Genomic DNA, 143,397 nt, shown 5'->3' with positions numbered 1-143,397 from the left:
CATAAAAAAAAAAGTGTGACCAAAACAAATAAACGCTCATTTCGCCACTCTACAAATTACTCAATCAAAGCCTGATAAACAGAAGCTTTTCATATTGACAATACTTCAATCCTGACAGATAATGAACGTCAAACCAGTTCCATGGTCGAGCCAACAGCCTGCAGGTTTTCAGCTGAATTCACCGATTCGCTAAGCTCCTCCTCTGTGGTTGAGGTTGTGCGGATCACTAAAATCAAATGGTGTGTTTGTTTATGCTGGGAGAGGAATCCGGCAGCCTCTCTGCCACTGTGACATGTGATTGAAGACGTGCTATAAAACATGCCTGGCCTTCAACTTAAGGGTTAGTCACAGCTCTGAATGACTGCAACACTACTCCATGGTACTTGGTCATGGTATAAGCATGATAATACACTCTGGGATGTCACCCGGATATTGATTTTTTGGGAACTGGACAAAATGGCAGTCTACTTTTTTGCTGTTGCATGCTGCAGAACAATCTCACTGCCTGAGTCAACCATCCAGTCATCATGTGATCAGGTTGGCAGTGAGCTTCAGAGAAGAACAGAAGGGTTAACAGATCAGTCATGAGCCACGGCAGGGAACGCAGGAAGTGAGAAGTATGACTGGTATTAATGATGAACAGATTTTGTCCTCTGTGTTGGGATCTACACACCACAGAACTGTACAGGATTTTTACTCTAAAGGAAGCCAGCGCAGGAAAAGCTGGCTGACTTTGTATGAATTAGTTTGTCTATGACCTGCTGTGGGAAACTGTGTGTCACCTCCTGAAATGAGTCGCAGAAAGAAGCAAACATAAATAAGAGCAGCAGTCCAGAGGCAGAATAACACAGAGATAACACACAAGCTCCATTTATAATTCTTCATAATAATAATAATAATACTTCTCTGCAAGACTATCCACAGAATTAGCCATTATCAGCTTCTCCTTGTTCAGTCCCCAATACCAACATTTTGGAGGGAAATCACTTCCCCCTTCTTTTACTGCCCTGCTCTGCTGAGTGAGGACGCAACACTGACACTCATGATTGTCTGTGAGTACAAACTATGTGCTTTTTTTTTTTTTTAAATGCCACAATGCCTCTTTTATTTCAACACAATTGTGATGCTTAGAGACAACAATGTGCTGTAGTGAGGTTGTTTGTGCACTGTTGTGTCGAGGAAAAAGACCCCAGATCAGCTCAGGAAAGGTCTGGAGCCTTCTCCAAACACTTAGTAAAAGTTCCCATGAACAGGAGTCCAATGAGTCTGGAGGAAGAAGTCCAACCAGGCACAATCAAGTAAGGTCAATTTATTGCCAACATGATGTATAGCAACAGTGAGAATAAAGCCTGGACTTGACACTGAATCTTCTAGACATCATCTTGTATTCACTCAAAGTAGTCCCTCCTAGGATTAGTAACTTTTTCTAAACATACACCTATTTACAGATCATTACTGGTTAAAGTTCTATTCGTGGCTTATTTTCTTACTTGTCATCTCTGCAATGTAACATTTTCTTGCCCAACTTTGCTCTTCCTGGGATGCACTTGTGTGTCAAGTTTGTTTACACACGACTCAGTTGTTTACCACAATTTCCCAGAAAGCACTAATTTCCCAGAAACATTACACATTTTAACATGTGTTTTTGAAGTTGTCCAGGTGTCAGATATCACTATTAAGACATACATGTATTACTTTGTCCCAGGGGACTTTGTTTTTCACAGCACCTGTATAACTTGTCACTCTTTTCTCTTAATCTTTGCTCAGTTTCAATCACAGTCTGACATCTGCTGAGTCATTTAACACACACTAGAAAATTATAACACAAACAATGATACTAAATGATTGAACTTGGCTTGTAAAGTGTCATATAAGTATAAAGTAACATAACATAACAATGATTTATAGACAACAGCTGCAGGTAGATGTTTCTCTGAGGCATCAGGTGCTGTACACAGACACTCTCTGCTCTGGTTAGCACATAAGACCATACTCAGGTCTTACCAAGTGAATTCAATGAATGTATTTGACGTGAACATGAGGGAGAGATACAAACCGGGGCGGAAGACGAAGATAGTGAGAGAAAAACACCACGCTCGCATACATCGGTGACAGAGACGACGTGCAACTTGTATATCTTCTGTATGTTCATTGACACAAACCTGACGACAGTCCTTGAACATAAATTCAGGCTAAGACATTGCTGTTGATACATCTTACAACTGGAAAGTGTGGATTGAGGCACTGCTCCCTGATGGTTTGATCTGTAGAAGTGGCACCAGTAGTACAGGTTTACATACCTTATCTACCTTTTCAGGCAGAGCTCTAGCATCACAACAAAAACTGCTGAGACAACACAGCACTGTAATTATCATAACCCACCCTAAGCAAATCTAAAGCCTGCCACCTAAAACCCCTGAAATCTCTGATCCACAACAAGCAGAGGCACATACAGGTAGTGGTGAGCACCTTTGGGTGGATTAAACATTAGAGACTGGTGGGTGGGCAAAGTGAGATGAAACTCACAGACTGTGTATCTGCCTTGGCGTTTTTCAGATCCCAGCTGTGATCTGCACACTGAGATCCACTGTCCCTGTCTGAAGCTGATTCTACATAGGCAGCATTCACAGCTCCGATCTCCCTCTGAATATCAATGACAAGACACCCAACACAGCAACACCAACACACAAATCTAGGTTTATAGTGCCGCAAAGGCAAACCAATAGCCTCCTAACCTTTAACCATCCGCAGTTTGACGTCTCTTAACCGCGTCCACGTCTCTAGTTCTTGGTGGTTTGTCCTAACCTCTGTCCTTTACAGACGGATTAACCTGAAGAACCAGTTAGTAGAACTGTCCACTGCCACACTTAAAGCAGTGCTAACGCTGAGCTAGCTGCTACCGCTGTCAGTGTCTTGTTAATGTGCTTATGGTCTTTGGCTAATTCCTGCAACTAATGTAAACACTGAACATGACAACACAAGTGGGATATTTTGTAAATAAATTGAACCAATGCCTTCGTAAATCCAAGGCCTGTGATCTGGCAAATATAACACTTACAACAGCATATGATTCAACACCGGTATTTTAGAGTGGGATTAATTAGCGAATGAGACCATTCCAAGAAATACACCGAGCCGCTCTTACCGTTCTCTAGGACATCCGTTGCCAATGTAGCAGGACTGTATGTTCGGTTTCCTCGGCCCTTTACTTCATAAACCACGCTTGATTTACAATTGAACGGAGGTCTTCTTCTTCTTCTGGTCGGTTAAGTATAAATCATGGGAGTTAGCGCGGCGTGAAGTAAATATCCAGCTGACCGACGCTATACTGCAACGAACCCCCGGGAAATGTAACTGATGGTCAGCTAGTTACATTAGTTGCGCTCCTATCAGAACGCTACTCTCACACAGCAAACAAAGCTCTGGCGTCATTTGGTTCCATGGCACTGACGGGTCTCAGTCCCCCACTCCACGGTACCTTCACGGGCTGGAAAGTGACGGAAGGTGACAGCTCGGAGCTCCACTCACTCTCTGAACCCACGGAGCGTGAAAATGGCGTTTCCCGGTGCCCCCCCTCCGAATCTTACTGGGTAATGATGTCATCCTTCCCTGATCAAAGGGATAGTTTACGGGACGCTTCTAAGACGTGCAGCAATAATTAATGCGAATAATACACATAACAGTAATAATAATAGGTGATTATTATAACAATCTATAAATAACACATAAGCGTCGAGGCTAATACAATTTTGACTCACTAGGAAAATATCATACTTTTTTTTAAATATATATATGTATTTAACGTTATAATTCACTGTATCTGGTTTGATAATGTTTTTCAGATTAAAAAAATTATAAAATTGCTTTAGTTATTAGTATAACTTTGTAGTAGTAGTTCATAGTGCTATAATTCATGGATTGTTTTAGAATATTGTTCTTCCCTGTCTATCTGCTTTGTATGTTACTTTGCAAATAAATGAAATATTTTTTCGATTTTTAGAGGTACGGTGTCAACAGTGACTTCAGATTTTAGGAACATCAGATTTCGGTTTTTAATTTCAACACTGCAGTGCACCAAAAACATTTTAATGTATGCATTTGTCGATTTTGCAGTTTAACATGGTTCGACTACAAACTTGCAGGAAATCACTGGCTGATTAGGTAATAGAGCACACATAAGGTGTGGATTGATTTAATATTCATTATTTTGAATTTGATTTTTTTACTAATACCACAGATAAGAGGCTTTTATGGTTAGAGCTGTGTGGCATGACAACAAAAATATGTCCACATGAGACATGAAGTTTTTGCGGTTCTTAAAGGGATATGATCAAAACAACATAGACACAGAAAAGGGAGATAGCAGTCATTTCTGTGTCCAAGTATAGAATTAGGCAAGGCATTAGAAATGAGGCAAACATATGAGGAGAGAGAGGGCATTTATTTGATTCATAATCAGGTAGTAGGAGTGTTCTTTTTACTGCCGCTACGTCGGTCAGCAACAGTCGTCCACATGTTTTGAAAGGTGACTCGGGCCATGAACAAAGTGATGGTGAAGTTACGTCGGTACCATTCCCTGAAAAAAAAAATCAGCACATATAAAGTGAACCCACTGTATATAACCACTCAATTTTAAAGATTAGTATATAAACAAAAGCTTTTGTTCTCAGATAAATCTATAATCTAAAACCGAGCCAGCCACTTTACAGAGCTAATTCAAGAGGAGCTCATTAAAGTCTGGCGTGTTTATTGTGTCTGTACACAGGTGCATTGAAACAAACCACAGCTCCCACAGAGGAGGATCTCAGAGGACACACCCTACTGCTTAACAACTCACTTGTTGTAATTTGCATGTCTTATTCTGTTTCTGTCCAGGAAGCTTTTGTAAAACACTGCCATGTCTTCACTGTTCAGAGACCGCCTTCGTCCTGATGGAAGAACAAGCACAGCACAGATCGTTATATTCTCATTAAGACATGTTTCATTTTAAATCACCATCTGTTACATCAAAAACACTCTCATTTTGTTGGGCTGTGACAAATTCTAACCGTGCAAAGCTACAGTATATTTTCCGTGAGCTTGTGTTCTGTTAACATGTCTTTTCTTCATAGAGAATGGGAAGGACATACAGTAGAAGATTGTTTGATGTAATATGACATTATAAGACATAAAGCTTCATTCCTCACCTTGCTCATCACGTGGAGACAAGCCTTTTGCCTTCAGCTGTGAGATGATGAATCCATCCTTTTCCTGCAGAGAGCACAGATTAGATTTCCAAAACATAATTCCTGGTAAATACCACGAAAATACATGCATATCAATAACACATTAGGATTTGTATTAATTGTAGTTTTTAAAACAGGAAAGGGAATAAATAAGATATAATAATGCAAATTATGCCCATTGTTGAAGCCTTTTCTGTGGACGACACACAGAGTAAAATGGGTTTTGCAACTCTGCCCTCTTCTGGTAATGATACGACTTGCAAACTTGAATGCTTAGCAAATTATAAAAGACCTCAAGTCCTGATTTTGTAATTAAAGTGACATAAGTCTCATATAAGACAAAGCCTACAGGTGTGCTAGATTAATCTTCAATCTGCCGCTGTGATCAAAGAACCTCCTGCACCAGTATAATGTTTTAACAGGAAAAGGCAATACGGTAGATCATGGAAGAATCGTGTCACCTACATACCAGAAGTAAAGAAATGGTACAAATACTCACAGTCTTTAGGGTTATAATGAAGCCTGATCTTACTACTATACGGCCTATATATGGGTATTATACTATAGGGACATTCTCACAGAACGTAGAAAGAAGTATGACATTTCAGTGACACCGCATAGCGATAGCGACCAACTACATGCTTGCTGGACCGACACCCTCAGTGTCATGAATCCTCGACTTCTCTGAGAAAACCATTCCCTCTTTTTGATTTCAAATAACAATCAATTAAAGCACAGACCTTGCTGAAGGTGATGTTCTGCTCCTTCCAAAACTCATGGTTCCATTCTTCTGTCTCCTGCCTCAGGTGTCTCAGCCGTTTCTCCAGCTCGGTTTCATTTTCAGGGATGCGGTATACAATCGGCCGCAGGTTTGACAGAATGTTTGGTGGACCAATCCAGTCATGGGTGGAGCTCGCAGCTGGCATGAACTTAGATCTCTACATGGAAAAGAAGAACAAAGATTTTTAAACATATTGCTTTGTCTTATTGCTGATCTGTCTGTGTGTGTGTTTGTGGTTTTGAACAGCACACAGGCCAAACAAATGAGAAAAAACAACACATTACATCTTTTCTGGGGATTGAGCAGCTTGTCTTGGTAAGGGAAAAGCATGAATGACTACACAGATCTTAACTTTAACACATACACAAACTTAAATGTCACATGGTTTAAAAACCAGCTGAACTACTAGTGGTTGTTTATCATTTCTAACCAGACTGTAGGATAAGAGGAGCAGTGTTCCAGCACAGAGCACCCAGCAAAGAGGCAGCAACAGCTGTTGTTTGCTTTCACTTAAGGGAGTTTCAGGTAATTTGCATAATATTCTTAAATGTTTCCCGATTCCAGGTTGACTACATAGTTGCAATGCAAGGGAGTTTGTACTGTCAGATGGTGTTTACTCTTAAACTGGATTGTTGTTGCCACTCGGTTAGTGCCTTTATTGCAAAGGTGTGTTTACTAGGAGGGTTTTACAACTGTAACAAGTTGTTGCTAAGGCCTCCCTTGGTGGTTACCTTGGCGTTACTACGAAGTTGCTCAAGAGTTTACCTGCTGTGGTCGCCTCTGTGTGGTAACTATACAATTGCAATGTTGTTACTGTCAAATGTACAGGTAGGAACCATCATAAGAGCTGGAGAGAAAATGTAAAATATTCATCCGAGTGTGTATATAGAGATAGTCGTTAATTTAACTGACCTTTGGTTGTTTGGTTGCTTTTGTGGTAACCTGCTCGGAGTTGCACCGTCGGCTGGACGCTGCTGATAATAACCGCTGTTGTGTTATTGGACTAGAGCTCCTCCATGTCAGAAAGCCCACTGACGCTGTTTTTGAAGCCATGTGGCAACATTAACCGGAGCTGCATCAGACTTGAAGGGGAAATTAGAGACCTGGGCCGTATCGCTGTTCGCTAGCTCACAGTACACTTCATGCTTGTTGTCTGTCCTTCTGTTAGCCTCGATGTCACGTGATTCCATCTACGGAAATGTTGGACGACCAAAACATACGCTCAACAAAATAATTAAACCACACCGACTAAGACATTCAATCATAGATGAAGTATTTATGTTGATTTTGTGTCGTACAATACTAAAATTGTATTATTCATCTTTAACACACCAGAACGGGACGTGTTAGTTTTGCGTCCGACCGGTGCTCAGTAACAAACTCCGTGTTAGTCCATACTTTTAAGCAGTCAGATAACTGTTAACGTTAAGAAGGTAGCTTGGAGGGCTCATGTTTAGCTTTAGTCAGAGAAGCTGCGCACCTTTCAACGGCAGATCAGATGGCTGTACGCTGGCTATGCAGGTAAGAACGGACTTATAAAGAAGATCGAGCGGGTCTGACTTAAACAAGAGTTTTCAGAGAAGATAAGATAAAGTTATTAGCCTTGGAGTGGGGCAGAGTCAGGTGATCTTTGGTAGCTAGCTTGGTTAGCATGATAGAGTCGGTGCCATTTAAAGAGGAGAAATTAGCTTCCGGTAAACTGACAGAGCTGTTTTTGGAACCGAAGCTGTCTAGCTATCGACTTTACTTAACACTAGAGACATTTAAATAAGTTCGCCGTGTGTTTTAAAGTGACAGAGTGAAAGAAGCACCGTGTGATAGTGGTGGGAGGGGCGACGCCAACCCTCCGACCGCAGTCAGTCAGCCAGTCAGTCGGTCGGGTGGATGGTGCTGAGGCTGACCGGAGCGACGTCGCGAAATCCGGCTTCTTTACGGGGGTGGTTTGGGTCTGGATGCTACTTTCCCACATAAGACTCTCTGCTTTAGCGGATGGAAACAGAGATCCGCAGAAATGTGTGCCAATGTGTTCGGAGTGTTGAAAAGGTGAGGGATGTGTGTGTGCGTGCGTGTCCGTATGTGTGTGCGTGCGTGCGTGTGTGTGTGTGTGAGACATGCAGCTGAGACGCTGTGAGGTGTTGTGACATCTGAAGGCGTGGATTGTGGGGTTTTATTAGAGTGCAAATTTGGTTATTGTTGTAGATGTAGATGCGTTCGATGTTAGCTCGTAAAAAACGGTTTTCTGTGGTGGCATAATGCGCAAAGGCAGCCTGTGTCGAAGCTGGAGCTGGAGCTGGAGCTGGGCAGGAGCCTGGACGGGTTTGGAACGATTGAGGCAGTGAGCTAACCGCATGTTGCCCCCCCAGATCAGTCAGCCTCAGTGTATCATGCTGGGTGACTCACAGGGAGGGGAATGGCTGAGTCCTATATACAGACCTGCAATCATCATATCACACACACATCCTGGAGGTCTTGAGTCCTGTGCTCTGGTCTATCCAGGGTTAAAAGGTCGTTGCCAGGCATGAGTGCAGAGCTGGAGTGGATTTTGTTGAGATTATCCTAATAAATAGATGTGTACGCTCTGCTCAGGCATCCACGCTGTTCTGGAAATGTCTGCCCTGCCCAGTTACATAAAAGTAGCTACTACAGGGGAGGCTGATGCACAATCCTGTTAGATTCACTACATACTCCTGACGTGACACATCGTGAAACATGTCCTTATGGGGAATAGTGATCATACACAACAGTCTTCAAGGTTTCAGGCTTCTTGATAGTGACAGGCCATCTTGATGTCACACATCTGTAGCTAAACGTAACATCTTTCTCTCATCTTAACCCTTTGTGTCACTGTTCACTCTGTAGGTACAGAATATGTACTTCAATGTCTGATTGATAGAAATAATTCTGGTAGTGAATAAGTTGCTGCTCTCTTTGACTCTTAAGGCCGGCTCAGTAAAATGTATGATTCATATCTTAATCTGCAGAATAACTAACATACAGATCAGAAGCCCATTTTCTTATTCAAAATCGCCAACTGTCCAAAATCTCACTGGTGGATAGTGTTTTGTGTCAATATTTTGAGAATAGATACTGGAGACCCTGGTGTTGTTCCTTGATCTGGTTCTTGAATGGTCTGAAATGATGCAGTTTTGCACTTTAGGGGAGGTTATTCCAGCAATATGAACCTAAGTCCACACTAAATCGCAATTTCAAAGGAGTTTCATAGGGGGACCGGCCCTCTGTTGAGTAAAGACGCTGCACCCTCCCGCTCTCATTGCTTCATTGTTGTCCTCGGACACACCCACCTCTTTAAAGTGACTGAGACTGGCCTGCATCCTGTGATTAAAGAGCATAATGAGCTGAACAGGATTATGCAGCAGAGGCAGAAGTGTCCTCACACCTTTCTGGAGCTCTGTTATTAATCGGAGTAAGTAGCACCCTGATTTTTGGAATACTGCTAGAGGAATACGTGAGCCACTTTCAGATGAATGATTTGGGTTGGTCAGCTCCATTTTGTGCTCCTCTGCATTTAAACCTTCACTAACAGGCTGTGGATCCTTTGGTTTGGCATAATTCTGTCTCCAAGCGAGCCTGACACAAGCTCACAGTTCCACACCGAGTGGTTGTCATGTGGGCGTTATCATCAGGAGGAAACGTAGGTTCAACTCATGAATCTGTTCACTCCTGTTGAATGCATCAAATATATCTAATGAAATAGCTGATTAATGAAAAGGAAGCCAAGAATGAATTCTATGAGCTCCCGATTGTGATGTAGTTCTGTTTTCACGTGTGTCTAACATTGGAACATTGAAAGGTTAAGGTGTATTTATACAGGAGCGTCAACTCTGAGCTTTTAATGTTCTGTCTTTCCTCACTTTATCATTTGCAGTGATCACAGTGATCCGTGCATGTTCAAACAGTTTCACATACAGTGGACTGGGTGGAGATGTTTGGTTGAGGTTGGGTTTGTCTTTTATCTGTTTGTCTTCCCTGCCAGCCACGTTGGCAGGTAACCAAACTCGGAGGAACAATATGAAGCAGCCTTTGAAGTTAACCAGCGACTGTGGCTTCTGAGCAAAAGCATTATATTTGCTCCCTGCCCTGTTTTACTGACACGCTTGTTCCGACTTCCTTTAATTCTACCACGTGTCTTTTCCTTCCAGCCTGTTTGGGAAACCCTTTGATGGTGGGAAAAGGATGGACCATGGCGGCCCGCAGCAGCATCAGCAGCATCAGCAGCATCAGCAGCAATATCCAATGCAACAGCAGCAGATGTATCAGCCTCAGCACCCGGCCATGATGCGTCTGTACGAGATCCAGAAGGAGGTGGCCTCTCTGGGGCCTCAGGTCTGCACCTTCAGCGGCCTCCAGAACGACCGCGACTATAAGCGTCTGGAGCGCGAGCTGACCCGGCTGTTACTGGAGGTGGACCAGGTGGATACAGAGGGCAGAGGCGAGCTGCAGGGTGCACGCAAGCGGGCAGCACAGGAGGTGGAAGGCCTCTTGCGCTACCTGGAGGAAAATGCCACCCACCCGTCCCGACTGGCGATCGAGGGACTGAGCGTTCAGGCAAGGCAGCTGGTGGACGAACGCGTCGTCGCTCCACAACGCTGCGGCGGGGTCGCCGAGATCAACGACGAGCTCGTAGACGAGTTGCAGGAGATCACCCTGAAGCTCACCCAGATCAAGACCGAAGGAAGGGTGCCCCTGCGCAAGGCGCGATACAGGGCGCTGACCCGCCTCTGCGCCATACAGGATGTGATCGAGGGGCGCACGGAGCAGCAGACACTCTCACTGCCGCTGTCGGGAGAGACGCACGAGGCCGTGCACCGCATCAACCAGGTGATGGCCAAGGTGAGCATGGTGCGCAGTCAGCTGGTGGCTCTGCTGATGGGCCTGAGCGGGAGGGACAGCTGCGCCCACCTGTCACGCGTCCTGATGGAGATGCAGGTAGAGCTGGACGCTTTGGACGTGTCTGGGAACGCCGCGATCAGGAACTACCGGAAACAGGTAGTGGAGGAGATCAACGGGCTGCTGAAACATCTGGACCTGGAGGGAGAGGGAGACGACACACGCAGGTACAAAGACTTTCACTTTCAGGCCTGCAAGGATAAAGAATATTACTTTGAATAAAACCCATATTATAGTTTTTGCTATTATGTTGTTATTATTGTAGTAATTTACTCTGTTCAGTTCGCTTACAGTCAGGGAAGCATTTCATCCTTCTATTTTGGAGGCAGATTTGTCTTTTAATTGTGAGTCTGTGGCTGTGATGGAGCTGTTCCTCCTCCTCCTCTTCCTCCACTTTCAGAGGTCTCTGCAAGGCCTAGCTAGCACTTTAAATCACTCTGCAGACATCTTTCTCCTGCCACAAACGCATTTTATTGCACCAAAGTACAGCTTGTTAAATTACTGTAGAATGAAGCGTTAACTGCCAATTACAAAAACAAAGAATTGATAATTGTCCAAATGTTGCCTAAAAGTCCCCTGGATGATGTTTATGTCTCTATGTATGTATGAACAGGTACGACCTTGCCCAGAACAACTCTATCCGAGAGATCGAGGCTTTACGGGCTCAAGTCCACCACCTGCGAGAGGGCATCCTGAGGCACTGTGCCGTTGGGGACCTCAGCTTCAGACCCAAAGCGGAGCTGCAGAGCCTCCTCACACATCTGGACCAGGTGGACACAGCCAAGAACCCCTGCATCAGAGAGGCCCGCCGCCGCGCCGTGCTGGAGGTCCAGGCCATCATCACCTTCCTGGACCTGTGCGAGGCCCTGGCGCGTCGCCAACCGGGTCCCGCCGAGCACCCGTCGCATCGGGCCGTGTGGCTGGTCCTGAGGAGCCTGTCGGACCTCCAGGCCCAGGTGCTCGGCTTCGACGGCAAGCGGGCGGATAAAAGCTACAAGATCCTGGAGGAGCTCCTCACCAAACAGCTTCTGGCACTGGACGCCGTGGACCCCCAGGGCGACGACGAGACCAAGGTGGCGCGTAAACAGGCGGTGAAGTTTGCCCAGAACATTCTCACCTATCTGGACATGAAGACAGACGAGTGGGAGTACTGATGAATAACAGATGCACACGGGGCAGAGAACACGCTGCTGGGCACACACGCGTCACTGCAGGAACAGGAGTTGCTGATGATGTGACTACACTGGTATCATTCCATGGGCTGGACTCTGTAAATATTGACTAAAATCCCCAGAATGCACTGCAGCAGCGCTTTTCTTTTCATCTCGTTGTGGTAATTGTGGCCGAGAAGTCAACGACACAGAACTCCTTTTGTGAAACACACGGAAATTATTTTTTTTGTGCTTTTTTGAAGGTTTACACATTTTTCTTTTTTTTAAAGTCCTTGAGTGTGTGTGTGTATGTGTATGTAAGTTGTGGTGTGTTCTCATGGTCATAAGTCGATGTGGGGTTTGTACAGCCTGCTGCCAAAGCACGAGCTCATGCCTGTTCCAGTGGTCGTCCCCCTCCAGCTGCTGCTCATATCTGTTGTTCTGCATCTGCTCCTCGTCCGGCCCAGTTGATGTGAGCGTCGGTTGCTAACGACGACGGCCAGTCCTTGAATTGCTGACCCAACTAGGTCGTCACTCACTGCTAACATGTGCGTCCACAGCTCGAAAGTCCGATTGCTGATTTTGGGGATAAAAAACAGTGATGGTAGTTTTCAGACTTTAATTTTATTTAACTTCACTGCAATTTGCGTTGAGGCAAACAGTAGATGGCATTCAAAAAAAATTAAAATGGAAGCTAATGTTATGATTTAAGAGGCATTGAGGCAAATTTGATGGGGGCTGGATATTTTTGAAACCATCCACACTGTGTGAGGCAGAGGCAGGAGAGAGAGCAGTGGGCGTCTCCATTATTATGGGGACGCGGTCAAGCTTCACGCCTACGCGCTCCTCTTCATCCCTTCCAGCATTCAGTCGCTCCGTGTCTTTGGTAGAGCTCCAAACAACACTTGTGTGTGTGTGTGTGTGACAAAAATTTAAAAGCTAAGAACGTTTTTGGGCAACTGGTCAAACGATGAAGGCCAAAACTATTCCAGCACTTTCTCTGGAGTGAGATAAAGAAGCAGCAGCGACGCTCTAATCTGACTCCAGGTTATTATTAACCAGAGCGCCGCCCATCCCTAAACAGGATCTGAGCCCAGAACAGGATGTTTTTAAAGATGATGAGGGTATTGTTTTAAATGTGTGCTGTGATGTTGGACAGGCTCTACACGGATCAGGCTTTGTGTTCAGAGGAGGAGATGAGGAGGCCAAATTTGTGACCGCTGCTGCTTTGGCTTTTGTTTGCACGCGAGCAGCCCTCTCCCCACCCCTGGGGAGAGGAAGAGGGGATGTGGCGCTGATCTCCACTGACATGACACACACAGGCCGAAGCTTCCAGGACCCACGCAGTCAGCCGGGGCCCTGTGAGGCCAGGGGCGCTGACGCTGATCACAGCTGACGGAGCCTCAGACTCCTCAGAGCCACAGCTGAGGAGACAGTTAGGGAGCGTTAAAAAACAAAGGACTGAGGAGACGAGAACCAAATCTCTGTGCCTTTATCTTCATCCTTCCCTTTTGCTTTGGTCTAAAAGCAGCTCTTAAAGTGCAGCGACTGAGGGGACTCTTTTGTAATAATGCACAAGAATAAGAACACTAATGCACTGAATGTGTTTATGGAGAGCACCTTGGCTATTGTCGCCACCAGAAATGAGCACTAGCAGAATTGGGGTAAATTGGACTCTTGAGGTTTAAGAATACCATTATTTGATCCCCCATGAAATGTAAATATGTTGTACATTGATCAGTAATTAGTGGCAACATGATGATAACACAGAATGACACACAATGACTCAAACAGCTTTGATGCGGTCACACAGACAGATTCTTCGTAAAGGGGATTTATTCTGCTTTTAGTTATTTTCCGTATTTGATTCCGAGTTTGATTCACATGCAGTAAAACACTGCAACACGTTGTAAACTCGACATCTGCGACATTGCAATGCTTCCATGTGCCAAAAACACACCAATCCATATCTATCTCTATTTTTACTCTCCTTTGATGTAGCAGCAATGTGCATACTAAGTGAGAACGGGCCACTGTCTCCTTAAAGACACCGTTCTGAAATGTGTCTGATTGGCTAGCCGCAGCAGATGCAGGCTTTACATTGGTTTATCAGCCTTGTACTTGGTATGATGGTGTAACCAGGTGAGTTGGCAGTAAAAGTCATGTAATGGAAGAAAGGACCTGTCCTGTCCAGGAAGGTTTGTCTTCCTGGACAAAGAGAGTTGACATTTTGACAATATTTAACATAAACTCCTACAAAATTACAAAATAAAGATCAGGGAACAGAACTAAAGCAGAATATATCCTCTAAACCTCACAACTGAATGATGGAAGCAAAGTGACACCTGTGCTGAGAGAAGGAAACTGGCCTATTATAATCTCATTAGCTGTGGACAGTTTGAGGTCCTGTGAGCTAATAACGCTCCCTTAGCATCCACTGACTGAAGTAAACAAAACATCTTCCTCTAACTGCTTGCAGCATGACAACATGGGTCAAATGTTGTGCTTAGTTTCCTGGCAACAACATTCTCAATATATGATCAATGCTGACGCAGGCCTTATGGGCTTTTGTTCCTCCTCACGCTGTCCTTTGTATCATTGCTTCTTTGGAAGAGCAACATGTTCCAGTGAACTCCCACAGGCCCTTTTCATCTGCGTTAAGATCGTTTTTGGAAGCTTTCTCCAGCTCCATCCTCCAGCACGGCCTCCTGGGTGAGGGGCTGACTCATGCAGGAGAGAAGTGATTAAATGATGTTCACTAAACTTGGTTTGGCCCGACTCACTGCTGAGGCTACAGATGAGAAACTGACTCACACCCAACAGATCTAGACATGACTGAAGTCCACAAGCTCTTTTTCATACGTACTAATATATATATAGTGTCATCAGTCATCAGTTTGTTTTTATGTAGCTTTCTTTATCCATTTCTCTCTGTCGAGTGTCTCAGATCTAAGAATTATGGGTAACAAGTGCAAAGTTTAAAATGAGAGTAGAGAGGTTTGTATCATTTTTGTGAAACTGAATGTTGTTTTTCTCATCAAACTAATAACCTTTCAAAAAAAAGATTCCCTGTTGATATCCTGCTCCCAAAAACTCTCCATTCCCTCTCTGAGGCTCTGCTGTATCTATGGTTTACGGCTCCAAACTGTTTAACGTGTAACAGACCAGTTCCTCTCCATGGTAGTGTTGTAAAATCCACATGATGCAAGATGATATTTAAATGTTTACACAAGAAAGGTCAAGACAGCACGTTTACCCATCAACCTCTCTTCTAATCTGAGTAAAGCAATATCATTTACAAGTAACAGACCTAAATTATACATGTTTTAAGATTTGCTCAAACATACAAATAGCCGTCAAATGCTGTACATCCATTTCCTCACCTGTCATTCCTCCTCTGCTGAATGGAAAAATAAGCAACTAGTCAGATTTCTATTAACTTTATCCTTTTTACTCCACGTTTTTGCCTTAATTCCAGTACAGACAAAAATCGTAGAGTGTACATGTAAAAGAGAGTCTCATCAATCCAGAGGGGTTTTTTAACTAGAAACTTCTGAAATTGTGTAAAGAAATAAGGTCTAGAAGGTGACGGGGTAACATATTGGAAGTTGATGATAATTGTAAGTGTAAACAGCCTGTTGGTGCCAGTTTGACCCTGTTGGGATTAAAACATGCTTCACTATACTAGACTAGATTTTAACCATTTCTGGACCTCTTTTTTGATACATTTTTAATAACTGAAGAAACATTTACCTTGAGAGATGTTACTCATTATAAAAAAAAATCGTGAATTGATACAAAAATACACATTGAATGAGATTGGTTATTAAATTTGATTGGATAAAGTCGATCTGCTCAACATCATTGATCTTCTTTCTGCATGTTCCTGTAGTAACCAAAGCACATCAGGTCTGTTAACTATGTTCACATTTCAGGCCTTAATGCTCAATTCTGACTGGATCTATTTGTCCTCACAGTTCACATGTATGTTCTGTATCTGTCCGTGTGCGCTCATGCTGAATAACAACAAATGTCAAGTTGTATCTGTCCACTGTGTTTAATCTCACAGGGCTGTGTGGACACAAACAATTTGAGCTTTGTGTCACTTAAAGTGTATTTCTTCTACCTTGCTCTGACATCTGTCCACACTATCCAGGTACTGATACTGGGCTCAGATGTTCATAAAAGGTGTAAATGCATAACACATTGTGATCTGATTGCTCTTGTTGTGATCGGATCTCTGTCTTTTAAATCCAGTTGCAAACGTCAACCTGCCTCCTCCTCCTCCTCCTCACCTCTGCTTGTTCTCTCTCATCCATGATGTTGTTTGAGTGGGAGTGGGACTTACCGTGAATAGGGACCTCTCACTGAGAAACGTACAGTGAGCCCGAGCATAAAAGTTTCATAAATGATGATCGTCCACAGATGAAGAACAATCACTGACTAAAATAAGCTGGCGGTGCTGACATCACCCAGACAACCAGGACAACGTTTGATGACATACAGTATAAATCCTGCGATCCAATCACAATACCTGAATAACATATCCAGATAATCAGAACAGATGTTAATGCAAAGTACAAATGTGACCATGGAGGCAAAAGGGGATTAGGGAAACTTGATTCTGGAATGTGAAAGTAACGTAAAAGCAGCTGGTGGTTGTAGAGACTCTGGATTATATCTGAACGTGTGGGCCATGAGTCCAGGGTCTGACAGATTCACATCCAGTGGGTATTAGAAGGTGGATTCACGACACCTGCTGCTGTTCCATTTGGACAGTAAATTACATATAAGAATAAATGGGTCGAGCAACGTACAGATGTAGGAGGAAAGAAGTCAAAGTCATGAGTTTCCTGCCTTAGGTTGAATGTAGTCGCTGAGGAAAGTTTTGTTTTTCTCATACCAAAGTTTATTTGTTTCAGAGCACTATTTAGGTTCCTTATTTACTGCTTATGATTGCGGCGTGTTCCGTGATGGTATTGATTTGATTTGATTTTTCAAATGAAGGATGGTTTTTTTAGTTGCCTTTACCTGCAGTGATCTCGACAGGCTTTTGCTGTTTTTCCTCGGAGACCCGCTTGTACAAAAAGCACACTGAGACTGGAAACAAGTTGTGTGAATGCTTCATGGATGGTTGTTTTTGAATTTGTATTCCCAATGCAAAATAAAGATGACGTGTCTTGGTCACTGTTATGACTGCGTGAGCTCATTTTTCCCAATGCTGCAGCTGCTGCGATAACATATAAGGACATACAAGTGGCTTTAAGGATGATCAGCAAGCTTAGAAACTACTTAAAATATCTCATTGGGGCGTTATTCTATTGTCTGACAAAGGGGAAGAGAGCACATCCCTGACGATGTCACTCACTTTAATCACCTCTGCCAAAGAAGTCTCTGCCTCAGTCTCGGTTTGTGTGTTCATCAGCAGAATTACTCGAGAATTTATGAACCAATAAATTGGTTCATTTATTTATTGTGTTTTAATAACTTGTTACCAGCTGACCTCATGGCTTATACCTTTTAAACTGGAAGTCACTGGAAAAATCATTAGCCTAACTTGTCCTCCTGCCATTTTGATTATTTACCAAAATAGCTTTTTGTACCAATAGGTGCAGTATCTCATAAATGAATTAATTTATGGGCATGTGTATTCACTACTTGTGAAAACAGTTACATTTTATAATGTATTTGTAACTTTGGAAGTGGACTTAACCAGAAGAGAATCAATTTTATCAGTGAGAGAAGAAGCAAATAATTGGACTGTTGGGCCTTGGTGGAGGCATGCACTCTCCTTACTGCCCCTCTAGTTACTTAAAGCTCTTTCCACATTTTCTTGCCAACACGTAACATTTTATATTTCACCCCGATCATCCCCACCCTCCCCTGAGCTGCTGATGTAATTAACAACTATGACATAATTCATGAGGTAATAATGGCGGGTGCTAGGGTGGTTCACTTCATGTCTCCTCAAGTCACTTGCTCTCCAATCATGGTGTCGTCAACAACTGTGACCAGTCACTAACAACACCAGAGCAATGTTCTGTGTAGTTGCTGTTCCAGTTGACAGTTGGAAGGTTCCACATGTTTAAACAGGAGTCCCCATGTAAGTCTATGGGACTATCCCGCACTGTCAACAAAAGCTATTGGCTTAGTGATGTGGCCCGAGAGCGACATAGGCTAGTCACTTACCGTTACTTACTAAGCCCGCGCCCCTTCCCGGTGCTCATTGGCTGGAGGGTGAGGCCCCGCCCCCGCAATTATACCTGTTCGCGAGCGCGCTCAGTCGGCCTTGAGTGAAAGGTGTAGCGCACGCACGGACGGACTCACACCCTCACTGTCATACATTTGTTGTTTCCACTAGAACAACACAATTTTAAAGAATTTTCAGCTTCAAACTCGAACCAGGTAAGAACTGCTACCCGTTCATTTATCGGCTTTTTTTGCCAAAGTGTATTAAGTTTGTGTAAAGAAACTTTATTGGTGCAGGCCGTTAAGCTAAGGTAAGGAGGAGGGCCGTTATGATAACATTTATGGAAATAATGACACGGCCCATACTTAAGTGTTGTAGTGATTTATTTAAGTGTGTTTTAAAGTGTCCTCAAAAGGATAAGTGCGGCCACGCGCATGTCCGGAAAGAAATTGTTCAGTTTGAGTTTTCAAGTTTTTGGCACATAATTGACGTTACCTTGCTTGTATCGTGACCGTGTTATAATATTCTGTCAAATATTATGTTAGTACTTGGTCATTGTCTTTATTTGACTGTTTTAAGTGTTGAAGTGGTTTATTTAAGTGTTGTTTTAAGTCTCCGCGAACGGACAAATGACTTAGTGAATGCTGGCTAGCTTGAAATGACCACGTGTGTGTCTTGATTTTTTATTTTAAAAAAATAAATCGTTTTATCGTATTTTCCTTGCTACATGTGTCTTTATTTATCCAAATGTTTTACCTATTAAAGTAATTGTGGAGTGTGTGCATGTCCCTTAATTACTTACAACTGTGTGTTTCACCGTGGGTGACGACGGTCAAGTGCATCCACATCCGTGTCCAAAAAAAAGTAGTATTGCGTGTTTTTTGTCCACAGAATTGACATTACCTTGTTTGTATCCTGACAGTGTGTGTAAGACTCTGCAGCATTATTGGTCGAGGGAGTCCAGAGTGAACTGGACCTTTTTTGCCACTGAAATCACAGCACCTCTTCATCCTTCTTGTGTCATGACAGTGTTATAATGTTCTGTTATTGTGATTTGTCATTGAAGTGGTTGTTTTTCCTTTCCTTCCTTTCTAGCAGTATGGACTATAGGCCCAAGTTCGTGTTGCAGGAGGGCTCCGCCGACATCAAGCTCCACGCCACGCCAGTGGCCCTGGCTGCGGTAAGGAGCACTCAGGACGGAAGCAGCAGGCACGCGTGCAAGGCCCCTGGCTTGGTCCTGAGCCAGGCGGTGGCGTGCGTCCGAGCGGCGGGCGGCGACCCGGCCTGCAGAGGCCAGGTACTGAGCCAGATGAGGATTCAATTTGGCCAGTACTATGGCCAAAATTTCCAGTGGCTGCTGACCAATGACGCTGGTTACGTTGCCAGTCTGCTGGCCGCCCACCGGAAGGAGCGCGAGGGGGGGGATCTCCGCAGAACCCCCTTCATGATCAACAAGGACGGGCTGATGGAGTATGCTTGCCTCTTCCCGCCCATGGCGGCCGCCATCGCTGACAGGGGGAGGATGGGAACCGCAGCAGAGGGGGACTGTAAGGTGGGCTTCGGTCCATACGCACAGCTCACATACAGTCAGCTGTATGAAGGGAAGAGCATGGCACTTACCAGGTAAGATGGCGTGTGAAGCGTACTGTGCCCGTGTGCGAACTGAGCAATGTTGGCACAGTTAAATGCTTCTCCCACATTCCCTTTTCTCATAGTTTCAGGGCATGGTTGCTGACAGTGACCCCTCTGGGTGCGGGCACCAAGTTGGCCGTGCTGCAGCGCTATGTGAGGCGCAGGGACCGTGAAAGGCGGCAGCAAGCCGGGAGCTCCTCTCTCCCCTCAGCCTCTGTTTCTGCCGCCTCCACTTCCTCCTTGGTGCCACCCCCAGCCAAGAAGCAACGCGTAGAGGACAGTGTCCCGTCTGGTGAGTAGCCCTTTCCATCCACCCCCCCGCCCCTGTCAACGAAAAAGACTAGACTATCGTCACCCCAAACGCTCGTCTGACTGTTGTTCCATAATGTGTCAGGTTCCTTGGGCGCTGGCAATCGTATGGATGACAGTGACGACGACCGTTTGCTGATGGAAGCGGCTGACGCCTGCGAGCAGAGCATCAGGGCCTCCGGTTAGTATGCTCCGGTAGTATCGGCGCGTGAATTTCTTCTCAGGAGATGCTCCTCGGACTCCTCCTGCTCAGACTAAGACTTGACTATTGTCACCCCAAACGCTCTTCTGACTGTTGTTCCATAATGTGTCAGGTTCCTTGGGCGCTGTCAATTGTTTGGATGACAGTGACGAGGACCGTATGCTGATGGAAGCTGCCGACGCCTGCGAGCAGAGCATCATGGCTTCCGGTTAGTATGCGCCATTAGTATCAGCGCGTGTGACAGTTGCAGTTGAACACGTGGATTTCTCATTGCATATGAATTTCCTCTCAGGAGATGCTCCTCAGACTCCTCCCACTCAGGCTGCTGTCCCCCCCCGCGCCGCCTGTCACCCATGACAGGATGGGGAGGGTGGTTTGGAGGCTGGCAGGCATGTACTACCCGACGGGGCCGCGTGTAGTATACAGCCAGCCGCCATCCAGCCCAGACGCGTTCTTCCAGCGGCCCTTCTACCTCTGGCCCCCGTACCGCTTCCGGCTGTGCTGACATATAGGTAAAAAGCATCTGGCATTCCTATGAACAGGGAATGGGACGCTATATGGGTTTACCTGGGAACAAAAGAAAACAAACAAAAGCATCATTGCACGTTTGAAACGTAACCGTCTGTCCTGTTTGTGCCGCAGGCTGGCGTGCGACAGGAAGGTGATTACTCAGGTGAGGAGGAGGACACTTAGCAACAGCTCCACCAGCCTGCTGTCGACACTGGAGGATCAGCACAATCAGGACTGGAATGATGGAGGCAACCTCTACCTCGAAATCTGTCAGGACTTTGGTGTCCCTGGGCCACAGGGGCCTCCTCATCCTCCCTTGCCGCCCATGCCTCCCCTTGTATCCAGTATCCAGTGGTGTCCTTGGCATAAAGGACACGTGAAGCAGAATAGACGAGCTGAGGGCCACAGTCACATGCTACGAAGAAGGTAGGGACCTTTTTTCACCGGGCTCTCACTCCATCCGTAATATCAAACACTTTCATACTCGATGCCATCATATGCAGGTGACCAAGAAGCTGGCCGACGCCGGCACCGCCAAGTGGTGCCTGAACGAGGGGAAGGAATTCGACCAGGTGCTCATGTCCGTCCTCACGGTGGCCGAGGGGTACGGTCTGAGGGACATGGGGGACCGCCTCCAGGAGCAGTACTGTCGGGAAACAGAGAAGCAGCATCTGCCTTGTATCCAGGTAATATGCGTGTACAATACATCGACCCTGTCTTTAATTGCGTTGCTGTTGTGACCCAACACTTACCCCGTGTGTCGTCATGTCCAGGTCCCCCCGGGCATCCGGCTCTACACCAGGGTCGGCTGGGTGACCAAGGGCGGGATGGTGCTGCCGGTCTTCAGGTGGGCTCTTCATCCTTGGAGTCATTCCACCTGCATCTCAACAGGTTCATTCTGGGTGAGCTAAACCAACAGAGACTTCAGGCACTGACTGTGGACTCAACCACATTTGATGTTGTTCTCACGCGTGTGTGTGTGTCATCTTGACTCCTTACAGCACAATCCGAATCCGGCCTGCCACGCCATTTAATGTGGCCCGCGAGAGCAAATAGCTTTAAGGCGTAAATTGTCCATAAACTACATTTCCCACAATGTCCCACGCATGTAGATTTCGTGACACGGGAAGTGACAGCTTTGATCCGATCAGCGTCAGATCAGCTTTTAGCGAAGGGGATTTTCCGAGGATATATTCTCTGATATTTTAGTAAATGATTCTTTCATGTAATCTCCGTCTGTGAGCGGCTTTCAGTGCCTTACGATCTTCTCAAATCGGTCTTCCTGATTGATTTGTTCTCCCCAGCTTTCCACAGCAGTATCCTTATCGCTCTTCTACGTTCATTTCAAGCTTGGTACTTTTCAGTAAATGCTGTAAATGTATTTGAATGTTTTGCCTTTAACTTCTCTTATTTATTATAATTTCTCTCCATAAAGCAGGCACATTATTATCAATTGTTATTATTTCTCTCCTGTATTGTTGTCAGTGAAAGCAAATTGTAACTGTCCAGGGAGTTAAACTCTGTTCCTCCCAGACTTTTGTGGAGTTATCCACAGATAGTAAGTCAGTTCAGTTCACATTTCTCTCCCTTCAGAAAAAGTTTGGGACCTGTACTTCTTTGCACTTTCAGATGTACCTGTTGGACAGGCTGGCGGCATGGAATGAGGACAGTGCGTGCGATGTGGCGAGCAGACTGAGCGACGGCGCTGCTACGCTAGCCAGGGTGTGAACGCGTTGGACCAGATGGCCATGGAGTTTTACAGGCAGGCTCTGGTAGGACACAGGGAGCAGAGGATTTTCAACCTTTGCATGAAATTTCAGGTCCGTGTTGTTTTCTCCTCCCTCAGGCGAATTGATTTGCATGCGTTACCTGTACGCCCAGACAGGCCGGCCCCTCCAGGAATTCAACGATGACCTGGACGAGACGGACAACCTGGAGGAGCCGGAGGAGGAGGGCGAATGGATGGATGAGTGAGTGAGTGTGCTTCATCTTTATTTGGATTAGAACTTAACCTGTTATGTTAATGTTATATGACTCCATAGGCACAACTGGGGTGCCGAATCGGGCGGCCGGAGGTTCCCCACCCCTGATCTACACGGATCTGCTCCCTCCGTCAGCGCCTCTGCCAGAGGAACCCGTCCCCCGTCCTTCTGAGTGCCTCAGCCACGGGATCTTCTTCTGTCGCCACTGCCTAAAAAACCCCTCTGGGCAGAGGTTTTACTTCTGCCCTTCCAAAGCTGGTGGGAAGTCCCGGGAGGAGTGGCTTGCCTCCCTGCCTTCATTTGTTTTATTTGTTTGTTTATTTTTATGCATTTTGTTTTATCCTTGTTGTTGTTGTTTATGCAACATCGTTATGTATGCTGTGCAACAATAGCACAAGTGCACTGCACTTGGACTGCACTTATTTTTCCCGCACTTATTGTTGTTTATGGTGGGAGTTTTATTATTTTTACTGAGCAACATTGCCCTTAGTACTTCTGCTATTACAACTTATGCAGCACCTTTTTGTACGAGTTTGTTTTTTAGTGCAAGTGCAATTGTACTTGTTGTTTACTACTACTTATGCATTACTTATTGTTCTGGTAGTATTTCTATTTGTGGGAGTTTGTAATTGTTATTTATGCTGTGCAACAATTGCACTTGTTCTTTTTCCTGCACTTTTTGTTGTTTATGGTGGGAGTTTTATTATTTATTTATTTATTGTTGTATTTGAACTATTTATGCATTTATTGCACTGTTAATTGTTAATTTGGTCCACAATGTTGTCACAATATAGTAATAAACTTGCTTTCTAAAGTTAACCACTGGCTGCTTTGGGTTGTTGGGGTTTATTATGACACGTTGTTAAACAGCACCAACATTGAAGTAAAATTCAGTATAAGTTACTATTAACAACAGTCAAAAACCAACAACAAAATAACTCAGTGTGGAAAAGAGTTTCCCCTCTGGGGATCAATAAAAGTGTTTGATTGTCCATCCAGCAGGTGTGGGTAATTAGGGTTAAGTGTGACCTAATTACTTGCTGGATGCTTGGTCCCACTTGGTTTGTGTCACTGGAGGCTCAAACAGACATCAAACCTCTGGACTAAAGGCTCAACACACAGCAGATCAGGCACTTCAGGTGTCTTTGTGCAGGGCCACCAAGGAGAACAGCAGCCTGCTCCTGGTCATGATTGGTCCAAATAGCACAAGATGCCTACTGGCCCCTGACTGGGCAGACCATAATAAGTCATTTGATATATGGACCAATTAGATGAGACATCATTTTAATGCAATGACATAATTCTTATTGTGTTGTAGGATGATCTCACCAGACCATTTGTCCTTTCAATTTACATCTTTCGAAGGATTTTAGTGTACTTTCTCTCCTGTGCGCCTAAATCACCTCCATCATCTCCCAGGCCTGCAGGGCTCTTGGCTGACACATTGTATGTTATATTGGGCTATACAAATAAATCCTGGAGCTATTTCACAACCAGCCACAGTTTCATATTTTGTTGACAGTGCTATCCATCATTGTCGCACTAATAAAGACAGTTTAACATTTTTTCACGGTCTGATTCAGGCCCATTTATGTCGGCACTGGGTAGCTGACTCTGTGTTTTAGTAAGTTGTTACTTAACTTCATAGGTCCATCGGCCTTTGACCATTAGGGATCCATTTCTTCAACAGCACTAAGATATAAGTTATGTGCGTCACAATAAAAGCATGGATTCCCAAATAGAGCTGATGCAGGCCAGCTTTGTGGTGAGTGCAGAAGCAAGAAGCTGAAACCTCATACCAGAGGTGAATTTATAAAAGAGTGCCTCGTTGCCGCTGCCGAGATTCTTGCGCCCGAAAAATTATAGGTTTCCAAAGTGTCAGTTTGTCCTGGAGAACCGTCTCAGATCAGATTACTGACATGGCACAAGACATCCAGAAGTCATTGAAGGACAGAGATTTCCAGTTTTCCTCTTCGGCTTCTGATGAGAAAATGGACATAACAAACAGCTCAATTAGCCATTTTTGTGCAAGGGATTACAGCTGACTTTGACATCAGAGAGGAAGTGCTCACTTTGCAAGCCATGCATGGCACAACTAAAGGTGAGGATTTGTTTGAGCAAGTTGTTTTGGGTATGAGCAAATTCGACCTGCAGTTTCACAAGCTGAGCGGCCTGGTGACAGACGGAGCCCCAGCAATGGTTGGTGCCCAAAAGGGATTGACTGCATTGGTTAGAAAAGAAATGAGTCGTCTCAGCCTGGATCCAAGCCAGTTATTTGCAGCCACTGTATCATACACCAAGAGAGCTTGTGTGCACACTCCTTGAAGCTCAATGCTGTGATGAAAATGGCTGTTTCCATCATAAACTTCATTAAAAGCAGAGGACTAAACAGCAGTCAGTTTAAGAGGTTATTGAGTGAGCTGTGGTCGGAATATGGAGACCTGGTCTACCATTTTGAGGTGCGGTGGCTGAGTCGTGCAAGTATGCTTGCACAGTTTTACAACTTGAGGGAAGAAGTAAAGCAGTTCATGGAGATGAAACCAGTTGTTTTCACAGCCTTCCACAGCACACATCTAGCAATCATTTACCAAACTGTATGTGTTTGTCTTACAGGGGCATGCTTTACCAACTCAAGCTGAGAGAGAGCTGCAACACAACAATCCTACAACCATAAACATATCTGACAATAAACATATTCAATCTTGTGTGCGTGTGTGTGTGTGTGTGTGTGTGCGTGCGTGCGTGTGTGTTTCTTTAACCAGACTGTTTATCAATTCTACGGCAAATATGAGTAATGAAGCTGACCTTCCTTACAGCCATGATCCTGATGTTATTTTGATTAAGTTAAAAATGCCCTAAAATAAGTTGTGTACTGCGTGTCTTAAACACAAGGTTTGTGTTAAATAATTTAGTATGGCCCCTGAGAGATGATGTCAAAATCAAAATGGCCCGCGATAGGAAAAAGGTTCCCCCACCCCTGTTTTAGATCTTTCATGGATTATGTTCTGTGCATCCATACGGATCCATTCTACAGACTATAGACCTGCTAAATGTGCGGCAAACATTTCCAGAATACTACATATTACAAAACAAATAAACAAACAAGTCAGTGACAGTATCAAGTTTGTGATGAAACTGATGTGAAAATCATGACATTTTCAATACATATCATTGAGTATATATGTAAAAGCCAGTTAGACATAGTAGGGAACTGGGACCCCACTATCTAGGATTTTTATCTCATAATAGGAATAGCCTAGTTTTTGATACGGCCATGAGGGGGCGCCACATACCCTGAGCTGAGTATGTTTTACGGGCAGCGAGTGACCTTTGTCACTGTATTCTTGCAAAATTCGGCAAGGGACAGAGCAGCTCTGTGCCTCTCTCTCTCTCTCTCATCACACACAATGCTGATGACAGCACAGGCATGTTACACACTGAGGCTGAGTGCTGGTTGCATAAGCTGTAACACAGAGCAGACACACACTCAGAGTGGCTCAGTATTACTGCAGGGAAACTGAACCTCACTCTGAAGTCATGTATGCAATATTATCTTACAATAAATATGCCTCTTATTTGTTACATTTAAGCAACATTGTTCTCTTTTATTGTATTCTGGGAACAAGTAGAATCAATAACATTCTGGAACACATGAAATTAATCAATTAGGACTTTTTTCAAAATTTGTGTTTACAGATCTCAAGCAGAAATAATTTTTTCCAGCTGGTTTTTTTTTCAATTCCAAATCTAATAAACTCATTCCTAACTCTAAGAAGGGGGTGAGTCAGGAACCCTTTATATAAGACAGAATAGGACAGATCACTCAAAAATGTGTCCATGAAAGTATTGAAATCAAAATTTGGATTTGAAATTGAAATCCTCTCCTAGATTTTACGTATTTGCAAAAAACAAAAACATGACACGATAGATAAAATGATGTTATATGATGTAAATCTTTGCACTGTGTTCAGATTTGCACATCATCAAAGGATTAAAGAGGCAAACATTTTATTTTGACCCCTCAGCCATGGAAGTAGAGCAGCTTAATCGAATGCAGGCTTTTCTCACCCATGGAAGAGGCGTTACATAACTCTCCTCCTGTGTTAGTGCACCACTGCACAGCTGACAGCAGCAGGGACCCTGCAGTATGCAGTCTGTCCTCCCTCCATCTCTCCCCGTTTACATCCCAGGCACTCTGACTCCCTCTGCACTCACACCACTTCTCCTTTGTGGTTATTTTTGCATGGAACAATCTGATGTACAGTGGAGACGTAAAAGCATCCAGAGTGATATACTGTAGCCCTGACAAGGCTGCAAACTCCTTAGCTATTTTAAAAAGAGGAAATGTTTTGGTAAAAATCAACTGACTGGCAGATGGTGTCCATGATTTGGATAATACCTCAAACCTGACTGGGAAAATTACAGCTTTTGTATGGAAGAATTGTGCAAAATAAACATAGCCAATGAGCTATGGACATTTATATTTGTCATATTGATGTAACACCACCCATAGGCTCATCAGATTTACATTTTCTTATGTTTTACATTTTAGATGGGTATAAAATACAGGTGTTGGCTATAAGCAGGGAATATTTTCCAGATTTTGCCAAAGATTTCCAGGTTTCTTGAAATATAGACCATGACTCACACTGTGAGGGTTGAGGTTTGGTTTAGGTTACTAGTAAGATGCAATCACAGTTGTTTACGGGTACAAAAGTGATCCTCTGTATCCATGTAAACACATGACATGAATTGGAAGAAGAAAAAACATTACATTATTACTATGCTGGCTTTGACAACTTGATATTAATTGCCTGCTTAATATATTCTATTAACATGTTACTTTTTCTGCTTCACTGTCACAAATTTCCCCTCTGGGATCAATACAGCCTGCTGTGCTCTTTGCTGCTGTATATGTAAACACATGCTTTATCTCAGCAGTGTCAACATTCAGGCTCAGTTGTTGTAAACATCCTCCTCCACATTTCTTTCAGTCTTAAACAAATGATTTCATCATCAAATAAAAACCCATGGAAAATCCCTCCTTCATATTTTTTCTAAATGATTCCTTATCAGAAGTGTTATTTTGAGTGAAGTCAAGTGCAGGCACCCCAGGACTTCCTAAGCAGACCAGAGGTCATGGCTCACATCTGCATCTATCTATCTATCTATCTATCTATCTATCTATCTATCTATCTATCTATCTATCTATCTATCTATCTATCTATCTATCTATCTATCTATCTATCTATCTATCTATCTATCTATCTATCTATCTAGGTGGTATCTGGGGTGGTCTTATTCTATGGCTGTAGCTGTAGCTAGTTGCCACAGCAACAGCAGGAATTGGGTCCCTCCTCTGCAGCAGCTGTCCTGTGTTTAGCCTGCAGATATCACAGTGTGTCTCCACTCCCACAAATTACATCTGTAATTCACTATGAGCCCATAATGAGACTCAACAAACACCCCAAGGTGCACCAGCAGACAGAAATAGAGAGAGAGGGAGTTCCACGAATGGAAGAAAAGGTAAACATTGGTGTCAACAGAGTTAGTTTAAAATGCATTCAGGTATTCAAGTGCCATCTTTCACCCGAACAGAAGCAGATATTCCTGTTTTCAATTAGGGTTAGGGTTAGGGTTAGAGGAAAAGTGTAGAGGGATTATAAATTGTGAGGAATAATACAGTTTAACAGCAGAAAAGGGAGGGAAAGAAAAAAGGAAAATAGGTGAGAAAATGTGGATAGAAAACAGGAAGGAAGGGAAAAACAACATTTGATCCTCCATGTGATTGATCATTTCCTGTGCTATAAGAATCAGCCGTGTGCCTGCAGGAGCCTGCTTATCGGATGTGTGTAAGAGCTGGAATGTCATATTTTATTCAGATCTTCTAGCTCAAATGTAAAATTGCGTTTATAGGAATGAAGAGCTGACATTTATTTTTCATGAATGGCACAGCGTGGTTGAAACTGTAGGGGGCAGCCCATCAACGTGCCACATTCTTTTTATACTCCAGTAGAGATCCTTCTTTATTTGAATTGTTCCACTATAAATCCAGACCTTTATCATCCCTTCCTTGAAATTGGATGTGTGAAGAGCCTTATCATGTAAAGTCATTGCAGCATTGACAGTGGCAGTGTGGAGTTCTTCTGGATACACTGTATGGCCTCAGCATCATGCTAGCTGCATGTTTCTACGTATCTGTCTATCTAATATTGTTATCACACAATGACACCAGATCCTGATTACAACCCGAATCTGGACCTAACTGTACCTGTTGATAGTCCATCATTCAAAAAGTGATGAGAAATTGAGAATTGTCAGCGTTGCACCACACTGTGACCTCAGAGTTTGTGTTTTTGAGACGATGGTTATTTGAGGATGTGCCTATTGTCGTAACTGACGTACTTTTATACAACGTTACTGCTCAGGGATTCAAGTTTTTACTGGAATATACTCCGAAAGCTGGTTTTGTTCAACAAAATACTTAGAGAACAACAGTATTATTATTTTCCAAGCATGTAATCACACACACAACACATGCATTTGTGTCATACGTGTATAGGCCCTACAATACTGATCAATACTGTCATACTGCTGATTAATGGATACATCGAAATGCTTACCATGTTATTACCAATAAGTGATTAGTTTTGGCTGCCAAATATTCAAATACTCGGCAGTGAATACTTAAAGCTTTTAAACAGCAGAATTCAGAGCCAAACCTCAAAGTATGAAGGACCTTTGTGTTGGTTCATGTCATTTAGTTGATTGCTGTCCAGTCCTGCCTCCATCTCTACACAAATAAACTAAGTTTTGTTTGTTTGTTGAAAGAGCCAGCCAGCATATTCTCCAGCTATTACCTTTAGTACCATCGATTTATAATTGAACTGTTTCCTGCTGCTGCTGCAGTGCTGCAGCTTTGGCCAAAGTCCAAACTTGGATTTCAGTCTCCCTCCTGCCTTCCAGCACGTTCACCCAGCAAGGGACAAGCTCACTCTTCCTTTTACAATACCACCAGGAATGTGACACACCTTCTCCTAATGTTAACTCAAGTTACACAAAAGACTCAATATGCTGCACCCTGAATCTGGACAAACAATTTTCAGGCATTCAGAACATGTTTACCTGAGAGATTGGACACTATTGGTGTCTTGAGAGACAAGACACCAATAGTAATCATTTCTTTTGTTAAATGAATGCCAGCTGTCTTTGCATGTTCTTCACTCAGAGCTCTTGTCCTCCATGTTTCCACGTTATGATGGAGGCTCGCTGCTGCTCGCTGCATCACATTACTCATGGGCTGCACTTACTAATATAAATATAGGTCTGATTTCTCAGCTGTGTTGGTCTGGTTGTTGGAACATGTACAGTATGTAGCAGATTCAAGCTGTTTATGGCTCCGATTCAAAGAGTTACATGGGACATAGTCTGATACTCAAGCTGTCAGGATTTGTTTCTGATTTGAGAATCACTGGATTAACGGGTGCTGTTTTACAGATGTTCAGACACAGTAGGTGTGTATGTGCATTTTTGTCTCTATTGATTGTCCTTATTGTGTTTAAGAACATTTTAAAGCTAAAAGAGGTCAGCGTGTGTCATTAGGTGTTTAAAAACTCTTGTTTGATTCCATTTGTATACACACTCGCCCTGCAGCTTCTGTGGTATGAAAGTCTAATAGTTGAGTTATTATGAGTTTTACTAAACGGAGACTGCAGGACTATCACGTGTGTGTGTGTGTGTTGCCCTTTAGAAAGCTGGCGTTGTTCTGTGCTCTTATCACAAGGTTGAACCCTCTCAAACAAGCTCTCACTGTCAGTATGAACAGCGATTAGGCCGCCAGCAAGCCAAAATGCAGATCACAAGGTCTTTGTGCACAGTCCCCGCTTATGACTTTTACTTCCTCAATGACGACCATTCAAACATATGACATCACCAGCAGCCAATCACTGTGTGCCTGTACAGGTGCTTGTCAATTCATTTTTAGTGTGATAAAACAGCCAAGGAACAAAGATTCAACCAGTACAAGTCCATGAGGGTTGATCCAGATACTGTAGCTGTGTTTCTGTATCAACCTGGACTTACTGTATGATCTCGATTCTTATATAAAGTCTTTTGAAACATTTAAACCTACGTAATAGCAGCCGTATTACCCCAAACGTTTCTTCCTCGCCCCTATCTGTTTCATCCTGACTTTGTCTACAACAACTTGTCAAATGTGAAATCACAAAACCTAAAGTGTGGCTCTGGATTGATGTGAAATACTGCAGTGCAATCATAAAAGTACACCTGGTTGATGATGATGTGGTCATATGGTGAGCCGCCTCCTCCGTGTTCTCCCACAATGAGACAACCAATCGTCGCGGCTCATTTGTATACTGCCAATGTTCATTCTCCCAAATGAGAGAGGCTGAAACTCCACAAACTGACCAAAGGGAACAATACGAATGTTCTGAATGTCTCCATAAAAAACACTTCTATTCTACCTTCACTGCAGCACCACTGTGCACACTGAGAACTGAAAACAGCTCATTTTAGGTGCCATCCTAAGAAGCCATTACTGAGAATCCTGCTCTCTGCCATCCAGGTACCCACAGACAGGTCTCTGGCCTCTGACCTGGTAGGTGTCATGTCGTGTCACTCCATACAATCATGATTAGTTCTGCTGTTAACATGTCCCACCTTGTCTCTTCCTGTCTGCCTCCCTCGCCACGTTGCATTCCAGCATTATCTTAGCATCTTGCCTCATAGTTATTCTGACCCAGTTCGGTCTTTGTTTCCTTGATTCAGCCTCGCCCTGATCGTTACTTCATGCTTGATCGCTCAAGTTACCTCAGCCTGTTTATCAACATGGCCTCTTCTAACTGTACTTGAGTGTTCTGGCCTCCAAAACCTGTTAGTCTGTCTTTCTAGCCAGGTGTGTGTTGAGTGAACTCAGATGTGTTTCATGTGAGTCCAGCTCCAGATCTTCAGTCTAGTTCCTTGGTTAAAAGCAATGGAAGGAGAATGAACTTAACACGCATGGTTGTTGATGGCGGAGGGAACCAGAGCAGGTTTGGACCCTTTGATATTGTTGAGTTAGGGTTAGGGTCTGACTACATTACACCGTGAATCACCTCATTGCAGATTTGCATTTATCACCACACTGACACACTGTTCTTCCCATGGCACTGTGAGCTATAGGAAAAGTTCTGTACCCTCTCAGTATCTAATCTGAAGTGTTCTGTGCCTCCAGCCAGAGTACATATAACAGCAGATACGGCTGAATGCAGTGTTATCGTTATTTCCAAACTGTGAGGCTGCGTCCATCTGGAAGTCCTCCAGGTGACCTCTGTCAAGATGACCGCTTCACTGCGCTAATGGTCTCTCCCAAACCAATCGCTACCCATTAACCCTGCGCTACAGTGTATCACCGCACATGAGGTTACACACACACAGCTGTAGAGGACGCCGCGTATCAGGGAGGGTCTGATGAAACACGAAGGAAACACGAAACCCAGAACGAAAAAAAAAGAAGACGGTGTAGCAAGTTCATAGAAAATACATCAGCATTTTTACATTACAGACATTTAGCAGAGGCGTTTACCCAAAGCGACTTACATTACATTACCACTCATTACAGAGGGGGGAGCAGTTGGGGGTTTGGTGCCTTGCTCAGGGGCACCTCGGCAGGGACTCGGACCGGCAACCCTCCAATTCCCAAAGTTCCAGAAGCCCTACCGAGTGAGCTATGTTAGGATGTGTGACCATCTTAACAAACATTATTTACATACTTCAGTTGCTTTTTGACCGTCCGAACAGAAATATTTGGTCAATAGGATTTTTGTATTTGACAAAAATCAACCAAAGTGTAAATTTGGGCAAAAGCAGGTTGTTTTTCAAAAAGCCTCATCAGCCTTTTGCTCCTCTATGAGCGTCAACTTTGGAGAGAAAATGGCAGTGAAACTTAATAAAGTCATTATTGGCTCAAAGATATCCCACGATCAAGCTTAAAGGAGGTGATGATTAAGATGAGAGTGTTGGGAAGCTGGCAGGGAGTGAAAGTGACTCCTACTGGCTGATTGAGGAATCAGACGTTCCAAATTAGGGCGAAAACAAGGCAGGACCCAGAAAAGAGAATTCAAATCTACAATGATAAATCTATAATAGATATTTCCTGGTTTGTCTCCTTCATATCCTCACTGAGTCTGTGTGTGTGTGTTTGCAGTCCAGCAGCTCTGCAGAACACAGGAGACATTCTGAGAGAAGCAGATAACAAAGACTCAGCTGACGGACCAATGACGTCTGAGTGAAGCAGAACAAAGCCTGACCCTGAGAAACCACTACTGATAATGCACACACACACACACATACAGCATGCAGATATACAAACACACACATTCACAGGCAGCAATACAGACAGACAGAGACACACTGCCTCTGTACTCATCTACGAGGACACTTCCTGACTGTAACACCAGAGTTCTTCATTCATAAACAAATGACTCAAATCAAACTCACAACCAGTCAAACCCTCACATACGTCTGAACGTGTCACAGGGTTCGTCTCCTTCAATGTCAACCGATTGCTATTGCCTCTGTGCCTTATGACCTGCAGAAATACAATCTCATCACAGTCATGTTAAAACCGTGAATACGCAAAATGTCAACTATCAGGAACTCAAGAAATGATCTTTGTTGCCGGTTTGATTGTAAATATTTCTTGACGTTTGAAAGCATTGAATGTGTCATCGTGTGTGAAAGCCATGACTCTGCTGTCTCAAATGTCCTCAGCGTGCAGGATTCCCATGATGGACTTACGCCAAAACCTTTTTCCATTATTTATTATAGTGGGCCGGTGTAAAGCTGATTAACTCTCTATTGTTTGCTGGAGCGTGACTGCACAAGCAAATGCTGGCGTCCGAAATGTGTCACAGGAATGTTGATGGAGGGTGATGAGACACTTCACACTGTTGTTCTGTTTTAATGAGTCTTGTTCCCAGGCGAAGAAGAAGCTTCTATATTCGGCATCGGCAACAGGAAGACTCAAAATGAAACTTTAGAGTTGGTCACATGTGGTCAAATGTGAACATTAGGTTGAGCTTTTTGTTGGAAATTGTTCCAAGTAGCTTTTAATTCTCTTTTACTTGCACAGTGGCAAACCAATTACAAACACAAGTTTCAGTTTCAGGGGTTTAATGTGGTAGTTAATGCAGTTTCAGTATCACAGTCTAGTAGGTGTGAGGAAGAGGACGTGCTGCTGCGTCTGTTCTTCTATATTAGGACGGTTCAGTCAGTCAGGAAGTTGAATGTACAACCTCTTTCCTCTGACAGTGACTGATATAAATACGGCAAAATAACAGAACATGAGCGCTTCATAAGGAAACAGTGAGGAAGTTACACCGCTTCACGTTTCATTTATTTTTAAAGTATTAAGAAAAGGGCTACATGGTCTATAATTCATATTTTTTTTTTTCCCCCCTGTCTTCACTTCACACACAATCACACACACTTCTTTTAAGTCGAAAAGGAGCAAACGCAAGAACTAGAAAAAGACGTCTATTACACATTATACACAAAATTGGATATAGGCCAAACACAACAAACAGAGAAGTGTGATGCAAATGTAGCAGGAGAGAGAGAGAGAGAGAGAGAGAGAGAGAGAGAGAGAGAGAGAGAGAGAGAGAGAGAGAGAGAGAGAGGGCGTTTATCTTTTAAGTGTGTCGGAAATAAAAATAGCATTGATCGCACACACACACACACACACACGTCATAAACAGCTGCTGTTACTGGGGCTTTTTAGCATTTGCAGTGAAAGAGTCTTTCCTCATTCGCCTGTCACATAGATTATACATTTATACATGGAATACAACATCCCTCAAAAATGTTAAATCCTTTCCAGTCTGACTACACATTTCCTCTGTATGACACCTGAGAGGTTTAATTATGATGTAAATGTGATATTTAACCCTACAACTGGCCCACAGTGTGAAAGTGGATCTGCTGGGATTATTGTTACGTATATATGATTACATAAGAGAGGCTGTCGGAGCTCTCGCCGCAGGGCTGCAGCTCTATGGCGAACTTTGACTCCACTGAGGAGGGTGAGCAGAGCAGGAGAAGAAAACATGAATCAATAAAGTATCAGCTGATCCTTTATTTCTTTATTTCCACCCTCAGCAGGATGAGTTTATATCTCGTTTATCACTCTGACTCGCCATTGTGACCTTAAGTGTTGCAGCTCTTTGCTCCTAAGATGCTGATCATCCACACACAGGCTGTTGAGGAAACATTCCACACTCCACCTCGAGGTGGAAGATCCATGTCTGCCAGCAGATACAGTAGGGAGGTACCGGGTGAAGGACCAGTTGATCAGACGCGGCATTTGAGGCATTTGTCAACATTTTGTCCATTTTCAAGAATCTACTGTATTTGTATGCTGATCAGATCCAGCTATTGATCTGTTTCTGGGGGATTCAATTCTGTGCTCAGAGGTCATACGTGTGACCTTGCTGCAGTATATAAATTAAACATGTGGCAGCTTCTCATGCATAGCTACAATGACGCTGACTCAGCAAAATAAAAGGGAGGGACATATTTTCAGGAGGACAATTTGACCTTAGTGCAGGTATAAGATCGAGTTGAACTCTCATTATGTCATGAGGAGGAGGAGGAGGAGGCAGTAGGTTTCCTGGTGTGCAGGTTGTTTTCCCAAGAAACGGCAATTGAGCAGAAGGGAGAGAGAGAGAGAGAGAGAGAGGGAGAGAGAGAGAGAGAGAGAGAGAGAGAGAGCAGGAGGTTTGTGTAAGAGGTTTATTCAAACCTTGGAGTAGCACAGCTTTGCTCTTTAGCTCTTTACAGTGTTAATCTCATCACCACTACTTTCCTCCTCTCCTTCTCCCGCTTTTAGTCCCCCCAGGATTAAAGGGCTAAAAGAGGAATACGCTGCAGGATCAATCCCAGCTCCTCTCCTCTCCTCCCCAAGCCTGTGTTCAGAGCAAACACTCACAGAAACAGGAACATAGTTTGATGTTTTTCATAGAAAACAGAGGTAAACTGATGGTGAGAGGTCTGGGATGAGGTCTCTCTCTCTCTCTCTCTCTCTCTCTCTCTCTGAGCTACAAGCTGCTCTCTCTGTAACCTAGATGTGAAGTCTCATTATGAAACTCATTTTAGCTCCTTATCCACATATTCTAAAAGCTTAATTAGTCCTTTTAAGTTTAAATGTGTCAATGGTGCTCTGTCCCACTTGCATGATTTATCTCACGTTTGACCTCATTTAACCACTTGTTGTCTACTCCCTCTCACACATTCCACTCAATCTATTACAGAGAAACCTCCCCAACTGTTGTTAACCTTGAACACACTCCAGGCAGCTTTTGTGTCTTTTGATTTCACCGCTTTCTCTCTGTACACAGTAAGCGCGAAATCCCGTCCCGTCCCGTGCAAGTTCAGTCACCACGGACGATGTTTCAGCTCTGTAGGTCGACCGACAAGCTGATTAACCAGCAGGCTTTCAAGATTTTCCAGAGCCGCTATTCCGAGCCGTAACTGTGCGGATTACAAACGCCCAGCGCGGTCTGGTGCCTCCGGGCCTGCAGGAGGGAGGATTTCTTGAGAGCTTACTTCAGAATTTTGCTACGTCAAACTCATGCTCTTTCTGATCATTCAAGTCTAGATGGTTCGAGATGATTCAATCGTATTTATCTCATTCCAGGACAATAATGTTACCAGGCACAATCTGTATGAGATTATGTACCGGCTTCAGCGGCTTGTGGAAAATATTTGGTGGTTGATAAAAACCTGTTGTTCTCAAGAGATTTCACAATTTGACTCAAGTTGTTTTGTCTCACATCAACAGGAGAATCAAACATCTCTGCCTGCGTTGTTTCCTCCACTTAGTCACACACAGACACACACACACACTGCACCCATTCAGTCACACGCAGTTCAACGCCAGAGGCCTGACAGAGCCACAGTGCTTTTTATAGCCAAAAGTAAATCTGGGATTATACCGTTAACCTGCATAACCTGTAACCTTTGCCTTAACAGAACACACACCTGGGTGCTGTAGAACAACCTGTTTTGAGACAGGGGAAAATATTTACCATAAAAAAATCCTGAGTCACACCACCAATAGAAGATTCACTTCAGCTTTCTCAGAAATTACGAGTCCTTTCTTAGATAGACGCTTTGCTAACAGTCAGTATTCTTACATATTAGACAAAGAACATTAGGAAAGCATAATTGACAATTCTTATGGAAGACATCCTTTAAGTGGTTTCATCAAGTCCAGATGAATGGATAAATATAGTTAATATATATTTATATATATATATAAATAATAAATATAGTCCTAGTGATTTTCCATGGCTTCTTGTTGGACAGGTTTGGCTCCAGGAGAAGTGAAACACACTTCCTCTTCCTCTGTGTGGAGCAGCAGCAGCTACTTCTCTGCTGTATTTGGCGGGCAGCCTCCTGTGCTGGTGGAGGTGTTTACCCACAAGGAGAGGCTCACCAGAATGTGCAAACAGAAAACAAGCTTGAACATTTGAATGTTTTATGTGGCACATGTATCATTTATGTGACTGAAGCTTTATTCAGCTGAGCAGTGAAGGTAATGTCTAAACACTAAATGTGTCTCTAAGAAAGTCTATGAAAAAGGAATAATCTTCTAGAAAGTTCTTAATAATGGAGCCGGACAAGTGCTGGGTATTGCTGCGTTGCTCGAGGGCATTCAAATCAATCAATTAAACAGGTGCAGCTGTGCAGTCAAACAGAGAAACAGGATCTTTTTCACATATTTATTCTTTTCACTTCAATACAAAAAGATATTTCATCCCTCTACAAATGACAGCACCGACACACCTCAGCACAGGGAGGCTCCTGGTCATGATCAACCGGAATATCCACAGGTTCTTAGCAAATAAAATCCTTCAAATCTTCATTTTCAGTCTTGCTTGATGCAAGCAACAAACCAGACCCAAATGATGGAACAGGAAAGTGGGAATCCTTCAGTGCCACATTTCAACCACCAGACAGAGAGACTGAACCCTGTGGCCTCTCCGTCTGACTCTCTGCGAAATAATGAGGCGAGGCACAGAGCAGATTATTATAAACCATGTTCTCCATTTAAGAATAAAGCACGCCGGCTAAGAACAAGTAGGAAAATCCCACGTTTACATTTTCCAGACTGCAGTACTAAATGTGTCACTTTGGCTCCAGCTTCCATTACAGAAACACTTGGCTCCCTTGATTCATTGCTGAAGTCTGAGTGTATGGGACAAAAGTGATCAGTCAGACACACTTTATAAATGAAACCCAGACTGGATTACTGAATAAAGAAAACCTTTAAGATAGATCTATACACATGTGTAGGTAGACAGCAGTAAAGAGTTACTTGGATAAAAAAAGAACCTGTATTTGCATCAGCAGCACTGAAATTCAATCTGAATTAATGAAAGTTGGGAAGTGAATATGTGATTTACACAACAAAAGTTGGGGGGGAAATAAAACTTGAGATGGCTACAAACAGACGAATGTAATCAAAGACTTTCTGTAGCTGTATGAGGCCTTTAAGTCCTTGGTTTGGTGGCAAAGGTCAGGTATCCTGTGTGTCCGGGCATTTCCCTGGGCTCCGTGGTTGTCTTGAGGCTGATGGAGCTGTGGTTTGCGGAGGTGGAGGCTTCCTCCGTAACGTTGAGCTCACTCTGAGCGGAGGGGCGGGGCCCAAAATCGGGCAGCGGCAGGTAGACGGTGCGCACGTCGTGAACCCTCAGCAGGACCTCCAGGGTGCTGATCTCCTCGAAACCGTGATCTGTCAGAGCCTCGCACGTCCTCTGCACCTGCTCGATGCAAGGAGAGAAGGAGCAGACTCGACCTCCTGGAGGGGGGGAGAGAGAGAAAGAGAGAGAGAGGGACAGAGAGAGAGAGAGAGAGGGGGGGGGGGAGGGGGAGGGAGGGAGAGAAAGATGAGTCATTCTCAGCATTCAACAAATTTCAAAGTCTCATATAATGGATGGATACTAAGGATAAAAGGGGGTTCCAAGAGGAATAAAAAGAGAGAATTGTTACACATGGTTGTTAAAAATAAAATACTAAACTCTAAGTATAAAAATGGCCCCATTGACTTCAGCAGTGAGCTGTTGAAGAGCTTCATGGCTCTTGGGACAAAAGCTCTGTGAAGTCTCTCAGTCCTGAGATGAGGCTGCTCCTTTGTCTGGCCTGTGGGCTGTGGGGACACACACTCTGCTCTGTGTCCTTCACTCTGCTCTGTGTCCTTCACTCTGCTCTGTGTCCTTCACTCTGCTGCAGACTGAAGAGAGTCCAGCACCATGCAGACACACAGGCAGCGTCCTGACCAATGTGTCTTTCACATTTAAAAAACTGAATGACCTGTGACCTTCAGCCCTGCCCCTTCCTGTAGAGTGAGTGTGTGCTGACCGACTATTATCAAGGTGCAGACCCCAGTATGTGTAGGTATGAAGCAGCTCCACCTCCTGCCCTCTGATGCTGACAGGCCATTGTGGACTTAGACTCTTTCACTGAGACGTAGAGGTTGAGGGTCCTGTGTGCTCCTCACCATCATTTCCACAACATTGATCTTCAGTGTTCCAGTCAGAATGATGCATGGAAGCAAATCAAGCTTTCTTCAAACATCAGCATCCCATAGATCTATGTATAGTATAGATAGCAGTTTATCTAGTATATCTATGTATACTAGATAATGAAGTCATCTCTACTCTATTTGATTCTGTGTCCCTCTAGGGAAAACTATTCCACACCTACTCCTCTGCTTATGTAATGTGCTTTTCCTCGCCCAATACACGGCTTTCAAAACATGTTATTCTCATGTGGGGACCTGAGAAAAACATGGCTATGACCCTACTGGGCTCTGACTCACAGTCTGAGGACCATGGGGGGGTTGAGCTGATGCTGAGCTGATGCTGTAATAAAGACCGATCCCCCTCCAGGCTCAGCTTCTAGTCTATAAGTGAAAACCCTGAGGCGACCACAGCCAGAAGCCGAAGCAGAGAGAAGAACACACACACACACACACACACACACACACACACACACACACACACACACACACACACACACACACACACACACACACACACACACAGAGTGAGATGAAGAGTCAAGAATGTGACACGAGGTACAGCTGGAGAGATGAAGACTTCCTCCAGATTCTGTGATCTAACCTCAAACACACCATCTACAGAGAGGCAGTGATCATTGTTTTGACCTTCAGAGTTTTCACACGGACTCATATTTATACAGTCCTAACTATCTTATGTCCCCAGTGTTCTCCAGTAACGATTAGGAGTTTGAATCTCTCTGAGACTGAGGTGATTCATGATTCAAGATTTTCTCAAAGATTCACAATACAGTAAGGAAACATTTAAAGCGTCCAATGTGAGGCGATAGCAGTGCAACAGGACCCAATGAGACAGGACACCATGAGACCAGACCAGATGGGGTATCAAACCTCCTGAGTCAATCCCAGGTCAGTCCCATGGTTGCTCAGGATCAGATAAGCTGCTGATGTCCTAGCTCTGCACCCTAAGCCTGAAGGGCCCAGCAGACTTCAAATGATGACTGAACCAAGTTGCTCTGGACCTTCAGACCGGGCCCAGACAGTTCGCTCTGTGGAGGAAACCCATTTTGCAACCACGAGCTTCAAGTCTCTGCTGAGATGATAGCTAGTCCACCGCTGCACAGGCCCGATGTTGTGATTATCTTCAAACAGGTGCACACCGTAGAACAATAGTCTGTTTGCTGAGGTGTGCACGCTTCTTTCCTAACTGTTTGCCTTAGGTGACGCTGTGGTCATGTAAAGGGTTTTTCAATTATGCAGAAGGATAAAAGGAACACACATCATGTAACTGAGCTTTTAGGCATTTGTGCAGCTAACAGCTTATTAGCACGCAATGTAAGGAATCAATTATGTGTGTTCATATCAAAAGACACAAGCATCTGCCAGTAGAGCGTTAGACCACGCCTCTCTCTCGGTGGCGGTGCTGTAAGCAGGTCAGAGAGGTTCAGGGAGCAAAAAAGCAGGGAAATGTTCTCATAGTAAACAGTCTTGGTGAGTGTAATAAGTATCATGGGAGATATTTCAGATAGCAGACGTTCCTTTGGCTAACAAGGGGCCACATTCTCTCAGGGAAGCCATAAACACAACTGGTTCCCTGGCAACTGAGGCGAGCACACGGGGAGGAGTGGAGTGGATGATTACACAAGCGTGTGTCTGGAGCAGTTATTAATGGCCTCCAGGATTGTTGATGAAACAAAAGTGAAGGAAGCTCTCGCGCCTCAGATGAGTAACATGCACGTGCAGATTGAGCGGCTGGGTGTTTGTGCTCGTGCTCCTCACTCTCCTCACTCTCCTCGCTCTCCTCAGTCTCAGGGAGGACAGGGGAGGGAGGGAGGGGCCTCAGGATCCAGGCTCCTTTTCACAGACTCTAAATAAAGGGCCGGGCTTCGAGCCAAAACACTACACGCATTAGTTACAATGTGGAGAAAACAAAATGTACGTCCAGCATGAAGCAGCAGCTCACGGGCATACTGAGGCAGAGGAGAGAGCCATATAGATTACACACACCACAAACGGGACAGAGAGGGAAATGATCCCCAAGCCAACAGCCTGAAGATCACACATGTGTCATCATTTACTAGAGTACCTTACCTATTTCCATTTTACCACCACCATCTTTCCCTGAGATCCTTCAGACTATCATCTACCTTTGCTTTCTTTTTTAAATCGTGTATTCCCTTTCCACTGTAGTTCCTTTTCATTCCTTCTTTCTTCTAATCTAGAAATAATCTTATAAATAATAATCCATCTCTTAATTCCTTCCCCCTCTTTTGTCTTCCCTCCTTTCCCTCTATCCTCTTTCTTTCTTTCCTTCTTTCTTATATTCTTCTCTCCTCTCATTCACTTTCTCTATCCTTCCTTCTTTGTAGCCATCATTATAAGCCTTCCATCCATTCTATCATCACCATCAACATCTGACTGCATGCCTTTCCATTGTTATCTTGCCTTTCTGAGGATTATGCCTCCACTGACACTTCCATCTTTCTAAAGCTGGCTGGGCCTGCAGTGTTCAGTGCAGAAAACCTCTCCGAGCACAAAGCAGACGGAAGCAACCGGAGCTTTTCCTTATGCAGACACATTGCCTCAGCCTCTCTGGAGCAAAGCCCTGTATGGTCAAAAGACTGCTTCTTCAATGAGAACTGGCTGCCTGCTTGTATTTATCAGTGTGTGCATGCAAAGCACCGGGTCAACAGCTCACAAAAGGAAATGGCAGCAGTGGCACCATAAAAGGGAGCAGAGAGAGAGAGAGAGAGAGGAGGTGGGAGCGTCTTTGCTCTTTACAAGCCGGCCCTGCACTTCATACTAGGTCCTGAATCTGAGTTACGTGTGTGTGAGCCTCGGAAGCATCAGCATGCAGCCAAGCATACACAATGAAGATCACACACTACAGCCTGAGCATATGGACACACACACACACACACACACACACACACACACACACACACACACACACACACACACACACACACACACACACACACACACACACACACACACACACACACACACACACACACACACACACACACACACACACACACACACAGAGCACTGGAGACTTTCCACCTCTGCCTGCTGTACACACACCCTTCCCTGTGACAAGTATCTCAATACTTCCACCAAGGACGTTATATTGTTGCTCTTGTTGTTGTCTCAATGAAACTGGTTGGACCTGACCTGGGGAAGAACCAATTCAACTTTGGATGGATATCTTCCTTTCATAATGTACTTAGACCTAGAATTGGTAATTGCGTCAATAAATAATGCTGAAGGAGAAACATCAGGGACATTAGAGGAGCTGCTGGTCTGGTGACATCATGCTCTCTGGTCAAAGTTGCTATGTGCTCTATGCTAAACATATATAACCTGACTTTAGGGACAAACACGCTTCAATGACCGACTGTGTCCACCTCAGGTACATGCAAACCTGCCCAGACTTGCTGTGAGCCCCGTTGTCACAGAAACCCCAGCATGCTCTCTGCTAATCCTGCCTCACATTCATCTCTGCTGTTATGACAAGGTACACACTGAGAAACACACACACAAGGGCGAAGTCAATGGAGGCTGACTGGCTGGTGTTCTCACAGTCACAGTCATGTGCCCAGTCATGCCAGAGTGAGTCAATAGATGATGATGATGATGGATGTTCCTCTGAGGACAAACCATGATATATTTATATTTTATTTCATTGCTATGATAATAAACTTAGCACACAGAAATTGAGAATTCCTTAGAATTCCCTCATTATTAAACAGTTGAAAGTCCAGACCTGTGAGTCACACTCTACTCTCTCACACACACACACACACACACACACACACACACACACACACACACACACACACACACACACACACACACACACACACACACACACACACACACACACACACACACACACACACACACACACACACACACACACACACACACACACACACACACACACACACAGCTGCATCTTACCTTGCTTTTTCATAGCAGCCTTGGCGTGACCCACAGCCTCCCAGGGGCTGGGGATGTCCAGGAAGACGGCATCTGCTACACCCATCACTCCAAACCCTTCCTTACACACGTCCTGGTTCCTGACGGTGACCAGGTGACCCACACGGTGCTCCCTAAACTCTTCAGTCGCCTTTTCCGCCCGCTGCTGGTGAAACTCTACCGTGTGCAGGTGACCCGAGGGCGCAATGGTGCGCAGGATAGCGTGGGACAGAGAGCCACTGCCTGTACCTGCAACACAAAAACCACAGGAAGGACCAACGGGTCAGTAAACATGATGGAGTTACACACTTACAGTAAGGCCCGCGCGATAGAAACACTTGCCGATGCTGGCAAAGGAGGCCCCTGAACACACTGGTGGTTTCGGATGGTGGTCCCTGTGGCCCGAAATAATCTAAAAGCAAAAACGTGTTGTCCGCGACGTGCCCGCAAAACCGGTGCGTGGTTTAATATCGGGTTACAGGGGGCGCCGGCGCGCAAAACCGGGAACCGGGAACGTCCGTTGCCGACACACTTGCCGGTGACAATCACGGACAACACGTTTTTGCTTTTAGATTATTTCCGGCCACTGGTGCTACCGGCTGAAACCACCAGTGTTTCAGGACCCCCCTGGTAACCCGTGTTGGCAAGTGTGCCGGCAACGGACGTTCCCGTTCACCCACTTGTGGGTGAAAATCACTGACAGCAGGATCCCCCTCCCCCGCTCCTTTTCCGGTCCCACGCCCCCCCTTGAGTAGCTCTGCGCCCCCCTAGGGGTCGCGCCCCCCACTTCGAGAACCACTGCCTTAGGTGTTAAGCGCCTCTCAGGTGAGTTATGTAAATCAGTGGAGTTTCCCATGAAAGTCTGCAGCTAACCGCAATTCAAACTCAGAACTTTTCATTTTCAGTGAGGCATCATAAGCCTCTCCAGATGGGAATGTGTTAACTACAACAGACAGTTTATACACACACCTGTCCAGTTAATACAAGGTTTTATAGTATTTGCACCCTTACAGATTTCTTCAGTTTTTGCACATTTGTCACACTTAAAAGTTTCACATAATCAATCAAATAGTAATATCAGACAAAGATAACATGAGTAAATACAAACAGCTGTTTTTATTAAGGGAAAAATCTATCCAAACCAACCTGACCCTATGTGAAAAAGTAAATGCCCCCTGAACCTATTCACTGGAGGAGTCTTTCACAGCGCTGAGGAGGAATTTGAGCCCACTCTGCTTTGCAGAATTGTTTTAATTCAGCCACTTTGGGGGGTTTTCCAGCATGAACGGCCTGTTTAAGGTCATGCCACAGCATCTCAATCGGATTTAAGTCCGGACATACTGACGAGGCCACTCCAAAACCTTCATTTTGTTGTTTTTCAGCCATTCTGAGGTGGACTTGCTGGTGTGCTTCGGATCATTGTTCTGCTGCATAACCCAAGTGGGCTTGAGCTTAAGGTCACAAACAGATGGCCGGACAGTCTCCTTTCGGATTTTCTGATAGAGAGCAGAATTCATGGTCGTCTTGAAGCAGCAAAGCAGCAAAGCAGCCCCAGACCATCGCACTACCACCACCATGTGTGACTGTCGGTATGATGTTCTTTTTCTGAAATGCTGACTTTGTTTTATGTCAGATGTACCGGGCCTTTGGGTTCTTTTTTGGTAAGAAGTGGTTTTGGCCTTAGGACTGGCCCATTTTTGCCTAGTCTTTTTCTTATTGTTGAATCATGAACACTGACCTTAACTGAGGCAAGTGAGGCCTGTAGGGCTTTAGATGTTGCTCTGGGTTCTTTTGTGAGCTCCTGGATGAGTGGTCCATGCGCTCTTGGAGTATGCAGGCATTTTGTGTTGCATTTGGAGATCTTAAAGCCTACTTCATATTGTCATACATACAACCTTTCCAAAGAAATTTTGGAAATCAGTTAATTTATGATTTAACAATTACTTTTTCCACATAGGGCCAGGTTGGTTTTGATAGCTTTTCTCCCTTAATAAATGAAAATATCATTTAAAAAACTGCTTTTTGTATTTACTCTGGTTATCTTTGTCTGATAGTACATTTTGTTTGATAATCTGAAACATTTAAGTGTGACAAAAAGGCAAAAACAGAAGAACTCTGTAAGGGGGCAAAGACTTTGTCAGTGCTGCTTGAAAGTGGATTTTCTGTTGTTTCATCATGATGATTGATACACTAAGTCAATGTTTCATGGAGTATTTGGGCTCCTTACACAATTCCCTCTAAAACAGTACAAGCAATTGATGAACATAAACCTGACATTTTTTTTATATGAAAACTGGTGATGATAAAATAAGAAAATCATGATAAAACAGCAGAAAATTCCAAACTGTTCAAGGGGTTCACATACTTTCAAGCAGCACTGTATATATTGGTTCAGTGAAAAATATGCCCGCCTATATCCACACTGGGGATCCTGTGTGATCACATGCAGGCATAATTGTAGGTGAGAAACCATTTATTAGCCTCAAAGGTGTCATTTGGCTAAGCAATCCAGATGAGAAGCCTCTTCCTCCCTCTGTTCTCCATCACCTGTGCTCTCTTTCCTGTCCCAGTCTGTCAGTGCTTTTGCAAAAGGCAATGTGTTAAACTGCTGAAGGTCAAACTTAATAGCACACACAGCTATGGCTTGAGCTTCGACCGCTCGTCAGCTCACTGTTCCACTCTTAAGTGGATGCAACATTTCTGAGTGGGGCCTTCACTGGCCTGAAACAGAGCTGCAGAGTTGTAAACAACGCCCACTAACGTACAGCCTGTGAGGGATCCAAGACTGTGTGCAAAAATAAAACAATATCTGTCATGTGACTTGTGGTAAAGGCGGAGGAATGGAGTGTTGGGAACACAGACAGAAGCCAGCAGGGCCCATCTTCCGCCCGCTCCCCTCCTGATGTTGCGTCATTGCTGCTTTTGTTCTCGTGGCAACAAAGACGGCAATGTTTACCCCATAGCAGCGCATTGACCTGTTAAAATGCCACACTGGTGAACCGGATGGGTGAGCCTACGGTGAGGTAGGGGGACTAGAGACTCGCACTGAGAACACACCAATATACACCAGGAACAACAACCCAAAACGGTCTCACATGAAACCTCTAAAATGGAATCAGACAATCAGACAGTGGAATCTCTTGTGCTAGTGTAACTAGAACTTGTGCGACAATTTTACGTCATGGAGTGATCATGTTTGCAATCCAAGTAACAACAAAGAACTAACCTGCCGCAAGACGGTAGATATGCAGTTAGACAGTTGCAAGGGAGAGATACTGAAGCCTCTGCCGAACAATGTGTCTAAACTAATGACAGTTATATATTTATCGAGGCTTTGAATATATTGTTTAATCACTTTCAGTAGCTACGTTCCTCCCTACAAAACGGCTTCCCCTCACCAATGTTCCTGACATTCTTGCCTGAACAATCCTCTTTAGTCATGCCAAAGCATTTATGGGTGTGGAAAACATGAATTACTCCCTTTTGAAGGCAGCAGAGTGGACACAGTGTCACAGAAATGTTTTGGACGTTTAAGTGGTCTTGCAAATCTGCGAATGGCTGAATTGATCAATGGACAAAATAAAAGTTGAACAAGTCTGCTCTTCAAATCCTCCACCCAGTGTTCACATTCTCTGCAGGTGCATGCTGATGGCTTGCACAGGCACACTTTACTCTGCATTGTGGGGGAAATCAGACTGCTGAACCAGCTGATTTACTCCCTCTGGCCAGATAGCTTTTGACCCAATTCTAGGCTTTAAGTGCCTTGCGTAAGAGTGAAAGAAAAAGGTTTTGTGATATGAAACTGTCTCCACTGTTTCCTTCTCTTTAGCCCTCTGTTCTCCAAGCTCAAACAGTTCTCATGTCACGTAGCCTCGCAGAGAATACAAATGGGGAACAGAAATCAGGACGACGTGCAGCTCGGGCCAAGAGCTTCAGACACAGAGCCTCATAGCCTCATAGCCACCCCTCCCCCATCGCCATGCTACTGTTTCCCTTCAGACAGTAGCTGTCCCATTTGCCAAAAGATTAGAAACGCTGATATGAGTCACGGGTTGCTGTGACAATGGGCATCAAAACAAAGCAAGAATTTACTTACAATTCTTGCTAGTAAGTAAACAAGTAAACAGACCAACACTTAGTGCAGGTTTGCTGTAGTCGGTACCTCCATGAATGTTTGAAGTAGAGATTAGTGCAGCCGGGGAAGGTGTGCACACACTGTAGATGGTAAGCAGTTTCTGTGTAAGCAGATCCTTATTTGAAGTTAAAGATGCATTTACAACATTATTACTGTAAGCAGCAATATAGCAACTGTGCGTCGCCACAGTAGACATAGAGACTCAAAGTGTTTCAGCACATTCATTTTAGATCTATTTGGAAGATAAGGGCTGATGATTACAGTAAGATCAACATTTGATCCGTTCTTCAAATAAAAGAATGACTGTCCAAACAAGAAGGATGACAAAGTGCAGAAAGATTTAAAGTCTTAATCAGTAGTTCACAACAACATATTGTGTAGTGCACATATTGCACAATTGTTTCCACACTCTTGTAGTACGTGAGTTTTCAATGTTTCAAACTTGAGACCACTGACAAAGCATCACCATCAGCAGATGTATGTATACTTAGACGATGTTGCCAGTTGTGCTGAATTTTGATCAAAGGAGATCAATTTTAGGAGAAGAAACCCAAAATAAAAACAGGCGTGTCAATAAACAAGCTTTTGTTTTGATCAATCGTTCATTCCCCATTTTCAAAAGTCCAGATATATCTTTTATATTACTGTTAACGAACTTATGCTGGCTAAGCTTTGCCATGATTTACATAAACTGTCAGCACTCTGGCAGCAGCCTGAGGTTTAGATCCAGACTCTGTGCTGATTGATCATCTACTTATGCTGATCAGGTTTACAGAATGTCTCAGACAGGAGCCACAGCCATTTACCCCTGACTGTAAACTGTATATTACAGATGGAGATCCATACCTCCCTCCCTCTGACTTTTGTCTGTCTCGGTTAGTTAAAGGTAAAATCACCTCTGGATAAGGAGCAGTATTTTAAAACAACTCAGAACATCTACATTGCAGCTTAATCAAAAAACTAGACTGGAAAGTTGAGATTAGATACAAGAGACTGGGTAGGTCTATCATTGTTACCTACGTTACTGGGTAGGTAACGTAGGTAACAGGTTGATTGAGTTGAGGTTAGTATTAATGATCATCCAAGAAAGGCTCTGCCGTTTAGGAGCGAGGATCGTTCCGTTCCATTGCGGTAAATGTGCACGGCTGAATTCCCTCAGACAGCACTGCAATAAAAACGGGCATGCTCCTGTGATGGACGTCACCACACGGGCTCAGGAATACTTTGGAAAACCATCGTCAGCAAACACGGTTCGTCGCTGCGTCTGCAAATGCAACTACTGTACTGCATAAAGAGGGAGCCATATACAGCATCAACAACATCTAGGGACCACTGCAGACTCCTCTGGGCTTGAGTGCATCTGAAATGGACAGACGAACTGTGCAAGCGTCTGTTGGTCTGACAAGTCGACTTTTCAGAAGTTTTTGGAAATAATGAACGTTGTGTTCTCACGACCAAAGAGGAAAAGGACCATCCTGATTGTTACCAACACAAAGTTCAAAAGCCAGGATCTGTCCTGGTATGTGAGCTGTTTTACAGAGCGGATAAGCTCGTGTTTCTCAATACCAAACCACAAAACCAATCATCTGTTACTCATAGGCAGTTTTCTTCATGTGGACCTTACAAGGAACTATATTATCGTTGTTTTTATTTTTAGTTTATTTTTAAAAAGGTACATTAATAACATAAATCTCACACTGAGGAGAGATGATTTGTTTCAGCTTTAGCCGTCAGCTCATTTCCCTCTGCAGTCCCAAGGCAGGTAAGCATAAAACAATACAATACAGTATAAAACTAAAAAATTACAGTATTGACATATAACAATCCACACCCACACAAAAAAGTGTTATACAATCTCACACACACACACTGACCTGTATGCCTGATTACACCAATGTATGAGGTCACACATCAGTAAACAATTACACACATACACATGCGATCATCCTGTACAGATCTAGTTTCAAAACAGGATAACACCTCACTCATTGTCACTTGGTCAAAGTAATGATTACATGACAATGACATTATTAACAGGACATCATAATGTGGCCTGGCCAATTTTCTGTCTGAACCACTTTAAATCAAAAAAAATGTGTCAAAGCCTGGCTCCATATTACTGCTCACTTCCTTATTTAGATCCGATACAAAACACGCCTGTGGAAAGCCCTGTGAAGCCCAACATGTACATCACTTCATCTCAAACCCACAGAGCTGATTTTCAACAGGGATGAAAGTGAAGATGAGCCACAGCCACGAATAACAAATGCATTTTCTTGTTGAATACAGTACATGTACCACTGTTCACATAACTGTCAGTCACCCGGCAACCGACAGTCAGCGTGACATTGATTTAGATTACATTTATAATAACAGGGCTATGTTTATAAATAAAGGTTTACTGATAAATGCTTCCTTGACCTAGTTTCTCATTTTAATGTGGTAACACATTGTGTATTGGTCAGGTTTCCCTGGTATCAGTATCAGCTATCTCACGTTGACGGTCAAAAATATCACCCCCGATTTTATTCTAGTTGTGTTGTTTCATCTCACACACTTGCTTCATTGCATTGAAGTGATTGATTTACCATGAATAAACAAAGTACAGATAGTACATGAGAGGGAAGTCAACTACTGTTTCACAGGCCTTAGTCACCCTTGGTGATTCCAGATTGCCGTCAAGGTGACTCCTGAACATGCCCGAGTCTGTAGGCCAACAGCATTATCACCTCTAATCACTGCGTTCTTACACAGCTCACTGACACAAAGTCAACAGCTCCTGTCCAGAGAACAGCACATACAGGTTATGGCTGAATGTTGATGTACACACTGTGTGAGTAAACACGGCAATGAAGAGCTCAACAGCAGATAACTGTGGGCATCCAGTGCTCTAATGTGCAGCTACAGTGGGACGGATAAAGGAGGCATTTCATCTGCAACTCATAACAATATTATCCTAAATTTAAATTTGAGGAGGGTTCCAGTGTGCGCGCACACACACACACACACACACACACACACACACACACACACACACAGAAATGTACATGAAAAATGGCTGCTGTGTGTTAGAATGCATGTGTAGTGTTGACTGTGCAGATTTCCGACTGAACTCACCAATCACCATGGGGCTGGTTTCACACACACACACACACACACACACACACACACACACACACACACACACACACACACACACACACACACACACACACACACACACACACACACACACACACACACACACACACATCAATAAAATGACATGGCCAATGCAGCAAGCACTTAAACTTGATGAAGCACTGCAGCAAACACACACACACAGCTTGAGGGTTGGGAGATGCATGAGCAGAATCAGGCCTTCACACACCAACACACTGCGCAATTGCAATTGATCCAGTGGAAGAGAGGACTGGAGCTGAATGCAATTCTTTGATCCGAGGAACAGCAAGGGGGAATAACAAGTAAAATTGAAAATGGCTGTGTCAAAAACTGGAAAATGTTGGTCAACAATCCATGTTATCTTCTTATGCAAATGAGCCCTGATAGCCAATAATAAAACACAACTGGGAACCTGAAGATCAAAACCCCTGACCAAGACTCATAGGGCCACGAATTGGGTTAAAAATGGATAAATTAACCCTCCAGAAATGATTTGGGGGTAAAATCAGGACCAGCTCATGCTCAGAGACCACAAGGAAATGCAAGTGTTTGGTGTTTCAATTGAAAAAGAGAGTTAATACAGCGTTAAGTGATTGCCACAAGTCGTTACCACGTCCTGCCATTTGAAGCTCATAACAAACATTCGGCACATTTTTATCCGTTTTGTGTCATTGTAAATTGGGTAAAAGTCATTGTTAACAATAAATATCTGTAATTTGCTTTATATTCTAATGTGACGAGTCTGCTTTGTCAGTGAAGCCAACCTTACCTGACTCGCAGACTATGGAGCCGGGCTTCAGCTCCAGCATCATGGTGATGGTGGAGATGTCTGTGGTGTAGAGGATCTGCGTGCGGTGCGGCAGGGTGACGGTCCACAGCTCAGGCGTGGGGTGCAGCACATGGACCCATCCTCCTTTGCTGCAGGTGACCTTTGATCCATACCGCTGGCCGATCAGGTCCGAGGAATGCCGAATGGCCCCATAGCGCGTCTGCGTTTGGGCGCCCTGCTGCACCTTAACTGGCATCATGGAGTCGTGTCCCAAATATATGATGGCGACATCCCCGTCCTGAATACACTCTGAGTACTCCACGAAACTCATGGTGAGAACCGGCACTCTGCTACTGACCGTCTAAGGGAAGAATTGGTCAACTTAACTCAGGTTACAATCATCAGATCAAAAACTTTTATACATACATTTCTAAAGATTTTGCAATACTTTTATCATCTTCATTTTCGATTAATGCTTCATAGAGGTCATACATTTCACAATGGATGCAAGGTTTCAAAGTTATGTGCAATATGAATATATATGTACCCACAATATACACTACATACTTCGGTAGGATTTTTTATTTTAGATTGTCCCAAATCCATTTAAAATATCTAAATATATTTTGAATAAATTAAATATTACATTTTATTATTCTTTATCTACTCTCCTCAGAATCTTTGTATCAAAACACGTCAGCTCATATTTCAATACTCTCCCCACATAATCAAATAAACAACCCAATTTGTATTTCCGTGCTGGAGATAAACAGCTGATACCTTCACTGTGTCGGATATGGGTGGCAGCAGGGTCTGTGTTGCCATGGTAACATGTTGAGGACCTGCTTATTATATTGTCACGCGCAGTAACCCGTATGTCATTAGTATTGATTAAGATAAAACAGCTAAAAGTCATTTCACTGAAGCAAATAAGAACAAGATTAATTTGGTTTGCAGCTTCAAGAGAGAAACTAACAAGAAAATTGAACATTATTTGCAAAGAATTGAGAACTTAAATATTTCATTTTTCAGCAAAGGTACAATTTCCTGTGTTACATTGAAAATTGACGTTAGAGTTTCTACTTCCTGTCGTTAGCTTTCTCACGTAAACGTGAGACAATTTGACATTTCAATTCGGAAGACTGAGTCCACGTTGGCTAACATGCTGGCTAGGCTCGGCTAGCATTTAGCCATAAGCAAGCGAGCCCTTACTGTTAATTGCACAGGCACGAAAAATGTAAGAACTCGACCCACCTTTACAGGAGTGGAGCTCTGGAATGACAAGCTATACAGATAAAACAAGGTCGTTCAAGGGGGACTTGTGTCTTTAACGTGTGAGCATGTAGCAGCACTGACAATACCGCTCCTTCTTAAAACGTGGTGTTGTTTTTAGCGGAAGCTGAGTGGAGGGAACCGGATGTTGCCTTATCGCCAATCTCAGTAGGGCTGCACACATGATAAAGTTCCAAACTCAAAGAATGGTAAAATTGTTATTTTTTAAATACTTTGGACCCGAGAAGGTAAAATTTCAGAATATGCACTTATTTTTTTGGATTTTTTGGACTAGATTTCCTATTTGTTCCTCAACCAAGTATACATTGTAGGTTGATGATGGGGGGAAATTAGTAGAATCCATTATGTGTATGGCTGTAATGCAGCAACTTGCGAAAAAAAATTATTACACAAATCTCTTTTATTTACAGCTTTACAAAAAATGTCTTGTCTTTAAACTTTAAAAAATGATCGATCTAGTGAGTTTAATGTGGAGCAGACTGAATAACGGCTATGTTTCGGCTACAGTCCCGGCACACGCGGAAGCTACTCGGCAGTCCAATAGAATGAATGGATCACAAATACTGACCAATGAGAAGCGAGGAGGTCTGCTATATATACAGGTCAGGGCTGACATCTGGAGTCGCAGAGCTGTGTGAACGTGGCCGGTCATCTGTGGGACTCCTCGGTTGGAAACATAGGGATCTTAGCGTCGACACCTAGTAGTAGTAGTCAACCTCAAATCAGAAGACAACAGGTAACGATTGAGATTTTTTTTTTTTATTCATATAATGAATTAAGCAGCGTTTTTTATTTGCGTTTTTGGTTAAATATAGGAAGTGGTGAACGGTTCAGTATTTTCGCTTCCGGATGCATGGATGAATTGAGTTGATATTATTCAACAAGATTGTATAATTTGTGCTTAATTCACAGTCGGATCACAAATTGTGAAATGGTTTCCTGCCCCTCTCTCTCTCTTTCTCTCTGTCTCTCTCTGTATGTGTGTGTGTGTGTGTGTGTGTGTGTGTGTCTGACTCATGTCTCACCGCCTCTCTTCCTCCATCCTCCACCCAGGGTTCAATCATGCCTTTCGGTAACACACACAACAAGATGAAGCTGAAGTACGACTCTGAGAAGGAGTACCCGGACCTGACCCAGCACAACAACCACATGGCCAAGGTCCTGACTCCCGTTATGTACGAGCGGTTGAGGAGCAAGGAGACACCCAGCGGATTTACTGTGGATGATGTCATCCAGACCGGGATTGATAACCCAGGTAAAAAAAAACCACTCAAGCGGCTTTTCGTTGAAGCAGCCATCTGTTCCGCCTCTAATGGCCGCAGGCTGGAGGCATCTTGTTGTCTTTTTGCATCATGACCTTGTGAAAGGGATAAACCATAACCACACACACACACGGAGAGCTGAAACGGTCGAAGTCTGTCATCCGCTTAAGTGGTCCTTTGTCAGAGCAGTTGCATAATGTATGCAGGGCGGCAGCTAATGCAGCCATGACTGATTTGACTGTTTTATTATGCGGGCTTCCTTATACAGTGGCTGCTAGTGTAGATGAAGTTATCAGCCACAGCTAGATGAGCTTTGTGTGGGACTCTCACTCTTACAATAAAAGAATTTTAGAACCCATTAAAGCAGCTTTGGCTTTACTGTGTGGGATGTGTCCATTTTGCTGTGGCAAAGCTGAGGAGGATTTCCTAGAATTGGTTGCCACCACAACCGCATGCTCATGGTAGGCACCCTGGATATGTAAAGGGTTGTCCCGAACGGCTGCATTGTAGATGCCATTCAGATGAGGGTTCTATCCAGGGACCTGATGACATTGAGCAGTGTCAGACAGGTTGTTGGTCTATTTGCTCTGCCGTCCACTGTCTCAGTAGTGACCCTGTAACTGTGTGTGCAGGCCATCCCTTTATCATGACTGTGGGCTGTGTGGCTGGAGACGAGGAGACCTACGAGGTCTTCAAAGAGCTGCTGGACCCAGTGATCCAGGACCGACATGGAGGCTACAAACCCACAGACAAGCACAAGACTGACATCAACTCAGGCAACCTGAAGGTACTGCAGCACAGCAGCCTGTTTCGTGAAACCTGGCTGAATATGCACGTAGCTGTCACTGACATGATTGATTGTGCGTCCTTGATCAGGGCGGCGACGACCTCGACCCCAACTACGTCCTGAGCTCCCGCGTCAGAACGGGCCGCAGCATCCGCGGCTTCTGCCTGCCACCACACTGCAGCCGAGGAGAGAGACGTGCTGTGGAGACGCTCTCCATTGAAGGTAAGAACACAATGGATCCCAGGACAGAATGAAACGGAACCACTGATGGATGGCACATCTCCATATCTGTGCATAGGTATACTCATCCACACAGGTGAAAGTGCTGCTCTACTGAGATGTGCAGTGTAGTTGGCAGTGATGTCAGAGAGCTGTCCAACATGATGCTGCCTGATTAACTTGTAGCAGTTGGTACCCTCTAGTGGCAGAAGATGGTACACAGGGCAGCACTTTGTGTGAAAGGTGCAGCATCTCTCTGCTGTCTGACACCATCTCCCCTCCTCCCTCCTCTCCAGCTCTGGCCTCCCTGGCAGGAGACCTGAAGGGGAAGTACTACGCCCTGAAGAACATGACAGAGGCTGAGCAGCAGCAGCTCATCGATGACCACTTCCTGTTTGACAAGCCTGTGTCTCCTCTGCTGCTGGCCTCCGGGATGGGCCGTGACTGGCCTGATGCCAGGGGAATCTGGTGAGTCTGTCTTCTCTTTACCTTTCTGCTCTTTGTGGTTAGTTTGACCTCAACGTTGGCTCGGTATTTGTCATCCAGCGTGGCCATTTTATCATTCATGATATGAATTGCATCTGTCCACAGGCACAATGACAATAAGACATTCCTTGTGTGGGTGAATGAGGAGGATCACTTGCGCGTTATCTCCATGCAGAAAGGTGGAAACATGAAGGAAGTGTTTGCTCGCTTCTGTACTGGGCTCTCAAAGGTTGGTAGGACTGAAAGAATAACATAACTACCAGAATATGCTTTGATGATGGTTGGATGACGCGTGGAACTATTCTGTGTTTAGATTGAGAGCCTGTTCAAGGACAGAGGACACGCGTTCATGTGGAACGAGCACCTGGGATACGTCCTGACTTGCCCGTCCAACCTCGGCACCGGCCTGCGTGCCGGCGTGCACGTCAAGCTGCCAAATATGAGCAAGCACGCCAAGTTTGAGGACGCTCTCAAGAAGCTGAGGCTCCAGAAACGTGGAACTGGTAAGATGTCGCACCACCTTTAGAAACCTGGATTATCAAAATATGTAATGAGACAAACGGATTTAGAAAACTAATTTTAGATACGTCTCGCCCTAGATGGTGCCATTTTCAGATTAGCGTCTATAAATCCTTTCCCTTGCTTCTTTTGAATATTTACCCATTACATGCTTTGTCCTTTGAGCTCCAGGATGCTTAGATTTCCTCAAGGGCATGAATAAAGCACCTCATCTACTTCAGACCCAATAAACAAACCTCTTAAATGTTTATCGCCATCAGGTGGTGTGGACACGGCTGCTGTCGGTGGCGTGTTTGACATTTCAAACGCTGACAGACTGGGCTTCTCTGAGGTGGAGCTGGTCCAGATGGTTGTGGACGGAGTGAAGTTGCTGGTGGACATGGAGAAGAGGCTGGAGAAGGGCCAGTCCATCGACGACCTGATGCCCGCACAGAAGTAAAAACCCATCCCAACGACCAGCACCTGCAGTTCCCCCTCCACTCCTTTTGAATGAACGTTTGACTCCGTCCCAGAATGATGCACTCTGTGTTAAGCAGTTTGGTTTGTTGCTGTATTTAAGATGACAGTTCATGTTTAAAATGGATCCTGTAAGGTGATCGGAAAATAAATTGTTCTGGTTCAAAACTTGCTTCTTTACTTTAGGCAGTGATTGTTCAGATGTGTAGAGGTCTCAGTGTTTGGACAGTCAACCTGCAGAGAACTCTACTACATGAATATAAATGGTAACAGCCATGAGCCATTGGTCTAAATGCGTGTACAATCTCATTGGAACTGATATTTAATGTCAGTTGTAGCAGGTCAACAGGATCTGCACATAAGAAACCAGATTTCACTTGATAACTTGGACAAATCAGCACATTAACACCAGGTTCAAACCTCCAACACTACAGCTCAAGCTATTTAGGGAAACGCATGTCCTTAGTGTGTCGTGACAAAAGTAATCAGTCAAGCTAGTTCATGTTGACGGACACTTTAATTGAGACATGAGTGAACCTCACCATATGGGCATTTACATGAACTCCCATCTCTACTTTTGAACAAAAATACAAAAGAAAATGAGTATTGCAGTCTTGAAAGTAAGATACAATATTTACAATGAAAACACGTTAATTTTCCAGGAGAAAAAAAAAATAAAAATGAAATAAATAAGACTAGAAATGCTCTTTGTCCACATTCACAGCATGACAAATCATTCAACTCGTTACTGTCGACCCCGTGTGGCCAGAATAGACTGAGATATTAGTAGGTAATTCAGTGATTATTGCCAAAAGCCTTACTCTATACATTTTAATATTCAATACATACTCTTGCTTTGTTTTGTTTTTTTAAAAAGGACACATTTGGAAACTGCTACTTGGATGATTGTACAGCTTAAATACTTCTAGATATATTTATGTATACTTTGAAACCATTTTTGTTCATAGCTTTAACTCATTGGCAACTTTGGAAGCAATGTTTTTGAAAGCGATGGATGATCCGGATATCCTTTTAAACCTGACTCCGTTGAGGGAGAGGCGGGGCAGCTTGCAAACCTCCATCTCCCACTGGACCAGGTTCTCGGCGCGCCCGTCCCCGTGGACGCAAAGAAGGAGGAAACTCTCTTGCTGTTCATAGTCGCAGTTGTTGGCGTCGAGCACCTTGCGAATCTCCCGCATGATATCACAAGGCTCCATGGAGCTCGTGGTCCTCATACTCCAAGTGAATCTGAGGGAGCGGGGTTTACCGTCTTTATTTTCCCCCTTTTGATCCCCAGATACATGGCGACTGTGGGAGGAAGAGCACAAACACAAAAGGTTTCAGCGTTGGCAGACTTGACTTGTCGAATTGTTCATTACAATGTTAGAAATATCTGGTTTATTTTAAAAAAAACAGAGCCTGGTGGGTTCAAGCATACAGCAGCCACTTTGACAGATACACCAAAGATTGAATGTTGTCTTTGGTGTAACAAGAAAAGCCTCTCTGCCAAAGTGGCCACCAGCCACCAGCCAAAACGTCAGCAGCCTTCAGCTTGTGGTTGGGGGTCAGTATCCCACCAGGACACATCCATGCTGGAGTAATTCGTTGGTCGGGTATTAAGACGACGCCTCAGGTTGACAAAAATAAAAAAAAACATGCAAGGCAAACGTAGCAGCACACAAGTAAGAGCACCATGCAAACTAAAACAAAAGGAACAAACCAAAACACAAAGCTATAAAAACACCAGGCTGATTCTGAGCCCTCGACACATTCAAACATCCCAGGAGAAACACGGCATGGATGCTTTCCTACGCATGTTTGTTCTGACAGACTGAAGAGATATGGGACGAGGACAGACTACAGTAGAAACAGAAGTGGGCCAACACGGGGACGGTGAGCCTCACCTTGAGCCCTCAAGTCTCCCGTTTCTCTCAAACTCGGTTGAGACTCTGGGGCGCATGAGAAGATCAGAAAGTGAGGAAGGGGAGAGAGGGGGGGAGGGGGGGGGGGAGAGAAGAAGAAGAAAGAGACGTGGATTGTGCTCACATATTTTTTTTTTAGATTAATTCCAGTGACATACAGACAGTTGATGTAGGAGAGAAAGAAAAAAAAAAGAGAACAAAAGTGAAACAACACGAGCGCCACCACCAAAAACATAAAAACACACACATAAGAGACGTGGAAGGTTTCTCCTTCCAGTGCCGTCAAGTGAAGAACCATGAGAGAAAGACGGAGATATAAACAGTGACAATTCACATTGGGATGTCTAAAATTAACACCTGGAGTAGAAAGAGGAAAAAGGTTGAAAGCGTGTTGAGGACAATACCAAACATACCAGAGTCCACAGGTATGCAACACTCACAGCCCACAGACACTCGTACACACAGATCCAGTGTTATTTGTGTTAAGGAGCGACACTCGGCATGTGAAGATGAAAAGGCTTTTCTGATGAAAAGGCTTCGGAGGCTGAATGTAACGTAACTTATTTGCTAGTTCAAATCCTTAACTTTGCCACAACCTTTTCAACAGCGTAATTAATAAAGCAACTACAACTACGGTTACACTGTAAACCAAACATGTTAAGTATGTGTAAGCTTGTTAGTGCGCAAAAATCAAAAAAAGAATAATATCTGTGTTGTTGCGCAGCCACAATGTTTAAAAGTAACATTTGTGTTAACACTGGCTGTAGGCGAGGTGGAGTGTGTGTCGATTCAGTTCATGTGTTCTATTTTTGCTTCACCCACAGAACTACTATCAAAATCATGGACACACACACAGCGACGCCCAGAACGTCCTCTGTCATAATTCATATTCTCAGCTGACAGCGAGGTATTATTAAAATGGCGTTTGTCTGCAGTGTGACAACAGCGATGATGCAGCACTCTAGCTGTAGTCAAGGAGATGACAGCAATATTAGTCAAGAACAAGTCATCTCCAGACCACCTCTCATTCTTACCCCTGCTATCTGCTCTCCCATCCAGGATAGAATCTCTTCAATGTTCTCATTTCTCAGCTTGACCAATAACCAAGAAGCTGAATTTCATGTGCTGAATCTGTAGAGTCTTCATTTATTAAAACTCTGTTGTAAAGCCAAATTCTGCCAATTTAACCAAATGTCACCATTTCGTTTTCTTCTCCTTTCAAGCATGGAAAGTATTTCAAACCTAAACTCAGCATGGTGCCACTGTGACACGGCTGTCTGTGTGTGTGTGTGTGTGTGTGTGTGTCTGTGTGTGTGTCAGACTGTCACAGGTAAAGCTGATACTGCTTTGGGAGGACACATGTAAAGTGAGAGACAGTTTGGGCTCTTAGCAACAGGAAGCCAAGTGAATACAGCCTCTAAAAACCTAACCACAAGTTCCAGTGAACAAGTTCACTTCCTCCTTTTCTTAGCAGCCAGACGGGGCGATTAGATGCATTCCAGCATGGAAACTGACTAAACACTTCAGTGGAAGATACCGAGACGATTACTGGTAATATGCTGGATGTGTTGCAGCGTAGAGGGATTCACATTCAGAAAGAAAAGTGAAGATAGATGAAGAAATCAAGGTGTGAGCCGGGGAGAGCTGATGTGATGTGCGCCACAAACCGAGTAACACATAAGCAGAAGTTAAAAAGGGAGAAGAAGGAGGACTGCCTCAGCGAAAAGCAGCTCTATGATAACGCTGGACTGAATGACGTGTGTGTGAGGGCAGGAGAGTTTAGGCAGAGGGGCAGCAATGCTACAATGTTGGTGAAAATATCAGAAACCCGCCCCTAAACCAACATGGCTGACTATCAAACCAGGTCCAGCTTCGTTTGAAAACTGTTCCACCGCTCTCCGAGGCAGCGCAGAACTACGTCTCAGTAATTGAGGCAGATTAAAGAAAAAACGGTGGCGTGGACCTCGCCAGGCTTGCTGCAGGCGGTCCTCCTCTCATCTGACAGCACATGAGTTTATGGTGTCAGGCTCCCAGCATGCACTGCAGCTGGGAGAACAGAAAAACAGGATGGGTGGAGGAGGAAGTGACTGCGCCTCCAACACCTCAGAGGGACAAAAAAACGGACAGCGAATCCTGGAGCGGCTGTGCATGTTTTGAAATAGAAGAGGGGGGGGGAGGAAGGAGACGGGTGAAGGTTGGAGGGATTCCCTTCACACCAGTGACAAAGTCCCGAGGAACTGAAACACCCTTTACTCTAAATGTTCATCTGCGGCTTCCTACACACACCTATTTCTTCTGTTCCTGAATGGGAAAGAAAGACGGATTCTGAACCGAGGGTGTGTTTATCAATGGACACATGACAGGAAAGAGAGAGAAAGATACTTCACGTATGATAAGACGACAAGCCAAAAAAGGAAAAAAAAAAAAAAAGGATGGAAGCATGATAACAAGAAAGAAAGGAGGACGGAAAAGAGACCAGAGGACAGAAGACTTACTAAGGGTCTTTGCTCCCTGGGTAGAAGGGATGGCAGGCCCTGTTTTGGCTGTCTGCCGTTTGGCCGGGTCAATACTGACCCTGGACGGAGAGGAAGAGCAGTAAGAGGTCAAAAGTTATAGGGCATAGAACGGTTAGAAGAAGACACATACACACACTGTGAAGAGAGGAGTGAAGGAGGAGGGGGTGGGGAGGTGACGGAACCCAACGTCCTGTGAGGAGAAAAATGATATCAAAAAGGTTCTGACGGTGGAAACGAGTCCCGGGAAGCCACGTCACTGAGATTTGATGAGAAATTAAAACAAAGAAGAAAGTCAAAGTGAGGGGACAGAGTGAGAGATGAGATGACATGGTTGTGTCATGACAGCTCTTCACCTACACAGATCCACTCAACTGAAGCTCGGGCTCATCGGGAATCTCTGCCTAACAGCCACTAGATGGCACTATGCTGTCCTAGAAGCCACACACTCCCTGGTGGCGATCAGTGTGATGAGGTCTGGTTCCGATTGTCTGTGGCCATTTAGTCATTCAGCGGGATGGGCTACAGGAATGCAGTTTAACATTAAACATCCTTCTCCTAGGTTTTGGATTTCCCTCCACTGCAGCATCCTCGTCTGATTACAGATCGGCTTCACACCCTACGATGCAACTCCCCCCCCCCCAACTCTGCGCACACACCCACACACACACACACACACAACCATGATGTTGAACTGAGAAATTCATCAACTATCCGCTGGTTAAGGGATGATATTATCAAAGTTGTGACAAAAAGCAGTAACGGGACGACAAAATGGAACGTTTGAGTCTGCGAGTCTCTAAAAATGTGCGTATTTTTGGGATCTGCAATTCAAAAAAACAGCAATAACACATGTAATTAACCATGATTGAATAAATTAAAACTACAAAGCCCTGCAGGAACACCACAATCGGGGTTAAAAGATAAAGACGGGACTGTCAAAGTATAGGACAAAGAGATGATGAGATTGAGCTCCGTTTGGTCCTCGCTCAGTATGTTTACATCACTTCATCTCCAGAATGGGTTTACCACTGAGGCGTGTTGTAAAAATGTGCATTTTTTTCCGCCAGCAGGGTTAGTTCACAGAGCTGTTAAGAAAAAGGAAAAATAAAATAATATTTGCTGTAGTGAAAAACAAAAATCACAATTAATGGCAGCAGTGGGAGCAAAAGCCTGTGCATGCGATGGCGATTGATTAGTGGCAAGCTGCTTTTGCTGTTGCTGTGTTATTCCACTGACTGACTGTTAAAACTGCCTCAACAATCAGCCTTCATCCATCCAGATCAACCACAGCCACGCTGAGTACATTTACATGCACAGACCACACTTGATCTCATCTCATCAATGCAATACTGTTGCAATTCCTGTCAACTTGTGAATGTCAGTGTTTCTTCTTTTGATCGGATTAATAATGGAGTCTATGAGGAGAGTTGTTTTCACACCTGGTTCATTTGGAGCGCCCCCAGCAATAACACTTGGGTCAACCACCCCCCGCCAAAAAATTAACTCTGCAGCGGTTTGTTATGAGGAGTAAAACATGAAGCAAACAATTTCTGACAACTCCAAGGAAATCTAGAGATCTAGAACCAGAGAATAGAAACTCTACCTTTGTTTATCCACAGCAAATCAATTGGACGATATGAAAAGGGGGTAAGCCCCGATATGTTACCACCCGAAGTTACCAAACATCTTCAAATGAATATGTTGGGTATGATGTAGTGCACGTTTACCCAAAGTCTTGTTCTAGTGCCACATTAGAATCATACCGTATAGGTAAGAATTATGTTTCATAAAATGTCAGACAAAGAAGACAATACACAATAAATGGGACTTTCTGGCTATCTTGATAATGCTAAAGCTCTGAGTTAAAGGGTGTGAGCCAAACCAATTTGCCATAGACAGCACGGCAGCCTTGTTAACACTGTAAAGAATCAACATGTGCATCAATACTATGGTTATGCCTGCCACAACACAACACATCTAATGGCAGCATGCCTTCTTCACATCATGTGAAGCCACGTCTGGTCTTCAGCACTTTGTCTTCTAATCAAATCTAGTTTCTCCTAAACATGTCAATGAGCAGAATAAGCCACGTCACATGACTTTTGTTGATATATTTTTGGTTTACTCCCTGAATCGGAGCAAAGCAAATGAACTCAGGTCTGAAAACACTCCAATACTGTCATCCAACGTCCTTATAGCATCCCATTTCTATACAGAAAAAAGAACCGAGCCATACCACCAAGCTAGGTGATATAAACCCTAGTTACTATGTAGTTACTATGTAGTTACTATGTAGTTACCAATGTTTTGACATTCAGACGACTTCAATCCAACTAGGAATTGTAACCAGATGACTATGTGCATGTATACATACCCAGTGACAGTTTGTGCTAAGCGGTGTGTTAGTTAAGCTCCAGCAGCCCCACGCGTCACGTTTCAGAGTGAGTTGTTTGGTTAGGTTGTTTTGGCACAGAGCGAGGGCAGTACAAAAGTCCTACCTTTTGGTAAACCTGAATGACATGTTTCTACAACAGAACCAGACAAAGAAACAGTGAAAATGGTGAAGGAGGAAGTAGAAGAGGGGGGGGATGAGAATTCTGAATGAGTGAAGGAAATGGGGTGATTGGAATCATCAACAGTCAATTGTTAAAGGATTTGGATTTTAATTCCTCATTTCAGATCAGTCATTGCAAGAGCATGTCGCTTGCCTGGCTGCCTGTTTCACATCATTTTCAGAAGAATTGATTGTAATTTTTTCTTGAATACTACAGTTGTCTGCACTGTGACAATGATTTGAGCAGGTCGCTACTGGTTAGATCTAATCAACCAGGCAAAACCAGTAAGTGAGCAGATCTCATAGAAACAGTCACTGGATTTTTTTTTTTTTTTTTTTTTTTTTTTTTTTTTTAAAATAGAGGTTTAAACTCTGCTGAAATCAAATATGCAGATGGCGGACAATATCTTCGTCCTCTTCCAAGACAAATGTGGTCAGATTTTGGGTGAAACATTTTTTTTTGTGGTTTCTTAGAATCTGCTTAATCCATAAAACAAAATGTAAGCAAAATGTTTCTATTCTATTTAAGCGCTTATGGAAAAAAAAGCAGAAAATTCTCACATCTGAGATAATAAAAACAGCTGATATTTGGGATTTGAACCTCTTAAAGCCAAATAGTCGCGGATTCATTTTCTAGCAATCAATTGAGACTGCACAGCATGAAATGGGACCAAACACGAAAAATGTCAGATTCTAAATACCAAACAAACTGGAGATGTGACTGTAGCAGTTTGATGTCATGACGACATTTCAATAAAGAAAAAAAAAAGAAAAAGATCTCAAACATTATCGACAAAATTCATAAAAAAGTTTTGGGGCTAAAAACTGCAGATTCAATTTTGTTTATGAATTTCATCAACAGCTAGTTCAGATTCAGATGATGTCAAATGTTTTAGTCGGGCAGCCAGACAGTGACAAATGAACAAATGTAGACGAATGAATCAATCACTTTCTACAGGGCAGTGTGTGTGTGTTTCCCCCAGCAACTAAATTATATGAAGCACAGTGCAGATTGGCCTCTTATCCAGGCAGACAGTCAGGAGAGCTTAAACTGGACTGATCAGGGCCGAGGTCTTTCTACTTTCTAGTTGCACATACAGTAGATCCCTTTGTAAACATGTTTGAGTGTAAATTTGACCGCTGAACAGGCGGAAACAAACCCTGGTACCTTACTGAGGTGAAGAGCCAGCTGTTAGGTGTTTCTTTGTTTACCTGCGGGTGAGTTTGGAAGTAAGTTTGGAGAAAAGGTTGCTGGTTCCACGGCTGCGAGTCTGGGAGAGGGGTGTGGCGTCGTGGGAGAGGGTGGGCGAGGCGGGGGGTCCGTTATAGGTAGCGGTGCGGCGGTCTCTCAGCTGGCCCCCGTGGACGGTGCTGCGGCTGGCGGTGCCTCTTGGGAAACGGAGTCGGTCGGGCGTGGTGGCGTTGGTGATGCTGTGGGTCGACGCCACCGGGTTCCTCTGGCCACTTGGCGACACGGCGACGCTGCTGCGGGCGACGCAGGAGGGGGAGTAAGAAAAGTATGACGTTACAATCTGGATTTAAAGCCATGACGTTTTTTCTGCGTTCTCTTATCGGGCTCATGAAAGTGGAATTCTAAAATGTGTTCGTCAGGCCTGGAAATGGAGGTGGAGGTGATGGTCTGAGGCTTCCTGGACAACAGAGGAGCGAGAGGTAGGACTTTGCCGTCATGTAGGGTCACACATTGGCGAAGGATCCAAATAGAAGGGTATGACCGACATAACAAAATGGAGGACAGGTCAGGATCAGAGTGGCGTGGGTTTGTTATTGTAAACGCGGGAGGCTCGTGCCTTCATAAACCAGCAGGTGCGAGGGGAGTTGGTGGGAATGAAAATGTGAGGAATTACAACATACATTTAAATATTTGAATAATACATTTAGTAGGAAAGGTGTAACTACAGCATATTTTCATTTGCCTGTTAAACTCAGCGCCTCCTGGTAGAGTCAGGAGGCATCTGCAGCATTATGTACATCCTCTCTTAAAGTGCAGAGAATAGCTATGTTGCTTTAATGTCCCTTTAGCTTTGACACCAGGGGAAGTTGTATAGATAGGTAGCAGGTTTGCCATACTGCTTTTCACTGGCTCATGGACATGATTGAGGTTGGTCCGGGTGGGATATGACGTCCATGGGTTAGTTGGTTGTTAAATGGTGTGAGCTAGGTTTCTGGGTTAGCGAGGGGAACCGAAAGGACTCGAGAAAGGACAGAGGAGACAGACAGGGGAGACTGGAGGCCCTGCTGTCTTACTTGGGCGAGCTGTAGTCCAGAGCGTAGTAGGAGTGCGGAAGAGCGGCCCAGCCTGCCTGGCAAGCGTACAGAGGGCTGACGGTTTGAGACCTCAGCTGCATCGAACTGGACGAGGGACCGAATGCAGCGCGAGCAAAGGTAGAGGAGGAGGGGCTGACAGCACGAGCCATTCCAGTCATGCTGCTCATGCCCCCATTACCAAAGAACAAGAACAAGCCCCACCACACAAACGAAAATGAAATGAAAAATAAGATGAGAAAAAGGAAAAGTAGTGTCACATTTGGAGACAACATCAAAAAGTCTTCCATTATTCATCAGGCCAATGTGAGCAAAGACCCGCAGTGAACAGTGTGAAGTCTAAATACACTACATAAAAAAGGAAATGAGAGAAATAGAAGGAAATAGAAGAAAAAAGGAAAGAAAATAAGAGGATGCGATGATGGATAGTCTCATCTTCTGATCTCTTCCATCAGTAAGGATTGATGTATTTTTGAATTGACCCAGTTTGTCTCTGCATCTGTCAATCTGACATTTACACCCCGAGTTCTAATAAGTGAGGGACAAAATGTATTTTGGGTGTAAAAACATGTTTAAAGACGTCCAAAAACAATCAGACTATTAATAGTGTTCATTCAATAAAAGGCAGCATATAAAAAAAAAGGGATGTATTGACACAACTGACTATTCCAATAATGAGATGGGATCAGCTCACCTGTCCTCCTTCCCATTGGGAATGACAGAGAGACGATCCGTGTTGTTCCTGTCACTGCAGACATACGTGTTCCTCCTGGTCATGCCTGCTGATGCGGTGTTATTCTGCTACGACAAAAGGACAAAACCACAGAATGGGATTTAATATATAATACAAGCTAAATCGAATTTTGGTACGAGACTGTTTCCAATCCAATGCGACAGTCTGACAGTCTGACAGTCTGACAGTCTTACATTCCAAGTTGAGTGCTTTACCATTTGTGTTGTAGGCAAGAGAAAGCTCTTTATCATTTAAAAAAAACAAAACAGGATTAACAACATTAACTACATAATGGAGAGGAGAAATTCATAATGTCAGCCAACATATCTGTACTGATCCCGGTCCTTGCTGAGTGGAAACTCACGCTGGGGGCAGTGGTGGCGCCTTTCCTGCGGTCGGGGATGTCTGCTTTGTTGGGGTTGTTGGCGTTCCCCAGCAGCGGGCTGGAGGGGGCTGTAGTACGAGACCCTGGTGTGCTGGGTTTACGGACTCCGCTCTCCTCCTTCACATTGTTTTCTGCTGTGGTTGTCTGACTCCTCTTTGGGTGACCAGACGGGGCGTTCTGACCAACTATAGAGACAAATCAAATACAAGAATATAACTTATAACAATGAATGGATGGATGCAAGTTGCCGCTTGTGTACGACAATTGATAAGTCTGAACCAACATTTTGAAGGAATTTGATGTTCTTCTAGGTTAGGTGGATATAAAATAATGTTAAACAGGCATGGAGCAGTAGCCAATCAGAGTATTATGACTAGTCTGACTTCACTACACACATTCCCTGGACCACGAAGCAGCTCCTCCTTTTATGGCTCCATGCTGGTACTTGCATGTTTTCATATGGTCTACAGTTTTCCCCGTGTTTTCATTTCTTGCACGAGGTTTCCAGAGTATCAATTTCTGGCATGTCCTCTATTGTTTTTTTGGCCCAATAATTCAAAAGTTTTTTCCATTGTTTTTCCATGCTGTAACAAGTATAAGGACTTCTAAGGGATATGTTGAAGTGCGCCGGCAGTTTGGAGGTCATCCGACGTGCACGAGTTTTCAAAGTCTAGCAGAAGCTGAAGCCCTCATAGCACCTGCCCAGACTGCAGATGTTGAGAGGCTGTTCTCTGCTCTCGGGTTGGTAAGGGATTGGGCATTACAGAATTACAAAAGAAGGAAACTACAAAAGATAACATTGAAATTAAAGTCAATGTCATTGCCTTCACCATTCAGCTGAGAAACAGACTGAAAGACTTCTGTCTAAGTAAAAGTATATGATGGTCTGGAGTTAGGGTACTGATACCAATTACAGGATTTCCAGGACTGAAGAAACCCTGGAGATCTCACTTGTGTATTGCGGTGATACCACAACATTATGAAAATAGTTAATTACAGCAAAGATTGTTTCTCATTTGAGCAGTTCAGGGATTTTGGGTAGTTCTGAAATTGTGCAGTCTGAGCCGACATGAGCCTGACTTCAAATTATATTCATAGAAAAGATTTAGAAAGCAGGGAGTTACAAGTTTATATTGCAAATCAGAACAGTACAACTCTTTTGTGAAGAGTATTAAACAGCAACTGAACGTGTCACAAAGGTCTTGTGCTTCAGGTCAAGCTTGTGAAATGCAGTGTTAGACCAGGAGGTTAAAGATCTGTCCCCATACGACTGCTTTGATTTAAATGCCTCATCAGCGTGATAGTGACAAAAAGCTACTGAGGAAAAGCAACATATATGAGGAGAGAGAGGCGCACCGCTGTTTGCTCTGTGTTTAGTTTATTCAACTGTGACACCTTATTGGGATTTAACGTTTCAGAAATGTTGAAGGTTGCCCAATTTACTCTAACTATGTACATTTCTCAGAAGTGATAACATTACATTACGATCATTTAGCAGACCCATTACAGAGGGGGGAGCAATTGAGGGTTTGGTGCCTTGCTCAGGGGCACCTCGGCAGGGACTCGAACCGGCGGCCCTTCGGTTACCAGGCGGAAGTTCTACCGACTGAGTCACTGCCCTCCCTAACCAACATGAAATTGCGTTCACTGCTTTACCTTTCACACAGGACCTCCACTTTGTTTGACACCAAGGAACCCATTTTGTAACAAGACCAATCGTTCCTGATGGTTTAGGAAGTGATGGATGGAGTTCCTAAGATCAACAACTACTTTTTGTATGCGATGAAAATGTAAGGTTTCAAGAAATAATTGGGAAGTACACGAAACTCCAACATTGGAATCTCTATGAAACAAAAAAAAAACTAAAACAAAGAATCTTCTCTATTGTTTGCGTCCTTTGTGGTTTTGAAACAAGCAAATGGAATTTTTAGACACTACTTTGATTGTGGGAGTGAGTGAGTGAGTCCCAAGAGGATAAAGATGATGGGAGCAGCAGTCTGACTCACCTTGCTCGCTGTATCGCCTCTGTTTCTGGTTGGAGGAGACGCTCCGCTGGACTTTAAGGTGGGAGGGTGACTGGCCATTCACCTCACTGTTGGGTCTCGGTTTAGCCAGAGACAGATTACTGCTGGAGGCCGATTCGCTGGGCTCCAGCTGGAAGGTGAGCAAGCACACACACACACACATTAGACAGTTTAAAAAAACAAAACAAAACACACATACAATGCCATTAGATTACTTAAACTCATCTAGTTAATATTTCGGTTTGTATTTTACGGAGCGCAAAACATTTACAGTAATATTTGGGTAATAAGACGAAAGTCAAACTGATGATGACTTGTGAGGACAACAGCAGAGTAACCAGTCTTAATAACTAAGCAGTGCTTTAATCATGAAGAGCATCCCATCTGCTTATTCGCTTTATCGGAATTTAATTCTGGTGTTGGTCCCACTTGTACCCCACAGCAGCACAAGCAGTCTTTATGATCGTGTACAAATCATTTGCAGTAACAAACCAGAACTAGTCACAATGAATGAAAATGAAAAAAAGTCATTCATAGCCACCATGGACTAAACACAGATCTGGACGGGTCAATGTTTGTACCTCGGAGGCCTTCCTGCCCAGCAGCAGGTAGGTGGCTGTGATCTCGTCATACTTCATCTTGGCAAGAGATTCCTGGATCTCCTCCAGGTTGTAGCCCATTCCCACCATTATATCTGCAGAAACAAAACACAAACGCAGATTCGTTAAGACCTCAGACAATAACAGACCCGATCATTTTTTACAAAGGACACCTACTTAAAGAAATCTTCAAGTGTGCCACAGAAGCTGCTGCAATGGGATCATATGTGTGTCTTTGTGTGTGCATATAAAATGGAAACTCTTCAGCAAGAGACAATCAGTTGTACATTTCTACCTCCATCATTCAGCATCATACTGATAATTGCAGAAGACATGCATACACAGTTGAACACACAAGTGACAGACTGTGCAGAAAGCTTAGTTTTCATTGGTCCTTCAATTCTGTCAAGGCCTGCTGACATCAACTGGATCATTTTGTCTTTTGCCCATTATGAAAAAAAAAACATGGAAATCTGAATATGTCCTCTTTGTCATCATTTTCAGTTGGTTGACAGCTCCCCTCTGCAAGCTGACAGCATGTGAAGCAGGTTTCGGATTGACACCTTCCATTTTAATTTGGAGTAATTCACCCCAACAACCATGAGAAATTTAAGCAAAAAAATTAAAAACACATCACTAGTTGACATCAAAGACTATCTAGTATTTGATCCATGCTAGACAAACTGCAGCATTGAACTGTAGGGAACAACAGGCATTGTGGCGTCAGGCTCCATGCAAACCAAAGCTGATGTCAGAGAGGAGGAGAGTGAGACACGTGCTCTGCCTCTGTAACCAGGCAGAATCAGTGATAGCCATCTTACCCATCTATCTTTAACCCACTCTCCTTATCTTTCCCACCCACACACACACACACACACACACACACACACACACACACACACACACACACACACACACACACACACACACACACACACACACACACACACACACACACACACACACACACACACACACACACACACACACACACACACACACACACACACACACACACACACACACACACACACACACACACAGTTGGATTCTGATCAAAACACAAGACGGTGAACAAAATCCAAATCCAGATCAGCATTTGAAGCACTCAAATCTGTAAGCAGGTTCAAAATTATTACAATGAAAAATGTTTTGTAAAATCCTGTCCGTATGAAATGAGTTTGGGGATTCCTGAACATTACAGTGGCGAACCCGTTGCTCATTTCTCCTGCGTTTTCCAGCTTTGCCTGGGCTACAGGGAGTACACACACCAGCACGTGCACCAACAGCTGAGACAGCTGCTGTTATGCAACTGCTCCCCATTTATTTCTTTCATCCAGGCCATGATAGGGAAGCGTCTCTCTCTGCCTCTTCGCTTTCCTATTCATACCCATTCTCTCTCTCTCTCTCTCTCTCTCTCTCCCCTCTTTTCTTGCATGCCACTTTGAGGCTCGTTTACTTATTCATCATCGTGTTTCATCTTTTCTTTTAATGCTCGTCAATAATTAAAAAAGGAGGTCATTTCAGTGCTTTGATGCAGCAGCAGCAGCAACATTCACAGTCAAACTTCACCAATTCACCACCAGGCACACCGTTGCAACAATACTGATTTTGTTGCCTGTGTTCATTTCTCCACAAAAACTCTCCACTTCGGGGATGAAATGCAATATCAGGAAATTGACAACGATCAGGCTGTGGTCTTGTTTACCTATTCTCTTCTGATCTGTGATATCCAGCTCTGGTTCGATATAAGGTTTAAGCTCATCATCGTCAAATCCTGCATTGATCCATCGATCCTTCATGATTTGCTGCAAAAACAGAGTGAGACAATGAATTATGGACGCAACATGGAGAGTAAAAAGACAAACACCCTTTCCTCGTGAACAATACACCTATTAACGCATTTCTAGAACTGTTAAACAATATCTTCAATCTCACCGAACGTTTACACATTAACAATACTTTGAGAGTGAGAATTGTGGAAGAGTAAAGTAGGATTTGCGGTTCCACACATTTAACTTACGTACTTACTAACTGTACGTGTAAGGAGTGAAAAGAGCTACGAGCACATGCAGGGACATTAAAACATTTTATCAGCTTTATGATTTTGTATAAACCTGTATAGGAAACGAGCTTAGAACCTATAACTACGTTAATTAGTCAAATTGTATTGCAGAGGTTCAACATCTACAAAAGAGTGGATCCTTCTTAAACTCCTTAATCACAATTTAAAGTGAATCCATTCCAAATTGTAATTAAAGGGAATTTTATATTACATAAAAAATACATAAATGTACAATCACTACAAATGAAGTTAAAAAACGTTTTACTACTACTAAAGATATGAAAATGATTTTAACCCACAAATGGAATAAATACATAAATAGCCTGCTCAGAGAAGAACATTAATGAAGTGGACTCATTCATGGGGTGAAATGGGAAATAGACTGAATAAATACACCTCTACGTAAATCGGCTCTTTTTAGGACCCAGCGGCAATCCGACTACGGACGGCTATATTCTTCAAACTGTCCCAGCTAAATATAAATACCTCTATTCAGAATAATGTTCTTGTTGACAGTTTAAACTTTTGTCAATCATCCCATCAGTTGTGTCTGTCCTGTATAAGGAGGCGCTCAGATAGCGCTGATCCTAGCGGAAGTTAGAAAAGATGGAAAGGCAGCACTGTTGATCTGCTGTTTCCACACTTATTTGTGTGTGGGTGTGCACAGACAGAGCCGATCGTAGCATGGTGTGTTTATCTTTGTGTGTGTGTGTGTGTGATTTCACGAGGGTTCTTTGTCACAGCCCATACTATCTTTTTCTTGCTGTGCTGCTTATTGTTGATTTATTTTGAAGTTCAAGTTTCAAATTAGTTTTTGAAATTAAAAATGCTTGTTTAAATTAAAAATTTTACTTTTTAGTTAATTCATTTGTTTGGCATAGGGGCCAAGCAAAAACCCTTAGGCGCAGCGCCTATGCCTTAGAATTGTAGGCAAAACCCTGATTTGGACATAGTTTTATGATCAACTGTACTCTCACTTGGACAAAGCCGATTCCACGTGGTGCCCAGAAAACTGAGCTTTGATCTGCCAGACTAGGCCAATGGATCACAAATGTAGTTCTAACAGAAGAATGCCGATGCATTATTCATTTTCACATCATTGGAGAGGAGAAAGATAGTGTGGGGCAGTCAGAACAGATGTACAGGGTTGCTGGAACTGAGGTGGGTTGGAGAAATGGTGGACAGACGGCATTCTCCGGGAGTGCCGACATGCTGGGGGAACGGGTTAATAAATGAGAAATATATTTACGTTTTCTGCTTCCTCCCTCACCTCGAGAGTACCCCGCTTTGCCGGGTTGAGCACCAAGAAGCGTTTGAGGAGGTTCTCGCAGTCTGTGGACATGTAGAAAGGGATGCGGTACTTTCCTCTGAGCACTCGCTCACGCAGCTCCTGCACAGAATACAAGGACGGGCGGGTGGTGAGTAAAACACTGAAACAAGGAAGGTTTCTGCTTTTTCATGAAGGGCCAGTAGAAAAACATGGACATGTCCAAGTAAGTGATAGACATTTTTGAGGGTCCCATTCTAGGTCACAGGTTCCCAGCACTTTGTCTCTACTTAAACTTTCCCCAATAACAGAACTCAAGTGGGTAGGCCTCAAACCTAGTGACACAGATGTCCGTTATCACTATCTGTGATACTATACACTATCTGTACATTCACATGCTCAAAAAGTAGTTGTAGTATTGAGAGGTCTACAGTCACCTTGAGGTTCTGTCCATCGAAAGGCAACGAACCGCTGACCAGTGTGTAGAGAATGACACCCAGACTCCAAACATCCACCTCTGGCCCGTCATACTTCTTCCCCTGAAAAAGCTCTGGTGCAGCGTATGGCGGAGAGCCGCAGAACGTGTCCAGCTTGTTGCCCATCGTGAACTCGTTACTGAAGCCAAAATCAGCAATCTTTATGTTCATGTCTGCGTCAAGGAGCAGGTTCTCAGCCTGCAGAAACACATAGCCACAGTTGGTCAGACCCAGTGTGAACGTACACCAGAGGATGGAACACAGCAGCTGATTGTTTTTCTTACTGCTGTAGAGCACTTCACCATTTGACCCGCCTTAGCACTCGTAGTGATCAAATCTCTGTTTCCAGAGATCTGGGTGGCTTTGCTAGAAGGCTCTAGTTTTTGTACATCTCACCCCCACATTCTCTTTTGTAGTTTTGCCTTTTAGAAGACTTCAAGCTTAAGGCCAGGAGACCTAACATAAAAAAAGATAAAAATTCATCCGTGCTTGTAATATTGATACATTGACAAGTGTTTCCTTTCACTGTCAATTATTGGTGTACAAAATTGTAGATAAGAGCTTGCTAGCTTCCTTTTTGTCATAATCACAACAAGCTCCTGAGTTCCTCTAAAAGTTCCAGTCAGGGACCGCTGTTTGTTTCAAGGTTAAACTGTAACTGTGTTCCTCATCTCGTCTCCTCTGTGGCAAAAACACAGAAAACACACACACACCAGAAGAGCAAAAGAAAGGTAGATGACAGGCCCTCTCCCATCTCTCTCCTCATGGATAATTCATGAGGCTCTACAGAGGAAACAGTTTAGACATACAGCTGCTGGCTGAGCAGAGACCCACAGGCCACTCTTCCAAGAGTGACTTACACCGACGCTGATAAAAAAAACAGAAGCATCAATATTTATATGCAGAGGTACGGCACGTCATACCTGGGAAATGGAGCGGATCCTTTTACGCTACAACTGGTGATGTGCAGGAGAACATGCTTGAGGTCCACCTACTTTTCCAATGCCTGTGCTGTTGAACATTAGCAGGGGTTTGCTAAGCGGCGTATTAAAAGACTCATAAGTAGCTTTTGCACCCCAGGAACTTAAATTCCCGTTTAAACCAAGGAGCCAGAAGTAATCTTAACTTAAGTTCCTGAGCCACTGATAGACTTTATGTCAATAGGACCCATCTAAACCACTGCAGAATGATGATTCTGTCCAAACATGTACAGTAAGCGTGACATTAGTGTCTTCAGGGCCAAGCTAAGCTCTTCAGCCTGTTGCCCAGTTAACTAATTCAGTAAACCATGTCTGAACTTTAGGTCTGTATTGGATTTTGGTTGATTGAAATCACTATCAGTGGAAGAATGTGTGTCTTTGCCTCTTCTACAACAAGTTTATACCCTTAAGTACAAGTGTGGGTCTTCTAAACTCACCTTGAGGTCTCTGTGAACTATATGCTTCTGGTGGCAGTACTGCACCGCCGATACAATCTGTGCAAGGCAAACAGAAACAGCTTAGTTAAATGTCTGTCTTCCTCTCAGACGCTGTAATAAAAGGATGTGGCAGTGGTGCAGAGCAGATGTGGTCGAGAGACTGACAGGAAAGACAAGACATGAACCCTGAAGGCACTGTGACTGTGAGAGAACATGCTTTCCTCTGTAATGTGGAACTAGAGTAACCCATCACACAGTTCATTAGTCAACAGCTACATTGGATCTAATTCTGATCTAGTGAGGTAAATGCGTTCTCCCTTGACATGGTCTCATGCCTCTGAAGTATGCTTGCTTTTCTAACAAATTCACTTTCCATAACCCCTTCAAAAGTACCAAGAATGCTCGTCGATAGTTTGGGGGTCACTGGTTTCTTCTCTCTTCTCCTCATACAATATAAAGTGACTCTTGACTGTGAGTGAGGGACGAGTGATGAAGGAGGGCCTGGGTTTTGACCTTTTTCATCATTTTTAAAAAGGCGAGACAGTGCTGCCAGCAGAGCAGGAAAGAGGACAGCTGGGAGCAGAGGTGTGAAAGCAGAACACTGCAGGGGGAGAAAAACCTGGGTACCTGTCTAAATTTAGCCCTGGCCTCCTTTTCCTTCATCCTTCCATGTGCAACCAAGTAGTCAAAGACCTCTCCTGCAAAACAAAAAGATAAGAGGGAGGGAACAACAAAGAGGAGGAGAGTGGGGCAGAGAAGAATGAGTGAGAGGTCGTAGACAAAGGAAAAGTTACTTTTAACAAGTCAATATTCATTCATCCTCGTATTAATCCTGATGTTTCTGAGCAGCTGACCGACCCCATCATGTGTTTGGTTGGAGGGCATTTCTTAAGCATGCTGCGGAGAGTTCCGTTTCCTCCACACCTGGCCTGTCCTGGAGGCACAAGATGCTGTGGAGCTCGGCTTCCCCCTCGGCCCTATGCTCGCTCACGTGCTGACTGAACACAAGTAGTATTTGTGTGTGCATGCTGAAGCAACCATAAGAACTTAACACAATCTCCTTCTCCCTCCTTCTGTGGATCCTCTTAACCCTCCCACTCTATCAGCACTGACCTGTGGAGGGCTTGATTGCAGGTTTCTGTACTTCCTGTACTACCTAACACTTTAACAACCCATTTTAGCAAAGGGGTACATTGATGACGTCATTTTGATGTATTTTAAACTAGGAATGACGTACACGGATATGATAAAGGGGGCTGACTCACTGTAAAAAAGGGCAGTGGATCCGAAGGTCTGGATTGTGAACATAGCTAACGTTTACATACATTGTCTAACTCTGAATATAATCCACTCATATAATCTGCTGTTACAGAATCCTTTAGTTGTAAAAATGTAAATCCTTACTACAAAATTCATCTACTCTGCTTTACCCGACACGCTTTGTAATGTCTGCTGAAGCATTTGTGTCCATGAATGTTCCATCTGCACACTATGCTGATCCCAAAATATCAAAATAATGAGGACACGCATTTGTCACATTTATTGTTAAGTTGCTAACTGCAGGGCCGCTGTGTTCAGTGAGCGGACTACTTCTTCTACTGCTTCTAAACCAGTTCTGGGGATTTTTCACGTTTTCACTTCAGTGTAAGGGCTTTGGGTTTATCTTGAACTTTTCTCGTTTATGGATTTTTGTCAAACTACAAAGGGCTCTTTATTTAGGCAGCCTTTGGTTTCTGTTCCTCATATTGGAGCTATAGGATTTTACTTTACAGGGACAAAATATGAGCACAAACACTTTAATGAAGTTTTATTTCTGTCTCACCTCCACTGGCGTACTCCATTATCAGGTAGAGCGTCCTCTCCGTCTCAATCACTTCAAAGAGCTTGACTGAAGAAGGGAGAGAGAGAGAGAGAGAGAGAGAGAGAGAGAGAGAGAGACGGGCAGGGAAAGAAGATAGAGTGAAGGACAGTGATGATTAAAGAGAGAGAGAGAGAGAGAGAGAGACAAGAAGAGCAACAGAAAAATTAGATCATAACATGGACATTTATTCAGCGATATTAATGAATATATGGACACGGTGGGTAAAAGCGTTTCAAACAGGGACACTGTGAAGGACAGTGAAGTCACGTGCGCATCTGTAAGTCTTTCCATTTATGCAGAACACTGAACTGAGCAGCCCTCAACATTTAATGTACAGTAGTCCAGACACTGCTGTATGCTCAACTGAGAACTCCTGTGCTAAAAATAGACAATGTGGGATAGAAAAAAGGAAAATGAGAGAGAAAGCGAGAGAGAGAGAGAGAGGAAGAAGAGAGAAAGGGGAAGAGAGAGACGGAGCGCACGAGACAGAGAGCGCCAGAGAGACTGTGTGGCTGGTAGGAGCTTTAGATTCACCCAGCTGGTTCATTTTAATCACATATCTGCAGAGGAAATCGTGGACTGCAGAGAAAAGAAATCAAAAGTAAGAGGCGAGGGGAATCCCATCCCCATCTCTCCAGGATAAAATATATTTTGGGGACAAAGGATCTTAACCTACCATGGACCTACACAGCACATAGTAACGACAAATATTGTTCAAATTAGCCTCAGTTAATGCAGGTTAATGTCACACATCCATGCTGTGTGCGATCAGTGCATAGCCCATGATCGGCCCAGTGGACACTAAAGCAGAAAGAGGACATGAAGGAGATCAATAGTGTGGCCGCACTAGCAAATACATAAGTGAGATCGGGGTTTGCACTTATGAGGAAGGTATGCTTATTGTCATAACTGATGTACTGTGAGATAGCTTTACTATTAAGTTGTTACAATGTTTGTGAGTTTGTACATAGAGGGCTGTAGTGACGTTCCCGAGTTAAAGATATACACGAACAGTGTGTGTAAGTCTTACCTATATTAGGATGATTCAAGATCTTCATTATTCTTACTTCTCTGAAAAGCTGAAAGAGAGAGAAAAGCAATTAGACATATTTCAGCCGTTCCTTTTTACAAAAAATACATGGCATAAACGACCCCGGAATGATTCGATTATGTCAGTGGACCATTCCATCGGTCGAGCTCCGGTGACAAGGCCAAAACATTCCATCTACAAGTCACAGAGCATAGGTTTCATTTTGGAAAATTATGGGCAGCTCACCATTTTTAAAAGTGTGGAAAAAAGATAAAAGCAATTATTTTTCCACTGTTAAATCTATGATTCTTATTTAGTGGTATATTCTTTATTGAAGCAAACATGACACCGTGATCCTTGCTCTGAGCTCGCACATATACTCAGAACAGGAGATCACGAGTTCTAGTCCCATTACTCGCAGACATCGACGCATTTGTCGGGAAATGCGATCATGTCGACAGTCTCTCATCCTCAGAGGACACGGCATCGTAACTCATGAATCCCTGCAGCTCTGCTGTCTGAGAGACGCGCTGACATGTGAACCCAGGGATCCAGAGACTAAGAAGAGGAACCTCAGCAGATGAGCACCCTCTCCCCATCAACATTCAGATTGACCCAACAGGAACATTGTTAAGAGCCAAAAATTGTATTTATTCTGTTTTACAAAGCATACGGTAAATTGAGTGCAATTTATTATTGATCAGCTAAACTCAATCCCATCTCAACCTCTTCCATAAAAACATAAAAGGTATCAATATTTGATCAGCCTGGGGCAGCCCGGTTGTGTTGTGTTAGATTCTTGAAGGGCACAAAACACACACACACACACACACACACACACACACACACACACACACACACACACACACACACACACACACACACACACACACACACACACACACACACACACACACACACACACACACACACACACACACACACACACACACACACACACACACACACACACACAAAAAATGAAAACCATTTTTGAACTATGGATGCGAATAATAATTGGTTTAACTCTAAGTTAAGTATTAATAAACAAGGAACATTGATTCACGTTGGGATTGTTCTTCTAGTCTTCAAAAGATTCAGAATTGATGTGCAAATTCGTTGCTAATTATTTTTTTTCTAAATGGAAGGAACTATGGTGCTATTATTAAGAATGCATTTTATTTGTAGGCGCCTTTCAAAGCAGTCAAGGACATCTTACAAAACAGACTCAAAGATATCATTAAATCAAACAAGAACAAACAATACTAAGTGAATGAAAAAGTCGGTATAAAAAAATTGGCAGTGCAGTGAAACTAAAAGAGTAAGGATCAAAACAGATAAGTGGGTTAGAGAAGGTGGGATTTGAGACAGGATTTCAAGCTGGAGATTGAGGAGGATGCCAAGGCGCCTCATGAATGACGGGATTTCCTTGCCAGTGCTGCCGGGCGACACTAAGGCCGCCACAGAAATCTTTAAAATACAGTGAAGACAGCAAAGAGTGAAAAGCAACCTGTCAACGCAACAAAAACAGTGAGCCTTGATCAGTGCCAAATTCACTCTAAGCAACGGGGAAAAGAAATATTACTGGTTTATTTATATATGGGTTAAATATGTGCAACCGATGGGAGTGGGAGATGAGAAGAGAAGGTTGTGTGACAGAGGGGCAACCAAACAGACTTGGACCTACAGTTTCTGAGCGTGGCTTAAACGGAACCAGCAGGTCGGCCTGTGAACTGCGTCGCTGGTGTTAACTTGAGAGGCGAACAGATGGAGGCAAACAGCAGGTGATGTTTTCATGTTCTATGTGGTGCCATGTCAGTGTACAATTACAAAAGATTAGATTTAAAAACATGGTGATGCATGGAGCTTACTGTGTGGATGGGCTACGAGTCTGAATGTTTCTTCAACCATCAGATAACTCCAGGAGGACTCAAAGTTCAGTTGAGTGCCAAGTTTGTTTTTAACATTAGACCCTTGTCTTAGTCACTTTTTTGCCACACCAATAACTACATTTAAAGGTTATGAAAGTCCTGAATGGCTGGGCTGTATGAAAAGGTAGCTGGTTATGGAGTCTACTTAGGCAGCTGACTGTGTTGCCTGTTTTTTCATGTTCTTATCCGTGCTATGATAAGTTAGTGAGTCTGCTTGTAATTGATCAAAACTGAGTCTGATCTGATTTCATACCTCCTCTGTGTGTTATAACACTGTTAGAGTGATAAAAAGTGGATGGACCATAGCGCTGCCTTTCGTTAGGACGCCTCCTAAAGGGTTTTGCAGGCATGTCCTACTAGGAGAACACAGGGCAGACCTAGATTATGCTGGAGGGACGATATATGTACACCATGTGATCTGGGAATGCCAAGGTATGCCCCCAGGTGGAGTGGGTAGCTCGGGAGAGAGACAACTGCTTAGTCTGTATGCAAACTGTGCATGGAACAGCAATGGACACTGGATCCTGCAGTGGACACCGACTGTGTGATGTATTAGGACCATGGTTTTCATTTTTACAGAGCTCAGAGACACCTGAAGGGTTAATTTTGTCAGAGGTTTTAGGAAGAAGTCAACTTCAAGTGAGCCAGGATAAAGAGCAGCAGACTGAGACTGAGGACTCCCTCACTGTCATTACACAATCTGACTTTGGCCATCGCTACACTAGAAAATACTTTCCCCAGCCCAGAAAGTACAGAGGGATAAATCTCATCTTGTTTTCAATTTGGCCGTGGAAACCAAGTCAGTGTCGCTCAGGGAGAACCGCTTTTTCTCTCTTTTATCACCAGGTCCTACAGTACAGGAACGGTCTGCTTAGCAACACAGTCGGCAGCAACTGTGGGACAAATGTGATTATAATAGTTCGACAGGCTTTTGGTCACAAACTTTGAAAAAGGAGACCGTCTTGACAACTTAACAAACGTTTTTTCTGCTTGATTTGAAAACTTGTGGGGGAAACTGTCCTCTAATTTCAGTGTCCTGTTTATGCTGCACATTACAAGAGAGTCAAGGCTTGTAAATCAAGGTCACAGAGGCTCACCATTAGCTTATTAACTGGGATACTGGAAGTTTTTGTAATACTTTCACCCTTCCGAGAAAGAAACTCAGAGGTGGGTCACATGAACCAGACTCAGGTCTCTGTAACTTTAGCCTGATGGATGCAGACTGACGTTTGCTCTTAGGACATTTTGTTATACTTTGCTTTCTATGTAGACAAAGAGATTCTCAGGGCCTCTAATGCCTGGTTCATACTACAAGGTGTTTCAAATCTTATCAGATGTTGAAAATGTGAGACAACAGCACACCAAAAACTCTCAAAAGTGGAAATCTTGTTAAATCTGAAGGACAAATGTGATGAAAACCAACCACCAAGCATTGATACACTTGGAAAGGGATGGCGAACACGCAGCTCGCGGGCCGCATGCGGCTCTATGCCAGCTAACGGCTGCACGTCTCCCCCCCCCCCCCCCGCCAGACCGACCTTGACTTGAATTGAATAAGCAATATGTTGGATTGTAAAACGTAATTTAACAGTCAAAAGGTAGCTATTTGTGGAATAATGCATTGCAAAATCTTTGTTACATTTGTTTGTTTTCAAGAGAAGATGATTGAAGAAAATATTGAAATATAAATAAGATAAGTTTGATATTTATGTTGGGGGAAATAATTGCTTTATTGCGTGATAGATATAATCTATAGATTAATCGACTAATTGAAAAAATAATCTGTAGATAAATCGTTAAAAAAAATAGTTAAGTGCAGCCCTAAAATATTGACTATTTGATTGCATGAATGAGTTTCCGAGCAGATCGGAGAAAGTAAAGTACACAATACAGACGGATCAGGGAAAATCTTGGGAACCATCAGGCAAAATGTCTTTCGTCACTCGGCCAAACAAATCAAACTGCTGGAACATTTTCTGTCTAAACCTTTTCTGTTGTGGCAGACTAACAGAATGCCAAAGTCTAGCACCAAGTTATGAGCTTTCTATTTTCTCCTGCCATGTCAGTTTAGTGGGTCAATGAATGGAGGAGGCCTGGAAAAGCAAATTATTGTTCTTTCACTCAACAGAAGCAACCGAGATTAAAAAACGCACCAAATATGCAATATAAATATATAATATAACGCATACAAAAATACTTTATGCCCCACATGAATGTATCTATAGGTAGAGAACCCATAAACGCTGGCAAAGGTTTAATGGCTCCTCTACAAACACTTAGGTAAGGAAAGGAGACAGCTCAGCAAAGGGGGCAGAGGTCGTCCCCGACGTTAAAAACAGTGGATTGCACTTATATCTGATGGAAAGTGTTATGGTTTAATAATAGCATTAAGAGTCACAGGCCTTGCTTTAACAGTTGACCTGGACAATAACATGAGCCTCTGCCAGCTAAAGGAGGGCAGGTAAGAAAGGGGTGAGAGTTGACAGCAGAGTGACAGATGTGAATGTCCAATCGGCTCCTCCGAACTGTAAAGGAACGGAGGCTGAAAATAAACATTTAGGCTGCAGAGACCACATCCCCCGCTACCAGCTTCTCGCCAATTTCTCCACTTACATAAGAGTTCAGGACTCAGTGGTGTCGGCTGTGATGCAACTTGGCTGTTAAAAGCAGAGGAAGCCGAGAGGAAAAACAAGAACACAGCCACCAAGATTCAACTTATCTCAACATGAACACGAGCAAAGAAGGGAAAGCCTTCAAAAATACAGAGATGTTGCTGAGATATTTATTGATATTATGATAGTTTGTCCAAATTACCCAGCAATAACATCACCACAGCCAAAAATCTGATGTACAATCAATACATATCTGACCTGAGACAAAGGACCTGAGATGGGGAATGAGTTGAAAGGAACATGAGCGTGGTTAGAAAGGTATTAATTCTCAAATGTCATTTCTACAAACAAAAATAGCCTCTTTGAATGATAAACAACCAATGGTCATGAAATGAATATATAAATGAATCTACCCCACATGAAAAATATTAGATTTCGATTTTGATTTCAATGTCGAGGATAACATTGAGTTCATTTGTCAAATTAAAAGATTTTGTCTTCTAAATATAATATTGTCGCAAGCATTTACAATATTGCATCGCAGTGTTTTACATTATTGTGACGTCCTACCTTGAACTCAACTCCTTGATTGTGACAAACCAAACCTAGCCTAAAAACAACACGACTTGCCGACAAAAGCCTCCCGCTTTGTACTCCTGTGAACAGCACTGTCATGACTCAGTGTTTTTCTGTCCCACCAAAGGGCCCAGGCCTCTGAGACACAAAGGCCAGAATCAATGGAGCTTTGGGAAAAACTCATAGAAAACTGCTGCCGACCTCTGACAGCAACGAGAGAGCGAGTGAAAGAGAGAGAGAGAGACAGCCAAACATCAACACCCAAAATAACAGACAGATAGGATGGCACTAGCATAATGTGGTGGCAGCTAATGTATATGGCAGACAAGCAGGGAACGACCACATCAATAACAGGGACTCTGCACATTAGATTCCACCTCTTCTATGACTTCTAACAGAACTACTAGTGAAGGTTCCTTGGTTTTCCACAATATAATAGGCAAAGAAACCTCTGTAACTACTACCTCATTGTAAACTTCACTTAAGATGAGTTTAAGTATGGACTGTAATATGAAGGAGTGATTTGGAGTAAGATGTTATCCCAGAAATAGTACAACAGGATGGGAGAAGTTGTTGTTTTTAACAATTCCACTTTTGATGAACATCTACCTCGTGCTCAGGATTAAACAAAGAAAGTGAATCAATAACTTAAAGGTACTCGCAACACAACTTCTGTAGTCAGCAGAGCTCAATGCTTGACTTTTGTTTTGAGAATATGAATATTATTTTACCTAAATCGGGGACTTTTTCAACATTTTCAAACACATTTCCAAGCGTAGAAAACACATTATTAAAGTTGTTGTGACTTTTTCAAGATTTTAATGACAAAACCATAACAGAAGGGATCAAAACAACCATAATGATCCTTATTTCAGTAAGTGTACATGCATTATTCTCATGCCCAAAGAAAGAAAAATAAAACTGATTTTGTTGAACTGTGAGGTGAAACTGCTATACACTCCGTAAAATTAAAAGCTTAGAGAGCCAAATTGCTTCCAGAAGTCATTGACGTTGACTGCAGGGTAAACAAAGCAGCCACTACTTTAAATTCCAACCTAAAAATCATCAATTCACACTGATCTATACTGAAAATAATCAATAGTTGCTTCATAATGTACATGAAGTGGAACAGTCGATAGCAATATCAGGGATTTCCCTATTCTACTGTATGACTTAGATGTTTTCGCTCATCACTTAAGCTGATCCACCAAAAATAAACACATTCTAATCAATGTATTGACAGATCTTTTTTTAATTAAGCAGCGCCCAAGCCAAAGCAAAACAAAAAGGAAACAAAACAAAAAGCACAGTGGAATAGAGTATGTCGTATATGTCAATAACATCGCGCCCCCAGGATCAACAGAACATCAGAGCTATGGACCTATGTTTTTTGATATCGGGCCGACCGGAATAATTGGCTTTTGGTCAAATGGGATGTTTTTGAAACTGGTTTAACTAAGAATAATAGGGCTTCCGAACCAGTGCGCAAACATAGCTTAATGTCAATTTTTCTGTGTTCCGCTTGTTGTGTTGTGTTGTGCTTGTATCTGATAATTCAGTTTCCTATGGGGTGTACCCGGTGCGGAGACGGCTGTGTTTCACTGAGGAAAATGCTGGGGGGGAAGCACCTGGGGTGGGAGTAACTGCTGACTGTACATAGACTAAGTGAATGGAGAGAGTAGCACACGACTGCAAACTGAGGGTTTTCCACATATTTTGCCAGAACAAAGACAATTATGGTGCTCATATTTTCATGAAAGGACTTTGGCCTTAAAGGTCTTCGACAAAATACTTAAGTATGCACGATTTCTTACACTCATAAACATCTATACAGTATACACACACACACGCACACACTCACATGCACTCAACACAAAAGCCCAAAACATAACAGTTAATGTAAGAGCTGAGACAACAGGATTGGATCATATTTTTCCTTTTTATGGTAACGTCTAATAGTTTAACTGTAAACCTGGTTGTTCCAATGCAGCTGGATGAAATTACTGATCAAGTACGACAATAAAAGGCTTCTTATTTCACAAATGCAATCAATTAAAAACTACCCCCCTAGCCTGTACTATTCACAGTAAAACCAAACAATAAAGTCTTAGGTTCCATCTCTAAAATAAACAAAATATTGCCTCATTCACCTCCGTACAGCCTTTGTGCAGGTAGGGAAGCATGGCATGGGAGCAATATTTACACCCAGGCAGTCCATATCTGTACTTTCATTACATTACCAAATTCCTCAGGGTTGACGATGCCAATTGTCAACGCTTTAGCAATTGGCAGTGTTACTGCACGAGGAATGTCCTTGTGTCTTTTTTTTGTCCTATGGCACGGTGCCGGTAAAAGCAGACTATTGTTGGTTGCTGGGGTGTACTGGCCTGAGCTTGTGACTGTAAAGTCTTGTTCCAGCGGATTAAATTGCTCAGGGTGACAAATTGGTCGTATTACCCGTTTAGGTCAGCAGAGATCTCTGAAACAATTTACAATGGAGGTTGGTCTGTTTTTTATCCGACTTTTAATAGCCAAACTTTCGGCATACTACCAACAATAACATCACAGGTTGAGCTGCCGACAACAGCCACTACTTACAGATGTTAATATAATCATTTGTTCTTCTGTTGAGGTTTACAGCTCTCACACTAACAGATATTCTTCTATTGACCAATTTATGGAGTATGTATTAGATTATATAATATAGTTTAGTATAATCTCTATCACGAGAGCTATCACTGCTGTTTCATGGCCCGACCCTACAGTCATCAAACCAACAAACCGGCATAAAAGGTATTTCTTCATGCTCCATCTCAGCATGCCCTGCTCCCCATTTACACAATTAATAATAAATCTGTTTTGGTTCATGAATTAGTCAATGAAATCTGCTGCAGTGAGTGAGTGAGTGTGTATTTGTGTGTGTGAGAGGTGAGAGAAGGGGATGAATTACCTTCTGAAGGCTGTTCGGGTTCAGCTGTGTCTTGTCTATTATCTTAATTGCCACCTGTGGAGAGAGAAAACAGCAGTGAAAAGTGAGGTAATGAAATGAAACAGCAAGGAGGAGTGTGAAAGCGAGGAAGAGTATGAACCAGAGAAGAACGTAAACAAGCTCAGAACAGGGAAAATGAGAGCTTGAGCCAGAGAACACAAATCACTGTCAAAGGGAAACTTTGGATAAAATACACACGCTACATTTGCGTTCAAATTGTTGCATAGATCTTTTCAACTGTTCTGTTCAATATTTCATATCTGTATGAACAGTTTACATCTGCAAACAAGGGTTTCATTTTCTGAGACGGAAGAATTGCAATAGAGGCAGATCAGGCAGATAAATGAGAAAGATCCCAAACTTGAGCGCCCTTCTTTTTCTTATTCATTCTAATTTTTTGGGGGATTTTTGTACATTTAATATCTTGTACAGTTCTTACTTATAGTCTTGTAAAATCACTGCATGCTTAAACCAGAGAACCATAACATTTTCAATTTTATGCAATATGTACAAAATGACCTGCTCACCAATTCCATTTGAAAATTTTTCAAAAATATGCAAATACTGTATATTTATTCCCACAATATGACAGATATTCTGTCATCTTTAACTTCCAATATCTAAATATGTTGATTTAACATTTTAATTCAGAATTTCACCGGTTACTTCATTTCCTAACCTTTCTGTATTCTCATCATGGGGTCTATGAGCTAAACTCTTCTCACCTCTCTGCCCGTGAGAATGTGTCGGGCCAGTTTGACCTTGGCGAAGTTGCCCTTTCCAATGGTTTTGAGCAGCCGGTAGTTGCCGACGTGGGGCTGCTGCGGCTCGTCGGCTCCGGAGCTGCGAGACCGAACCCCGGACCGCGCAGAACGCGTGCTGGTGTCTTGTCGGCCATTGGTGTGAGAAGTGTGCTGTGGAAAAAAGACAAAGTAGCTTAGAGAACCATACTTCCTGTGAATCATCCACATGAATTAGCAGTGACTCATGTTGACCCGCAGTATTGTACTCAAAAACAGTGATATTTATAGATCAGTACCCAGATAGGAAAATAAAGCTTTGCATCGACTGAGCACAGAGGATGACTGCATTCAGGCTTTATCACTTTGCACTTTCACAGCTCTGTCAAAAGTGGAATAGCATGGGGGACCAACCGTGTACAGGCTGCCTTTGTGGAGGGAGATGTGTTAAGTTGTTTGTGCTTGATTACAACACAAGTCGGATTCAACCAGAAACGTCGATGTTCTCTTCCCTCGAATGGAGGGGGAATCCCCAAAACACCCAGAGGCAAGATGGCTTCCAAACCAAGTGACATTTGGCTCCAAAATAAGTAAGGGCTCTCAGATCCTCCCTTCTTCACTCAATTTTCCTCCCTTCAAGCCACGGCCCAAAATGCTTGCGTGTGCAATCTGACGTTACCGCCTCAACATTTACATTCTGTAGTGATCCATTAAGACTAAATGAGCAGACATTATTACTATTTCACTGTCATAGTCACTGGACCTCATTAAAAGTAGCGTGTCATGAATGCAACTTCATACGTTTACCTCTTCCTCTAGGATACATTCACTTAATTCTTCTTTTGGAAAATTAGTGTGACGGCTGTAAAGAAACTACTCGCCAATCCCTTGTTGTGTTTCTTACTCTATCATTATCATTAATAAAATAATAATTTATGAGCCATTATATCAAGCTGCTCAGCATGACAGTTGAGGTATTCCTACGCATTTTCTACAGGAAACGCTTTCATCTAGTCTTTTGATACAGCCACAGTGCAGCCATCATCTCATCTCTCTCCAGCCTTCTATCCTTTCACAAGGAGGAAAGCATGTTATGGGAACACTTCCTTTTATTGGTTGGTAGTTCTGTTCAGTTCCAACTTTAGTTGGTCCCTTGCTGTCACTCGCTTCCCGCAAATTTCACTGATTTCAAGGGAAGACAACATACAATTTTGGAACAGAACGCAACCTCGGTGCTATTCTACAATTTTACAGCGCCTTCAAGAGCTTTTTAGTGGCTTTTTAAAAACACACCCAACTTCTAGGAATAACACAACAGGAAGGACTCCCTCGTCGTTTTGAAAGCGCCACTAAATTGATAGATATGGGATGAAAGTGTCAGGATCCGTTTTGACCTTAATGTCTGACGCCACCCGGCCCCCCCCCCCCCCCCCCGTCCCATCCATCTCTTTTGTTTTTTTATTGTAGAAATGTAGAAAGCATTTGATTTATCAATGAGCATGTATTTCAGGGAACTTTTCAAATATTATTTCCCTGTATTTTCATGGCTGTAGAAATCTTTTAGGAAACATATGCATGAATTTTGTACTTAAGATTAGCATCTCCATTTATCCACTTCTATCTACCAATGTTAACAGAAAGTAAAGAAGTTGATGTATTCAGAACCCAATCTGAATTCTGAAAAAATACATATACACAGTTACCCCACTACTTTCCAGCCCTGCACAACCCACAAGGTCACCAAAACGCCATCATGAAGGCTAAGGTCACTGCTAAACACCACAGACACAGCGACATCTGCTTATCGTGAAAGACGGAAATCTCTGAGTATCCCTTAGAATCATTTTTCCTGGTCACCTTCCATCCCACAACTTCCTGTGTAAAATCCCTGTTTCATTTGATCCCTTTCTCTTTGTCCCTTACTCACAAAGCCACAGTGTGTGTGTGTGTGTGTGTGTGTACTGGAGGCAGGGGAAACAGTCATTTTTTTGAGAGGGAGACGCTTGGCTCCACTGGTAGCCAAGGAGAATCCCACCGCACCAGATTTTCCCAAACTCAGTGCCCCAATACCAGAAGAGAGACGGAGAGGGAGGAGAGACAGCTGGAGGTGGGACACACCAAACCACATCTAGCTCACCACAGGAAACCACAACAGAGCCAGACACTATTCTTTCAAACTAAAAGCATTAAGGCTACATTGCTTTTGCATTGACTGCAGGTATAAAGAGGCCTAGATCTGACTGTGCTCATGTTCGACATGGATCACATCTCTAAGAACAGTTTGAACAGCAAAAACACATGGATTACCATATTTTCACATCAGATTTGGGCCCCTTTCATATGTGGTATTTGAATCCGATAAATATCTGATTGTGACGATACGACCACAACAGTCGGAGCCAATGAAAACAAATATGCAAGCTATTTAGCAAAAGAAGCCCCAATCATGCTCCCTCCTTGGCTAAAAGACAGCCTATCATTTCCCTTGATAACGAAGGGTGCTACAAGTGCCGTGCAACAGCCAATCATACAACAGGTGTACTGTTCTGTTGCACTGACATGTGACATGACAGAAAAAACAAAGTGAGTGGGAAAATGAGTGCACACCAGCAGCCTGCTGGAGGTCAATTTGTAGGCCTCTGCCAGTGCTCCTCTTGTTCCTCCTCGCACAAAGGAGCAGATACCAGTGCTGCTCCTGGGTTAATGCCCTGTCCAGATCTCCTGTTATCTCCTCCATTGCTATTGAGAGACACAGCAGACCTGTGAACCTGGAGAAGCTGGACTACCTGTGCAACCTGATTGGGCTGCAGGTATCGCCTCATGCTGCCAGTAGTGACAAGGACACTAGCAGAGCACACAACTAGAAAAGAATCAGTCAGGAAGAATAAAAAGGGAGCAATTGTCTGCGGTCACCACGTGCTTGTCTTGCTTTTGCCTCTCCGTTGCACCCGTTATCACTTTCATTTGCAACAAAGCAGGTAAAATTGATTCACAAGCACTTGTCCTTCCTTAATTAACAGATTGCCATTCATTCAACTGACTTGGTGTTATATTGTGATGAAGTGTTCCCTTAATTCTTTGAGCAGTGTAGTTTCATAGTCATCCACAGACAAATTACTAAGGTTGTGTTAGTAACAATAATATAAATACTTTCTAAGTCAATTAGAAAAGCATAATTTAGACAAACAGAAAACACATGTGTCCTAATACTATATAAAACTGAAATGTTAAAACAATATCAATTTGTTTCATTACATCAAAATGACTACATGTGCGCTATGGCAACACATGTGCCAAGTAAGGTGGGTCAATTCAAAATAAAGTGGTTACATTCAACCTTTTCTTTTTTTACACCTGATAATTATTCAAAAAAGGTCATTCAAATGTATCAATAATTACCAATGAATTGAAGTAAAGTGAACATTTTACTATGATACTCTTGTAGCCGTTTCACCCTAACCCTAATTTGTCATCTTTTCACACTGGTGGGGCTTCTGAACAAGAAAAAGAGATGGAGGACAGCAGTGATGCGGTGTTTTAGTGGAGGGACAATGAGGTTAGAGAACTCAAAGGTATTTGGGTTGACGCAGCCGTTCAAGCGCACAGCACAGCAACTGCAGAACTTCTGGACCATCCAGCAGACAGAGGACTTGGCGACATCAAAGAGATTGGACGGTGTGCGGTAACACGTCCCTGTTGCGAGCCAGTACAACCACAGTCAGAGGTGCTTCCTCAGGGATATGGGCCTCAACTGAGAATCCTGCCGCAAAAGTGTTGCGGAAAGACGCTGACAGAGAGTCAAAACTTAACATCCTGAAATTCTGAAGGAATTCCCTGTCGGTGATGTCATCCACAGCCCCATACCACCACTCCTGGGGCCTGTACTACCAATGTTGAAGCTCAAGTCGGATTTTTCCATGTCACGAAGCTGACTCACTAATGATCTCACTCTGTCGCCATGGTAACTCGTGCTGCACAGCCATTCTCATCCAGAGCAGAATTTGTTGGAGCCATTTGGTTTTAGTCATAGTTTCGGTCAATAACCAATTTACACTGACGAAAAATAACACAATAACTAAATTAAACAAATTAAAACCAGAGGAAAATGTTGGGGAGCGACGAATTGGAAAGAGAGTCGGAATGCCAACTGCCCTTAAAAACAACAGAAGAGGAATAACAACAATATCAGAAGTGTGTTAGTAGTCAAGTGATTCTGACTCAAATCTACTGGACAAATGGACCAGTATGCAGCCTAGACAACAATGAGCTGCCATAACACTGCTAAAATGTCCGCTTTTGATGGGAGAAAGAGCAGGAGTGACATTCGGATACATATAACCTTGGCATGGAAGAAAAAAAAAAGACCATTTGCAAACCGTGTGGGCAAAAAAAAAAGAGGGACAAACCTGAGGCCAGCATTTGTAGATGAGCCACCGCAACATTCATGCCAAGGTAAAGCACGTCTGGTAGATGACAGCGAAACCTCACAAGTGCTATCTTTAGCGTGTCAATCAATCTCTGCTCGTTACAATACAACTGTCCAATAAAAAAATAATGCAATCTGCAAGAAATTTAGTATACTGAATGTTCCACATATGATGGGAGAAAGGCGCGGAAATGTGGTACAGAGACAACTTGGATCTGTGTGTCTGCGTGAGAGAGGAGTGGATGTGAGAGAAAAATCTGAATGCGTTTTTCCCCCCCCCCCCTTATTCACCTCACAGTTGCAGAAGGCCACCGACGACAAGGACGACGGGTCACTGAGCGTAAATAAAGCTAGTACAGCTAGTGCTTAAAAATACAATGCTGACTCCAAAGAACAACAGAGCACGGAGGAGGCCGTCGGGCTCACAGGTTAGATGTTATCATTCAAGGAGAGAAGGCCTTACGCTCATTTTGTGTTATCGTTTTCTGAGACATGATTTTATTTGTATCCGATTGGAAAATGCTAAAAAGATAATCCATGTCACAACAGTTCAATCTGTGTCTGCATTTCATCTTCAACCCTTAATATCATATTCCATAAAAAAACAGATAGACGTTTCCTCCAGGGCTATATACTGAGATTCTAATCAAATAAAGTCTAGAGAAACATCATGTATTACGTTTGAGTGTATGAGGGGTGGCGTGGCTCCTCGAGCGCATTTGATGAGCAAGATACTGAAGCCCTAACTGCTCCTGACGTACAGGTCGGCACCTCGCATGGTATAAACCTGCATCAGTGTATAAATGGGTAAATTTGAGGTAAAATGTAAGTATAATACAAGCACAGTCCATTAAACTAAACACAATTTTAGTCGACTAAAATATTATGGTTTAGTCGACATTTTAGTCAAAAGACTACAACTAAATAAAAATTTGCCGCCAACATTAACACAGGTTGGAGCTTAGTCGGGCTGAAATGTAAAGAGTCGCCTCTTGACCAATCCCTTTGCTTGAAAAGTATCTGCACGACCATTTGACGTGTCTTTAGGCGGATCCCTGTATAAAGCGGGACAAAGATATTTAGGTTGCGACAAAATCAAGATAATGGCCTCGAGGATATTCTTGACCAAGGCTACAGATTTTCGGCAAAATGCAGACAGTATCAATGTACGCTTCTTACTTGCTTCGCCGTGTAGGCTCGTCTTTGCAGACACGCCCCCTTTTACGGGCACGTGCACGTGTCCGCATTATCAAATCTTTCTGATTAGCGGAATGCGTCATACAGATCTAGCCTGATTGCGGGGTTCAGATTTTGTCAAACCCCTGGCTCCCATCTCTAACTCTCTCCACAGAAGCAGCTACCTTGGTTGCATAGAAAGCCATCATTAAATCCTTAGCCCTCTTTCACCTCCTTGCCCTCATAGTGATGTGTCTGCAACCTCCATTGCACATCAATTTTGTAATCGAGTAGTTCTGCAGCCACTATGTTTGGATGATTGTTCTTGTCTAGGCGAGCCTGGAGTAAGTGACTTTTGCCCAGATGGGTCACTTCAGGGGTGTGATCTGTCCGGACTCGGATTGCACGCATGCCACATTCAAAGATCAATGTGAACAGCATCACAAAAGAAAGGATACAAGCAAATTGGAATTGAGCAGTAAGGCTTGCAGTCTGAATTTAGCATTAGATAAACAAGGGAGCACAGCCCTCCATCAGTTATTGTTTGTTTATGACCATTCTCCTTAATCCATATATGGCTAAAATGACAGTGGGTTGAACTATGGACCTATAATTAGGTGTCATTGATTAACTGGTTAAGAAAACATAACCAATAACAATTACGTCATTTTCTTTTTCATACATGCATACACAGTCTGTTTCTCTGCCACGGTTCTCAGCACATTCACAGGGTTGAGACATAGGGAAAGGTCGGCGAGTGTGTGAGGTCCCACAAACCTGCCGAGTTGGCAGCTCAACGTGATTGGCTACAATCAATATGATCTTGCATCCAATTGGTGACAGTACATCAAATTCACATACGCTTTCTCACGTGCATTACACTGTTTGCAGTGTTGAAGGCTTCGCTCTGCTGCGTCTACAATCAGAGTTTTGTTGTTTGCATTTTATTTGTGACTTTGATTTTGCCACATGGGATTTATTCTTCAGACTATGTGCTTTGAAATTGTGACCCCCTGAGCTATAACATCCTTCTAAAACGGTTTTACAGATGTTATTGTGTTGAACTAAATATACTTGGTTGTTGAGCTCATTCTGTCATCTTTTTAATGAAATATGAATATGAAACAGTGACATTATGTTTGCTCACTTTATCTACTTGCAGAAAGAGATGTGGCTTTGAAGCGGCTCGGCCCTGGGGTTTTATAGGAACTATCGACAATTTTCAGGATAGAAGCTCAGACTCTCAGCAGAAGCTCAAAGTTATTACAGCTTTCCATTGCACACTTAATACCCAAATACTTGGCCAGAACAGTCAGTATTTTATTGTTTTTGGATATTTTACACCGTTTGATCTGGTAAACTGAAGTGCACATGCAGAGGTTGCATATAGGCTACACGGAGTTAAGCAGCCAACAGAGGCCCAAGTCAAGCAAAATGTTCAATGCTGGACAAGATGAAGAGCCAAATGAGGTGCAGGCATCAGTAATGCCGAAATATATAGATTGTATGAATATCAAATCCTGCGTTTGCCTCATTCTATTAAAAATGCAAACACCTTTTGACAACAGATCAAACTAAAAGGGATCACCTTAGGTTTTGGAACTTGTGATAGACATATTGATATTTACCATTTTCTTAATGATCACAAACACTTGAGGCTAATCGTTAGATCCATTTAGTGCTGAATCTTTACAATTTTAGCTGCAGAGGCCTGATCTTATCTGCCGTGATCAATGACATTTCATCACATCTTATCTTCAGAGCTATTTGTTCTGTAATAGCCTTCCCTTCAGCCGACTGTGCTGGCATGGTGACTCGATAAAATCAGACTAACAACTAGATTGTTGAGGGTTATAGGACAGAAAATGTATTCTAGGCGTTAGACAAACTAACTAAACTAAAACACCAGTACCATATTCAGGACTGCGCATAGGAAAGATTGATTATAACAGTATGAACTAGTTTAAAAGGTAGTGCTGCAATACATGCTTACTTTCATTATTAGGCTCCTACTGATCCTATGATTCCAATTATTAATTAATCATTATGATCCAATTGTGTGGTGTATAAAATGTCATACGCTATCACGTGTTCCTAAGGCCCAAAGAAGGATTTCTGAAATGCCTAAATGATGGTACAAAAACAGGAATTATTGAATTAAAGTGAGTAACACTCATCTGTAACATTTGAGAAGGGAATGGCAACAATTTTTATTTGATCCGATAGCTCCATTATCAAGATTGGTAATTTTCCCTCCATCAACCGATTGATTGATCGAACAGTAACAGGCCAGCACCAAAACACAGTCAGGCACACGAAATACAATTGTCAAACTTTGAGTGGATAACTTTTCATCAATTTTCAGGTGCTTATTACTCTATCCTTGACAGTTCCAATTCAACACATCTACATTTGTAACATTATACAGTAAAACATCATTCCATTGAGAAAAATGTGAGCTGCCAGTGACATGTTAAGACTACTGGACGACTAAACGTGTGTTTGGACCTCCTCAAATTCAATAAAAACAAACATACCATCCCATATCTGGATCTACTTTGTTTTGGGTGTTTGTTACTGTAAATACGCAATTTTTAAGATATTAACAATTGTCTTCATGTGCTTTGTTGTTGTTGCTTTGTTTTACTAACTACGTGTTTTAACATATCGGTGGGGACTTCTTTTATTTTGAAAACTTTATCCGGAGGCCCTCGTTGCTGTTTCCTGTCATTTCACGTCACGTATTCCGTTTGTCACGAGGGGGTGGAACTAATGAAGCCCATATTTGGAAGTTGAACGGTCGAAACCTTTGCCTGACAGCTGGGTGAACCAATAGCAAGGCTGAAGTCCAACTACTGTTGCCTGCCAGAAGCAGCAGGCAAAGTGCTGTAGTTTTGTTCGTGCTCGGGCCTAAATATCCAGCCTGCATCACAAGCTTATCCTGTTTGAGAACACATTGAAACTAAACCAATGAAACCCATCTCTATTTAAGTCAATCGCGGTTTGGACGTGTAAGAAAAATCCAGGGCGTGTTTGACGTAGAGGATATGCTTGTTTACGATTTAACAACAAAGTGAAAGCCCCCAGAGTGCGAAAAAAATAGTACAACCATACAGAATAATCGTTAATTGGCAATAGTTTCAGCACAACGTCTTCTTGGAAATGGTAGGAATATGTACACAAAATAACCCATCAAAAAAGCAATTTATACTTACACTTTCAGTCGCCTTCTCGTTGACCGTTGGTAGAGGAGTTTTTGATGACATTTTTACTTATCCTTCTTCAATGTCTAGAATCCAAAGACACCTTTTTCAGTCCAAGAAAGGCCGGAGAATCAAGTTATTGCTTTGCCGTGCTTTGCAGCTCTCTCTGGGGAAACAGCCCCAGCATGGACCGTGACAATGTTCAAAGCAGACCGGACGTGTTAACTCCGAGCAGCCGCACTGTTACGGAATGGCGAATTGTCACTGGAGTGCATAATAATGTTATATTTGATATTTACACGCCGTACATGGCCTGTGTTCAAACCAAATCACAGTCAGTCTGTTTGGACTGAAGTCAGTGAAGTAACCAAACGATAAGGCGCTATCGGTTGCCACTTCCCAGGCTTTCAACCAAAAAACTATTCGTTCTTACAACAAGCCATGTCGGCTAGATTCACCGTTGGGTTTTGCTGGATCGATTCCCAAGGGTTGAGCTGCTTAAATACTCGCCGTCGGCTCGGTTTCTTCCATCTCCGGGGCCCAACGTGAAGCAGCTCGCTCTGTGTTAGGTGGGACCAAAATGGCTCCTCAACAGGGCTGGATTAAGATGCCTTCACGGAGTCGTTGCATGCTCAGATTTCCGAATTGTATGATGCATTTAGAAGCACCTCGTAAACCTCCCCATCCCAGTGTGGTGAGCCCACTAATCATGTGATACATTATAGAACAATCGCCCTTGTTCTGAAATGTTAAAAATGGACGCCAATTAGCAGCACATTTATGTTTTATAAAAGGAATGCAAGCAGCATGGGCATCGCTTGCCATCATTGACATTCAGGGCTTAGTCTGCTTACACTGGGCAGAGTTGAATGGGTGCTCCCTGCTGATAATTTTGGGAGCAGCCCAAATTTAGGCCACTGCCACCCCATCATGTTTGTGTTTTTAATTAATATATGTAAAATACAGATTTGGAGATTAACGGTGCTTCTTGTCTCCAGGAAAACACACAGCACATCATAAAATAGGTTATAAATCACTTTATTTGAATGCAGTGATCGACAGATGTCAACCATGATACATTATAATAATTTAGGGCCATAGTTAGGGAGTTAGGGCCTAACAATGATAACAATGTGTATATGTTGCAGACCTGGTAAACCCAAACAAGTAGTTAGGGTGAACTAGTAACACCTGGTGGAAGCACCTGTCCATGAGATCTTCAATGCCCGAGTGGTCCATGTGTCCATAGTCCAAAGCCTCCATTATTGAAACAGCCACAATGTAGCCAGGACCTGTCACAGTGGCAATAGAACCACCACCAGTGAAGGAGGCCATCAGACAGAAGAAGGCTTTTTGGACTCTCTTTTTGGAGACTCCTGAAGCAGCCGACTGATATCACAGGACAGATGGACAGCAGCCGAAGTGGTTGTGAAAGCAAAACCCGATGATGGGTGCAGTTTGGTCAGAAGAAGAAGGGCTATGGGTTGGACTTGGCAAACTATCAGGTTTCAAAATGGGAGGATAACTGCCGCCCAGAACGAGAATATAGTCGACTGGTGGTGGAGGGAATATTTTGGGCCACCCTGAATCTGACCAATTCGTTCTTTGTGGAGGAGGGAGAATAAGAGGGTAAGACTTTCCCATCTCTGTGGCAGAGGTAATTGAGCAAAAAGCTCCTCATTAGCAAGAAGCTAGGTGTGTATGAAATGCCCTGGGGATGTCAGAGAGAGGGATATCTGGGTAGCTTTGCTTATAACTCTGTCTCTGCAACCCAAACTCAGTAAGTGGTAGAAAATGGATGGGTTTTAGTCCAAAAATACAACAGTGGCAAAATTCCTCTAAATGGTCGCCCTGAACTATTTAAGAGTGTTACTTACATGTGGCTACAATAGTTATGTATCCTGTCGATTTGGGTTGCAGGCTACCTTATAAGAATTGCGTATGAAAATGAAGTAACCCCGTTCTTACTGAAAGTCCAATAAAGCCCTGGTCAAGACAAGTGACAAGTCTGAGTTTTTCAAGTCAGACAATTGTGACTCAAGTCATGTCCGAGTCCTGTTCAAATATGACTCCAACAGCTTTTCAAGTTCTGTGATGAAGTCGTTTCAGCACAGTATTGAAGGCACCCACTGGGCACTCGCCTGATCGGGCCAGTAAGTACAGAAATCTCTTTTTGCGCTTAAACTTGAGGTAGTAGTCCTTAAATATGTAGTATATGAAAATTGAAATTCAAACTTCTACTTTTCTGTAGCTCTTTATTTTCTGTCTTCATATAACATGACAATTAATTGAGCATAGAAAAGAAAGTTGTGTGAATAAGTGTGCAGTAAACATTCATAAATCCCAACATTCAAAAAGCAAAGAATTCATTATGTTGTGGATAGCAAAACATTCATTCTTTATTGACTGGAAAAATACAGACAAAAATGTGCAGTCAAACAATCCCAAAACCCACTGATTAAAATCCCCAAAGCAACTTCATCTCTTTTACTGAATACATCTCAAAATTACAGAGTTAATGTGCAGCGAGTAAAGCGCTAAGTTAAGTCATGCCACAAAGCAAAGGGAAGATGGGCACAGGGTGAGGAGGTGTGAAGGAGGGAAAGGCAGCCATTCAGCTCACACAGGGAATCAAGAGAGGCAAAGCCAGAACACAAGAAGCATCATTATCATCATCAAAGTGTTAGATAGCATCAATGTCAATGTCGTCTTCTTTGTCAGGTGTGTCTTGTTTCACAGTCTCCACCTTCAGCTCGCGGGCAGAAGACGAGTACACCACCTGCAAAATTAAACAGACAAAGAATTAAAAGTTGTCCTTAAAGCAGAAGGATATCACATAAGTTGGAGTTATGAATTTATTAACAAACGTCTTGCTGTGCCTTTAGTTTTCAAACTTATATCTTCAGTACCAACAGGACCTAACTTCTGTGACGGCACAAAAGGTGAGACTCCCTAACGTTGCAGCCATTACCTCCACATTCTCGTCATCTTCCTCCTCTTCGTCGTCACTGCCTTCGCTCTCCTCCTCTGCCTCTTTCAGCCATTTGACAAATGGAGCAGCCTTGGCGTGGATGTCTTTGGCGAGTTCCTTAGAGACGTACTTCTTAGAAACCTGGTGGAGGAATGCAACAGGCTCATCCTTAGCAACACAGTAATACAGGGCGGACTCAAGTTAGCCACTCAATCCCCAAACTGATCATGTCATTCACTACATGTCCTCAAGTAGCTATACCTGTAGAATATAACATTTAACTATTTGGGAACCGGAGAGACTGAAAGCAGGTTGTCACATCACAAACTCAGTGTTTTCTATGACACACACCTTCTCTGCCCAGGCGAAGATGACATCCTCCTCCAGCAGGTCGGCGTCGTACAGGTCTTTGAGGATGATGGGAACGCGGGCCAGCAGCTGGACCTGATGCAGCTTCACCACACACTCAAATCCTCCCAAAAGATACTTCTGGGCTTTCTTGTTGTTATGACAGAACTGGACAGGATAAAACCAGAAAAGAGGAGGACTGAGATTAGAAACACCAACCGAAATCAGGTGTAAATCTCAAAGTTGACTTCACATGTTCAGCTTGAGAGAATATCACCTTCCTGCCAACTTCAAGCTTCTACGTTCTTATTTTATTGTGATTTGTGCTAAAGAGTAGACTACAAACTAGAAAAAGCACCATCATACATAACAAATAGGGATCCTTCATAATTGAGGACATAAAGTGCCTGTCAGACAGCAGGAGAAGATCAAATGCCAACTTACTCGCAGGAAATGACGTTTGTACTTCTTGATCTGGTCACGAATGTTCTCGTTGAAAAGCAGCTCGCTGAGGATCAGGGGGCCCATAGCCGTCACATCCAGACGTTCTGCCTCTGCCAAGATCTCCTTATCGGCCGCATCGATGGTTCCGCTCTCCTTCTTTCGCTGGAGACAGAACGTTAGGTGTCAAGTGGATGCAAATAAAAATATCCGTGTGAGATCATTGATATGACATTACACTCATGTCGCTCTTGTATTTTGTGCATCTGTCTTAAAATGGTTGGATTTGAATGGATAGTTTTCCTGACATTAAATGGATATTCACGATAAACAACCGCGAAAAAACAAAAAACATCCTACCAAGATTTCAAAATCAAAACTACTATTTGGTAGCTCAACTGTCAGTCACAGCCAAAGCCTCAAGAAAGGAAACGAGGGGAAAAAATGAACAGTGAACCGTAAAGGAATCCTCACTTTGACAAAGTTGTAGAACAGGTCGACCCTCTCCTCCAGAGATTTCCCCAGGTCCTCGCTGAGCGTCAGGTTCTTGGCGTGATCACTGATCTCCTCCATTCGTCGCCTCTGCGCCTCCTCTGTGGTCTCCTCTGCCCAGTCCTCGTCATCATCATCTCCATCCTAATGTAGAGAGAGCAAGGAAAGGTCAGCCACAAGGAAAAGTTGAATTTATTGACGCTTTCTGCAGAGGACTGATTGTGGTAAAGCACGTTTGTTAGGAAACACAAAATGATAATTCATTTTGTGTTTAACAGGATGGAGAAGAGGCAGAACACTTGACATTTCAGACTAACATGATTTGCTAAATGAGCTGCCAGGATCCGTGTTTTGCTCAGGGCAAGCAGGAACAAACTCATCTCTCTAACCAGGCGTTATTATAAGTACATTTCTTTGGAATTGTGAAGATGACAAGGAAATAGCTACCAGCCTGCTGTGGTCAAGCAACAAGTTAAATCATCACAATCATAAAACTTTCACACATTTAAGATTATGATCATTTAAAATTAATTAGTTTAAAATTTCCATGATATTTCCAGGTCTGAAAAATTTCGGATTCCATGACAATGAGGAAAGCAGCAAGGTCAAATGCCCGTGTTCCCTCATTGTGAGGTTTAGAAAGTGTTTTCATTTGATCATGCCTGGGAAAAATACAATTCAAAACGGAAATGGGGCAGGTCCTCTCAAAGTACCACAAAATAATGATAATTGATAATGATTTGATAATGGTAAAATAAACCTACTGAATATAGTGGCTGCAATGTTTGAGCAACAGCAAAGAATAGCATCACCATTCCAAAGCTACCTATAGTTTTTTTGTTGCTTCCATTCATTTAATTTGCGTCAAACCAAAAAAGGAATCCCAAGTCTCTTGATTCAGCACTGGTGCCTTTTCAGTCGCACAAAGCCCAGTAAGACTCAAACGCACCACAGCCTCAGGAGCATTGAAGTCGTCGCTTCCAGCCTCTCCGCTGCCAGAGCCATTCTCTTTGTCCTTCTTGCGGCTCTTCTTCTCTTTGTCCTTCTTTACAGGTGCGGATCCACTATCACTGGTCTCTGTTATAAAAAGGATAACAATTTGTAATCTCTAAATTACCGGAAGATAAAAAGTTCATAACATTTTTGGACATCAACCATGCTGTAGCCAGAAGCAGACAAAAAGGCCAAACTCTCACCTGGCGGGTTTTTGAGGATGAATGTGCAGAGTTTGTGTCTCATGTCTAGCATGCCACGATTGCCACAGGCCTTACAGGAAGTTCCAATGGTTTGTTTCTTGGGATTGACATGCTGTGGGAAGGTCAAAGAAAGTTATTATTGAACACAATAAACCAGTGAGGAAGTCACTTCCCATCACATTATCTGCTCCAATTTGTCACCCAGGTTCTCCAAATTTACTTCCCTGTTTGTCGGGTAAAATGTGCTGCGTGTGTTGTGCATTTCCTACTATGTCATCATCTTGTGGAATTGTAATAAAAAAATACAAGACTGGGTGTTTGTCTCATGCGAGTCACACAATACACTGGCGTTGCATCACATAGAACAATTTACCAGGTCAGTTTCAGGGTTGTCACACTCGGTACACAGCACAAATTTTTTGACGAATCCGTCAAGCATGTCCTGCAACTTGTTCGCCTCATGGGATCCGTTGACGATGTAGCGGTCGTTTTTGGTATCAAACTGGGTCTGAGCGCCGAGTTCACAACCAAAAAACTTGGTCGGGTCTGCAGAGAGAATCAGATCAAGGATTTTAAGTTAGAGGGCACCAAAACATTTCTGGAAAATGGCTCATTTTGAAATTGCTTCCTTCATGGTTTATGCAAGACTGCAATCTGTTCTAACTAGGCGTGGCTCTAATCAGTTTATTGTAGATTCCAAATTTGTCTCCCTTTAACACTCATTGGGAGCTCTGTCAGCTTGGGTACACTTCTAGTTTTATGCTTTTTTTTGTCCTTTCAGAATACTCTCAATCTGCACTATTGACAAATTAGAGGCAAAATGGTTCCTTGTGACTTAAAAACAAAAAGTATGTTGAACATTGTAACTTTGAAGCGCATCTGAAAGGTCTTCCAGCAAAAGGGCACAATAAACCCCTTAAGACAAAGGTAGTCCACCCTTTGTTCTCAAAGAAAGGGAGATGTGGTGTTGTGGAATAATGCCTTTATTTGGAGTAACCGGATGTGGGGAGTTAGCGTGGTGGCCGGTGAGACACACGATCCTACTGTGGTTGTAATTAGTTTGTAAATAAAGTTAGACTCCGATTAAGTCGAGTGAAAACTAGTATTACTCACATGTTGGAGGCCTGTTCAGTGCCTTAGCAACATCAACCATGTTGACAATGACCGTCTTGATTCCATTCCCTTTACCTTCGACCTGGAAATGACAAAGAATTTCACACACTGCACACAAGAAACCAAAGGTCAAAGTGAGAGGAAACGTAAGCCCCCATAAGCAGGTGAACAGTACTAAAAGAATGCAGTCAGTGAGATTCCACTCAGCATTTATGATAAGTAAGTAAGTAAGTAATATTGAGCTGATATCTTTTCAAGCTTCTCTAATGAATGTTCCAACAAAGTGGATTCCATGTGACCAGAGATGCTCATGTAGGTAGGAACATCGCCACTAGGGGGCAATAGTAGGTCAATCAGAAAGATGTGCTGGTAGTGTCACTGGTTCTGCTGCAGTAAAGGACTTTTATTAAACGGATGGTATAATAGATTCTTGACCATGCATATTAAGCTGGTATCTCTAAAGCTTGGTAAGTGAAGATCTACAACTAGTTAGGTAGACATTCTCAAACTGATTACTGTATAAAAGTCGACTAATAATGCTGAGTAATGTTGAATTAACCAATTCGTATTTCACAAGCTTCTATGTAAAAGTCAACTATACAGTAGAGTCCACTGCTTAACTTAACCTTGAAACATAACAAGCCACACTAGCACTATCCAATAGTTTAAGGAAGCCAAAGGTTTCAATTTATACTCCTTTGTCTCTGCACCAAAATCAGGGAGGCAGCAGGTGTTTTGCCATCTACAATTCAATTAGCTGAGAAATCAATGATTGCATTCAGACATACATCCAGAAGCAGTGTTGCCATTTTTTTTCAAAGTTGTGCTTTACTAGAGCTATACCTTGGCAATCAGACGGGGCATCTTGTAGCGATAGAACTGGTCTGACACGCTGCGGTTGACGTTGACAGACATTTTGGCTGGATGTTAATACTATCAGTAAGATAAGAGGATCTTGGTTGGGGATTTTTCGGGATCTTCTGTCTGGAAAAAAGGGGATGACATAAACGACTGCAAGCGCGCTCGGTCTCTGACATGAAAAATGTTTTGCCGCTGTGGCCGCAAGGTCCTTGCTTGAAGGCGAGATTTCCACCACACAGGTTCCAACGGCTGCGCAACAGCTCTGAAAGAGGAGAGGGACACGTGATCAGAAACAATGACTAAAATCAATCAATAAATAGGGCTGAAACAATCAATTGAACAACAAGAAGTTAAATCGACAAGCTGAAGTACAAGTGCGTCCCAAAAACCCACACATTGGAGGCATATAACACACAATCTTACTCCAATATTCTGACTTAAATCTAGATAAAAGCATTATAACCATGAAAGGCCAGAAGGGAGCCACCACACTCAAATACTGCTGACCAAACCAAATCCAACAAATATCTGTGATTAGAGGATAAGCAATTATGACAGGAAGTGCATAGTCAGGAAACAAAATTCAGAGACAAACCTGGGTCCTTTCCCCCTGCAGTAACCTTTTACTGTGTGAGCCATTTAGGGCAGTGAACTGTCTCATTTTGTCTGTTTCCAGAGCATGACACTCATTTCTAGAATGTTCTTGAAACAAGTGGCTTTGTATAGGAAATGGGTTGAAATCATCTCGCCACAAAGGAAAAGTCTTCCAGAACCCATCCAATTTCCAATTCATGTAAATTGTAAAAACCCAACTTTTCTACTTCATTTGGGTCTGTTCATTAACAATTTTAGGAACAAAAACCTAACTGTGGTGTGTTAGATTTCTATATCCAACAGAATTGCCAAAGTTTTCAAATATAAACATTTCTCCTCGGTTAGGAAAGTTGGCTGAAGGCTTCAATCTTTAGGAAATGTATTTGTACATGTCACAAAAGACAAACAAACTGACCCTGGAGGGTAAAATGTGGCCCCTGGCTTTGGCCACGTAAGGCTGTTTCTTGTTCACAGGTCACAAACACGAGGCCTCACTGCGGTGGGCCATTCAGCCTGTAGTGGATATTTCCTCTCATGCCAAAAGGATTAAACCTCTTTGGCATTAAATGACCCACGCTTGGTTCATCAGGGGCACTGAGGTGGTCGTTTGAACCTCTGCTCTTCTGAATCACCCCGTCTAATTTAAAGGGGAGGCTAACTGAGGGATTTTGTTGCCATATGTTGTGACTTTTGAGTCCATTTTAGCAATTTCTTTTTGAAAGCCATCAAGTGATAAAGCTAGATATTGTGTGGCAGCCCTATTCCTTTGACCAAGAGTTTCTAGCACTCTTTAGTGACAAAACAACCTCACAGCAGCAAGGAAATGGGATTTGGCTGCATTTTTAGGCCTGTACCCATGACCGATCATTACTTTAAATTCATGTTAACTTCATAATTTAATTTCTGTTGGCAAAACCCTTTTGGTTTGTCATGTTTATTCCAAAATTAGCTTCATTTTGAGTCCTCTTTCAAAATTACTCAACCAGGGACAGTATGAAAATCTTGTTACCTTTTTTTAAACTGAAATTTATCATACTGCAGTTATACACATTTATAAGAAGCAAATGTTACAATTTAACAAAAACACTGCATTTGCTTAGGGTGCATTAAAATATTGACCTTAAATATCGATCTAAGCATCGACCAGGCCCCGCGCTTACACAATTATACATTCCTCACTCAGATTATGTCAAACACATCATTACACAGGCCTGTGGTCTTCCATAGTAATATAAACGTGTATTTAATTTATAGCAAATCATCATCGAATAACTGCGTGGTCAGGTTTACAAGCTGGTTTCTGGCGTCCTTTATCTACTTTTAACAGGCTTTTACTACTTTCCAATAACAACAATTGACTGTTACCACCGCTGGCCAGCTACTATTCACTCCCCCCGTCGTGTTTGAGGGATTAAAACGTCGCTGGAGATTAAATGACTCACATCTTGTTTGCAAGTGTCACGAAAGAGTTTCGAGGGTCGTGTCTATTTCAGGAGAGGCTAACTTATCTTAGCTGGCCGCTTGGTGCAGAGTGCGTCACTGCACACGAGTGACGAGACTGGAAGACGCCATTTTGATACAGTGGCACAGAAAACATGACGCAATAACGCTGACAGTCGCTTTACTTGATTAGACTAAATATACCCATCTGTTTAATATCCCGTATGGCCAACAAAATACACGATAAAATAAGATTTTTATCTTACCGTTTTCGCAAAATAAAGACATAAACACAACGCTGATCGTCCAAGAGCCGCAGTGAACGGTTGTCGGTACTGGTGCTGGTGTTGTATCGATTGCAGAATGATTGGTGTTGATTTTTGGCCTTCAAAAGACGCACAGTAGCACACTCTCGGCGTCCAAACAATCCAGCTGTCAGGTTCGGAGAGAAAGAAGCGATGGGGAACGTCCTCGGGGGGTTTGGGGACCTTTGGGGAAAAAACAAGGCTATTGTTATCCACTCACACCGATGGCTAAGGCGAACGGTAGCATCATCAGGTGTTTAAGACCGTTAGCTGGGCGAATAAACTTCATTCGGCGGTTGCCTCGAAAGTCATTTACAAGAAACATGAAATCTAAATTAGAAAACCCTTACAACCTTTACGTTTTGAAAAACTATCTTACGTTATTTAGCTCTAACCAGTTTTAACTGGTTGGGGTTACACGTGTTTCATCCGAATATCAAAAATATGAAAAATGCTTTGGATCGGTCCCTTAATCCAACCGCTAACACTATCAATACAGTTACGAGACGAACGTTTAGCCCAAAATGAAGCTTCAATCGGTTTAGTTGAAGACACACAATTCCGACAGCGCTCCAGAATATAGCCAGAGCCCAAATGCTAATAGACTCCAGTCGACTCGCAGCTAACGTTACTGTCGACGCAGTTAGCTGAGGACAATGTGATTAGATCAAATATCTGTAAAATCGGCTACCTTGAAACATGTTCTCTTTTTAAGCTACGCCACTGGTCTACGATCCACCCCGGGAAGGTACAGCAGATACATGGTAAATTTTAATCTCGGACCTTACCTCTCGAAGGTTCTGCGGAATACAGCTACTCGCGACGATTTTACTAACCAACGGCAAGTCAGCGCACACCAACGCGCCCCACTTCCGACACCAGCATTTACTTAACATTAAAAGTCCTCTGGAATACCGCCAACCTAAAGCCACGCTTATGGAATAAAATGAGAGAGGCGTCCATTTGATAAGAACATTTAACGAGGAACAATAGAACGATATCAGTGGATATTTGTGAATCTATCAGTATTATTGTATGTGGTTTTGTAGCCCCAATTTCCTGTAAGTGTTATACAAAACATGTTCGCTAACTCAAAACATTTTCTACCACCCAGCTGTTTTATTATGACTTTATCACTGTAACTGCTTTCATACATTTTTAAATCCGTCTGCTAAATGATACTTGTGTTTTATATGGCCGGTCTATTTTTGCCAGTTGGATACAGCAAACTTCAGTATTTTATTTTGAAAGGTCAAATGAAGTCGTTTGCGTTATGTTTCAAGCAAAACGTGACCGATCCCTTCCTCGTTGCTGTCTCTGATTGGCTGAGGACTTTGACGCTGTGCGCGTACAGACGCTTCCTGAACTTGAGCAGAAACAGCAAAATAGAAGATGGTGAGTATGAAAATGGCGAGAAGGCCGCAATTTAACACACACGCAATCGCATTTCGAGAACATTTCCTGGTTTGACATTGCGTTAGGGCTGCTGGCGATGTAAACGAAGTGACAGCAACGTTTCAGCGCGTTCCCACGCTTTGATTTTGAGGGTTTTAGTGAAGCTTCATTCCGTGATGGCTCAACGATCACATGACAACTGAGCAGTTTGTCTCAAAACCACAGGCAACAAGCTGCAGACACCATTAAAGTCACTGTTTCCATTGCACGGTGCTCTTTCAGTTTGTATTGTTTCTTCACACTTCATCAACCTCTCACTTTGTTTGATCGACATTTTGACTTCAGCAGCTACAGCCAACCCGTTAGCCAGCTAAGCTAACAGGCTAACATTGACTTCATGTAAACCAGCAGACAAGTTTCCCCACACACTCATTCATTCATTCTCCATATATTTTACACACATCTACTATGGAGAAAATGGTGTTGCATTGTATAAATCAGCATCTTATGTTATGCTGTGTGTTATTTAGAGGCCCGAACAACAACATGAGATGCTTTTACCCTGTTTCCTGTTTAAATGAACTGGTTTTAGGAGCTTCTGAGACATGAGTGTGGGGAACAGTCCTGTAGCAGATGTTTACCAGCACTGAAAACAAGAAAATGACCCTTGATTCGTTCCCTGTTGTCCCCTGTAAAGTAATTGATTTTCTAGTCATTTCAATAGATAGATAGACTACTAAAGTTGATTTTGCTGTGCTCTATTTTAGTTTGGGACCAGATGAACAGGAGAAAGCAAGATTCTTAATATTTATAGGGGGCAATAAATGTCAAATTCCGTCAAAAAGAACTTAAGATAGAAACTTTATATCTAAGCTTAACTATGTCAAGTTTCCTCACCTTAATACAGATCAATACTTTGATTTCCATCACCACATGATTTAGCATTGCTATATATTTGCTAAATCTTAATTACTAACCATTAACAACCAATTCAGCCCAACATTGTCATTTCACCTTTTATTTGTTTTGGAATGATTAATATCTGCTTAATCCATCCACTTTTTAATTTCTAATTTCAGTTTTCCCTTCTTGTCCCAACTCTTTGTCATCTTTTCTCTCTTTTGTTATTTTGTATGTTTTCCCACCCAAATCTTTGAATCACGCCTTGTGTTATTCTCCCTACACACACATCCCGTCTTCCTACCCGTCTCACCTGCTCCCCTCGCTCTCCTCTTGCCACCCTCCCCACCTGTCTCCAATCAACCAGGCTGGTCACCGGGTAAGTGCCCTGGCTGTGTGTGGGTGCCCTGTTTTCTGCCTGCTCTCCTGTCTGCCACACTAACACAGGAGTGGGATCGGGGCTGGTATCGCGCAACTGCATCTGTTTGCTTGTTTCTGGTTATCTCAGCATTTTGCAGCGCATTGATCTGGTGCTGGGCTTTGATGCTGAACTAACTTAACTCATAGGGATCCACAAAGGGGACTAGCCAAAGAAACTGAAATCCTGTATCGTACGTCAATTTCAGTCATTTTCCAGTCCCATAAATAGTTGTAATGACTAGATATGTTCTCATAGACACATATACTGTTTTCATCAGGCATAGTAGGATCTATGGTTTCACATGGTAATTACACAATTTTGATATTTTCTTTGTTACCTGCCAGAGTAACAGAAATATATCAAAGTTGATATTGTTGCTGTTTGGTGGTAACTTTTGACTGACATATGGCAGATACATTCATAATCATCATTATGGGTTTACCATTCTACAATAAACATTCAGGCCTCTAAGTGTTTTGTTTTCACTTGACACCATGTGTTTTTGTGAAAGCACAATTAACTCTTTTGTGTCTAATATTGTGTATCTGAATTCATTTATGTGTTTTTCATCTTAAGCTGTTATTACATTGATAAGTGACATGATCATGATTGACCCAGTTTGATATCAGATACGCAATAAATGGCTACGGTAAAGTTTTCGGAGCTCAACTGTTGCTTATTCGGGAGTTAGAATGTCAGTATGAGCTTTATGAATTAGGCATGTTGTATCAACTGCAAAGCACTGATCTGGACTAGAGTTGTGGATTTGAAAGCATCTCATCAATTATTTTCCTTATTGAATCTGAATCAGTTTCTGATAAATGACAATGCGACAGGGCAGAAATGTGCTACTGTGATTGACTTTAAAGATTCAGTTAGCAGTTATTGCGGTAATTGAGTCTTGCTCTTGTTTCCAAAATGGAACTGGGGATGACAACCCAACTCTCATCTGGACTAGTTTTTGTGTGCAACAACATGGAAATATATGGAATCATCTCAAACAATATACCAGACCTATTATAAATAACTGAGGTGTATGATGGTTTTGGTGGAGTTTGACTGTAAGAATGACCTGAGGCATCCCGCAGGGCTCCATCCATGGTCCACCTCCATTTTCACAGGCTGCAATACAGACTGAACCTTTGGGCACCCATTGGTCGAATACTAACCAGTCTGTGTGTCTGTGCAATGCTGTCAGTTGGTCCTGGTGTTAGGTGACCTGCACATCCCCCACCGGTGCAACACCCTGCCAGCCAAGTTCAAGAAGCTGTTGGTCCCGGGGAAGATCCAGCACATTCTGTGCACGGGCAACCTGTGCACCAAGGAGAGCTATGACTACCTGAAGACACTCGCTGGAGACGTCCACATAGTCCGTGGAGACTTTGATGAGGTCTGTATGTGCTTGTTGTTCATTTTTTTGCTGTGGATTGTCAGGGCAGTGTCCTACGGCCCAGCAGTCAGAGAGTAACTGGTGAGGTGGAGGACAGTGGTGGGTGCTCCCTACCTATATGAATAACTTCTTCAACAACTTCCCACAAAAATCCACTTCATATGAACATAAAACCTTTTATTCTTTGTCCGTTCCTATCACACATGTTTGACTAAACACATTCAAATTGTGCAAAAAGAAGGTCAATATTAACTTTGCTATTGTCATGAACTGATGGCCGATTTGGTGTGGCCACAGCAACTTTCAGCTGCTTGTGAATAGTTGATAGTAATAGAATAGTGAAGGCTACAAGGGACACCAGCAGAATTAGCACAAATTATAGGAATTATTACTTAATTGCAAGGCAGGTGGACATGGATCTTATGTTAGATTCTTGGATGAATTGCAGAGTAATGAAAATCCCTGTTTTACACATGTAATTCAGTATTTTTGGTCTTAATTTTATACTTGAAAAACAACTTGGAAACCCTGAGGTGCTGTTTTTTGTTGTCCTCACCTTTTGCCCGCCAACGCCTTTTTCAGAACCTGAACTATCCGGAACAGAAGGTGGTGACAGTGGGCCAGTTTAAGATCGGTCTGATCCATGGCCACCAGGTGATTCCTTGGGGTGACATGGCCAGTCTGGCTCTGCTCCAGAGGCAGCTGGATGTTGACATCCTCATCTCTGGACACACGCACAAGTTTGAGGCCTTCGAGAACGAGAACAAGTTCTACATCAACCCTGGTTCAGCCACTGGGGCTTACAACGCACTGGAAAGGTAGAGAATGAAGGCATAATGGGTTTAAATAAGTTTATTCATTACAACTATTACATAAAAGGCACTTCATGGAGGGTTTTCATTAATGATTGAAAAGGTAATCTTTTTAGGTAGTTTTCTTAGCTTATTCCTACAACTTATGTTTAGTTTTCAATTCTCCTGCATTTATTTTAAACATTAAAATTGGTGTTAGGGGATGAAAAATGTGTGTTCTAGGCCTGAAAGTGTTTCTTCAAATGATTAAAGGGTCTCAAAAGTATTGCAATGCCATGGAAATTTGACAAAATGATCACTTTCTTGCCAAGTCAAGTTAGACAGTGACAAGAGAAAACAATGGCGATATTTTATTTTCCCGGAAATCCACTCTTGTGTCATATTAGGAAACCAGCCACTGACAGTTGCTATGAGACGCTTCTGGCTGGTAGTGACTCACTCAACTCTGTCACCATGCATACAAACTTATTATCTATGTCTATATTTAATATTAACAATGGCTAGAAAAATTGTTTTAAACAAGCCATGCTGGGTGTGATCTGATCTGACAAGCGTGTCATTCGTCATGTTGCACTACACACTTACAGTGTACTTAAAGTAACACATTTAGTTTACAATGACATCTTAATTGCAAATGTTGCTTTACTTATTCAATGCAAAAAAGTTATGGAAAATTCACGCAAACGCTTTGGATTTTAACAAATAAATCTAGAAATGTCTCATGCAGAGCATCACTACCCCACACACACACACACACACACACAAACACACATTACCTGCTCCTGGCACAGAAATATTAACTTGATTGTGTTTTCCCAGGTTCCTGTACACGAGAGGACCTAAGTTGATATTGTCAATATATATATTATTAAAATTTTAAATGGGTCTTATGAACTCTAAAGCCACTAGCACCTTTCTGTTTCAATCATTCCAACTGTTTGGATACAAATGCTTCTTTAATATTACTACAAAAAGCGAAGGAAATGCAGAAGTCTCATGGAAGTAAACTCATCTGCCCTCTGTCTTACAGCAACATCATCCCCTCTTTCGTATTAATGGACATCCAGGCCTCCACTGTGGTGACGTATGTTTACCAGCTGATCGGCGATGATGTGAAGGTGGAGAGAATCGAATATAAGAAATCATAAAATACAGCCTGTGAGAAGGGGTGGGGGGGATATTATTGGGGGTGGGGGGGAGAAGGAGGGGGGGGGGGGGGGGGGGTGTTACCATGGCTCGCTAAATTGTTTCATTCCTTTCCACCAGGGGCCCACAGTGCTCCCATTGCCCCAATCGTGACCACAACATCAATGCTGTAACAAACTGTGCAGTAAATTAACTCTAAAAGAAGTATGTATTATATTGTTTATATGTCGGGCTGTCATTTGGTAACTGTTGAGAACGCAATTATGTCACACGTAATTTGTAATCAAAAGAAATATTCTGTGCCATTTCTTTCTTCTTTTTTTTGTGTAATTTCATCACTTCACAATGTCGTGCTCATGTAACCGACAGACCTTTTTAATTACATGTAGTCGACTCTCTCAGTTATTTCATTCCCTCAATAAAGGTCTAATTTCACTCCAACACTTGTGATTTTACTTTGGAAATATTCCCATTTCCAATGTTTTTGAAAATAATGAAATATGCCAAACGTTTTATAAAAGACATGAAATTATCTATTGATGACGATTAGGGGGGTAGTGCTTCCGCTTGGGAACCGGAGGGTCGCCGGTTCGAGCCCCTGCCGAGGTGCCCCTGAGCAAGGCACCGAACCCTCAATTGCTCCCCTCTCTGCGAAGGGTGGTAATGTAATGTAAGTCGCTTTGGATAAAAGCGTCTGCCAAATGATCGTAATGTAATGTAATGTAATCTATTGTTGACGATTACTGATCATCATAAAGTCATAGACAGTGTGTGTGTGTATATTGTGTGTTGGTCTTTGTTAGTTTGAGGTTGCAGTCCACAAGAAACGAGTTTGCAATTCCACAGTAGTTTACACACAGCAGCATTTTATTGACAAGTAGGACTGTACCCTGCAGATCAATTTGATCTTATCAAGTGTTGATGTATTAATTATTCAATCTAAAATAACACCAGTTTAGTGAGGTAGAGGTAAATAACTGATATATTGCTCAAATGAATACAATTCGATATAAATTGTACACAAATCATGAGTGATAAAAGGCAACAAGCCAAAGAACTTCACTGAAACATTTCAGTCCTGAAATGAAACGCACTCAAGGAGATTTCCATCTGTGCTGTGCTAGCATGTTCATCATGCAACTCGGCCACCTTAAAACAAATTCAATGATATCAGAATAGGGAAACCTTAGGGAGGCATGCTGTATATATTTGAATTAGCATGTATTTTTAAGCTTGCTATCAACAAATAAATGGAATTTAACCTTAGTAAGAGTTTGATAACATGATGCAAAACCGTCTAACATCAAAGGACTGTCTGTACTTGTGTCCTCCAAAGGTGTATACATGAGACACTAGACACAGAACAGCACACCCTGATTACAACACATTTAACCACTGCAGAAATCCGATATCCCTGTTATTAGAACAATATATATTACAAGAGTCCTGGGGGGGAAAGTCATGACAGTGGATGGTGCAATCACAACAGAGCAGAATAGCTCTAAACATCCTATATTTCCTCCCTAAAGTAACTGAAGAATTTGAAAGTCTATCTATCTATCTATCTATCTATCTATCTATCTATCTATCTATCTATCTATCTATCTATCTATCTATCTATCTATCTATCTATCTATCTCCATCCATGTATCTGATATTTACTAGAGTGTGCTAGTTTATCATTTTAGCTTCATTTGAACTGTACTTGTGCTTGTTGTTATCTTGCATTGCATATTTTTGCAGATGGAGTTGAGCTTCTGTATTTGCTAACACTGGTACAAAGCTTCCCTGCTGAGATTTGTGTTTTTTGTTCATGGTCCCTGACAAAACAAATCCAGCAATCCTACACCATATCTCATTAATGACAGTGCTAAGATTTAGATTTTTATTCCATCTGTGACCTCACCATGTCACATTCTATCATCTTCACTCTAGATCTTCAGGCCCCTCAGGGTAACGTTATCACCGGCTTCGATTTGGAAATCCTTGCTTTCATACTGATCCTGAAGGTTAAAAACAAAGACAGAAGCACAAATAAGTAAATATTTTGCTCTATTTTTCTGAATTTCTTCTGCATGTTTCTCTCCACAATGTTCCTGGGGTTTATTGATAATATAATACACAAAGGCTTTGTGTTACTTAAATTAAAGACACCCATCCTAACATCTTGTACAGGTGGATTCAGGACTCTTTACAGAAGGATCACTTACCTCTGTGAGAGTGATGCAAGGATCTTTCTCACTGGAGCTACACACGGAGAGACCGGCCAGACTGTTGCAGAGGTGAGCTGTCACTGCATTGAAGATGACAAACACATTATACATCAACTGAGTTTAGTCAGAAAGATTTGAACCAAAGGAGACAAGGACAGAAATAATCTACAGTTTGTGCACAGCAAAGCGATACAAGGTGTAAAATCACAATCCTCACCTATATCCTCTTTATCATATTGGTACAGGCTGTAGTCCACCAGCTTGTCATCTTCTTCTCTTCCACTTTCATCCTCATCATTTGGGACTTCAGCAGCCTCTGTAGTATGCTTCATCTCACTCCTCTTCATCCTCGCCTCCTTGTTCCCTGACATCAGAGATTGATAGACTAAATAGGGAATGTCAGCTCCAGGATGAAGCAGTGGTACAATTACATATTGGAATAGTGGATAAAAGCCTTAAATCTCTGTCAGTATGGTTACATGTTTCAAACTGATCACATAATTGATTCCAGTGCACCTGTGTGATTTAGAGCTCCATTGAGAATCGATTATTTGATTAAATAAGAAGACCATAAATATCAAAGATGTGTTAATATGGTTGAACTACTCTGACACTTTGCATTTATCATGGAAGTAAAGTATTGTGCACATCCATAGTGACAAAATCAGCATACTGCAATAGAAAAGAAGAGGGTCGTTCCTACACGGATCACCCTCTTCCTCCTCCATGACTTTGATCCTGGTTTCTGGCAGCGGAATTAAAACTTGCTAATCTAGACTAGAATTAATAAATTGACTTGATATACAACAAAAAGACACAATTAACAACAGGACAAAAGATACAATAATATCAAAAGTCTATTCTAAAGAAAGATGATGCTGTTTTCTCTGACTTACTTCTTGGACTTTTTCTTTTCACAGATGATTGCTTTTCTGTGTGTGTCTTCATCTTTGCATGCTTTGATGCTGATGTGTTGGAACTCCTATAAAGTTAAATATGGTCAGTCTGTGTATCATAGTGTGTGTATTGTTTACTTCTTAAGTGAGATCTAGGAACAAGCGAGACAATAAAGTGCAACACAGTCAACAAAGGAGACCCTTAAACATCAGCAGAGCACAAAATAGCCTCTGATATGTCATCTCCTTGAAAGCATCTACTGTATTTCTATTGTATGTTATTTATATTTACATTGTTATATTTTGCACCCTACCTGACTCGGCTCTTTGAGTTTTTTGGGGGAATATTTTTCCCAGGATTCTTTGCAGCGGTGTTTATCTTGGCCTCACATTTTGGCCAGACAGGGTCCTCTGATTGTTGCTTTTCTACATTTTCCATTGAGGTTACAGACATCACTGTAAGGTCGCTTCTCTCGGCGCTGCAGCCTGCAATAGAGGGGTGCCAAAACTGACCATGTGAAGGAGATGATGGTTACAGGTCTTATATGTTCTGCTGCAGCTAGTACACCACACATTGTGGCCATTAAAGGATCTTCAAGGTGTTACTTGGTTTTGAATACGAATATGTACTTTTAACTCTATCGTTGCTCCGAAATTTCACATTTACCTTTTCCTTTAGGTCCGTCTCACATATTGGATTACCAGTCCAATTGGACCATTCAGAAAATGTTAGTAATGGATTCATGAGTGCTGTTGGGTGGATGGAAGGAGCAAATTATTCAGGGGTCCCACAGCCAGTCATGAGCCCTGCACAAGGAAGTTTCATGTGTTGTCTGAGGTGGAAAGAACAAACACCAGTGGCCATATGGAGGGTAGGAAGTCCTTCAAACAAAGTGTCCTCCCTTCATTCTCCCCCTGACCCCATCTTTAACATAGTTCCATCTCTGCTCTTTCCAGGTGTGACAGATACTTAAGGTGATTTATTCTCTGTATGACAAACAGTAATGGCTTACTATCCATTTATGTACCCCACAATGGCTTGTTTATGGACATTTCTGTAAGGTGGTCTGTTCTGGTATGGCTGCTTAGCTTGGTGACCGGTCCCACTACTTATTGCAGCCATCCCCAACTCTACAAACAAAACGTCAAAACAAAAAAAGCCAACAAAACAATGACTCAAGTTTTGTTGGATTCATCCAAAATGTTAAACCAAAATGACAAAAATACAGTTCATGAAAGAAATTACTTTCATACTTCCAAAAAAAGTTTTGTCATGAAATGCAGAAGTAGTTGTTGAATGTGTGTTGTGTATGATGATCCTTCAACGTCCAATACAACTGTCATATCATTAATGACTTCATCACAGATTGTTGCTTGTGAATTTGTAATTGACGAACTAAAACAACACAAACAAAACAGTCTGAAGTGCCGTTTAGGAACAAATCTATGTTACATTCACACACGCACTAGTGAAAGCAAACACACACACCTGTAAACACACCTCTAACACATACAAATGAGAAACCTCCCGCACATACGTGTATCGTCCTCCTGGCCCATACACATAATTTCTATTTGACTTCTCAGAGTTTACATCACGCTTAGTCCTGGGTACTGATAAAATAATAATAGTTTGCGACTGTAATATTCAGGTGGACAGCAATAGTGATAGCCTCAGCACTGTTTTTATTTCATTACTGGACTCTATTGGCTTCTCTCAGAGTGTAAGTAAACTCACTCACTGCCATAACCACACCCTTGACCTTGTTCTGGCTTATGGCATCGATATAGATCAAATAATAGTTTTTCAGCATAACCATATTTAACAGATCACTACTTTGAATTGAGATATTTGGACTACACACCCGCAGACAAAATATTCTAATTGGATGTCTGTCTGATAGTGCTGTAGCTAAATTTAAGGAAGCAATTCCATCAGCGCTGAACTTAATTTCATATATATGGATGACTTATTTTGATTTTAGTCCCTCCCAGATTGGTCATTTCGTTGAAAGTACAGCACGGTCACTGCAAATGACTCTTAACTCCATTGCCCCTTTAAAAAAGATAATTAAACAAAAGAGATTAGCTTTGTAGACTCCCTGCGAACTGAAACAAACATTTAGGAAACTTGTAAGAATATGGCAATCCACAAGAGGAAGAGTCGTGCTCAATTTGGCAAGACAGCCTCAAAGTATATGGGAAGGCCCTCTGTAATGCCAGAGCTGCCTATTACTCGTCACTAATTGAAGAGAACAAAAGCAGCCCTAGTTTTCTTTACAGCACTTTAGCCAGGCTGACAAAGAGCCCTAACTCTATTGACCTATGTGCCCCCATAGATATCAGTAGTAATGACTTCATGAGCTCCTTTGACGATAAAATTTGAAACAGAATCACCTCCTGCCGACAATAGGCACTGACTTATCCTCAATCACAGGAACCTTAAAAACGGCTGTAAAATTGATATTTCGATTGGTTTCTCTCTAATTGACCTCACTGAATTCGCTTCAATGATTTCTTCTCTTAGAGCCAATTCCAAACTAGGCTGCTCAAGCAAGTTTTTCCTTCAATTAGCACTTCTCTACTAAATATGATCAGTCTTTCTTTAGTAACAGGCTATGTATCACAGTCCTTTAAAGTAGCTGTAATTAAACCCTTTATTAAATAAGCTACTATTGACCCAGGCATACTGGCCAACTACAGGCCTATATCTAACCTTCCCTTTCTCGCCAAGATCCTCAAAAAAGTCAATAAGTTATGTGAATTCATACGGACAACAGTTTATTCAAGGTTTTTCAGTCTGGATTTAGAGCCCACCATAGCACAGAGACAGCACTTGTGAAAGTCTAAAATGACCTTCTATTGCATCTGATAAAGGACTTCTCTCTGTTCTTGTTCTATTAGATCTTAGTGCTGCATTTGACACCATTGACCACAACACTTTATTACAGAGACAAGAACATCTAATTGGCATTAGAGGAACTGTATTGGTTTTAATCACATTTGTCAGATTGATTTCAGGTCGTTCATGTTAATAAAAATTAATCTTCCATACGCGAACGTTAGACACGGCGGTCCTCAAGGTTCAGTGCTTGGACCAATACTATTCACTCTCTATCTGCTGCCATTAGGTAAAATTATTCAGAAACACTCGATAGATTATCAGTGCTATGCAGATGATACCTAACTTTATTCATCAATGAAGTCAGAGGGGTCCAAAATCCAAGCCCTTAAGGACATTAATACCTGGATGTCATAACCTTCTCCTGCTTAACTCAGACAAAACTGAGGTAATTGTGCTTGGCCCTTAACACCTTAGATTTACATTAGCTAAAGAGATAGCCATCATGGATGACATTGCCTTGGTCACTGTAAGAAATCCAGGAGCTATCTTATATCAGGATCTGTTGTTTAACACCCACATTAAACAAATTTCAAGAACTGCATTCTTTCACTTATGCAACATTGCAAAAATCAGGGACATTCTGTCACAGAATGATGCAGAAAAACTTGTCCACGCATTTGTTACCTCTGGGATGGACTATTGTTATTCATTATCATCAGGCTGCCCTAATAAGTCTCTAAAGACTCTCCATTTGGTCCAGAATGCAGCTGCACGTGTCCTGACCAAAACTAGGAAAAGGGATAATATTTTTCCCATTTTAGCTTTGCAGCGTTGGCTTCCAGTAAAATCTAGAATTGAATTTCAGGACTATTTAATAAGCAGCGGAAACAGCGAAGTTGATATTGACCTGCGTTTTGCACAATTTGAAGTTGTAAAGTGAAAAATTGGGTAATGGAAAAAAAGCTCACCCTGTCACCATGGTCACTTATGCGCCACAGCAATCCAGTTCCGGAGCAGAATATATTGGAGCTTAGTCAGAGTGACATATAAAGCTGACCTCTGACCAATCACTTTGTTGGAAATGAATATCACGCCACCTGCAGGGTCCCTTTAGTTTAGCGTATCTTTGGGGAGTTTCCCCTATAAAGCTGCAAGAAGATATTTAGAGCTGCAAAATACACTTAAATCCCCAGAGGATATTCTTCACCATCGCTACAGATTCTGATACAGATACAGCTTTTGACACAGATAATGTGAGGAAGTTATTGCGGCTTCACCAATGTGATTTTTCACAGCGGCCGCTGATGCGTGTGTAAGATCTTGATAGTGTGTGTGTGTTCTTGATAGTGCGTGTGTGATCCTGAAGGTGCGTGTGATCTTGATAGTGTGTGTGATCATGATGGTACATGTGTGATCTTGATGGTGCGTGTGTGTGATCTTGATGGTGTGCGTGTGTGATCTTGATATTGTGTGTGATCAAGTATGAATAATGTCTCATACAGCCTTCCATACTAGTGTCGTGCGTTGCCAGTGTGTATGGGTTGGGTTGCGGGAGGTCTCTCATTTGTGTGTGTGAGAGGTGTGTTAAGCTGAAAGAGAAACGTGTTAAGCTGGATATTTGTCCTAAATGGCGCTTCATGTAAAAGTAAAACCTGTTGCTTTGCCATTTCTTACCAGTTCTTTTGTTCCTGTGCAGCACATTCAGGTAGTGTTGGTTGATGAGGTTGCGGACGTGCATGGGGCTGAAAGACGCTGCCATGGTGTACAGATACTCCCTCTGACCAGGCGTCAGCTCTGTGTGCTGAGGGACAGACAGAGGTCAGAGTTCAGAGTTTTTTTTTACATTTGTCTCATGCATTCCAACTTACACAAAAGAAACTAATCATTTTGTGAATTTATTGGCAAAACATTCATTTTAAGCTTCTGCTGACAAAAACAGTCCAATTATATGTGTATTATCTGCTAGCTTAGCAACTCAGCATCCGATCATGCTTTGGACCTTTTTGAGGTTTTTTAATTGTCAAAATCAGTTGACAGGTTGTTGTTCTGCAGATCGATTCTCTAAAATCACAGCATCCATATTTGTCATTAGTACTTTCTACTGGAACGCAACCCAGGCTCACTGCAGACTGGATTTCTGACAGAAACTTTTAAACGTGGGTGTAAGTTTGCTGTCAAATAATATATTCAGCACAAAGTTGGTCAGAACATTCGGACACTGAATAAGGTCTGATCTGTCGTTTGTTCCTGGCATGGAGAAAAGGTGTCAGGAGTCATATTACTGTTCCACAAGATGGCACTGGTCGGATTCGACAACACTTCCTGGATGGGAATGTTATAATTAAGCATTAAGTCATTATCATAAAACAATACACAGCTTGAAAGATCTGATTGAACCATAGAGCTGTATAGTAATTCTTATTATTTTTGTCCTAGTAATCTCTCATCTTCCTCTCTTTAGAGCAGCATGGTGGCGCTTTGCTGATGCCAAAAGAGCCTGGACTCAATCCAAAGATCCCCCTCATCCTCTTTGTGTGGATGTTCTAAAGTAGTTAGGATGGTCAAATGCAGAGGAAAAATTTCACAATGTGTTACATCAGTGAGGCTAACACATCACTATCTTGGCTTGTTTGGAAGGAGGTTTGTGCTCAAATGAATTCCCTGCTTTAATCACCTTGAGAAAGGGAGCTGAGGTCCTGGCTTTGGGGATGTGGATGGTGGTTCCGTGTTGCAGTTGGGGTTCTGGTGTAGCAGCTGGTGGTTTATGGGCTTTTAAAGTTGTGCTGATATTCATACTGGCCGTCATCGGAGCTGGAAAACAAAAAAGGGTCAACACATTTTGGGCACAGGCGAGATGTAACTGGATCATTGAGAGTGTGCGCAGATGCCATCTGACTGCTGCAGAGAGGGGGCAGTGTTTTGCTCCAGTCTAGGCACTCATGGCTTTCAATACTTGTTTGTTACATTTCATTGTAGGTCGAGAACAAAAAAAAGTATTTGGAGTACATAAATACTAATGTACAGTTTTGTAGCATTGCCATTCGTTTCTCTGTTTATTGGAGTTTATCCTATCACAGTTGATATTATTTTTTTTATATTCATAGACACTTAACACATGTACAATGGTTCATTTGTACCCTAGGTGTTGACATTGTAGGTTGTGAATGTAACAGAAGTTTCAGATCACTTTCAGAAACAACAAGCAAATATTAGCCTTGCAATGATACAGACTTATAATTCATACAAATCATGGTTTATCTATTACCTTTCCAGATAAACATTGACATCTGAGATGCGCAAAATACAAACGGATATGACTAGAAAAAGTTCATATTAGTATAATAACATCTTTGACATCACTGACCTATGACAAAGTCAAATCCTAAGTCAGCGGATTTGTGTTTAATTCAGTCTAATTCATGTGACTGTCTGTCTGTCATTATGAACAACAACCTATGAGTGGAATGTTTGGGTGTCCACCTCCTTTGTCCTTGTGCTGAATGTGGGCTATACACAGTCAAAGCAATGAGACTGTGATTAAAAAAGAGAAGGAGAGAACATTTTTTCCAGGCTGGTGTCAGGTTTAGGACTTCCTCTGGTTTCCACTGATCCTCTCTGCTGTGTCCCCATTAGAAAACCTGAGGCTCAGGTTTCAACACAGACAGGATACAGAATATGTTTTGTTTATTTGGCAACAAGATCTGATATTTGAGCCACAGAACACAGCAAACAGACAGAAAGTACAGTGGAATGGATATCCTGCATAAACAGCTGACCAAGAGTGAAATTTCATTTGTTTTCTGTTTTGTTCCATTTCTGTAAAGGTTGCTGTAAGTAGTTAAACTCACCCATCTTTGAATCCTGCATCCCTGGACATAGTCTGCAACATAAAGGAAGCTGGATGACTTCATCAAATATAACAACAGATGAGAATAGATTTCCCCATAAGCATTCACTGTCTACTCTTTACCTCCTCAAAGCATCCGGGTGATAGACCCTGTGGAACATCCCATTATCTGCAAATGTAACTTGCTTTTTCATGGTTCATAGAAGTCCAAAAACAAAGTCGGTGGTTCGCAAATTAATCTGTCCAGCTGACTAAAGAAATGACATTGTTGAGGCCCTGTAACAGCTCATTACAGGCCTCATGGAAAGATAAAAATCACAAAATCAACTTGATATGAGCCGAAGGTATAAACAGGATCATTCTGGTCAAGACTGCATAATTGTTTGCTGTTAGCTTTTCAAATACACAGTCCTGGTTTAAACTCCCAGCTCTGCTCATTTGCATTGGTGGGTTTTCTCCAGCTGCTCTGGTTTCCTCCCAACACGTGTAAATCAGGTGGACTGGAGGCTTTAAATTTCACTAGAACATGACCTGGTGACGGTGAATCTTTGATATGTGGGTTAACTTCCACAGCAAACAGAAGAAGACACATAAAGGTTCTGGTCTAGAGAATTTAAATCTTTCTTTTTATATAAATAGATTAGTACTTTATTGATACCGTGCAGAAAATTATTTTATAAAATTGTTACTATAAGAGAGAGCTAGATTTTCCCTCAGGCACGAAGGAGAAGCACAGATCTGAGATCTGAAGTTGAACAACTTTTAAAATACTTACTTAGAGTACTTAGAGTAATACTCTCCCATTGTGTTTGCATTTGATATTTATATGTGTTAGTGTTGTTAAACGTCTCACTATCTTTCCTTAAGTCACACTAACAAAGCATTCAGCACATCAACCAATCAGATCTGTGCTTTCTCCCTCTGTGGGACTATTAAGTACATTGGGATGATTCCTGGGAGGTATTACAGAGGAAATCCAACTCTCAAATAACTGATATTCCTTTTTCAGTCTGGTCAGGGGAGTGGCAGAGTGTCCCAGATAACTCTCAAACAGCTTTGTAGCTTTTATCGTCTCTGAATCTTATTTACATCAGTACAGAGTTTATTCCATTATTGAAATGGTTAAAAAAATGACAAACCCATACGGACCTCAGGTGTCCTAAGAAAAGTAAACAGTAAAATATCCCCAGTAATAGCAAAAAAGAATGTATTCAAGTCTTTGAAATGTATAAAATTGACCTTATCTGTTTTTGCAAATGAACTCTTCAAACTCAAATTAGAACAACAATGAGAAATGAGATTTTAGATTAAAAACTCTAATCTAATTTATATCAGCTTCTGATGTGTTTCTCTATATTGATGCTGCAATTACAGGCATGTTATCACTTTCACTGTTTTATGTATTTATATAGCCTCAGCATCAGTAATGTTGTTATTATTAGTTTCCCTATACTAATAACTCTTATATCATGAAAGTAAAAGTACACTAAAGGGGGAATTCAGCAGCCCAAATATTCCAGATCAGCTGCTTTACACATAATAAGAACTCTGGTGGATCCTCTAATGAAGAAAGGTAGTTTTAGGTTCATGTGATGTGTTAATGTAGTGGCTTTTAATGTGTATTTTTCAGTTTTGCTGTGTGCCTGTTCAACCTGAAATGTTGCATGAGTAAATGTTTATACAGGTGCAGCTCAATGAATTTGAATATTGTGAAAAAGTGGATTTATTTCAGTAATTCAATTCAAAAAGTGAAATTCTCGTATATTATAGATTCATTACACACAAAGTGAACTTTTTCAAGCCTTTATTTGTTTTAATGTTGATGATTATGGCTTACAGCTCATGAGAACCCCAAGTTGAGTATCTCAGAAGATTTTAATAATGTGAAGTTCAATATTGTAGACTCACATTGTCAGACTCAATCAGCTAATTAACTCAAATCACCTGCTGAGGTTTCCTGAGCCTTTAAATGGTCTCTCAGTCTGGTTCAGTAGGCTACATAACATGGGGAAGATACCATATTCTCATTTATTGAGCTGCACCTGTATGTTTAGTAAGTTGCAGTGTAGCTTTACAGCGAGGAGAGGAGAGGAGAGGAGAGGAGAGGAGAGGAGAGGAGAGGAGAGGAGAGGGGTGACCTCTTTGTCACGGCCACTGACTTGGAGAAGGTCAGTTGGCGAGTTTGGCTCTGGGTCCATATTAGGTTGCACTGTTTTAAATTCTTCTTTGGGGTCTTAATAATGGATCTTGTGAGATTTAATTCCACTAATGGGCAAATGAAGCCTCATGAAAGATATAGTAAGAGGCGTCTCCCTCATTATGTCTGGAAAAGGGTTGTTGTTTCGGAGGATCCAACAGCGACCTCTGTTGGATTAGATAAATTACAGCAGGCAGAAACTCCAGCCTGAATGTAAAGCGCCCACAACTGCTCTCAGTCTGATATATGGACCGTAAATGCGTCACAACGTTAAGCATGTTCACCCAGTACAAGTTACAATGTTGGCCAACAGTAAAAATACTGAATACATGGATTGATATTGTGTGTTTCTGAAGTGTTTAATGTTTTTCTTTGTTAAAACAATAATGAGGATATATTTTAAAGAATAGAATAGCTTTTATTGTCATTGTACATGAGATTACAACAAAATGCATTTGTGATGTGCCTGAATCTTAGAACAGTAATAAATAAACAGCAATAAACAATAAATAAATAAACAATAAATAAACAACACACAGTTCCATTCATACATTAAAACACAAGTAGTCCCATTGCTCAAGATGTCCCAGTATTGCAGTTGACTTTTGGGTTAGTAATTTGTCTAATGTTTGATTTTGTTGAGCTCACTTATGGCCCTTACAAAGAAGCTGTTTTTCAGTCTGGTGGTTTGTGTGTTCAGTGATCTGTATGGCTTTCCAGAGGGTAACAGACAGAACAAGGAATTACAAGGGTGGGATGCATCTTTCAGGATGGTGTTGGCCCTGTGGAGACGACGAGTCTTAAAAATGTCCTCCAGAGAGGGCAGGGGAAGTCCAATTATTTTTCCTGCTGTTTTTTACAGTCCAGCAGCGAGCCCTCTCCACCTCCTCTCCCCTGATGACAAGAGGACTGTGGTCCTCATGGTGTCTCCTGAAGTCAATGATGAGTTCTTTTGTCTTTTTAATGTTGAATGTAAGGTTGTTGTCCATGCACCAGTGTGCCAGCTTGTGTATTTCCTCACAGTAGTGGGTTTCATTGTTGTTTGAAATGAGTCCCACCACCGTTGTGTCGTCGGCAAATTTGATTATTGTGTTAGTTTGGTGTGTGGAAATACAGTCAAAGGTGTAGAGTGAATACAGCATTGGACTGAGGACAGAGCCCTGCGAGAGAGAGCTCTGAACCAAATTTTGACTGTCTGTGTGCGATTGGAAAGAAAGTCTTTAATCCACATAGATGGAGCCATATTTGTGGGCATATTGTAATGTAGACGTAAGCAACATTTGACATTTCTAGGTGCCACATCTTTTTTATATTATAATATAAAAAGACAAATCTCGGTTGATGGTTTCCAGTACAAATTGATTGCATAAATTGTATATTTCTTTCAAAACTACCTCATCCAAAAGGACTACAACTTCCTTTGAGCTTTACTCATGTCTACTGTGTGATTTGATGGAGAACTGTGTCAACTAACAGAGTAGAGCTTCCTCAGTCTCTTTCATAAAAGTATTGATAACAAAAGGCAAAAAGGGCAGGAAGTGATGGCAGTTTTAGATGTTGCTGACACACAAATCAACTCTGTGGGTGGTGAACAGATTACCAGCCATGTTATCCAAATGTCCGTGAACAAGCACAAAAAAGAATCAGCAGAGGTGGAGAGGAACCTTGGAACACGCCTGCTGAATATCCAGGTAACTGTTCGCAAAGAAGCGCAAAGATCAGCTTGTAGGATGCAAGATAACAGGCTGCTGGGGTGTCTGATTGATTGCTTCATCGCCATACATTTGAACAGCTCAGTGTTCTGAGCACTAAAACTCCTGCAAAGAAGCCTTTCAGCTGATGGTACTAAGGTACTTTGGAATCCTCTTTAACTTTTCATTACTGAGTAATTTAACATGCTTACAAATCTATGAGAACGGAAAGTTAATTGTAACTATCAAACATTTGAGTAGTCCCAAGTGAACATTAACCTGCAGTTAGTCATTCACTCATCACCTCACTGAACTTGATTTGTTGGTATGTGTTTTCTAGTCCGCAGTTGCTGGGTGGTGCTGACCTCTGGAACATGGAGGTCATAAAAACAACTGATTGAGGGAATTACCCAAGTGTGCTTTAAGACAAAGTGATTATGACAGCTCTGTTATGCTCTGGGGCTAAATAAAAAATGACAACTCACTTTATGACATTAGGGATTTAATTTAAGTTGGGTTACACTTACAATCTAAACAAAGCAGAACTAAAACCCCAGTATACCTGCTCAGTCAGTTTGAGGCCAAGTGACTACAATATTTAGTCTGTTTTTATATTTGGTCAGGTTAGGTCAGCAGGTTTTTTTGAAAGGTGAAACTGTGTGTCATCATACATTATAATAATGCTATATGCCTTAAAGCTGAATAATGTCCAAGAGGAAGCAGATGAAGCCAAAATAAAACAGAAGCCAGAGATGACCCGGAAGTTTCAACAACGTCAGTAAAGGCCAAAGATTATTAGTGTCAGCAGTTCCTGGTTCTACATTTAGTTAAAGTAAATGTTGCAAAGCAAGTAAATACAAAAAGAGCCTTAGATGACCTGTGCATGTCTTCACAAATTAGAAATAGTTTCTAAAGCGGTTTAAGGAGAACATGCAGTGTTTTGCTGATGCTCTCTCGAAGCTTATGATGGTTTTCTCTAAACAGCAGAGGAAATCAGCACACAAGCGTCACAGTTCAGGGGGTGTGTTAACAACAGCTGTAGATGTTTGTGCAGAGGTATGTGACCCATGTTTACTTTGGGAATATATTTACCCTGAACTGATGTCCTGCAAGAATATTCATTGCTTTCAATTATACGTTTTTTCTGTACTACTAGTACTTCTTCTCGTACATTTTATTATTCTGCAAGTTGCTGATATTTGACAAATAACATTTTCCCCAGCCCACATGTCCATGGTATTTAAATGATAACAGGATTCTGTTTTATTACTTTGTAGTTACATCATTGTACAGAGAAGCCTTCTTAAAAAATACACAACAAAACCAGAAACCAGAAATGATCCACTTCTACAAGAATCTGAATAACTGCAAAGAAATCAAATGAGCAACTTTCCCCTCCTTGCCAAATCGTAATAAATTGCATTATTCAACAGAGCATAAACCATTTAGATAAGATCAACTGTTAAAATGATGATGATAAATAATGATGATGATAATGTGTTTCATATCAGCATTTACATACCATGATATTAATGATCTTCCATCTTAGGTTGAACATCCAAACCAAAGGCAGAAGCATCAACATCTCTCTGCCAAGTCCTCATTTGAATGCTTTTGCTGGAAAATATAGCTGATATTACAAAGGTGCCTAACTTATGCATAATTACACAGTTACAGGGATCTCCACTTGTGTTTTAATATAACTTAAAAATCTAAATGTCTCTCCCTCAGAGCCGCCTGATCAGGTTCAAGTCAGATAGCAAATAAATGTTCTACGGGATTGGTTCTGTAAAGGAACGTTTTGCCAACATGCTGTGTCATCCAGATGTACAAAAGGTATGGCTCAAACTAAGCATTGATTTATCAAAGACTTTTGCAATTCAGAGAGGTGGAATCATGTCTTTTTATTCCAAATTTTGTGAAAAAACACTCCCAAAAACAAAGACACCATCTTTTGGAAATGACTTTCTACACCAGGGATGGGCAAACTACGGCCTGCGGGCCACATCCAGCCCGTTGCGATTTTCAATGCGGCCCATCAAACATTCAACTGACACTTTTCCCCCCTCCTGTCAGACTTGCAGCTCACAGCGCAAAAGTACTTCCTCCTCCCCCGGTCAGACGCAGCAGAATTGTTATCTCTTATGCACATGGTGCTCTTTGTCAGGCTCCTGGTGTTTGGCTGTGGAATCTGATTATGCTGAAAGTTGGAGATGTGTTGAGGCACTGAAGATCATTGATGGATGCAATCACAAACACATTTGACTCATCCCATTTTTTAAAAGCATTACCTACAATATACCTGCAACAGCCAACAGCTCTCTTACTGCATTGCATTGAATTGAGAGGCTGTACAAAAATAGTAGCTTCTGTGATGTCATCTGCAGGTTTGTCAGGAATTTTGAGAAAGAGAGACCCACCATTTAAAGCCAGTGGTGAAATCAATCTACAAAGGATCACAATTGTGATCACAATCACAATTTCCCACATACTCATTAAAAGAAGTGTATGGAAAAAATGGGTGGTAAAATGTGATGTCTTTTTCTCCAAGTTTGGTCAACAGTCAAGTGAGGAACTAGTGGCCATGACTGCTCTACAGGACTAGATGTTGGTATGACGTGCTGCCTGGACTCATCACTGTGGCCATGCTGAAAGGCCCAAACAGGAAGCACTGTAAGGCTCATTACTGCACTGTGGCAAACTCAGGATCATCCAGTAGCTAAATACACAGGCTGGGTTAACTCCACTGCGTGTGACTGGAATATCCCACTGTTATGCTGAGCAATAAAGCGGCCTGATAGTGTTCTCCCTAGAACGGCTCTATTGGATTAGATCAGCCATTCCCAAATTTAAGAATGAAAATCGTCTGCAGCCTGCCTAGACCACACAACTCTGATCAACACAACAATGAAAAACAACATGTCATTTAAATCTCATCACTTTGTTTTATTAGTTCTGATTCCATTTTAGAATTTACATATTTGATCGTAAGCATTTAATGGTAATTTCAAACGAAATTGCAAAGTTTAAAATGTATTTATTCATTACAGATGACCGCTCGCTGCCACCTGCAGTATCTGCACAGCCAACTAGGGGGCCGCAGCCCACACTTTAGGAAACTATAGTCTAGATTAGGGTCTGAGACTAAAGGTAACACAGCCTATCAACTTTACCAATCATTGTAAATTCAATCAAATGTTTTATGACTATGCAGTGGGTCGATTCTTACAGTACATTTGCTCTGTTTTGCTTTTCACAGCAGTTCTGAAGTTGCTCACTTTCTGTCCCAGAGGAAAAGACACCAGGCAGTACAAGTAAGCTTTTACATACATTTTACATTTGTACATACGTGGGCGGCAGGAGCTCAATCTATAGGGATTCAGCTTGGAAACCGGAGGGTCGCCGGTTCAAGTCCCGTATGCACCAAGTAAGTGGAATGGTAGCAGGTGAGTTTCCAGTTTGCCTCCAGGGCACTGTCGTGGTGCCCCTGAGCAAGGCACCGAAATGACAAGAATAAAGTATCTCAAAATTTTAAAAGTGTTTTTTGCCCAAACTAGATATAGATAGATAGATAGATAGATAGATAGATAGATAGATAGATAGATAGATAGATAGATACACAGATATGTACTTTATTCAAGCAAATTCAAGCATCCTGTAGCTCACAGAGGACAAAAACACATAATGCCTAATAAGGAAAAAGGAGCATAGAAAAGCCATGTGCATAATTGGTGGCCAGGGAGGGTCCTATCTCTTAACTCCGAGGCATTGACTGCAGCTTTTCAGTAGCTTTGGATCAGCTGCTTGCTGATAGGCTCCTCCCCGCCTAAAGTAGCATTGATGTTGATGTGGCTATGAATACTCTGCAGCCTCCCTCAACAGTTGGAACCTTTGCTTTCCAATCAAGTTGTTGAGTGCCCGCAAACTCAGCATACCTCAGTTTCTTGCGCTTGTAGGCCTCCTCCACTGCATGCATCCTCCAAGGGCACAGTAGGCTTGATGATGTAAACAAAGCACAACGCCATCTTCCATTTGCATACACAGCCTAGCTGCCCTGTATCTGGACTTTATCTGAAAAACTTGGCTTGACCCTCACCTTCCTGGGTGTGCTGTCAGGTTTATCGGCCTTCAGTGATTTAGTGTTTTAGTGTTGCTGGTTCTAGAGCAGATGGAGCATGTGGGGTCGTCTGCATACCACTGGTTCTGGTTCTTCACGAGATTATTGGGAGAGAGCAGGACAATCATAGGCAATCTTGATGGTGAAGCTCACTGGAGATCTTTTTCTTTCTTTCTCATCCATTGTCCCTGCCTTGCCTGAACCGCGGCCTTTGCACACCTTGTTGCCTCCACCTGCCGTCGTTGAACAAATGAGTGTGAAGCTTCCGTTGCAGTAGAAATGTTTCTATCATGTAGAAAAAGCTGAAGTAATGAATTTTTGGGAAACTGGTGCTTATGCTTCTTTTTTATTTCACGTACAAATGGAATGTAACAAAGCAAGTCTTATTTATTTAATTGTAAATCAGGAAATCAATGATAAAATTGTGCTGGCTCCAATTTCTATTCAATTAAATTTCTATCCCATTCCATTTATCAGATTGGTTTATAATATATATATTATGTTAAGAAAGAATCTGTCCAAAATGCTGTACACAGGTTAGAAAAAGTCATCAAAATGCATACTAATGTACGATATAAAATTAATAATATCAAATACTGTATAGGTTGTAAAGTAAGCTTTGTATTTTAAACAATATCTCTATTTTTAACTTAACTGGATTTGTACTTGAACTACATATGTTGTGCAAAGTTAATACATTGAGCTACTATGTGAGCATTGCAATGACATTCATTTAAAAAGCTTTCACTGATTTATTCTGCCTTATACAGGAGTGATTTCAAACTATATTTATTGTCACATTAATACATCCTGAGGTTTCTGCCTTTTTTCCCTTGTACATGAAGGGAGTATTTCCTCGTCTTCCTAGAGAGCTTTGCGCGGGATCGGAATGTTGTGGGTCTGTGAAGCTTAAACAAACTTGACTTAAGGTAAACACTGTCTGTGCAGGTTTGATCCATGATCCTGCTTTTTCCCACCTCTTCAACATAAAGGTAAACGCTTTTATCATTTCCCACTTATTGATAAGAGGTCATGAAAACTGAACAACGTAGTCTTTATTGTTACACTTTCATCAGTCTCAGTCATGTTGGACAATACTTTTTTGTAAGTGCATGTTCATGAGCATATGAAATAAATGAACTAATATAATAACAATAACACTGAGCTTGATTAGAAATTCCAGACCTGATGTTTCATTATAATGAACAGAGGTGGGACTAAGCTTAGGAAGTCTCAAGAAAGTCTTGGAACTCAAGATAGAAGTCAAGTCCAAGTGCATGAAATGAAATGAAAGATCAGAAGATCACTGATGACGCTATTTCGTGGCAGATATTGAGATTTTCATGATAAGCATCCATAATACATTGTCTGTGAAGTCATTTTACAATTTTTTTTCTTTTAATTTCTGTTGAATTGACCACCCAAACAGCTGTTTTACAGGCTTTATTGTACTTGTTGTATGATCCAATTGGAAGTTCCTATTGCACATCCAGCCCTTCCTGTAGGGGAAATCCCTCTCTCTCTCTCTTTTTTCCTTACACATTTACGTTTTCTCTGTTTTCCTCATCTTCCTAGGGAGCTTTGGGTGAGTTCAGGAATTTCCCTGATGTTGTGGGTCTGTGGAGCCCTTTGAACCATTGGTATGTGATATTGGGCAATAGAAACTAAGTTGACTTGACTTATTGGGCAAATTGGTAAATTTTGGCACAATGTATTCTCCTACTTCTACATCTGGCGGTAACAGTTGTGTTGTGCCTCAGTCAAGAAAGGGAAGAAGGGTGATTCCAGCTAAGTTCAAAACATGAAAGATGAAATGACGATGAACACAGTATCTAAGAATGTGGAATAAGGGGAGTCGTAGGTCTTGGTGGATGAACTCCCTCACTGACTCAAGTTATTATTATCTGAGTGACTCACAGTGGAAAAACCCCTTGGGTGTTTTCATCATTAGTATTTTACAAGAGATTCCATTTCCTGGTCCCTCTTTCTCTCCAAGGGGAAATAGTTGTTATGGTCTTTTCCTCCTGCACATCCCTTTTTAAAGCATTGATAGAGTTCCAGGAAAAACTACATGCTGACAGCATCCAGTAGCACATGTTCATTTCCTTCCTCTGCCTTGGAGAAATTAACCTTTCCCTGCAGTCATAACTCATGACAATAAACGGGAAAAGACCTTGGTTTGGTCTTTCCAAGTTAAATTCCCGGACCAAAGACGCAATAGGTTTCTGGAACTGGAAGATATTTGTCTTGTTGACATACTCAGTGGCAGCAGCCTCCTTTGAACACAGAAACCCTCCTCCTGCTTTAGTCTCTGCTTTCACATCCATGACATTTTAACCCCTGGAGGATCAACATTATTAGACTTAACAGGATGTTGGCTTGTGACAACCAGCACAAGTCTGTATATGGGTCACAGATGACCTGACTTTCTTCCATGCTATTATGTTTCATCTTATGTATTTTCTAGAGTCGTTAGAGGGAAAATGAGAAAACACACAAGGAGTCAAACTCTCCACGTTTTTTATTTATTTAAATGCACTGAAAATATGCAATAAACAGTAAAAAAACAGATTTATATCAAACAGCTGACGTGATTGTTTCTTAACTTATACAAATACAGTACATTTGTGAAATATATACATTAAATTGAAATGTAAGCCTGACCATTGCCCAGAATTGCACACAGGTAAAATATATGAGAAATTACATTATATATATACAATGATATATACATATAGAGTATATATAAAATTTATCCAGCAAACTGTGATGTGAGATATTGGTGTTATTATTAGCTATTTAATACAGACACTGAGCTGGATGAGGCCGATGATCACACACCTCAACGGATGTTGACTCTGGAGAAAAAGGGTCGAGTACCGATGGTGTTGGTTTGCTTCAAGCTGTCTGTCAGAATTGCTTTTGCGGCATCCCTGTCGACCTTGGAGAAATTGGTCTTCAGCTTTAACAGGGCTGACACGTGCCTCTCACTGTGTAGGAAGCAGAAAGAAATTGTTAAAGAATTATTTTTAAAATACAATCTACATTATCAAAATAATACATTCTTGTATGTGTGTGTATGTATGCCTGGCATAAGGAAATGTTCCCTGTTGTATATTTTTTATTGAAGCAAGCATTTGACATGATACCGGCGTACAGTTATAGGACATTTTGGAGATTACTTTTCATACAGAGGAATTTTACAAAAATTACGTTTTGGGGAACTTTGGCAGACACACAAGGAATGTCATTCTTTTAAAGGACAAAGTCAAACAGTAAATAGATAGAAGTTATGTTCACCACAACAAAATCTAAATGTATGTTGTGGATTCATACAGCAACATCAACACAAATCAGGGATTTTGATTGCAAAAATCACAAACAACATCATGAAATCATGAAGAAGATTGGCCTGTTTGGAACTGGCTAAGTTAGCTGTTAGTTGTCTCCTTTAAACATCTCTATCTTGAGTTTAAAACATGCAACACACATGTGTCTAACAGGAGCTGCATTTGCATGTTAATATGAACCAGTCAAGCTTTTGGTTGTTCAGTATCACAGAATCTCAAAGTGATTTTGCTAAGTCATGCTGCTTGCTAGTTAGAACCCTGTTGAGTTTAAAGATAAACCACATTTCCTTCCAGCTCACTTAACTTATTCATTAATTAACTTCTGAAACTCAGCTGTGACCTTTGTTCATCCACAGAGCTCTGCATGGAAAGCTTATTTTTTATGCAATTGATCTGATGTTTATATTAGAACATTAAGTGTTCACTTAGTTGTTATATATGGTTTTCACTGGTACAGCAGTTGAGTGTTCCCTCATGTTTCTGCTGTTAGTACAAAAGATCAGGAAACACCTGAACACATGCTTGACCTTTGGCAGACTTCAGTTCCTCATGCTGGCATTACTGATTGTCTTTTGTCTAGAAAGTAGGTGTATGCTGAATTCCATGTAATGTCCACCTCCACCTCTCACCTGTGCTTCTCATTGGTATTTAAAGTATCTATTGTGAAAGTTAAACCCCTTTAGGATGCTGCACAAAACAGGAAAGGTGAAACAAAATCTGAGGTTTTCAGCATGTAAAGATCACCTGATGTCTGGAAATTTCGTCCCAAGTGACATGACTTCCATCTGTATGGACGGGAGATTTTGGAGTTGTAGCACTTCTGCAATGTGGGGTAGGACGTCAATAGGCCAGGCCTCTTTCCATCCCTGATGAGACACAGATTTACCTCACATCAATTGTGACACACTTAGGGGAGTTTGGCAATCCTTACACCACATGTTTTGAGGCGAATTCTATTTCCATATTTAGAAGTTTCACCACATGGAGATTGGAGATTCTGTTGATAAAGTGTAAAATAATAAATAAAATCTTGGTTGTCAGGCTGTACAAATGTCAACCTTTATGCACGTCAGATTGTGCAAAAGTCACATGACTGCCAGGTGAATCACAGAGCTATGTCACGCAGAGAGAACCGCATGCACAAATACGCTTACTTGCCTACTTGTGATCCATCTGCACCCATTTTTTCATAGATGAGGGTTGTAGGAGTCTAGCAGTAACATTTTTGAAACTGTCAGAATGAATTTGCATGTTTTCTTTGGTTAAGAGGGCAAAAGTCAATCAATGGACGCATGTTACACTGCGATCTAGGACCATCGCTTTGGATTAACAACCAAAGATTTCATCAGGAAGTCTCTGGCCATAGTTAAAGTTCAGCTCAGCCCAACATTCTGTCACCTCTGTCACTATTTTTGGGACCTACACATCACCACTTAAATGAATAAAACAGCAGAGGAAGAGTGAGTGAGAGACTAGACCATCACACACTGTTACATGGAAGCTGCTCTGCTTTTTTTGGGTTGGAATTTAACGATCACTGTTGTTGACAGTCTGGAATGGCACATCAAACAGGTCAACATGCAGAGCTTTGAGGCTAGAGTAACTCCTGGGAGTTTTTACAGATGATGCTTAGCTGTTTTTCAAATGGATCTTTACGTTCCATGCCTGCTGGAAGGATGAAAGAACTTCCTGCTATAATTTCTCTGTGAGGTGTATTCATGTCTCACCAGTGTGACAAAGAGACTGTGCAGACTCTCTCCATCCTCTTTCACAGTCATAGCAGCTTCTTCCTGTTGCTCTTTATTCTTCAGTTTAAGTTTCCTTCGCAGAAGCCTTTCAACATACTCAACAGTCACATCCTGCTGCAGCTGGCACATCAGCTCCTGAAATCAGTCCCATCAATGAAGTTGTAATAAACAGACACATGAAAGGAAAAGGACATATACTGTATATACAGTGGGATCATATTGAAGCACTTGTTTCATGCTCTGTTCTACCTGGTGACAAGGTTCAGTCAGGCCCTGCAGATGCTGAACCTGTTCATCAACGCTGGCCAGCAGCTTGTCAAACACTGGCTTCTTCAGCCAGTCACTGGTCCCCAGCTGGTGGTACAGTGGCTGCATGTGGACAGAGTAAATACACACGTCTTTATCATGTTATTATTGTCACACTTAATCAAATATAGCCGCAGAGCTTTCAAGGAAATTCCCTTTCAAGAGGTGGAAACTCAACAACTACAATCATAGAGGATCACATTTTTTCTTTGCAAATACTTTGGGCTTGTAGAGCATTTTTAGAAATACAAAACAAACTCCTTATTGACATCACCTCATACTAAAGTTGAGCCACAAAAAAATGAGTACAATAAATTAATAAGTATGTTGACCAGAAGTAACACCAGCTGAAAAATGTGTGGTACGATGGTCAAAGCTTAGCATTAGGGCAGAGTAGATTATTAGATTAGTTTAGTTGGTTATATCAGAAGACAAAGATGTCGATCATCTGTTTATTCTACATTACAGGATATCAAATGACAGATATTGTGAAATTTGTGGCAAAAACTCTCTCATCAAAGGACAAGACTAATGATAAAAGCCTACCATGAGGGCCTTGTGCACGGGGTCCAACAAATACGTGTGTGTAGTTTGTTTCATGGCTGTCAGAAGAGACAAACAGCTTCCCCTCACATCCTCTGGGAAGAGATCACTCTTCTCAACAATGAAGTCCCTGCAGAAAGAGAATGGAAAATATTTAACTCTTTGTTCTGAGATGAGGCCCTGTGTCACGCTTGCTGAATGGTATTTTACATACATTTCCAGTCTCAGATATCGGAAAAATCAAATCATACCTGAACAGTTTGACACAGCTGAGATTTGCCAAGATGATGCTGTTCCTTTTCTTTGTCTTCATAACATCCTGCTGGAATTTGTTGAACCTGCAGCAGTTTGTATTTAAGTATCATTTGTTTGGTATAATGTATAAGGTAAGTTATTACTGGTTATCAGCATCAGATTCCTGGGAATCTTTTTAAGGTATACTTTTATGGAAAAATCTTACATTTCTGTGTCTAAAACAAACTGTTGAATTATTAAGGAATTATTTTAATATACTTTAATATTACAAATCAGTGGGTCTGTAACCGACGCTGGTGTATTAATATATATACAGTACGAAGGCATATAAGTTATGGATGTATTTTTTAACACATTTATATTGACAACAGAAATACAAATAAAATGGAAAATATTCAGAGAATAATCAAATCCTGCAGCAGTAAGCCAGATATGACATCAGTGTTGTTACCTTTGCAGGAAGTCTTTTAGTTGGCACATGATCATCTTGGCCTTCTGTTGATTTCCCAAAATGATTTGAGCGGATTTTACAGCACCATAGAATAACTGCAAAGAGACAGAGGACAAAAACTCAAGACCAATTTTCTCCTGTGAAAAAGTTAAACGCTTTAGTTGAGATGCAAATGTCCATGTTTAACTGGAGATTTTATAGGTTTATACCCATCAAATAGGAACCTAAAAGCACCGTTCACAACCATGCATCCAAGCATTTTCAATAGGATATTGAACCTCTAACCGTGGTAGAGTTGCCTTGTTCAACGCCTCAGTCAGTAGTAACATAGCGGGATGGCTGCATTTTTTAAAGGTTTCCCTGTGATACTGGTACGAAATTCTTTAACTTCCTACAACATTAGGTTGAAATAAAAACAATCCTTCTTCCTGGTTGGTTAATGTTTGTGAGTATTCAAGCAACGCGGCCTCCAGACTGGAAAATGGCCGAATGAATGTAGGTTAAGTCAGTCATTTATAAAAATCTATAAAAAAGCAGAGTGTCTGATTCCTTGTTCCTCTACCTTAATGACATCAATGGCGACATGACTGACAAAACAGCCGTCTTCTCTCTCTAGCTCATCCCTTTTCAACCAGACCAGCTTTGCATCTTCCAAGACTTTATTGCTGTATCTCATCAGGTCTTCCTGAAAGTACACAAAAGAACACAACAAAGTCACTTACTGCACAGTTTTAAATGCAGGTTTTACATTTTGGGGTATTCTTAGCGTGTATAATCTATCTTTACTATCCTATTTGTTTCTAGTTCAAATACACACATGTATGTCATACCTCTGCCTGGCCGAAAAACTTCTCATCAGCCAGTCTGTCAGAATTGTATATCTAATAGTTTCAGACTGGCCAATCAAAGCACCAGACCTTGAGTTTGGTGACCAATCAAATCCATCATGGCATGATAAAGGGGGTCACAAAATATCAATTCACTATACCATTAATATCCACATTGCATTCTATGGAAATGTACACACACCTATTGAGAGATGTTAAAGTGGAAGCTTGAGTCACCTGTGTTTGGCTCAGGTATTGCTCCTCCAGAGGTGCAGTTAATTCCTCAGACAGCAGCTTTCCAAGCGCTGCACTATCAATCTCAATGACCAACTCGTCTTTCTTAAAGATGCTGAAAAAAAAAAAAAAAATCACAGTAACTTTCATTAATTTTCTGAGCCTTCTCATTTTCAATGTGCACACATTTACTGATGAAGTTATTTCATGTTTCAACAGCAGGGACACGTACTGTACCAATACGCTTAAGTGCTTAAAAGACAACATGTGACTTACTCTGGATAGAATTCATTCACCCAGCGCAGCAGGTAAATGGTATCGCTGTTGTCCAGGGCAAAGTCTGTGATTTTCCTGAGTCTGGTAGCAAAGGTTTTGTGGTACATCCTGGCGTAAAGATTACAGATGTCCAGTTCTGGTGGGTAGCAGAGCTTCACCGCAGTCACCACCCACTGCAGGTCCCCCTTTATCTGTCTGCCCATGTTGCACAGGTCCTGCTGGAGGGATGAAAGCTGACCTTGCGCGACAGCCGAGATTGATGAAGGGTTGTCCAAACTTTCTTCCACCAAACTAAGAAGGATGGAGTCATGGAGTTTCCTCCACGAGCAGGGCCTCCACACTGGGGATGGCTGATCCCTCTGAGCCCACACCTGGTCCTGGTTCTCCTCCTGGCAGATGGCCTTCACAGCAGATGTCAAAATATTCACATTGAACTGCCCAGCACAAAGAGAGTTCCTTATAGTCTGCTCCACGAGCGTCTCCACGGCTTTACGGTCTGCAATGAGCTTGTCGACTTCTTCCTCTTGGCGTGTTAAGCTGTCTCTCTCAGTTATCTCCCCAAACAGATGCTCCTCTCTCTCTATCAGCTTCTGGCTGGCCTCAGACAAGAGGAGCCTCTCAAGGGTCTGTTCAAACGACAGTGTTTCTGAGGGAGATAAAGAAATATTAAGCCTGTTTCTAAACTGCAGGAAATGTCACTGTAATGAAGTCATGCAATGAAGTCTGACATCTGTGCTCCATTAGAAAGCCATTCAGAACAGACTGCATATTTGTGTCCACCATTGTGTTATTCTTTCAGTTTGTCTCCACTGCATTTCATTGGCTTGTGCCTGTACTATGTCAATGACAATAAAGTTGAATATGTACTATCCCACTATATATTAAGTTATTACCCTTATCATCATCATCATCATCATCATCATTATGATTACTATTATTAGTAGTAGTAAAGAGATGATCCTAGTTACCAGTTGGTGGCGCCTCTGCTCCGGGTAAAACGCAACGCTGCTGTACAGCGGGACAGGAGTTGTCCACATCACTGGTACCTGCGGCCCCGACTTGTGTTCCGTCCGTAGCCGTAGGAGAGATTCTCACAACACCCGGAGCCCTCAAAAACTTGGGTAATTTTAAATGGAAGCGTTTTCCTCCTGGAGATTTCGCATTCTGTTCCGTGGGAGAGTCCACTCTGGTTCGGTCTGTGTCCGACGAGTCTGGCGGGGTCCGCATCGTTCCTGTGAAGCCAACAAGGAGGAGGTGTATTTGTTTTTTAAATTTGGCGACATTTGACCCAAATTAGATCAATCTATGATATGAACAATTATTACTCAGAACAAATTCGGCGTTTTAATCTGGAAAGCAAACTAGTTTTGTCGTGATGTTTTACTACTTCCGGTCTCTTACTCTATATTGTATGAGGTGTATGTGCAACCAGGTTTTTCATGCTCAGTCTCTGTCCTTGGCACTTCGATCTAAAGTATAGTTTGATTTCCAATAAAATGAAATACTTATTTGTAATGAAATGAATGAAATACAAAGTAGTACAATTTTCAAAATCTTAAAAAGCTTAACAAATGTGCGAATAACAAAATCGACGATAAACAGGATTCTATAGCAGCTTTGTGCAGGTTAGGGAAAGTTTAATCACATTTACACAAAATACAGAACTCCTAGTAACCCCACCTCACCTTCCTTCACCAACTCTCTCAAGCCATTTTTATAATAAACATTGTATTTACACGCGAACAATGACTGTAAATTATTAAAACATTTTTTTCCTTTCCCCCCCAATTAGCCTTATCAGCAAACAACTAAAAAAGGGTGAAAAAAACACGTTCATCAAGGATAAATTTCATTAGACAATGCTATCAACTATTTTGCAGCACAACAATACTTCATTGCTGAAAAGTAAGTTGCATAATTGCAATTTCACGAGTTAAAAATATGTTTATATATCTAGTAAATGAATAAATCATTTGCTGACCTTCTGCAGGGTGTTACTCACTGTGCGCACTCCGCCTGCTGTTCAGTTAGGAGGCTAAAAAGGGGAGCGCTGCAGAGTCTATAAAGCAGGATGCTCCTCCTCCTTATGATGACAGAGACAAAAATAACTCCCCAGGGAAGTGGGAATTCCAACCCTAACAGGCATGGAGCTCACACTCACACGCATATAGCAGATACACAGCACATGATCATTTCTTGTCTCATGAAGCTGGGGGACAATAAAGTAGTTTAGTAGAGTCCTCTCCCAGGCCTATAAATCAAAGTTGAGTTTTTTTTTTTTATTAAAGTGAACATATTTCACATTATTTAGAGGTTTAAGTGGAGTTTTGTGATTGTTTTAATGTAAACATTTTTTATACTATAGTGTTTGACTTTTTTCTTGTATCAAATATTCAAATGTAAATAATATTTGTATGAAAGGGTTACTAAGTTGGTAATGACTGTACGGATCGCCTATCTGGCCCATGGAGCCTCTTTATTGGTTTTCTAAAGGCAACTGTTTTCAAAACCTTGTAAGTTCCTGGTTGATGCCAATCGTCTCACCATGCTATGAACGTTTGCATTGTAAATGTGCCAGTTTACTTAGTGAGTATGACCTACCTGCACTAATACAATAGCATATCAGATCAAAAATATACAAATAATAGTGCCCCCCCATGCATTTCATATGCCCCCCTAAGACTGAGCTATAGCTGTGTTATCTTGGCAAGCTGTTCTGAAAGGAGCCTCAGGTCCCTATTACACTTCCCCTGAACTATCTATGGACTTATATCACTTTCACAAGATCACATCACTTACTCACTTCCTGATGGCTCAGGCTCAGGACCTTCACTCATCAGTGACTGTCACATGAAAATGTCTCCATGAGAAACCATCACAGTTGAAACATAGGGTCAGTCTAATGTATAAAGTCTATATTAAAGGGATCATATATAGACACCAATGTTGTGTGTTTCTATGCACATGTACATTTGCAGTAATTTCCCTGGGCTAATAAACTTGGTTTCAGACGATGAGCTTTTGGGAGACATGCAGTATTTACATTGTTACATTAAAAGCATGTCAGCCTTATTCATCATCACTGTGTAAACAGTAAAATGCCACATGTTATAATACAAATAATAATGTAACCGAGCTTGAATATAACTGTGCTGACCTGGATGTAAACAGCATGTATGATGCTGTGGAGAAAGAGTGTTCCTTACCATCAGCTGTCCTTCGTCTGCAAGGGAGACAGTGGCGCAGAGTCAGACACATGGTCACAGGCAGGTGGATGAAGTCAACTTCACCTCTGCAGCATTTCACTTAAATGTTGAAGTGAGAGCAACAATAAAGCAATCATAAAGGTTTTTTGACAGGATGTCGGTTCAGACGCTCTGCAATGCTACACTCTGCTTTGCATTTTAGGGTTGGGGTGATTTCCTGTCACATGTCTCAGTTATGTGAAGTGTGTGAATGGTTTAAATATGACACAAATACTTTCAGTGAGAGCTCTGCCAGGGCGGAATGGTGGTGCAGCGGTTGGCACTTGTGCCTCACAGCAGAAGGTTGTTGGTATGAGACCAAGGGCTTTCTGTGTGGAGTTTGCATGTCCTCCCCCTTATCTACCTCGGGTCGGGAAGGGACAGTGGGGTCACAGGGATCTCACTGTCACTTAATAGTATGTCGCACAACACGCTGCTGTATATCATCTATACACACATGTATGCTATACTTATATTGCCAGATGCACATTTGCACTTGTACCCTTGTCCTCCTTATACATTTGTACTGTCATGTACTGTTCCCTGATTGTATGTACTTCGTACCCCTTATTGTGTGTACTTATTATGTTGTACTTATTATCTGCATGCACTCTTGCACGTTTCTCTATATTGCACTAGGTTTGCACAGTAATTTCCTTCTGGATAATAAACTTTCATCTTATCTTATCTGATCTTATCTTGTCTGCGTGGGTTTTCTCAGGGTACTCCTGCTGCCTCCCACAGTCCAAAGACATGCAGTTAATTGTCAATAGGTGTGAGAGTGAGTCTATGTGTGCCCTGTGATGGCCTGGCGACCTGTCCAGAGTGTACCCCGCCCTCACCCTTCGACAGCTCTAGCGACCCACTGGATGGAAGAGCTGTAGTGGTTGCAGAAGGTTTTATGACTTTCGGAGCAAAATGTTGGCAACCATTCATCACTACCTCTTTCTTGGAAGTGATGGGGGAGATTTTCTGTAAAAAATTGTTTCACTTTGGCCACTTGTAAACACCATACTCCGATCAAATTATTCAAGTCTACATTAGCCACTTTGAGATGTATTCAATAGCTTGAACTGCAGTGTTTGTATGATGACGCAATTCTATTACTTCTCTAACTGTCAAAAATGTAGGGATTTAAAGAGTTTATCTTTTTATTTTACTTTATTTAGGTCTGTTTGTATCAGTGATAAACATCACCATCCAGCCATCACTACTGAGGGAGAAGCTGCAAGCGATGAAGGTAGACACGTCCACTATCTCCTGGATTACTGACTATCTGACTGACTGACCAATTTTCTGTCTGAAATGGTGGTTAGTAACACTGGAGCTCCACAGGTGACTGTGCTGTCTCCCTTCCTCTTCACCTTGTACACCACTGACTTTCAGTTCAACTCTGGGTCTTGCCACTTGCAGAAGTTTTCTTATGACTCTGCAGTAGTTGGGTGTATTAGGGATGGAAGGGAAGAGGAGTACAGAAAACTGGTGGATGATTTCGTAGAGTGGTCTGGGAGGAATCATCTGATTCTGAATGTGATCAAGACCAGGGAGATGGTAAGATTTCAGAAGAAAGAGGACAGTTTTCTGAGTGAGGATGTTCAGGTGGTGGAGGATTATAAAAACCTCAGAGTCCACATTGACAACAGGCTGGACTGGAAGACCAACACTGAGGCTGTATACAGGAAAGGAATGAGCAGACTCATTTTCCTAAGGAAGCTGAGATCTTTCAATGTGTGCAGCAGAATGTTGGCAGCAAACTAGATACTTTTGGGACTGTGGTGGAGAAGAGGTCACTAAACAAAATCCAAAGCTACTGAAAAGCTGCAGTCAATGACTCTGAGTTAAGAGATAGGACCCTCCCTGGCCGCCAATAATGCACATGGCTTTTCTATGCTCCTTTTTCCTTATTAGGCATTGTGTGTTTTTGTCCTCTGTGAGCTACAGGATGCTTGAATTTGCTTGAATAAAGTACATATCTATCTATCTATCTATCTATCTATCTATCTATCTATCTATCTATCTATCTATCTATCTATCTATCTATCTATCTATCTATCTATCTATCTATCTATCTATCTATCTATCTATCCATCCATCCATCTATCTATCTACCTACCTACCTACCTACCTACCTACCTACCTACCTACCTGTCTGTCTGTCTGTCTGTCTGTCTATCCATCCATCCAACCATCTATCTATCTATCTAATCAACAGCTTCAATATTAATTTCCATCCAATCATCATCCACATACCTTCCTACAAGTCAACATCGGTTTAAGTCCACTGAATAGATATACAGTATATGTCTATACAAGTCAAAGGAGCAATGACATTTTAAACAGTTATTACTATCTACTAAACCACCGTCTCCCAAAGTGTGGTTGAAGAAGTCAAGGTTAAGCAAGTGAGCCATGAGAGATCATTTACAATTATGTAAAAAAGGCTTTCAATTTTCATCTTGTAATTAAGTTTGAAAGTACTGTAAAATATTAGGATTAAGTATTCACATTAAAAAAAGTAATCTGAAATAATAAAACAAAGCCATGAGATTTAAATGATTAGTGAAAGTTAATCTTAGGCAAATGGACTTGGTGGTCAAGGCTTGAAAAAATTTCTCCTCTCATCCCAAAGGCTTCTTCAGTGTTACTTTTATTCTGTTATTTTACCAAGGCATAACATGTAACAGTGTCTCAACATGCTGATTTAGAGATAAATCATTTTCACACTTTCCATACACTAAACACAAAACTGATTTCACCCATGTTCATATAAAAGCTGTAAACAAGTTTTTGCTGCCCCTGAACCTGAATGAGTGTATGAGTGACGTGTTGACATGTTGAACCATAACAAGGCCACCAAAAGTGAAAGAGAACATTCAAAACCACAACTGAACCGCTGGAAATACTTGCTCAAACTGTCTGAAACAGTGGCTTTACAGGAAAGCAACTGTTTGCAGCAAGGGCCTAAAAGTTGAGGGTTTAAAAGGGTTTGAAAAGGGATTCCAATAATATGAGATAAATACCTCATGGTTTTTGGCCTTGGTGGAGGTATGAGCTCTAATGAATACCCTTCTTGTTTTTGGAAATGAATCCCTAAGGTTTTATTACTGGATCAGACATTATGTTTACATGCACACTATACTCTGTTTTGTCTGTACTGCAATTAAGGCAAAAATTGCGAGTGAGATAAATACTTGAATAGAATTAA

General features: G+C 42.2%; 9 protein-coding genes across 29 annotated transcripts in view; 3 read left to right on the top strand and 6 right to left on the bottom strand.

The window, feature by feature from the left end:
* klc1a (kinesin light chain 1a) overlaps positions 1-3,576 on the bottom strand; it is a 36,639-nt gene extending 33,063 nt beyond the window's left edge. For 3 of the 4 annotated variants that reach the window (XM_076166073.1, XM_076166078.1, XM_076166077.1), the window contains exon 1: positions 3,146-3,576. The gene's annotated coding sequence lies outside the window, so the exon portion shown is untranslated. Of the gene's footprint in view, positions 1-2,735; positions 2,824-3,145 lie in introns of those variants that run through there. The other variant, XM_076166075.1, reaches the window with a different exon arrangement.
* An 846-nt stretch (positions 3,577-4,422) lies between these two features.
* coa8 (cytochrome c oxidase assembly factor 8) lies at positions 4,423-7,196 on the bottom strand. The gene is made up of 5 exons (XM_076166018.1): positions 6,919-7,196; positions 5,966-6,163; positions 5,187-5,250; positions 4,838-4,928; positions 4,423-4,576 (listed from the first exon to the last, which is right to left on the bottom strand). The coding sequence occupies exons 1-5, from the start codon at positions 7,057-7,059 to the stop codon at positions 4,456-4,458; spliced, it is 615 nt and encodes a 204-aa protein (XP_076022133.1). The 5' UTR covers positions 7,060-7,196; the 3' UTR covers positions 4,423-4,455.
* On the top strand, positions 6,463-13,523 carry bag5 (BCL2 associated athanogene 5). 4 transcript variants are annotated; one of them, XM_076166017.1, is made up of 3 exons: positions 6,463-6,531; positions 10,167-11,081; positions 11,528-13,523. In XM_076166017.1, exons 2-3 carry the CDS (start codon positions 10,201-10,203, stop codon positions 12,066-12,068), a joined length of 1,422 nt encoding a protein of 473 aa, XP_076022132.1. In that variant the 5' UTR covers positions 6,463-6,531; positions 10,167-10,200; the 3' UTR covers positions 12,069-13,523. The 4 variants fall into 4 exon arrangements, with proteins under 4 accessions (XP_076022132.1, XP_076022129.1, XP_076022130.1 ...); XM_076166014.1 differs by lacking the exon at positions 6,463-6,531 and adding an exon at positions 7,205-8,049; XM_076166015.1 differs by lacking the exon at positions 6,463-6,531 and adding an exon at positions 7,208-7,527.
* A 23,672-nt stretch (positions 13,524-37,195) lies between these two features.
* Positions 37,196-52,949, bottom strand: trmt61a (tRNA methyltransferase 61A). The gene is made up of 4 exons (XM_076166046.1): positions 52,774-52,949; positions 51,520-51,880; positions 43,436-43,702; positions 37,196-38,749 (listed from the first exon to the last, which is right to left on the bottom strand). The coding sequence occupies exons 2-4, from the start codon at positions 51,848-51,850 to the stop codon at positions 38,442-38,444; spliced, it is 906 nt and encodes a 301-aa protein (XP_076022161.1). The 5' UTR covers positions 51,851-51,880; positions 52,774-52,949; the 3' UTR covers positions 37,196-38,441.
* Positions 52,950-53,409: 460 nt separating this feature from the next.
* ckba (creatine kinase, brain a) lies at positions 53,410-57,252 on the top strand. The gene is made up of 8 exons (XM_076166044.1): positions 53,410-53,548; positions 53,866-54,067; positions 54,707-54,861; positions 54,951-55,083; positions 55,377-55,548; positions 55,672-55,795; positions 55,880-56,069; positions 56,346-57,252. Exons 2-8 carry the CDS (start codon positions 53,875-53,877, stop codon positions 56,522-56,524), a joined length of 1,146 nt encoding a protein of 381 aa, XP_076022159.1. The 5' UTR covers positions 53,410-53,548; positions 53,866-53,874; the 3' UTR covers positions 56,525-57,252.
* mark3a (MAP/microtubule affinity-regulating kinase 3a) lies at positions 57,040-95,918 on the bottom strand. Of its 13 annotated transcripts, none has more exons than XM_076166032.1 (19): positions 95,785-95,918; positions 95,339-95,566; positions 86,507-86,695; positions 85,743-85,796; positions 77,674-77,722; positions 76,605-76,670; positions 75,410-75,480; positions 74,783-74,839; positions 73,327-73,563; positions 72,872-73,012; positions 71,266-71,365; positions 69,540-69,652; positions 68,941-69,088; positions 66,914-67,119; positions 66,511-66,617; positions 64,746-65,018; positions 63,478-63,504; positions 58,446-58,490; positions 57,040-57,849 (listed from the first exon to the last, which is right to left on the bottom strand). In XM_076166032.1, exons 2-19 carry the CDS (start codon positions 95,387-95,389, stop codon positions 57,504-57,506), a joined length of 2,280 nt encoding a protein of 759 aa, XP_076022147.1. In that variant the 5' UTR covers positions 95,390-95,566; positions 95,785-95,918; the 3' UTR covers positions 57,040-57,503. The 13 variants fall into 13 exon arrangements, with proteins under 13 accessions (XP_076022147.1, XP_076022148.1, XP_076022149.1 ...); XM_076166033.1 differs by having other exon boundaries at positions 95,339-95,429; XM_076166034.1 differs by having other exon boundaries at positions 95,339-95,412.
* Positions 95,919-97,707: 1,789 nt separating this feature from the next.
* Positions 97,708-105,968, bottom strand: eif5 (eukaryotic translation initiation factor 5). 2 transcript variants are annotated; one of them, XM_076166020.1, is made up of 12 exons: positions 105,876-105,968; positions 105,049-105,270; positions 102,731-103,010; positions 101,888-101,969; positions 101,148-101,320; positions 100,775-100,886; positions 100,528-100,655; positions 99,561-99,722; positions 99,090-99,251; positions 98,649-98,813; positions 98,298-98,438; positions 97,708-98,105 (listed from the first exon to the last, which is right to left on the bottom strand). In XM_076166020.1, exons 3-12 carry the CDS (start codon positions 102,800-102,802, stop codon positions 98,010-98,012), a joined length of 1,293 nt encoding a protein of 430 aa, XP_076022135.1. In that variant the 5' UTR covers positions 102,803-103,010; positions 105,049-105,270; positions 105,876-105,968; the 3' UTR covers positions 97,708-98,009. The 2 variants fall into 2 exon arrangements, with proteins under 2 accessions (XP_076022135.1, XP_076022134.1); XM_076166019.1 differs by having other exon boundaries at positions 105,779-105,890.
* Positions 105,969-106,383: 415 nt separating this feature from the next.
* Positions 106,384-111,187, top strand: vps29 (VPS29 retromer complex component). The gene is made up of 4 exons (XM_076166060.1): positions 106,384-106,482; positions 109,002-109,193; positions 109,776-110,011; positions 111,036-111,187. The coding sequence occupies exons 1-4, from the start codon at positions 106,480-106,482 to the stop codon at positions 111,151-111,153; spliced, it is 549 nt and encodes a 182-aa protein (XP_076022175.1). The 5' UTR covers positions 106,384-106,479; the 3' UTR covers positions 111,154-111,187.
* Positions 111,188-131,460: 20,273 nt separating this feature from the next.
* Positions 131,461-140,351, bottom strand: LOC143012757 (tumor necrosis factor alpha-induced protein 2-like). 2 transcript variants are annotated; one of them, XM_076166058.1, is made up of 12 exons: positions 140,154-140,351; positions 137,916-138,179; positions 136,948-137,593; positions 136,675-136,786; positions 136,173-136,295; positions 135,611-135,705; positions 135,156-135,242; positions 134,908-135,034; positions 134,305-134,424; positions 134,035-134,190; positions 133,052-133,173; positions 131,461-131,947 (listed from the first exon to the last, which is right to left on the bottom strand). In XM_076166058.1, the coding sequence occupies exons 1-12, from the start codon at positions 140,203-140,205 to the stop codon at positions 131,800-131,802; spliced, it is 2,052 nt and encodes a 683-aa protein (XP_076022173.1). In that variant the 5' UTR covers positions 140,206-140,351; the 3' UTR covers positions 131,461-131,799. The 2 variants fall into 2 exon arrangements, with proteins under 2 accessions (XP_076022173.1, XP_076022174.1); XM_076166059.1 differs by lacking the exon at positions 140,154-140,351 and adding an exon at positions 138,929-139,052.
* Between the last annotated feature and the right edge of the window lie 3,046 nt (positions 140,352-143,397).

This window comes from Genypterus blacodes, unplaced genomic scaffold, assembly GCF_046128005.1.
Source record: "Genypterus blacodes isolate CSIRO-AG114 ecotype Tasmania unplaced genomic scaffold, CSIRO-AGI_Gbla_v1 ptg000154l_1, whole genome shotgun sequence".
Classification (NCBI taxonomy): Eukaryota; Metazoa; Chordata; class Actinopteri; order Ophidiiformes; family Ophidiidae; genus Genypterus; species Genypterus blacodes.
Note: the sequence above shows the minus strand (reverse complement) of the source record. Positions and strands in the feature narration are given on the sequence as shown.

Coding starts and splice junctions, on each gene's coding strand:
- mark3a (XM_076166031.1), bottom strand. CDS start 95,389: ATGTCATCAAAAACTCCTCTACCAACGGTCAACGAGAAGGCGACTGAA. Junction 58,491..63,477: donor TCATTCAGGTTTACCAAAAG/GTAGGACTTTTG, acceptor CATGCGCCCCAG/AGTCTCAACCGAGTTTGAGA. Junction 57,850..58,445: donor GGGAGACTTGAGGGCTCAAG/GTGAGGCTCACC, acceptor TTCCTCCCACAG/TCGCCATGTATCTGGGGATC.
- eif5 (XM_076166020.1), bottom strand. CDS start 102,802: ATGTCTGTCAACGTCAACCGCAGCGTGTCAGACCAGTTCTATCGCTAC. Junction 101,970..102,730: donor TGCCCCGTCTGATTGCCAAG/GTATAGCTCTAG, acceptor TGTCATTTCCAG/GTCGAAGGTAAAGGGAATGG. Junction 99,252..99,560: donor TGTTCTACAACTTTGTCAAA/GTGAGGATTCCT, acceptor TTCTGTCTCCAG/CGAAAGAAGGAGAGCGGAAC.
- coa8 (XM_076166018.1), bottom strand. CDS start 7,059: ATGGCTTCAAAAACAGCGTCAGTGGGCTTTCTGACATGGAGGAGCTCT. Junction 6,164..6,918: donor AAGCAACCAAACAACCAAAG/GTCAGTTAAATT, acceptor TTTTCCATGTAG/AGATCTAAGTTCATGCCAGC. Junction 4,929..5,186: donor GTCTCCACGTGATGAGCAAG/GTGAGGAATGAA, acceptor TTCTTCCATCAG/GACGAAGGCGGTCTCTGAAC.
- trmt61a (XM_076166046.1), bottom strand. CDS start 51,850: ATGAGTTTCGTGGAGTACTCAGAGTGTATTCAGGACGGGGATGTCGCC. Junction 43,703..51,519: donor CTCCATAGTCTGCGAGTCAG/GTAAGGTTGGCT, acceptor TTTGTGTTGCAG/GTACAGGCAGTGGCTCTCTG. Junction 38,750..43,435: donor GGCTGCTATGAAAAAGCAAG/GTAAGATGCAGC, acceptor CCCCCCCTCCAG/GAGGTCGAGTCTGCTCCTTC.
- ckba (XM_076166044.1), top strand. CDS start 53,875: ATGCCTTTCGGTAACACACACAACAAGATGAAGCTGAAGTACGACTCT. Junction 54,862..54,950: donor TCAACTCAGGCAACCTGAAG/GTACTGCAGCAC, acceptor GTCCTTGATCAG/GGCGGCGACGACCTCGACCC. Junction 55,796..55,879: donor TCTGTACTGGGCTCTCAAAG/GTTGGTAGGACT, acceptor TTCTGTGTTTAG/ATTGAGAGCCTGTTCAAGGA.
- LOC143012757 (XM_076166058.1), bottom strand. CDS start 140,205: ATGTGTCTGACTCTGCGCCACTGTCTCCCTTGCAGACGAAGGACAGCT. Junction 136,296..136,674: donor AATACCTGAGCCAAACACAG/GTGACTCAAGCT, acceptor GTGTACTTTCAG/GAAGACCTGATGAGATACAG. Junction 135,243..135,610: donor CTAAAAGACTTCCTGCAAAG/GTAACAACACTG, acceptor AAACTGCTGCAG/GTTCAACAAATTCCAGCAGG.
- bag5 (XM_076166014.1), top strand. CDS start 8,018: ATGTGTGCCAATGTGTTCGGAGTGTTGAAAAG. Junction 8,050..10,166: donor GTGTTCGGAGTGTTGAAAAG/GTGAGGGATGTG, acceptor TTTTCCTTCCAG/CCTGTTTGGGAAACCCTTTG. Junction 11,082..11,527: donor GAGGGAGACGACACACGCAG/GTACAAAGACTT, acceptor ATGTATGAACAG/GTACGACCTTGCCCAGAACA.
- vps29 (XM_076166060.1), top strand. Junction 109,194..109,775: donor TCCGTGGAGACTTTGATGAG/GTCTGTATGTGC, acceptor CGCCTTTTTCAG/AACCTGAACTATCCGGAACA. Junction 110,012..111,035: donor GCTTACAACGCACTGGAAAG/GTAGAGAATGAA, acceptor TCTGTCTTACAG/CAACATCATCCCCTCTTTCG.